General features: G+C 52.0%; 6 protein-coding genes across 6 annotated transcripts; 2 read left to right on the top strand and 4 right to left on the bottom strand.

The window, feature by feature from the left end:
- Positions 1–10,699: 10,699 nt before the first annotated feature.
- LOC100899699 (glycoprotein 3-alpha-L-fucosyltransferase A-like) lies at positions 10,700–19,407 on the top strand. Its single transcript, XM_029111476.1, is given in 5 exon segments — positions 10,700–10,876; positions 11,032–11,365; positions 17,583–17,645; positions 17,648–17,807; positions 18,141–19,407. Coding segments are annotated over 5 exon segments (1,581 nt in total). The 3' UTR covers positions 18,988–19,407.
- Positions 19,408–39,128: 19,721 nt separating this feature from the next.
- LOC100899556 (cytochrome P450 3A6) lies at positions 39,129–40,381 on the bottom strand. Its single transcript, XM_003743344.2, has 4 exons — positions 40,253–40,381; positions 39,786–40,116; positions 39,470–39,647; positions 39,129–39,332 (listed from the first exon to the last, which is right to left on the bottom strand). Exons 1-4 carry the CDS (start codon positions 40,275–40,277, stop codon positions 39,150–39,152), a joined length of 717 nt encoding a protein of 238 aa, XP_003743392.2. The 5' UTR covers positions 40,278–40,381; the 3' UTR covers positions 39,129–39,149.
- Positions 40,325–41,090, bottom strand: LOC108864257 (probable cytochrome P450 6a18). Its single transcript, XM_018639518.1, has 2 exons — positions 40,413–41,090; positions 40,325–40,336 (listed from the first exon to the last, which is right to left on the bottom strand). The coding sequence occupies exons 1-2, from the start codon at positions 41,088–41,090 to the stop codon at positions 40,325–40,327; spliced, it is 690 nt and encodes a 229-aa protein (XP_018495034.1).
- A 13,714-nt stretch (positions 41,091–54,804) lies between these two features.
- On the bottom strand, positions 54,805–59,098 carry LOC100899416 (ubiquitin carboxyl-terminal hydrolase 20). The gene is given in 10 exon segments (XM_029111459.1): positions 54,805–55,242; positions 55,688–55,802; positions 55,986–56,673; positions 56,771–56,909; positions 57,052–57,238; positions 57,359–57,499; positions 57,611–57,921; positions 58,024–58,718; positions 58,853–58,923; positions 58,925–59,098. Coding segments are annotated over 10 exon segments (2,640 nt in total). The 3' UTR covers positions 54,805–55,123.
- A 4,377-nt stretch (positions 59,099–63,475) lies between these two features.
- Positions 63,476–64,238, top strand: LSm3 (U6 snRNA-associated Sm-like protein LSm3). Its single transcript, XM_003743277.1, has 3 exons — positions 63,476–63,693; positions 63,795–63,934; positions 64,038–64,238. Exons 1-3 carry the CDS (start codon positions 63,666–63,668, stop codon positions 64,179–64,181), a joined length of 312 nt encoding a protein of 103 aa, XP_003743325.1. The 5' UTR covers positions 63,476–63,665; the 3' UTR covers positions 64,182–64,238.
- Positions 64,239–66,996: 2,758 nt separating this feature from the next.
- LOC100899131 (serine/threonine-protein kinase fray2) lies at positions 66,997–100,281 on the bottom strand. The gene is made up of 7 exons (XM_003743341.2): positions 100,163–100,281; positions 72,328–72,540; positions 71,307–71,572; positions 71,079–71,127; positions 70,051–70,230; positions 69,533–69,927; positions 66,997–69,254 (listed from the first exon to the last, which is right to left on the bottom strand). Exons 1-7 carry the CDS (start codon positions 100,279–100,281, stop codon positions 66,997–66,999), a joined length of 3,480 nt encoding a protein of 1,159 aa, XP_003743389.2.
- Positions 100,282–114,711: the final 14,430 nt, after the last annotated feature.

Below are 114,711 nucleotides of genomic sequence, written 5' to 3'. Positions count from 1 at the left end.
ATTGAGTGGGCTGAAAGAGATCGTCGGCAAGATCAATTCCAGACCATCAAAACGATGGATAATGACTAATAACACTCCATGAGGACTCTTGAGCGACTTCCGCGAGGATACTGCCACGAGAATGGCCGCTGGCGCCCACTGAGTTCGTTATAATTTTAGTAGGTACTCGAAAGCGGCACCCGGCTTCTTCTCAAAGGACTACACGGTATGAAGGCCTTCGAGGAGGTCCTACAACAATGCCTTCGTCGAGCCTTGCCCTAGAAGGGCTCTTGATTCTACTGAACTCTGGCAGCTCAGCTTAGCGTGATAGTTTCGTAGGACCTACCGCGAGTACACCGAAGGGAGGAGGGATTGAGACTCCCACCACCATGGTATTCGTCGGGTAGCTGGAGTTTTGCTGTCGGACTGGTGAGATGATGTTTCCCGAAATGAGTTCTCGCACACGAACTCGCATGTCTAGTATCCTGAAGTCGCGACGTTGAACTCGGACTTGGGACGGGGATTTCCAAAAAAGACTGAAAATTCTGGACCCGCTCTCATCAAAATGTTTCCAATCTGCCTCGGCTCCGGGACTCGCGCCGGGCCGTCTTCACTCGATTCCCTTTGAAATGGAACAGCGTTCCCATATATAGGGTCTCGGATCGCACATACATATATGGAGGCGTACATATATACGTTCGAATGCTGTCTCACCCTGAGGCCCGTGCTGGATGGGATCACCTACATGGGAGCGCAGGTCAGGGACGAGGGCACGCAGGAGCTGCCCGGGGCGCAGCGAGACTCCGTTCAGATCTAGGTCGGACGCTTCCATTCAGAGATTCGGGAAGATCGGGAATCGTCCGGGGTAATAACTGGCAGAAACGTAACGTCGCCCTCATGGAGCCGGATCGCTTTCGAAACCGACCGGTGAGAATTTCCTCACCCCTTGATGGCAGGGTCGGGTCGTCGATGAGTCGTATTTCGTTTCAGCGAAGTCCCTACATCTGTCTCCGACGAGAATCGAGGAGCTCGTCCAGTGAACTCACAGGGAGCCCGTCCTACCCACTGTCCGATCTCTTGCGCGCAGTGGAAGGATGACGGGGAATCAATCGGATAAATATCTGATTTAGGAAGACAGAACAAGAGATGGATGTTCCCTCGGGAAACCTTGCCGCAGCCCAGTTCACCGTTCATCAAAACTCCTCGTCTGTGATTCAAACCTAAGACAAGTATCGGGAGAGAATGACTGAGCAGAGACGCAGATCGATTCCCTACAGAGACGAGCTAGGTAGGGTCGGGATGTTTGGGGGAAAGCAGTCTGGTCGAGCTACCCACATATCCGTAGCGGAACGCGGAAACCTGCAGAAAGAAACAGGATCTCCTCCCAGACCCTGGATCTAAAACCTAGGTCGCGGGGTCGCTCCCAGAATCGGAAGTCAAAGAGCCTCGGCTCATTCACTAGCCAGCATCAGTCGTACTTCATTAGAATTCCAATCCAAATCATAGCCTTCTCCATTTATTTCGTTAAGGCGTAGCCCAATCGAAGTCTCCAATTCGAAGTCCAGTTCCCCGGTCAGTGACCAGTGATAGGTGTATATAGATGTGCGATGCGAATTTACGCCCCAGGTTCCGTCAAGGACGGCCATAGTGCTGCACTTTGCGCTTCATGAAATCCTCGCCTGGCCATCAGACCGCTGGGAAGATTAGAGTTGCTCCTTTCGACGCGATTGCGACATGCATCGGCGAGGGTTGCGTGGCGCAAGGTTCGAATTGGAGTGGAAGCGACTTGAGATGAATGTCCGAAGCGGAAACCAACTCTTGCTAATCCACAATTGCTTTTCCGGTTGTTCCCCGGAAGGCGCTGGAGGCCCCGAGCACGTGATCGCTCGTTCTCGTCTTCCCGCAGACTTCTGACCGGTCAAACTCTTTCGGGAAACTTGTGTAATCCCGAGCTGAGAGCGCGAAGTGAAGTGTCAACCGAAAATATCTGATTATACTTCCCCTCACTCTTGGTTTCGCCATCCGCTAGGATGCTTCGACCAACCGACCCGTCATTGTCCGCGAAATCGGTATTTACCTAAACAGAATCACATCTGACGGAATATACCTATATTGAAAAGCATTCATAGAATCCGAGCTTCCACAAAAGACTTCCGTCGCTAAACGGTCGCTGTTGTTCGCGAACGACTGTCACAGAGCATTTAGTTATGCTCCTCAACGAAGCATGCTAATCTGTCCCACCGAATACCGCAGAGAGCGGACGGCATTGGAAGCCGACGCCGGCGACAACGCCGACGTAGGGATTACACACGAATACCGTTCTGAGCACTGAGCCGCTCCTTGTATTTGAGCGGAGGTCCGGCCGCTTCTGGGCGATCGATGAGAGTCGGATTCCTCGCATGATTCCGTACAGAAAATGGGAGGCATCCCGACCGATTTCAGATCGGGACTTGAAATTAGGATCGATGCCTCGAGTTATCATTCGAAGACTGACGGCTCGCTAGATGATGGACCCGAAGTCGAAGCGACTCTCCCACACCGATTAGATCCTCCTTACGGAGTCCCCGCCCGAGAGCGGGCACGAGCGCTGGAATATCATTGTGAACGGAGTTCTCCCACTCGCAAACTGTTCAAACAGAAAACCTCGACGGGTTCCGCCCACAAGCTGAGGAGTTTCACAATGACATTGGAAACGATGAGATCGCATGCTTGAGGGCGACCTTTCCGGAGAGCAGCTCAGTCGAGTTGTGTGAGCGACAGAAGCGAAACGAGATTCTCCCTTGGCGGATAAGGCTGGAGTGGCGGTGGATCTCCAAAGCTACCGGGAGAGTTTGTTTCCAAAACATGTTCCGTGCAGACGCAAGCGACGTAAAAGAGGATTCGATTCCATAGAGTTCCGGCGTACGAGCAACGTATTTTGTCGGATCTATTTCGTTCCGACCATTCCGATCTACTTACATTCTGAGCCCGGAGCTGACTTCATGCCCCTTCCCCCCTCCTCCCCCAAGAACGGAGAGTATGTATGATGAGCCGCCCCTGAGAGTCATAGGCGGGCATTTCCCAAGCTGAAATTTCGAGGTTCGGAGGGTTCGAGGGGGAAAACAGTCCAGCGTGGTATTCACGATTGGCATCGACTGCGTAATGAGCCGACGCGGCTCTTTCTATCCACGAAGGATCAGACGGGAAGATTAGAGCGGATATTTCTCAGCTGACACAAAGTGATGACGCCGGCTCTTCCGCCAAAACATGATATCGAGTGACATTGATGAGAGCTCCAGAGACCCGTCGAGAAAAAGCGACGGCGCGGCATGCTCCCGAACCTGTCCAGGTTGAATATACTATTGGAAATGTTCCGAGCGTGTCGATACCGGAGGAGCGAGGATCCAGAATCCAGAGAAACCCACCGGCGTAAATGATCCTGCAGTTGAGATTGCGCTCGAGCTCGCCAATCATTCCTTCGTGGAGTTCTGTGAACCGGTATACTATAATCGGAGCACTGGATGCAATATGATTACTGATATCTGACATCTCTTCATTTGCTTGCGCGCGAGGATCCTGAGGCTGGGTTTCGCGCTATCATGATTCCTCGTCGCGAGCAATTATCCCGCGTATGAGCGTTTACCCCGAAGGAGAAGTCCAAGCCGCGGCTCATGATGTTCACGCAAATGATGAGAAGAGAATGAGCGATTTCGCGACTGTTTATTTCCATTAACTTGCTGCTCTCCCTTTCGGCTATTTCTTTCCGAGACCATTTCGACAAATCTCGAGTAGATGAGCTCCGGAGTCGGCTCGCGGATCTCTGGGGAGCGTTCTATCCTTAAACGATTCACCTATATTTACGCAATGATCACCAATCCCATCGGGGAGCATGTCAATCCGATCTGGAAGCCCTTGCGATATCCTCGAGATCCTGGATCCTATTTTTCCGGAGCTCGCCTAACTATCATTCGAGTTCGAATCGAAGATTGTCCAAAGTATGTGATCGGAGATCACTCTCACAGAGCGAAACAAGACGACCCGAAAGAGATGTCACTTGAATACTCAAATCCTTGTCTGAGCCGAGGTACACTGGCCTTGCTGACGAAAACATATGTCGCCCACCCTTTCGTCATAAAGACCTTCGGTGTGTGGGCTAGAGAGGCCTTCCTGTTTTCTAAAGAGATTGGCGACTTCATCAAATCTCCCACGGGGAAAATAGGTCGGTAGGGCTCCTTCGACAACGGATCTCTCTGGAAGTCCAGTGAAGCAACGCACAAATAATCCAGCAGTCCCTCCGTGACGGCCTCCGTCTCGACGAACTCTTTTATAAGTGACGATCCCAAGCATTCTCTTCCCTACCATAGAATTATAATGAAAAAATACATCTGACAGATGCTCGAATCCTCATCCGTGTCAAAAGCCAGGTGTGGCTCCGGCAGCTGAAGGTGCTTGAGCTCCCTTAGTTGGTTCCGTGCCTAGTAGCTCGCGAAAATCGGGGCCTCGACCGCTTTGAGCCGCTGCTCCATGGATTCCGGGGACGAGGAGAATCAGGAGCCGCGTCTTCGAGTCCGAAGACCGACCATTCCAAACGCTTGGTATAAGTCCGCTACGGTCGATAGGGAAGAACGTCATGGTCCTAACCCTCCTTGTCGGTGTGCGAAGAACCCGATCTCGCATAGGAGCTTGCCGCGCTCGAGTCAGCTGCGATCGTTGCTCCCTCTTCGAGGAAGGTACCACTTGAGAGTCGGAGGACACGGTATGATCATTTGGATGATATCCATCCTCTCCAAGAATCGCTCTGCGTGAAATCATTCCCCAAATGATTGAATCGGGCACAGGTCATCTCGGTGCACAGAACTTGGGGAGCGCGGTCTCTGAATCTCATCAAGAGTCTCATCCGATTTACTCGGTGTGAACCACTGCGGACATCCAGCTTCCCTGATTGTGGGTCCCGGCAAAAATCTGTCTCCCATATCGGATCCTTCCGATCGATGGAGGTGATGATTTCGTAGCCTCGTTCCGGGTGGAACCCCCGAAGCTCCTCATCCCTGATCCATTCTCAGATTCCACCACCCGCAAAATGGGAACCCGAGGGAAACCGACGGAGAAGACCACCGCTGTCTAGTCGCAGCTCTGCATCCAGGCACCTAAGTTTATCCCGCATTCAATTGCACCTTACAGATTGAGCGATGTGAATGAGCGTTTCTAGTATGGAGAGGGATGATTTGACGCGGGAATCACAGATTGGCATTCGATGTTTCATCGACAGCAGGGCATGAGGGCTGAAATCGATTTGGAATGCACGACGGATCTCGGCAGCATCGTTGACCCCAATTTAGCGAGTGCAAGGACGACAAGAGTTGCCTCGAGCCTTCGTCCCCGGTAATTTGTCTGACCGCTGCTTACGGGTGGTCCTGGGATTCCCGGACGGTTAACGAGTTCCCTAGTGAATCCTGCTCGATTCCTCCCGTCATTAAACTCCTCGTTCGACGCTTTTCGGATTTCCTTCTGGACTGATCAACACGGCTCAGAGGAGGACTAGGTATGACTTGGGGGTTACTTCCGGTGGAGGAACAGGATCAAAGCTTTCCCGAAGCGCTGAGCTCTTCGAAGCTACCTTCTGAGGAGGGCTCATGACCCCCGAAATGACCCCCTGAGATAGATTCGAACCTCGTGAGAACTACCAGATCGGATTCCCGGCAATGGATGACTGCACCAAGTATACAGTCAGAAATCTTCGGGAATTCTTCGGGTTTGTCTGCCAGCCGCTTTCCGATAACACTTCCCGGAGACGACTGGGAAAAGGCTCCACTTTACGCTTTCCGGCAGCGATGGCGCCATCAGAATCGAGGACGGCACGTAGATGTCGGGCGATCGACAGGCTTCCCGATGAAAATCAGTCTGTCAAGTGTGAAGCCTCCTCCGCCTCAAATACCTCTTGAGAATCCATCGAGGTCCTCCAACACGAAGAGCCTCGAAGATCTAAGTCTCTGAACCGGTCCCGCTGCGAGAGTCACAGACTCGAGAAAAAACCAGCAGCATGATCTTGAGTGAATTCCATATTGCATTTGAGAGCAGCTCAGAGCCTGTCTCTCTGTATTCTCGCAGTGAAGACTTTTCTGCCTCTCAGACCGACAAGATAAGGCCAGAAGGAGCGGAGGATGAGGTTCTGTGGAAGCTGTAGTTACAACGCTTTCGGCCGAAAATCGAGAGCAGCTCTTCTGACTGCGTTCCGGAGGTGATAACAATAAAATCTGGTCATGCCCAGCAAGAGAAGTCATCGACAAGGGCAGCGCATAGAGATTTGAAGAAAAATCGGAGCCACAATTATCTTCTCCTGTCAGGAGGACTAGATGTAAACGCAACGTGCCTGGCGCAGCAGAAGACAGCAGCAGCCGCTCGCATCTGCGCTCATCACCTAGGTGAGTGCCACGGTCCTCCGATCGTCGTCTTCGATACGGAGCACAGGCCATCCGAAACGGTGCCTGTTGTTCTTCCAAGGCCACGATCTTGAACGGGGCCTCGTGCATGATCCCAACCTTGGGGATGCATCGTTAGAATACTCCCGGCCAGAAAGTCTATCCCGCAGCAGACTAAATCTTTTCAAATGACAATGCCTCGACCTCGCGGAACTTGTTGTTGACGAAATTTCCCCTCTCGGACGATTACAGCAAGCGACTACATATGTATTACACCGCTTCAGTCAGGGCTTCTCGCGTAAGTGAATGCCCGCGAGACGAGTCGTGGAGCTGATATACCGGAACCTAGATATTCCGCCCGTCCACCTGTCTAACAAACTGGCGAAAGTCAGCAGCACGCGGAATTCCGCAGCCGATGACGCGAAGCCGAACCCGAGCCTCCCGAACAGATGGGGAATCCATACTTCGATTGGAATCGTCGCACAGACACTCAAAGGTCGGATAACGCATCAAAACGTATCAAGGTCTTCAGCCATCGCTCTGAACTAAGCGGCCGCCGAAGTTGCGGCGCCTCCTCCCGGGCTTGATCCCGAGGGATTATAGGAAGGTCGCATGGGTCAGATAGAGACGAGAACTTCGCGTCGGATAGGGAGAAACCATTCCTGGAAAAAGCCGTCCACGAAAAGGGAGTACAGCGAGGAAGCATTCGTTTCGCGAGTGATTCAGGAGAGCGCATGCTCGCGCCCCGGATTCGAACCTCGGGAGGATTGTAGTCCTTCCTTCCTCCCCTCTTCCCTCCTTCGTCCTGACCCTCTCCCGACCGCGGTTGATGTGTTGTCGTCCTGAGCAGACAACGCTCACTCCTGTGAAAACCTCGCAGCTGATATGGAACGCTGATAGCTGCCAACAAATGGATTCCAGTTTCGACGAAGAAATTCCCTAGGAACCTGCTCAGGACTGTAGTGCTTCATCGGTGGAGCAATGTAAGTCGGCCCAAGGAGAGTGAGATCAGGAGGCTCGGGTCACGTGGCTCAGAATCAGCCATTTACGCGGGTGATACACCTGTTCCATGGTGTTCGCTCTCGGGATCCGCGATAGGGCCAAAATGATCTTCTGGCGCTTTCCCATCAGACCCGTGTGTCGCCCGCGGAAAATGACGAAGCTCTCACCGTGAATTCCGAACTCGTCTCGGTCTGGATCCCTAATAGCAGACGCAATCCGAAATTGACAGATATGTATCCATTGTGTAATAGCTTTCGGAGCGACAATAGCGTCGATCTCGCCTGTCGCATTGGCTTATCGACGCGTTTGCACCGGAAACTCCTCATTCGGAGCGCTAGAAAGCTGTCAATGATGTTCGTGGCGGCGAAAATACCGCCGGAGCTGCGGCCGGACTCAACGGTCAAGCCATTGATTGGACCGGCCATCGAGGATATTGGACCGGATGTGGATCCTCAGCTGATTCAAATCGAAAATCGTTGAACTCATTTGTACTGCTATCCGGTACGCTGTCTCGGACCTATTGTCACGCCATGCGTTGCCGAGCGATACGATCTTCCTGTCGAAGTTTCGGATCTGAGCGACGCGGCGGTTCGGCCACCGAGCGAGCTCTTCGTTCGAGTGCTCGAAATAGGGACTATTCCCAAGAGTCTATCACGAGGTCTCCTTATAATTACTGATTACTCTCGCTATTCCAAAAACCGCACGTGAATTTGAGATCGAAGGGCTCCACGTTCCGGGTCGCAGAAACTCGAAAGCCACATTTTTCTGTCTAAGCAGAGCGTGGCCTTTGAGGAAGACTCCGAATTGAGTCTGTCAAGTGTGGTACATCTTTCCGAATCATCACTCGGCATCCTGACGTGGCGTGTCACGCATAGTGGAGATCTCTCCTATTCGAACCCTCTCCACATGGGTCTAGCTGAACTACGAGAGTTATTATGCTACGCGCAGTTATGCGTAAAGTGTCGACTCTGTTCAGATCGATGATGGATTCGGATATTTACTCGGGCCGTTTCGGAAATCATCCGGGACTGCAGTGATGTTTTCTCCAGGGAGATCATCGCCTCGGTAAGATGACAGACCAGCATAAGTTCAGTTCTTTGCTTGGCTGCGATTTTCGAGTCTCACTGGGCTCTTCTTCTGCCTGTGGATCTGAAAAAAAAGTGAAGTATTCATTCCACCGATGTTCTCTATAATCCAGAGGCCGGATCCTTTCTCGCAGTCGGAAGGACGATTCCGAGCTCTGCCAGAATGTTTTCGAAAGCCTTGAACGCTTCCGAAGTAATCCGATACGGATATCGAATCTAACCTCGTGCTTGCGTCGCGATTCTTCGGAAACTGAGGAGTATTGTTCGCCGGAATGTCAACAAACGATCTCGCGGACTCAGTCTGTCGCTTTGGGTATGCAGCGCGGCGGTTCGCGTAGACGGCCCACTAGCTTGGGAAGCGATTAGTCAGTCACTCCGTCGACGTCAGTCCGACCGCCCGTCTGTGGCGTCTCTTCAATTGACTTTAATCAAGAGAGCTGTCGCTTGCTCCTGTGAACCACAGGAGTTCTCCGGCGACTGATCGCTGTCGATTCGACGTCTTCTTGCCATCGATTGCTTCATGGAGACTGATCGAGTGACCGAAAGGGGAAGTGGCTGGATCCGACCAGAATCGGGGTGATCCCGAATCGAACCGACGCTTGGCTGAACTGCAATCCGAGCATATATGGGCCAGGAAATCCGTCGCATTCCAATAGGCGACAATCATATCTTGACTTGGATGATTATCCAAATTCAGCGGTTCCCTGGCGACTTTGTCATGCATGCTTGACTATAAGGGCTGTCGGAGACTTTCATCCGGCTCAAACTTCAGGGAGCTCGACTGTCTGATTTAACGAGGCTTTTGTTTCGAACGTTCCATTGTGTCGGCCTACGGGATACGCGTAAATTGTCTCCATTTGTCCGGCCGAGCTCACTCGTGCATCATACCTGACGTCCAGAGCAGAATAGCAATCCAGTTCACGTTGGACGTCAATCATAGAAATCTGTTCGGATCAGTCCGAACGATGGCCCACCAATCCGCACGAGAATTCGGACTCCGGTGACGCGGCAGCGGCCGTACCTGGGTTATTCCGAAACGTCGGTGTAAGGCGGCTCGGAGTCGCGCTGAAGTCGCGCTGAGTTTCAGTGATCTGAGGGGGCTCGATGATCACATTAAATCGACATCTGATTCCGTAGTTTATGGATTTCTGTCTTCCGCGCACAGTCGAACGACACCCTGCGTCAATTCTGTGGGTCTGAATCGTAGAGCCCGCTATCTGACCGAAGCTCGATAATCATCCGAATTCTGCGGAGGCGTACAAGCAACATTAGAAGTCCTCTCTGCCGTCCCGGTCAGACTCAGCGCTACCCGACGCTCAGCTGAGAATGCTCGGAATCGAACTTTGGAAGCGTTTGCCTTCATGGTGGAGAAGTATCCCTCAGCAGCTCGCGGATTCAGTTGTTAGCCATTAACACCGTCGTGATGTAGGTCGACGCTTTGGATTTCTGTCACAGTCGCCTTGTAAGCTTGTCACGCCACGGTTCCACACAATGAAGTTTCGTCTGTACGATATCGACGGGGCTGGAAGGTGATGCGGGACGCGATCAGGCTCGGAGGCGCGTAGAAAGGCAGGCTTTCCCCATTGTCTGGCGGACAACTTTGCCAGATATCGGTGGTCCGCATTCGGAACCAAAACTCTCGGACCCATGAGCGCCCGGAGCTCAGCTTGTCCAAATCGGGAATTCCCTTCGGTCCTGAGGATCCGGCCCCATCCTAGCATCAGTCAGAGTTTTTTCTTCGGGGCCTGCCGCTTCGAAATGCCCCACCGTATCTCCACTTTGGCAGATTCTCACTTTCTCTGCATGGGGGGAATCTGAGAATCAGACTTGCCGCTTGAACAGAGCGGACATTATAGAGTTCCAGACGGCATGGCAGCAGGAGCTCTAGGTGAGCTTGTATAAATCGCCAAGGCTTCGGTAGACGCCCAAGCCAATGACAAATCCTTTACCCATGGTTGGATTGGTGCTTAGGTGATCTTGCATTGATCTGGCCCACTGCGTCATCCTCAGCTGTCGACTGAGCTTGAAAGACTTCGGTTTTGAGGCAGCATTGACGAATTTGACACTCTGAAAGCATCAAGCATGTTCGATTTGTCTTGTTCATATGATTATACATACCTACGTTTCTGGGCTTGGTGGAGCGTCACAGTCCCGGACAGCACCCAATATTTCTCCCGTCGACGGATTCCATATAGTCTCCATGCGGAGTCGGAGCGCGAATCAAATTCCCCGGAAATGTTGCTGGTGGACGGCTCTGACGAAATCCCTGACGAGGAGCAGCCCGGCAGTCACAGCGGTGGAGCCGGCATGGGAATCTCAGCTGAAACCTTTGCGGAAACTCCCGGGAGACCCCCTGGAATCTTGCGGGAACTATTGCATAGCATAAGCCCTCAAGGGGATTCTTGCCTCGGAGTTAGGCCGCGCTGGGATGGGCGGCTCCTCCGGCTCACGCTTGCTCGGCGTCATGTTCACTCCCGTCTCCGTAATGGTATACGATTGAAGGTGTCCGATGGCAGGGTTCATCGACGCGGTCATGCGCAGCGTTCCTGAACGGAATTTTATTTCAGGCGAAGCCGGCAAAGATGCTGACTTTCAAAAAGTTACGTCGGGTGCTGCTGGTGACTTCGCTACTGTTCTGTGGTGCGTACCTGTACTTCGTGGTCCCGACGTTCCACGCGAACCTGGTGGAGCCTCCCGTTCCGCTCGATGTGAAGCCAGAACAACAGCAGGAAGTTTCTCCATCGAGTCCGCTCTCGAAAGCCCGCTCAGGTCTCCCGAAGTCGAACGAGGAACGGGATCACACCAAGGAACAGAACCACAAGCAGCCGAACTCGAAGGAAATCGCAGAAAGGCCTTGGTTCTTTCACAATGGGGTGAAGCGTCCCTTGCCGGGCGAAAGAGGTAAGTGGGAAACATTCCAAGCTTTTGACCTAGGAGCTTTTCTCCCTCCCGAGACTGGCCCAATCCTCGAAATGCGGACCCGAGAGCACCGAAGTTCCGTGCGTAACGCAGTGGCTCTGTGTATGATCGAATGCCGGATGTGGGCGAACAAGCTTCCGCTGTTCGGAACTTTTGCGATTTCCCGATCCATGCCCGTTATCCGCAAATCGACATTCTCCGAACAAGGGGTTGTGTATTCTGCTCCGGGCCAGCGGGCCTTTCACGGAACGTAGACCGAACGAGCAGAAACGATGGAGGCTGGGAGGTGGTGAGCTTTCTACGGGATATTGGAAATCTCGGGAAATAAGATTCATCTTGAGGTCAATTCAGAAATACGGTCTTCTCCTCTTTCGATGATTGGCTACGATAATAGTTACTGTTGGAAAATCCTCGGGAGCTAGAGAGATCTCTTAGCATTGTCAGAAAGGAAGGGGGCAGCCCTCCGCCTGTTTCCCAGATGTTATCAAGACTCGAATCTTTAAAATCAATTCCCGCTCATTCTGTGATTGGAATTCAGAAGGTCGCTGATTCTAGAAAATCGACGGAAGAGCATCTGCCGAGTCCTGCCAGCTGGAGGTTCTGGCGCGGAGGGCGCGAAATCCTCCCGGGTTCGTCTCGAGGACAGAAACATGAAAAGGGAGATGCTGTCCTCCGCAGTGGAAGAAAGGAAGCGCTTCTCTCAGGGGAAGATGGGAGTTTATCATTTGCTCGGTCCGCAAGCGCTTGTTCGCTCCATTGAGGGCGGTTCGCTGGTGGGTCGGTCGGTTAGCCGCTCGGCTGACTGACTAACGTGGCGGCGGCACGATCGAACTGCGGAAACGTTCCTCCACCAGACCTGGCAGGGCTGATTGTTCTGGCTCTCCATTACATGCGTTGTGAAGCTCCGTGGATGAATCGCTGCGTCTTCTCCAGCCACTTAGTGGTGCTCATTTGGCCAAATACGAGTCGGGACTTGATAGATTGCTTGAGGACGGCAACGCGATAGCTCCGAGCGGCCGTCCGTTCATGCGTCCGCTCGGAGCGGCTCAGGAAGCGCTGCGGTTAGCGGAGTCCCTCCGAGTGTCCGGGCTCGGGTGCCTCAAATAAAGACCCGTCTCGTTGACTATTCCACACGTTGGGCAGAAATGCGACGCAACCGTCTCCAAGCCGGGGTATTACCTGTGTCACATATAGGAGAAACGAGAAACGCGCCTGGGCTCACCGCAGGAGAGATCTTGATCTTCTATGAAAAGAGGTTTCTCATGCCGGCTCATTGTTAGCCCGACTTCGGCAGCCATGTCAACATTGAGTACCTACCTGTTCTTTGCGAGGGAAACCTCTTACGCTGCAAGGACTTGGATGGATATTCATTCCCATTCAAGGAGACCGTCGCCGTCCCGGAAGTGCTCCGTGCGACTTCCTGAGAGGGAAACTGAAGCATCCGAATGGCGGCTTGCCTGGGTCTCACTCAGTAAGCAATCAGACTGACCACCGTCCGATTCGGGCTCAATCGGATGTTCCTCGCGGCTTCGTCATTGAAGAAGTTCCCTCCGGGCAATTGGTCATATTTTTTCCTTTCGTTCCCTATCCTTACCATCAGAGCGACCCTTACATTGCTCATGTCGGACCCGACTGTACGTACTTTCATCCGTCAATCCATTTCGCTTTTGCGCCGCTCAATCACATTACTTTCGAAGGAGGACTTCTTTCCTGCCATGGTCGGCCGCGTGCGAGCCTTTATACCCGCGACTTCATCATATACTCCGAGCAACCGTTGCAATACTTGAAAGCTATTCGGAACGAGATTGAAGCCAGAGACTTGGTGGATTTCCGCGAGATCACAGCGGGTAGTTCCTTGATCTCCGACCCGCCTCTGTGTACGTTCGTAAATAAACGTATGCTACACGCTTCTTTCCTTGAGGAGACCTGGTCCCACGGAGCGAAGGAAGCTGGTCCGCGAGCTCGGGACAGTCGCTCCCTCCGAGGGAACCTCTTTGCGGGCAGTTCGCTCATCCGAGACCGCGTTCAGAATCTTTCTTGACGCGGAAGAATAACCCTTATGGCGACATGACACCGTCGCTTTCTCCCTTTCGACATGGACGGTGTGGAGCTCAAAGGAGGGCCTTGTGACGCGCGGTGCGGCTCATTGTTTGCGCTGGCGTCGGTGTCGCCGGAAGGGGGAATTCTCGGCGCGGTGCAGCTCTCCGAGTCTGAGACAAGCGCATGAAAGTGCTGAACTCAACGATGAGATGCGTTCTCCTCGAAGAGAAACGTCGGGGAGAGGAACCGGAGCGGTCGGAGAGAGCAACGTCGTGCATGAGAATTCCCCTAGGATCGAGATCTCGCAGAGGGGCGATACAGTGATCGCAATGAGCTGTTTGTTATTGCCTGCGTGTTGCTCCTCTCGCCTCGGGATGGTTCATGGCATTCCGGAGGAGTTGTCCCCGAGATTCGCTCAGCGATCGTACCGAGCTTCGAGTTGGATGCGAGTGATGCGGCGCCGTCGGGAAGGAGTCGCAAATGAAATCGGAAGTTGCTCCTGCTCCCCGAGAACGGCTGAGGGAATTAAGACGCATCGTCGTAAAGAGATGGGAGGCGAAACTCTGAGGGAAACGCCGGGATGCTCGAACGGTTCAATGTTCTGCCTCTCAGAGACTATCTGAGCGAAGATGAGGGTATTTGCCTTCCACACGGCTGCGTATGAGTTCCTCTGGCGTTCTCCGTGAGAATCGGACCTTCGATGGAGTCTGACCCTTCCGGAGCAGGAAACTTGGCGCAGGAAGGAAGCCATTTTCCGTCTCGGACCGATCCGGAAATCGCTTCGTTGATAAAATCTAGGCAGAACATATGCACACATCGCGTCAGAGTTCTGCGGAGCCTGTGCTTGATTCATCGAAAGTCAGTGAATACTCGCAAGCCGATGTCGCGAACGATGGAACTGGACTCCGGCTCGATCTCTATCAATCGGGACGCAATCGATCAATTAGGGAACTCTTGCAACATTTACTACTCGCGGACCCGGAAGCCTCCGATCGTGAAACTCTCACGATTATTCACACCTCAAGACCGATAGCCGAGGGGCCGGAGCGCTCCGAATCTGAAAGGGTCGATTTATTCAAAAGGACGATAGAAGATACGGGATACAGGCTGCGAAGTCGTTACGCTACGACCGCGAGCTTCCCCATCCAGGTTCTAATAGCAATCCAAAGTGTGATAGCTGACGGAACGCTTCGAAACGTTTGTACCGTACCCGAGTCCGAGGATTGGAAAGAACAGTCACTCGTCTGATCGGTCACATGTCTGCTCCGGAGCGGCACGGCCGACGGGGGCCGAGCCGGGGCTCGGTGTCGAGATCCGCTCGCGAGGAAAAGAAATCGGACCAGGAGGAGCTAGAGAAAGGGAACGAGTTGTATCGTGCCGGGTGCTCAATTCGGCGACTGCAGCTCTGGACGAGGAGCGGACGGTGAACAATCACTCACGGCCGTTACGGCCGCCGAATCCTCGGAGGCACCGGATGATAACAAAAGCCCGGAAGATCTCCAGATCCGAGTTTTCCTGTGATCCGGCACAACCTTGTCGGAGCGAGAGCCGAGTCGGTGGGCGGCGGCGTCGCCGTAGTCGTCGTCGCAGAATGGAAGGCAAGAACGTCTTTTGCATAATGTACGACTTCACACAGCAGCGAACTGAGTTGTTCCCCCTTTGTTCCCATCCTTCGGTACACTCCGACCGTCCCGTTTTCTTGGCGAATCCAGGACGCTGTTTCCCGTAGCAGCAGCATCTGTCATGATGCTTTCAGTGCTTTCGGACCGCTCGTAACAAACAGATGGAAATCTTCTGGGAACAAGAATCAAAGCAAGAACAAAGAGGAGGATCGCTTTCCCGAGATGAGCGAGGGTCACTAAATTGTCCCAGCTCAATGCTCGTAATGGAATCGTGACGTGGAGCACAAGGCAAACCAGGCACGTCTCGACGTACTTTCGCCACAATGTTATTTGATGGTGCTCATAATGACATCCTTCGGCGCGTATTTTCCAGGAATTCGCTAGTTCGGTGTCGCGTTTTCGTTCCCATGGGGACATCTTCCTTTTCGGATGCACTGTTGACTCAACAGTTTTGAGTAAATTGGTTGACGCTCGTCTTTCGTTCGAAGATACTTCCTAGTGATGGAGATCGTCTGTCATATGCTTCATTCGGCGTTCTGCGAGGTTTTGCGACGGTACACCCCGCGGGGCTCTAGCCGATCTGAACTGCGTTTCTCGTTGGTTTCGATGGAATTCTCTGCTGATGGTGTTCGTTGTTACGGAATTTCACCGCCATTGGATGGAATCCAAGTTTCAACCTGGAATAGCGGCTCCGAGGATGAAGTGGTGGACTTCCGAGAAGCGGTCCCGACGTTGCTCAAGACAGAGACTCCGTAGTGCTTCCCTTGGACCCATCGGAGCGTGGGTTCTCAGTGAGCAGACCGCCGGAGGAGTTGGGCAGCTGTCTCCGTCATGGAGGAAGAAGAAGCTCTCCGCTCGCTAGTCGGCTCGACGACTGATCATGGTCGCAATGAAAAATCGCCCCATGCGAATGCAAAAGACATCCGCAAGCTCAGAGACTGTACTTCCTGTGTCGCTCGGTCGGAGCCTCGACACTGAGCGACCTGCGAGTTGGAGCGAGTTGAGCTCTTTTACTTTTATTGGTCGGCCGCTTTTAGGCTTTTATAGTTCTACTCGCAAATATCCTTCGAGCACTCTTTCGTTGCCAATCTCACGTGAGAGAGCCTCCACACTCGGCGTACCTGCACCACTGGCTTTGGGAAATATCATAGGAGAATCACGGGAGGACTCGGGAAAGTTTCCCGAGCGGGCAAATGGTATCGTTCGTCAGCTCCACTGCCAGCACAGCTGCTCCAAAAGCTCGAGTCCGCCGTCCGGGAGTGCGTGCTTACGAGAATCATGCGGTGGAGCGTGAGCTGAGACTCTTCTCGCTCCAACATATCGGAGATAATATAAAATGATAATAGCGTCGACGCACATCCATTTCTCGTCCTTCTCGAGATACTGCCAGGATTATTGAGGTCGCTGGGAGCGTCTTCAGATATTTGCATTTATCGAGTCTCGGCCGGAGTACGAAACCTCATGTTCCCAGGTGTCTGTGGAGGGAACGAAACCCGCCCGGTTACTCGCGGAAAAGAACTTCTCTAAGAATCGAAAAGAGTTGCCGAAAATGTGCAAATCAGGGACTCGATCTGATCGCGCGATAACGATCGATGTCGTTGTCCTAATAGGAATGCGTAATCGCTCGCCTGGTCTACCTTCGGAGGCCGCGACAGCGTGCGCTGAGGTTGTGATTGGAGCTCGTCGAAAGGGTGCACTTGATTCGATCGATCGGAGAGCAACACCGTGCGGCGGAAACCACGATCGGTCTGTGTCGAAGGGGAGAAGTCATCGAGTAGGATGGAGCAGACAATGAAACAACGATTCGCCGGGATGCTCTGAGATTCTTCCCCGAAAAGTTTCTCGCGTGAGAGCACGTTGCGACCATGACTTCGAGCATGGACACTGTTGTTTCGCCTCTTGGTATGAGGGGAGCGCAACGGCCGAGAAGTAGAGTTCGTCGTCGACAGTCAGAAGAACCTGACTTGCATGGCAACACGCTCGGCCGGTCACGCTCGCGTGAGCGAGAGAAGTTCCGCCGGGTAGATGGTATCTATCTCCCCTCTAGGACAGAGTCCAACGGAGGGATTTCTCATCGCATTTCTCAAAGGAACATTTTCTCGTTCGTGCGCGCGACGACCATCGTCGTGGGCCGGTCGAGCTCCCATTTAGGTTCTCGGTCGGATGTGTCTAATGTGCCGTGACTCTGTCAAGTCTGATATCAGGTCCGACGTCGCAGTCTTCCCCGAGCTCGGCGCAGGTCGGGCAATCCGTAACCATTCGGCAGGGATCATCTGTTCAAAACGAATTCTCATTCTTCCGGTCGTCCCTCGGCGCGGACGATAAGTTCCCCGCCGGTCGCAGGGACGGTGCACTTTCTCTCCACGACTGTGCGTGTCACGTCCAGGGTCGAGACGCTCAGCTCGGACGGATATCCGAGGACTGACCTAGCAGAGTTCCGCTGTGATGGAAACGACACCACTCGACTCTTCCATGCCGTTCGTCCGCCGGAAGTTTTGAATACGGAACAAGAGGGACTAAACGAGTCTTTATTCCAGGAAACTTGTGGCCTCATGAAGATCCGGACAGCGATCGAATCGTCGAGCAGTTGATGTTCATGCCTCTGAACACGACGGGACCGTTGAAAAAATCTACCTGAAACAAGCCGCTTGGGGCTCGATTCCTCTGGGACAGGACGTTTTTCTCCGGGACAACTGTCCCGTGAACAGATGCTCGATCACAAATGACCACGAGCAGGCGGACGCCCTCATTTTCAAAGACAGGTCGGTACGATCCGTCCGCATCGTATTATCGCGCTCTTGTCCGAGGACGTTCTCGGACACGAGCGCGGAACGTCCGCGGCAGCGTAATTAAGAGGATTTCTCCTCAGCCCCACGTCCTCCCTCTCCGAGAGCGGTATTAAGAGCTGATGGAATCGCCCCTTTTTGGGGTCCGTGGGGCCGAAAATTCCGAACCGCTTCCGCGGAGGCATTTGGCCTCTCTTGTCCCGGAATTCCGACGCTAATGACGTTTCACTCCGCGGGCGTTGGCTCTCCGCTGCTCAGATTATGACTGATTGTTTTTACGGTGCTGAATTTTTCTTCCCCGTTCGACAGGTACCTGGCCCCACCTGGTAAGCGACGACCCGACCAAGTGTATATCCTCTATTTGCTGGAGTGCCCCATGCACACGCCGGGATTCCGGGACCTAGGCCCAGTGTTCAACTGGACGGCAACATACCGACACGACAGCGACATCGTGGCCCCCTACGAGAAATGGGTCCCGTTCCCGGACGTCACGGAGGACCCCCCACTAGAGGAGGAGGACGGCGCCGCCGGCGCGACGGCGACGAATTTTGAGAGGAGGACGAAGAATGTCGCGTGGTTCGTATCCAACTGCAACGCGCGCAACGGACGTCTGCAGTTTGCGCGTAAATTGGGGGCCTACATCGACGTCGATGTTTTCGGCGCGTGTAGTCAGAAGAAATGTCCCCGCTACAATCGAAATTGTTTCGAAATGCTCGACAGCACCTACAAGTTCTACCTGGCGTTCGAGAACTCGAACTGCAAAGACTATATCACCGAGAAGTTTTTCGTCAACGGCCTCAACCACAGCATCGTGCCGATCGTGATGGGCGCCCGTAAGAGCGAATACGCGCGCTCGTCCCCGACAAATTCATTCATCCACGTCGACGATTTCCGATCCACCAAGGAACTCGCTGAGTTTCTCAAAAAAGTCTCCGCCAACCGATCGCTTTGGGAAAGCTATCTACGGAGTCGTCGGAGAGGCGAAATGATTAACACGTATTTCTTCTGTAGACTATGTGCAATGCTGCATGACGACATCCCGCGGAAGGTTTATCCCGACATCCACGCTTGGTGGGCAGGTCCAGAAGTCTGCACGCCTCGAACGTGGAAGCCCGAAGAAGAGCAGAGTCGGGAACCGGCCTACAAGTTTCTATGAGAAGGCCTCGAGCGACGAACTACTATTTGTACAGACCTAGTTGGTAGTCTACACATTGCGGAGATGTCTGTTGCATACTTGTGCATTCAATGTTTATACACTTTGTAAATGAAGAAAGAAGACAGGAACGAAGGAGGACAAGAGAGAAGAAGGAGGGGAGAATCGAAGAGAAAGACTGGTCACCCATTATTGGGGACCATCTTCCTATTTTGTGATAGCTCTCTTCAGGGCTTAGATATCGGTGGAGGAGACTGGGCTGGCAGGCGGGAACCTACTCACTGTAAACAACTCGATGAAGATCTCGTATCGACTTCGAATGATGCCACGATGACTCGAAGAAAGCCCGAATCGATCGCCTGGATACATAATGTCTCTCTTTGATTTTTGTTTCTGTAAAACAAATGGAGCTCCACTGGCGCATCGGTCGTTCACGCCGCAGACCTCGCCGGAGATCCCTCTACAGCTGTGTCTCTCCTGCTGGAAGAAGAAGAATAAGGTGACGCACGACGGACGAGGAGACGCAACGACCCCCCACGGAATTTCGAGTAAAATTCTCCCGGCAGCGGTGTAAGGGCGTAATCCTGAACGAACTCTCGCGACCTCGAAGCTTCCCGAAATGATAGATGGCGACCGGGCGAGCGAGCGGGGAAGGATAAATTCCTGCGTTGCCGCCCAGTCGCTGTACCGATAGGGGAGAGCGGACTGAGACGTGCCGGAAGTTGAAGCCCTCGCTGTCAACTCTTCATGCGACGGATAAATGCTCGATTCTAAAGGTTTCTGAGTGAGAAAATTCCTTTCCGTCATGGAGAGACGCAACCGAGTTCCTTCAGGCTCGCCCTTCCGCCGCGATGAGTTCCTCTCGTTGTTTCACTTGGGCGCGGCCTTCGTCGTACGAGAGACTCCGGTGCGCTCGTTCCTCGACTGAAACTTCATTATACATCCGTTAATCAGCCGTCAAGCTCTGACAGTTTCATTCGTTCGTGGAGCGCGGGATTCCGCGGTCGTTTTTTGCCTCTCTCGCCCAATACCTCGTCGTTGACTGCGCGCGTGCTGTTGGGCAATCTGTCCGGCGCTCGTTTGTGCGGTGCGGTATAATTCGGATCGGGAAGGACGGCCAAAGGGGCAGGCAAATACTTCATGGTGCGTTGACGAGCGAGCGTCCAAGGAGACGCAGATATTTTCCTATTGAGACATCTCCTCAGTAGCGCTCATGCCAAATCTAGTCGATTTTGTTCCCGTCGTTCCGATATCGAGTCATCGAAGATCTCAACCGGTTCGGGACGGATTTCTATTTCAAGGCCAGGCAGGCATGATCCTACCAAGTCCACAGGCCGCTGGCCGTACGAATCTCAATCGATGCACATTCGTTCCCGATTGCCCTTTGTACCGTGACGCTGATGGAACGGTTCAAGGAACTTTATTGAATGAGAAGAAGTTTGAGAAGTCCATCGGAGGGCGGACTTCCCCATAGAATTTCCAATGGAGTAATTTATACATGATGCTGTCCGGATCGTGCGCTGGGATCTGGCCGGCTATTCGCGATTGATCGGAGGATTTGTTGAAGTGAAACATGGCCTTCGAGGAGTGGATGAGTTTGTAAGCATGAAAATCACTTTTTACGCGACTCGGAAATACCGAGAACTGGGGATGGCCCAGATTCTGTGCTCAGTGAATTTTCGAACAAAAGTATATACTGACCCCTACCAGAATGTTGGGGAGGGCGAATCACCAATAAACTCTTGTTGCGAAAACGAATTGATCTCGTACATGTAAATATGAATTCTATCCACCTAATGGAACTTTCGAAGGCGGACATCTCTTTCCTCCCCACGATCCCGACACCCCCTCTTGCTGTGATTTTCATGTTTCCAGGAGTTGATCGCCGTCGCGGATCTTTCCGAGGATCACAAGGACTATTCACCGCTGCTCTCCGCAACGAGGCGCAGACAGCCCGCTGCAGCATCATCGATCCTGCTTCGAAATACGTCAAGAACTGTTGGCAAGTCACGTTCGGTCGAAATACCGCCACGTCCGGGTGGGACTTGAAACTTCTTAGTTTCGTCGAGACTCGGATCCCGGAGCTTCGGAGTCGCAACAGTCGGCGATCGTCGATCGCTAGGATGTCTCTGGGATCCGGGATCGCGAATTCGATCGGTTTTGAAGTACGCAGTGTCGCACCTGGCGAGCCTCGCGTGTGGATCGGGGTTTGTATGCTGAACGAACGCCAAACCCATGTTCGCGTTCGGGATAAGGAAAGGCGCAGAATAGTGACTCGGGCTCCGAGGAGGAACTCGGGATAAGAGAGATAGGAGCGACCATCGGCTCGCCGAGTGAGGGGGAGTTTTTTTTCCGGCGTAAACATATGCCTTCCCGAGTAAGGGTTTGTACGGGCGAGCTTTCTCCGAGGTCTTTTATGGTCATCGAGCATTGGCGATAAGCAGCTGCACACTCCGAACGTACGATGTTCCGCGCTCGTGTACGTGCGGCTTTGTGCATGTGGGCAGCAGTATAAAAAATAAATAACATCGAAACGACACTGCCATCACCCGCGCTGCAGCAAGAGAAGAATAACATGTCGATCAATCGATATCAGCAGCCACTTGGCAATTCGCCAGATTGAGGCGTGGCGACACTAAGGAACATGTCTGCGTACCGAGTTGGCCTCATCCGGAGATGTGAGGGCCGAGGTCGCTGCGGAGAGTGGATCGCGCTTCTGCAGTAAGGGCACGTCCGAGGAAATAATAGGGATTCCAAGATTCAGTCGTCCCTCGGAGGTTCGAGCACCAGCAGCTGACTTTCATCCGAGTGATAATACCATTCGATAGCGAGAGGTTGTATGTTTACCAAGGAATTTTTGCAATACCCAGCTTCGGATGCCGGGTCATGCTTGACATCAACGTCCTGGTCACAGGTGAATCGAACGAGTATCAACTCGGACAGCTGTTTGCCGGCCTGGCTCGCTGGACATCCATGACAATCGACGACGGCGCAGGCGTGCAGAAGACCCAGAGATCCCTTGCGAAAGCTCCCGGAATTGGCCTCTTCCACAGCGAGCGCAGGGAGAAGAATATTACGAGCTTCTGGAAGAGGAGGAGGATCGGAGCACTCCATACCGGGACAAGCAATCAATCAAGATATGCACGAACGCTCGCACCGGGTTCCCAAGCTCATATTTTGCTGCTCGGCGCGACGGCTTCTCGAAGAGAGAATCCACTGCTGAAACGTGTTCCGTCATTGGTAGCCTCTCATTTCCCTGACCAGCTAATTATGAGAGAAGCGACGTGGGAGCGATCGACGAGGTAGACTCGTCACGATCCCGCAAGGTAACCGTACGCGACCGGACAAATCCTGTTGCTTGAGATTACGGTGTGTCTTTCGGTATCCATCCGGTGGTCACGGAGCTGGAATCAAGCGAAGGTCCTCGCTTGTATCCGTGTCGCAGCAGATGAAGGACGTCACCACGAATGGCTATCCGACGCGCTGGGCTCCCGAGGTCTGCTGGCCGAACGCCTGGCTCCTTTGATCAAGAAATGGTGTCCGTTGGGCGACCGACTGATCGTTCCGTATAAACGTGGGTTATGGAGGCTTGTCAGACCGAAAACGGCTGCTCGAGCGAGGCATAAGAATTCCTCCCTATTGGCAAATTAACGGCTGCGAGGACTGAACGAGTGCCTTGTCATTCCTTACCTAGCCAAACATGTAGGACCAATACTCCAGACGAGAACAGCAATCCTGATCGCTTGATGGGACGTGCATGTAAGGAAGTCACTGCGACCTATGTATGAATGCACGTCGAGTCGCTATCGGGAATCATAGGGCATCAGCCTCGCGGAGCAAACATCCATCGTACTCTTACGATGGCCGCACTCGATTTACGTGTTCAGCTCTGTTCCGTTCGCGCGATGGCCTGTCGCGAGTTCGGGCAGCCGTGGCAGCCGATTCGGTCGCGGCTGACCGGTAGCACCGAGCCAAGAGCGACCGATCGCCGCCTGCCGCTCAGCCAGTCGCTTGAGGCACTGTGAGCGAACAGAGCTCCCGAACGAACCGGATGTAAGAGGCGTCAAACGGAAATTGCTCGCCCATGTGCGCGACGGCGGTCGCCTCACTCCTCGAGGTAGGAGCCCACTAGTGGAACGGGCGCCCTTCGCATCCACGCCGCGCCGCTATCTACATCGTCGACGTCTCGCCGCGACGGCCTGCCGCAGCCTCGACCGGAGCCTATCCGATAAGAGATAGGGTATCGAGAGCATGATCCGAGCCGTTTCCCGAGGTCTCCCAGCTGGGTTTTCCCTCACTGAGCTTAGCCCCACGATTTGAGGAATGCCTGATCGATTGATCATCACTACGATATTTGTCGAGATTCCCTCTCCTCGAATGGAATCCCGCTGGGAAACTGATATGAATTCTGAAGATTCTTCGACTCCACCTTTTGTCTTCGGTGAGAGCGAAAATTTTCATCGTTCGCCGTCTCCGGAAGCTCCGCAGAGAGGACGTGGAGCCCCACGGAGCCCTCAGATGCGGCATAAGACGCGTAATTACGACGGAAGAGATGTATGAGCAGTCCCACGTCGCTGCCAGGGAACTCCTATACGTGGAAGAAATACGGGGGATCCTACTCGAACGCCTTTACGAGGGCTCTAAACATGTCTGACCGCCGACTGTCGCCAAGGATACTTTCAATCGGGCTGAGATTCTTGGTCCAGTGAGCAGAACAACCTCGACCTAGCTCGGCCCCTTGGGTTGAGTCGTCGGTGATGCTATCATTCCCGTCTGGGTAGATTCTATCATCTGCATTGATTTGAGGGAGCGGATCAGTCCCGAGAACTTCTCTGATTGCAGAAGACCGCCTGCAGGAGAATACCGAACTCCTCACGAGTGGAATCAGCCGAAAAAAAACACTAGGTGCTCAAAGCATGGAATCGGACGCCGTAGACGACGTGACCCATCGAAGCCATCTGAGCCTCCTCGGCGGCCCATTCCGAGTGAATTCTTCCCGTTACCCTCTTCGTTTGCCCTCGTGTTCCATTTCTATGGGAAATTCTGCTCGGGTCTCGGTACGGCCACGGTACTGTTTTCGCCTCGGTCGCCGCCAGGCGAGCAAAATGACCGGAGGGAAGAAGGTGGAACAGAGTTCGCTGTGTGACGCGTGGCTTCATCCTCACTTCTGATTCCCAATGAACCGCAAGCTGCGGCTCGAACGAGCGTCCCCGGCAAGAGGCGGATGCGTCGATGCTTATTAAATAATCGGTCCTCCCGTTATCCGATTGACACGCTCTTGTCAGGGGAGTCAGGCTTTTCATTCGATCGCGGAAACTAGTTGAAATGAGTTTTTTTTTCACACGGGGGAATCGGAAGATGAAGTAAATCGCGAATAGGCGTTTTTCTGCTTGGCTCCTTTCGCTTATCCCCGCTTTCTTCCGCTCGGCTTCACTCCATTTAGGGCTGAACATCATCCCGCGACGTGCTGGCTCCGCAAAAAAAAGCCTTCTCCTACATCACGATTTTCCAATTCGAGCCAGATAAATCGAATAGCCCTTCAAAAACTGAGTCCCGCGCGGTCTATCTGGGGTATTCCTATCTGTCACCCGGATCGGAGCCGCGTTCATGATGCGAGTGGGCGTGACTTCTGCTCAAGTTTCCGACTATAAGGGGGCTCTGAAACAGAACTTTTTCAGATTGCAGGGAACCGAGAATAGCTCTTCCCACACCATCATCGCTCCGAGAAGGACAACAACGAACGCTGTGGCCGCATCTTCCCATGGTGAGAGTATCAGGAGAACAAAAACAAACCGGGGAAAACAAAAAAAAAACCAAAAGGATGCGCCTTTCGGAAAGTTTTGATGACGACGCGACAGTCGCTAATGGCGTTTCCCGCTCTCGACCCTGACTCCGAGCTTGTACTCCTTGACCCCGTCATCCCGAATTCCGTTTGGCTGCCTGCTGGGTCGTCTGACATGTGCACGATTCTGTGGAAGTTTTTTCTTCAGTCTCAGAGAAGCAAAAGCTTCCTCGGTGTCGTTGCTTTTTCCCTCCCTTAGCTTGGTGTTAGTGGAGGAGCTAAGATGTCGGTGCAGTCGTTGTCTCCTCCCTCGATAACTCCCGCGACCACGACAAACAGTGGAAGCAGCCATCACGGAATGGAACGCCAGAGGCCTTTTCCCGTATTGAGGACGCCTCAGCCCTCGAAGGCACTACATATAGGAAAACCTTCCCTTTCTTGAAAAGTGTGTCTATGAACGCCCTTTGTGGCTTTGGGACAACGTCGGCCGGTGATGTCGACGACAGCAAGCCTGGCAGGAAAGCAGACAGAAGGGCCAACGAACGCTCAGTCAAGGTCCTGGTCGAAGTCTCGGTTGGTCGGATAGTTGGTTGGTTCGTTCGTTCGCTCGTTCCTTCCCTCGACCGTCCATCCACTGGCTTTAGCCGTTGGACGTCGTATGTCGGCCTGGTGGACGCTGGAGAGAGATAGCCATCGGTCAGGACGAACGAAGCCAGCAATTTAGGTCTGCGGTGCTGTCCTCCCGCGGGCTCGGTCGCTTATTCTGCGTCCTACGAAAAGGAATCTCAGCCGACGTTCCAAGATAGTAGAGTAGCGGCGGACCGAGCGGAAAAATGAAGCGTTTTTCTGTTAGATCATCTATTCCTGCCGAACTGATAGGGTTTCTTGGAAATGAAGTTCTCGTTCCCTCGACGGCTAGACGCGGATCGTGGTTCAACTGATCGTAGTTAGCTCTCTCTCCCGACTTGATTCGAGCATAGAGAACTCGAGGCCATCGAGGATTAGTGAAAAAGCCAGGCAGTCCATTGCACTGATCCTCGATTTGTCAGGGCTCGAAGACAAGTCGGGCTACCTGCATGGGGACGAGGGTCGGTGAATCGAAAATGTTGGCGCGCACCGGGACTCCTCGTCCCGCGAGGAGTTCGAAGGAGCCGATGATTTCGCGGGACCTTGCCCTTACCAAAAACGGAGACAAGAATATGAAGCGAGCTAGAGAGATAAGGGGGGGGGACAGCGGTCGTTCAAAGCACCTGATCTCTTATTCAAGGATTGCGATCCCACAGCGAGTGGAAACTCTGTGTGGAGATTTTCAAGGAGAGAGAGAAAAAGTTCAATTCACTTTCTCTTTGCAGAGAGCACTGTCTGTACACAAGAGCACACTCAGCGCTCTTTAAATTATTTACCAGCGCATTTATCCCAGTCGCATTTCGACTCTTATTATTTTGTATCAGATTGTTTTCTTAGCATCTACGGTCGAGCCGTTTTCGCCTCACCAGCGAAATGCCCCTTCTGTTCTGTTGTTGAGCGGAGAGCTAGCTATAAATCTTCTGATTAATCGTCGATCTTCTATCGACAAACTTCACGGGCCCTCTCTAGTCGGTCTGCACTGCACGGAAGGTCGGAGACGACAAACTGACGATGAACGGTGATGTGAGATCCTCCATTAATTCCATCCACTGTTCCCGAAACATCGACTCCGCCGATTTTCGCACAGCAGACAGGTGAACATTTGACCCAGTCCGGAGGGCGATGTCTGGATTTTTTCGGATCGCTGTTAATTCGAAAGCCAATCCCCTAATGGACTCGGAAAGCGCTGTGCTGTAACTGTCCGAATTTAGCATCATGTCCGGCAAAAACTGCGGGCAGCTCTCCGTTTCGAAACTTTGGATTGCTGCATTAGCGAACGACCAACAAGATTCGCTTCGAACCCACAGCGGCGTTGCTCAAGAATTCCATAAGTCAGCCCGTGAATCTCCAAAACGCTGGCTTGCACATCGAGACTTCGCGGCACGAAATATTTTGTTCCCCCGCTCCTTTATTTGCCGCGGCGCCGCCGCTCGACCGTGGGGCTGTCTTTTTCAGCGCGGAGAACCGGACGGCGTCTCAGTGGCTTCTACTTATATCGCGCGAAGACGCCGACCTTCCCAGTTACCGGGGTCGGAGGTACACCTGCATTACATGTAATGCTGAGAACTCTTCCTTTAGCGCTTCCGAGTAGTATCTGGGATGGGGCGTTCCTACGCGTAATTGATGATTGAAGAACCTACGAGGCTCGACTGAGCCCGATCCCGACAATCTCCTCGCAATTCGACCGTTCCCAGATCTCTGGAGGAACAGAGGAAATTAAAAAAAAAAGACTAAATCGCGACAGTCGAGAGTGTTCCGCAAGACGGACAAGTGTTCCCCCTCCTTCTTTTGTCGCTTTCCCGGGAGGCTTGAGACGGAGGAATCGGATGCTCTCCTCTCACTTCGAGCTTCCGACTTCCCTCGGGCTCGTCTTCCCTTCCGTTCAAGGGGAGCAACGCTCTGGGAGCATGAGACCGTCGCCGTGCGACACCCAAGGATTCGCTCGGGAGCTCTGTGGGTACTGTGCAATTATTGCTCTCAATTGCTTCCAGATCGTCGCATGATCGGTATCCAGTATCGGATGTCAAGCGGGTGTTCTTCTCACGGGCGGTGTCAACTTCGTCCAAATGGCAGCTGTCAACGCCGCGAGCGGTAGCCGTCAGCCGAACAAAGCCATCACTGTGTAGTACGATGTCGGCAGTTGTTTGTCGACCATATCTCTGTCGTTCCCCGCGGCTCGGTTCGTCCAACTGCTGGACCGTCTGTTAGGGGATCTCTCCGAAGACCGAGCGCTCAATAGGTCGATTCTCGCCCGGTCGGGCGCTGCTGGCGCTGGGCAGTCGATCCGTCCGTTAGTCCGGGCGTCGTCCGTGTCCTATGTGGTAACTCCTCGTGAGGTCTCGCTCGCGATGAAGCCCGTTTAGTTGGCGAATATCAGATTAGCCTAATGAGAAATAAGCGCCCGACTCGGCTGAGTTCTTTCATTTAGCTCCAATTTGTGGTCTGCATGGATGCTGGGTCTGCTCGCTCGGCTGCTCAGTCCGTCAGTCTCCGACGAGACACTCTACAAAGTTGGCGAATCGCGTACGCCTGAGTTACTTTTCATCTCCTCGGAAGCTCACACGTGCACTTCGTGGAGCACGAGCTATTTCCTCCGTGCGGCGGTTCCGGCATCTGAGATCGGACGGGTCCCCGAGTTTCGGGCTTCTGATCACCGCAGGCCACGAGGAGAGAAGACAATGGATTTCGGGCTTGATTCAATAATCTCCGCTATGAGAAGAGGATCCCGGAACTAAAGGGATGCTGATTCTTTGGTAGCCGGAGAGCACTGTCCGAGTAGACGGCAGAAATATATCGTCGCCAAACGCTTTACAACCGCGGGCTTTGCGACGGCGTCGATTTGCGGCTCCGCAGAGACTCACATCGATTACGGATTCAAGGCCCCTTCCCTCGTCGTCGTTGTTGTTGGTGTTGTTTACGCGACGCTTTCGACGATGCCGTGCTGAGTCGATTTACGATCATACGAGTCGGGCACATTTGTGATTTTCATCGGGGAGATATCCCGGTGTACAGCCTCGGATATTCGACGAGTGTCTGCTAGGGGGAGACGCCATCAGCCCTCGTCAAAAATGCAGTCGTGCCGGGCAAACACTCAAACGGATTGGAGATTCAGATGGTCGGTGGCGTACAAGGCAAAGAAACTTCTCGCTCGGCTTGAGTTCGAGATTGGCTGCCATCGGATACTCTCAGAAAGTCGACGGAGCGCCTCGCTTCGAGCCGCGGAGTTTCAGAGCGACCATTGGAGGACTTCGAGCATCATCCCTGAATCCAATGCCGCACAGTAATTGATTGGGTGATTGCGTCGCGCCAACTAGGAATGAATTTTTCGCGAAGCGAGTCGCTCCCAGTTCAAGGCTTCCCGAGGGTTCCCCCTTCGCGTCCGCTCTCGACTCAAGCTCCGGAAATTACATAATGCTCGCATAGGAGTTTCGCTGCGGGTCTGCTCCGCAAGGCGTCGAGGCTCAGCCCCGCACTGGAGCTCCAAGGCTGACCCATGGTTCGGATCGTGTAGTTGGCCAGCGTCCCTGCTCTGAGTCCCGAACCTCGATGCTACGGGCACCTGCGTCGCAATCGGTCGCCATCGACGAACGGAGAAGAAGAATTTTCCGCGGGATTATGCGCGTACTGGCACCAGCCATCGTTCTGCATCGCTTGTGGATATTTGCCTGACTCTCGCCTTTGGCTGCATCTTCGCTGCTCTCGTTGATGGATAGCTCCTGCAGAGCTTCGTCGAGACGCTTCTTCGGCTGCAGTGTTGGCCTCCGCAGACGTAGATCCAGAGCGTCAAATGATGACATGATGCTCCCGCCGCTCATGGCGAGGCGGAAGCTCTGAGGCTAGACGGAGGCGAGAGATTTCTGTTTTCCGAAGAGCGGAATTCCCTTTTCCACTCTCCCTCGATTCCACTCCGCGCGAGGGAGCTTCCCCCGCGGCTCGGTCGATGTGGATGCAGGGAGAGAATTCCCGCACAATGAAACCCGAGCGATCCGTCTCAATTGTCCTCGAAGAATACTGATCAGAGCGGTAGCTTGCCCCGGAATCAAGAATCACGGCCATGAAGCAGCGATACTAGGAGCTGGAGGAGGAGTTTTCCGCAGCTCACGATAAGTAAGGATCGGGGAGCGATCGCACGTTCCGACGCTGAGCTCTGGTTCTTCTTCCGAAAGTTTTCCGCTGACCGTCATCTCACAGCATTTTCGGTGACCGGCGTCGGAAGCCGAGCTTCGACGTCCGTCCAGGCAGTATCTCGAGGTAAACCCCCATGAGGCGAATGATGATCGAATCCCTGAGAGAAAACGGCATTCGCGCGGGTGAGACAAAGTGTAAGATTGGATCCATCGCACCGCATCAGGCTTCCCCCAACGAGGGGGTTGCCATTCCTCGCTCCTTCCTCGGACTTCAAATTGTTCGCCGGTGCTATCTTCAAGTCAGTGGGGATTGCGAACGATCCGAGCTGGCGAAGAGAGACTGGGAAGAGGTAAATTCTACGTCTCTGCCGAGCCTTAGCTATCGCGGTCCCCGAGAGAGTCTTGTTCGTTCGTCTAACCGTCGCTCATTCGGTCACATTTTTTGACGCTGCGTTCAGCGACCTAGAGCTCCGGAAGAAATTAACTCACTATAATATCCTGTAGAAAAAAAAGCTCCGTATGCGAAGAATGGCGCTCGCAGAAAGGTGAACGATGTGCGAGATGCATAGTATCACCTGCACGGTATCGGGCCATGAGCGCAGACGAGGGAAATATCTGAAAATGCTATTGCGCTATGCTCACAAGGGATCGGCGCGTAATAACCGCCACATAAATCGAGCGATATGAGATTAGCTAGCACCTCGCTCGCCGGAACTCATCTCGAGGCCGTGTCGCTCGATCCTCATACGACACAATACCGGAACCCGACCGCGACACGTCCCTTGAGCTCGGGGAAAAGGGAGCAATGGATGTACTGGTTTGCACGCGGTAAAGTCGGATACCCCCTTCCGATGGATCCGTATTCCCTAGCGGATCACGTCATCGATTAACTCCATCGCGTACCCGATTCAGGGGATATCGTCCCAATCCGCGCTTGGCAAGCCGCCCTCGCCACGGGGAGTTAACCGCAGCTTGTGGGAAATCACTGGGACATTAGCAGGACGGAGCGCTTCTCCAAGGGTCGAACCTGGGATTTTCTCCCGGGGGGGGAGGCAGCCCATGGTCATCGTGGGAATACAATGATAGCGCGTTTTGTTTAGGTTATTGACCTTTGTTAGCATTACGATAAGGATGCCCCCCAATTACTCGATTATGCGTCTCTGGTCAACAATTCTTCATCTGGTTTGACTCGTGTCCGAAAGTGAGAAGCGGACGAAGTGGGGGACATCCGAGTGGCCGACAGCCCTGACTTGCTGTGAGAACCATCGGGTCTGTCGCCTACCCACAGCCCTTGAAAGGTCTATGTTCCTTTTTCCAAACCGGGGATTTCTAGCATGCTTCAGGTAGCACACATTCGATGGAGCCGCGATCACGAAAAAGGCTAGAATCGGCTCGTGCTTGTACGTTCAATGATACAGATCCCTTTTCCAGCTCCCTATGATATCGGACGACGCAAGTCTCAAGAGGGGCCTGTCGAGAATCGAATGGAAAAACACCATATCACATTCCCGAAGGTTTGAAACCAATGAGGAGGATCGGTGGCGGGCTAGCGGGTCGGAAACGCATCGACGCGCGCACTGCACCACCTCAAACAACCCGAAAAGTAGGCCATGGCGTTTTGAAACGGGTCTGTCGCTGCAGCGATAAGTACAACAACTACAATGACGACGGCCACAACAAACACAACGAGCCGGCACAGTGTTCCCCAATCAGGGTAATGGCCGAGTAATGGCTCTTCCGTCGTCGATGTTTGCTTCACTCTGTCTGCATCTCAGTCAGACTCCCTCAGAGTCTCTCATCGCGCTTCGAAGTTTCGCTCTTCCTGTGCGTCAGAAACTCCGGTCGTGGACGGCCTGTTCACTGGTCGCAGTCCGCCGACGGATGAGTCGACGGCAGCCCACGAGCAGCGAATCGCTCTATTCCTACCCCATATTTCGACATCTTCGCCCCATTCTCCCGTTTCCGCGAGAAAACTCGGGAAATACAGGCCTGAGAAAATATTTTGAGTAGACCTCGAGGGAGAACTCGAGTGATGTTTTCCCAACGGTTTTCCTCTCCGTGAATATATTTCATTACAGCGGAAAACCACCGCAAAAGCTTCCGGCGAGCCGTAATCCGCTTGAACAAAGCTTGCGTAAAACCCGGCAGGGAATCCAGTGGATCTTTTCTCCGCGATTGTACGTACAACCGCAAATTCTACGACCGCGAGCTCGAGGCACGAGTAGTCTCTCATCAGCTAATCCGATCGCATTGAGACCAGAGCTGAATAGAAATTCTTCCGCCTCTCCTGCTCGGAACGAAAGTTTATCCACGGCGGATTATGCCGACGAAGGATCTCGATAACTTGAGAGTTCCATGCATCCGTTCGCGGACGATTCTTGTTCCAGAAGACTCGGCAGGCCAGCGCACGGAGCAATCGAGTCCCCCACAGAGACCGCCGCCGATTGTATTGAAATAATCAAGAGACCAACCCAATGTAAATATTTACAAAGGTTCAACCAGATTGGCAGCGAACGTTGGTTGCTGAGGCGCGCGGTTTGAGTGCCTTGTTGGGTTTTGCTCAGAGCTCCGGGAGCAGGGGTGCCGACAAGAACAAGCGAACACATAGTTGCGTCCGAAGTTTCCATTTGGAAAGTTTCAGCCTTCGGGTGCGAAACTTTTGGACAACGCTGCGAGCCATCGAGGTTGTCGAGGTTGCCTCATACGCTCATTTCGATTCATCACTGACCCAGTGAGATGCCGGCGATACTTTGTCGACTTTCCCCCGCTCTCCCGAGGCTAACTGGTCGCGTGGAATCCGTTTGACCCTGATTCTAACGGGCTCTCAAGCCGTAGCTCGTTGAGCCGAAATCATCGCCCAGGGTCGCTATTCGTTTAGAGTCCAGCGAGCGTTCGAGCTCATGATCCTGAAATACGCCCGACGTCGGAAAGTACATCGAAGCGGTGGAGTACGTGACATTGTTTTGCGGGTTATGTTTTTGTCGGAACCGGAACGGAGCGAAATTCCATCGCGGAGTCTCCCGTGAAGCTGCCAGACATTCGGTGCAAGTGAACGGCTGAGCCTACGACCGACTTGCGCCGGGGTTGTTCTCATTTATTGAGCGATGCGCTTCAGTTGGTTTCCTTACCTCGTCCCACCTCATTCACTCACTCTCTCATTCACTCGGTCGCTTGCTTCGCCGAATCGGTCGGCGTGACCCTCCGACCGCTCATAGCGTCTCGGACAAGGGAAGCTTGAGCGCTATTGTACGATATTCCAACTTCTTGAGGTGGATTTTACTCCCGCCGGGCCTCGGGCCGAGTCCCCTCTCCAGATTCTTGACTGCTCGAGGAACTCTCGAGCTAGGAACAGCATCCGCCAAGCCGATCGCTTCATCTGCATATTACGAGCTCTCGTTCGACCACCGTTTTATAGAGTGCCAGCAAGGGCTGAATAGTCTGGGATACGCGGATCGAACGAATTTTTGAGATTCTCAATCAAAGTCATCAGCATCGAGAAGGGAGGAGAGAGGAGGACTTTTATGTTCGTGGGGCTCCTGACGTCTTCGCAAATTGTCTCTACAGGCCTGAACGATCCTCTCCGACTTCCAACCGAGCCTTGATCTCCAGCGCGTATCTCTGCAGGGCATCACCGCGCGGCTTCTTGAGACACTTCCATGGATAAGCGGCACAATCCGAATGTCATTGTTCGGTGCGTATCGAGTTTTCGCCTTTCGACGCAGATATTGGAGTCGACAGCCCGAGGTAAATTGGCCGCTCGGCTTTTTTTTCGTATTGCTGCAGATGCTTCGGCACCTCGAGCGTTCCTGCGAGCAGTAAGGCATCTACTCAGCAGAGCTGCCGCATTTCGGTCTTCAGAAGGCAATACGTAGACAGTCGGATGAGTTTCTCCGAACGTCGTTCCAGTATATGACTTCCATCCTTGGAGAACCATGGAGCCTCCCTCCACTCGGGCGGCGGTCTCCGAGGATCGCGGAAAATCGGAATAATTCCTTTCGCGAGGTCGGAAACAAGCGACGTACCCCTGCATCACCCAGCCACGCGTTTGGTTCTACCGCAAGCAAAATGAGAGTTCCGACGCCAAAAGCGCCCGGCGGCTTTGGATGGGCTCTCGGAGCTATCGGAGATAATCATCTTTGAGCGCCGTCAGGGAGCCTTATTGAGGCTCTAACCCTAATTACAATGATCGGAATCACGACGCGGGGCCCGCTGGATGATATTATCGCTCGGGAAAAAGATCGATACAAACGATGGCTTTTGAGAAGGTCGCTTCCCGTCGTTGGTCCGCTGACTCGACTACGACGGAAGCCCCAAGACACGTTCATCGACGGGACGAGGAGCACATGAAGAGCGCGTGTCGTCTGCGCGAGAACAACTGGCGTAATGAAAGCACCTAAATCACCGGGATGTCCGCCCCTCCAGTCGGTCGAGGAGGTCGTGTTTCATTTATGCTCAGCAAGAACTCGTGTCGATGGCCAGTCGAAAGCGATCCTCAACGCCGCAGGGAGTCTCGAGTCGTTATGTCCCGCGCAGACCCCCGGGAGAAGCGGGTGCCACCGAGGGTCGTGAAGGTCCTTTTGAACGACAATTGAGTACTTGGAGAGCTCGAGGGCGGACTCCAGGACAGCCTGGGTGAGGAGGAATCACTCGCTTCGTTCTGTACGAGTTTGTCATTTCAATTCTGACGAACTCTAACGATCCTACAGCGGAAAGCGTACCTACGCCTCGGTGTGAGCTTTTCGCTTCGACTTCCAAGTCGGACTCGTTCGCTTCCCCTCCTGAGGATCCCGGATTCGTGGACCGCGGTGGGGCGTTCGAGGAGTTCTCCCGGAGAACTCCTCCATTCCGATAAGCTTTTCGCTCTCGGACCCGTTCTCCTACACATGCTGGGAGCCAGGAGATAATTTTCACCAAACCTTCGGCTCAAATGGAACAATGAGGGAATTCTCATGTGCCAAGCCGAGGGTGAACGAGGAAGCCCGAGGGCTTCTGCGGCGTTATGGCAGCTCGGGCGATCGAAGTGACCCGCAGCGAATTAGGCTTTCCTCCGATCCTTGACTCGGTTCTCCTCCGGTGGCGTTCCGCTGCTTTGGGGCTGTCCGGCTAGCTTTGAACTGTTTTCGGATCCTCGGGAAGAAATCAATTCGCCGATAAGATGGAGTAGAGCTCCGGAGAATTGCGACGTCAGACATCAAAAGATCGCTCTGACTGAGATTCCTGCCCTGAGCCCCTTGTCGGTCGCAAACTCTGTGGAGAGAGAGAGCAGCGGAGCAGAAAAAGAGCCGATTCGCACCCGCCGAGCATCGAGTGAACCGTTCCGACAAAGCAAGGAATCAGATAGACTCCGTGTGCTCACTGCCTACTGTCTACTTCGTCAATGACCGATATCAGTTGCATATCCTCGTCGATTTAAGTCGAATTCCGGACGAAATGCTTTCGCTCGACCTCACTCCGAAAGTCCCGTCATATTCGCACTCTCAAAATTCGCTCAAGACCCTCCCCTGGAGGACCGAGTCTGGAAGATAGCAGGAATCTCCCAATCTTATTCTCCTGAATGGTCTTCCGTCGCTGTACCCCAGTCGGAACTTCCAGTATGAGCTATGGACATCGAGCTCGCGATTCGAGGGGAGTACTCCGCTGTACAAATGGATGGGGCGGGCTGCGCTGGACAGACGGGGTCCTCGGGAACCGCTCTCGAAAACAAGGAAAATGCAATCATTGACTTCCGACTCTGGAACTAGCTGCAGAGCCTCTGAAGTGGGCCCCTGGAACCTATCCGGCTTCCCTGAATTCGGCGCGCGGCTCCGTTTCGGGACGTCGGTACGTATCTGGACCATCGACTAAACTTGTTGTAGGAGACTACCCGCTCCGTAGAAATGATCCACGAGGCGACGGTCGATTACTGAAACATCATATTCCATACCCGCAACTGGATATCCGTTTTGCGAAGTATTATCCAGGCGGATATTAGATTGGAGTATTATTATTAGATCAGTGGACATTCCGTCGATTTCAGGCCTCGAGAAACCCTGTGGTTTCAGAAAAGCTAATTCTGATCCGATAATTTGCTTCAATCCGACGAAGAGTTATGACGTCCATGAGAGCACTCCGAGCTGCTTCGCGATAATAGATAAAGAGTTTTAGAGTTTCTGCTTGGGTTCCGGCGAGAACTCCCTCTTTGATCTCAACGAGAGCTCATGGAGGGAACAGCTGAAGCAGCTCCCTCCAAATTCAAGAGCATGAAGGCCCGATAATTTTCGAGTCTTCGTTACCTCTCGAGTGGGAACTCCTGAACTCAGCTTTTCCCAAGAACTGGGTACGATTCGCATCAGTCTGGATATACATAAATATTGAGGTCAATCGAGGATCGAATGGTAGTAGCATCTCGGCTGGCTTCACGACTGAGTTTCCGTTGTTGCGTTGAGCGGAGTGTCTCGTACTTCGATCCGCACTTCTGATGAAGTCGAAAAGCGTACTCTTCGTCCTCGAACAGCGGCAACAGAAGGAGACGAGGTGCAACACGGGGCTGTGATTTGAAAAACTATGAGCCGCGCCCCATCTGCGGGAAATGGGTCGAATCGTTGCAGCAGATCGTCCTCATCGACGAATACATTGTCGTGAGCCTCGACAGCCTGTAGAGTGGGGCGTTCTGACATTGTACTCACTCCGCTTCGCCATGTACCAGACATCTCGGAGAGATGTGAATCTGGAATTACGATGAGCTGGTTTGTCTGCACACTTTCCGGAGACACCCGGAGCATAAAGCTCCGAATTCGGTCCGACCCCTGCAGCTGCTCTGGAACCGTGTCGGAGTTGCTTTGTCTAGTGAGCAGTGTCTTTGATTGGCGTTCGGGTGTCCGACGGCCTTCGACTCAGCGGATTTGAACTGAATTGTCTAAAGACTTAGCTGAGACTGTCGGGGGGATGGGGGGGAAACGTTGACAGCCTCGGGGTAGGAGTAGAAGCTCGGTGGTCGGAGAGGACCCACTGCGGAAGTCGAATCGGAAGAATTCATCTAATAGAAAGTCTAGGGATGTTTCCGCAAAACTTTAATTCGTCCGACGGAGCCTGTACGGAGAAGGGTGTCCTGCTTCGCTTGCATCTCAAGCGTTCGTGTCTTCGTGTGGTTGAATCAAGGCGTCATTTGATGAATATCGTCCCTTCACCACTCACTCCGACGTTCCTGCAACAGCCGCTGGCCCTGAATTCCGAGCGAGCAGCACTCCACCCACAATTAGATCTGCAAAAGTTGTTCGGAGTACTTCCTGAAAGTGGCTACTCCAAATAGAAGCGGAAAGGCAGGCGAGACTGACATGAGCGCGTGGCTCGCCACTTGAGAGACTCAAGTCTTCTCTCAACATATGGCCCCGAGGCGTATCTTATCCGTAGAATAACAATCCGAGAACGAGTGCGAGGGTTCGCGACCATATTCTACTTCACTTCTGCGGATCCAGACAAGATTCACAGCTTCCGATACGATCCCGGCGCACGAATCACCTGAGCCCGCATTCCCGACACTCCTCTATCATCTATTCCGTGATCATCTATCGCCTCACTTCATTGAGCGGCGCATCTCGACACGGGAGATACGGACAACCCACTTTGGGAAACGATTTTTCCAGCCGCTACGAACGAGAACAGTATGGTCAGCTGTGGAATTGAAGAATGAGCTCCGTTCCCGTGATAACACTGGCCCCTATGAACCCCATGATTCATGACTGACGTTAATGCTAATCACATCAGACTCCAAGACACTCATCGCGGCAATAATTCGTTATTTCCCGATATCATGTAGCTTGGGTTTTCGATAGCGAGTCGGAGTCCTGTTCCTATGAACCGGGAGGAACCTCGGTCGAGGGGGCAGGTCCTCGGTATGGACTCCCTGATCATAAGGCGGATGTGATCCTAGGATAATTATTGTTTACTCTGCTCCATTCTTTTTCTCGTGGACGAATGCATCCTTTCCATCACGAGTTCAAGGAGCAGGTCGGTTCTATGCATGACTCTGTCACAGTTTGTTGAGCTCAAAGCCACTTCCTCAAGGGCCTTTCCGTAGCCTACGGAAAGAATGTCACTTGGACATCCCGCGCCCCGCCTCCGGATGTTACGAGGTAGGAGATGGAACGCGCAAGATTTGCAGCGTACATCTTAAGCAGGCAAGGCACCATTAATATATCTGATGGTTTCTGGTGGTGGGAAAGTGAAAACTTGCCTCTGGGGATAAGCGGAGAAGTCCCGGCCTCAGAACTTGATTCCGTGGAGCTCCATGGAGTGAACATAGGGCATTGATCCGAGAAATTAAGATAGGTCGTTCTCTCCTGGATAGGGATCATAATCTCCGCATGTCATTGACAGCATGCTTCACTGACTGAGGATCGCTACGGCGACAACCAAAGCTCGGAGTTTCATCTCTTTCTGGAGGAGAGAGGAGCGTGGCCTCGATAAATAATTTTCCCCTCCGCCAGGGGTCCCGACCAAGATTCGCGGCACCATCGATGTTTGTTGATCTAAACTGCCATTCGGAATCGAAGTTCCTCGCATGACCTCGACAACTCGAGCTTGTTCCTCAACGTTAGGTCAAATGTTTTATCACCCCACGTTCCAGTCTCACTCCGCATAGGAATTCCCGTCCTGAAAATTCGCCGGCCCGAATAAATATTCGGCATCAGCGGTGGTGTCAGGAAGAGCGGAAAAACGTCTCGCTCAGAGGCGAACCGCAATTCAGTCCCTTAGAGGATCACAGAATTCAGTACTCCGAGTGAGTTCCAATCGCCAGCTCGAGACTCACTTAGATCGTCGAGACAATGTGGAGGGGAGGTCTCCCCCCGACATGTGGAACCTTGAAATCCTCCAACTCAATTTTACTTTAATCAGAGGGTCGCAGAGTTCCTTCAGAGGGGACATCTGCGAGCGTCCCCGCGTCCGAAGGTCTGATCGCAAGAGCTCATCATTTCCCAGTGGGCGGTTTTTGCCTTCGGTGAACTCGAGAGGTCTTCTCCCTCCGGTGGTCGACGACGCTTGGAAAATAGAATATCAAGGTCGTCTGCTCTGAATCTTGATTCGCTCATTTTGAGATAGTCTTCATTGATAAAACTGATCATCGCATGACAAGGCGAGAAAAAATTGCTTTCCGTGTCGAGAACTACGCAGGTTATCCAACGAACATCATAGGTCAAGAATTCCCTCGCCCTGGAGCAGTCTCTGCGTTAAGAAATCTAGGTAACTCCTGTATGAATGTAGCGCAAACTCCACGGAATCGACTGTTACAGATTCATCGCAATCTTTCCTTAGCTCCCGTGACTGAAACAATCTGGTTGGACCTCCAGAAACGATGGAATCTTCTGGAGGAATCTTAATGTAAGATGACAAGCGACGTTCTTGTTCGAAAGCGTCGAATTCGCCTATCGCGAATCGTTGCCTCAGTCTCAGCATGAGCGTCGAGGCCAAGACTTCTGACCAAATGATGGCGCGGCGCGTAATCGCACAGCAGGATAATTGATCGACTGAGCGAAAGCAGATACCTCTGAATCAGTCATGACAGGAGCGTCGTTCATTAGCATCTCCTGTATTCCCTCGGCGGGGAAGGTGGAACCTTTTTCACTATTCGGTGTTCTATTCTGAGAGAGCTCCTATTTCAGATGCTTCACGGCTATCATGATGCGTTCCGCATGTGTCACTATCATCACTCCTCTACACTTAGGATCTTCGTCAGATTTGAATTCGAACTCCGGGATGAGTTTGCACAGAGAGAGTTTCAAGAAAAGCAGAGCCGGTCTCATTCCTACGCAATTCCTTGGTCCGGCGCCGAAAGCCTGCAAGTCGTTGGGAGTTTTCAGTGACCGCCCTCATCAAATTGATCTGGGGAGATCATCGAGCTTCGGACGGAGACGGCCATTATAATCGAGATGATGGTAATTCGAATGCAAGAGATCAAGAATCAGCCGATTACCTGGTAGGCAAGCGGATGTTTCAGCGGCTTTAGGAAACGGTCCGGATCGAACTTCGAGGGCTCATCCCAATACTTGGGATCCTTGTGAATCCGCTGAGGGGGGAAATAGAACGCGAGACCAGCTGGATATCCGGTTCCGCAAATATCCACGTTCGTCAGCGCCCGTCTCGTTATTATTCTGCGGATTGCGAGGCATTCATCACCGATATGTCAACCAAGGACCCCGGAGGCGCCATGGACACGGAGTTCACATCCACGAGGTGCAATGCGATCTGACCCTCACGAAGAAACATTCGAATTAGAAGCGTGTACTTACCCCGTCACGGGCGGTAGATGGCGGAAAGTCTCCTGAATCACTCGGTCCATGTACTTGAGGTTCATCGCAACTTCGTAGGTGATCTCTCCGCAGCGCTCAAGGGCTTCTTCGATTTCGTCTCGCAAACGCTGCTGTACGTCGGGGTATTTCCCGAGACAGTGGAGGAGGAATCCGAGTCCGGTGCTCGTCGTATCGGAGCCAGCCAGAAACAGCGTTATGGCGCTGCCCACTACTTCATCTGTCGTCAGCTGGACGGCTACGGTCCTGGAAGGCTTCTGATCATCCACGGTGTCTCCCCGCGCGGTCAGAGCCCTGCTGTCTGTGCTTACCTCTGTAATCGGAATACAACATGTGAAGAAGAAAAGAATGATGCGCTTCACAGGGGAGCCCCGAGACGAATCACGAAACCGACTCATCAAAGCCGTAAGCATCAGAGAGAGCTGAAATTACGAATTCGGAGACAATACCGTGAGATTCGAGAAGCGACTGCATTAAATCATTCCGAGGGGGAGAGTTCTGTCGGGCTTTGATGACTTTCTTCAGTTCGGTTTCTATTCCGTGAAGGGCATGCGGAATAATGCGCCATCGGAGGAGAAATTTGATCAGGGGTCCGAAAATCTCATTCACCCATTCAAAGGTGGTGCAGATCAAATCTAAACGGCCTCTCATCATGTTCAACGGTGCGTAGATCGCTGTTTTCTCGAGAGGGCTGGAGACGTTCGTATCAGCTTGCGTGTTGAGATCGACACCGAAAATGGTTCGACCAATGTTTTCCATGGTCAGTTTCTGAAGGAGCGGGTAAACATCGAAAGCTTCTTGAGAGGCCGAGAGAGTGATCAGTTTACGTCTGAAACCCTCGATACTCTTCAGAATCAGCGGTGTCATTTCCCTGATTTTCTTCGAGGAGAATCCAGGCGAAACAGCGCTTCTGAGGTGTTTCCACACCGGGTCGTCGTGGAGAGCAAACAGTTTCAGCGGATGATTTTCCTCCAGACCGAATTTCCTGCCGCGATTGGTGAACTTGGGGAACTGTTTGATGAGAACCTCTCGGGCGATGTCCAAGTTTTGCGTCACGAGAAAAGGCTTATCTCCCAAGAACACACCGAATGGATCACCGAATTCGTTGCTCCATTCGTTGATCCAGTATAAGTGATCTGAACTTATCTCGAAGAAGTGTCCCCATAAAAAATGGGGTTCAGGACCGGGTATTCCACGGTCTTTGAAAAATCGTAACTTCTTCCTTCGTCGACGTATTAGTTCCACAGCCAGAAGCGACACGAAGATGATCAGAACTCCGGATATCATCGTGCACGCCACGTCCGGAAAGTCTGTACTCGATGCACCGGCTAAACTCTCTTTAGCGAGAAACGTCTCGGACCAAAGTCATTATGAGCGACGACAGACTCTCACAGTTTCCCGCTCTCCCAAGAGCCGCGCTGATGATCCAAGTCCGAGCGATACTCCCCGCACCAGGTATATCTCGTCTGGTGAGTGCTTGTTTCGTTCCGCGCAATACCCATTTGGAGAAGTTGGCGGCTTGGTCGTCGAACTCAATGAAAGCTCGCCGAAACCCAGAGCGGAGCCGTGGGGACAAACGGTGCGCATACACAATCGAAATTCTGTCTCATGCTCTGATTGATTATGCCAAAATGTTCTCTCAATGTCAAAGAGCCAGAGCGATCGACGATTGAATCAGCCTTATACTGATTCGGACAATTCGGGCTCGAATCTTCTGGCTACTCCACCACTATCATCCCAAGGTACTCTCCTCTGCATATCTATTTCCCAAGTGATATGAAGAAAATATCTGGTCGAATCTGCACCAGGATCTGCATCTCCTAGAATTCGGATACTTCTGGAATGTTCCCTTAGCATGGGGTCAATGCGTGGAGATTCGGGAGACGAAAGGAATCACCTCTCGAACGTTTTCGATTCCCACCGGCGAACTTGGTACAGTCCACAATGCTATCATTCGGCCTAATCTTAGCGAGCTTACTTCCCTTCAGTTGAGCGGATTCAATTAATAGATCAAAGGATGATTTGTCGATTAAGCGCTCCTATTGTCAAAAAACGGCTCAAGAAACATAGCCTCTAATGGCCAATTATTCTCGACCCGGGGATTCCGTTTCCCTTAGAGACGGCCTGGAAAGGAAGTCATTGCCGCCAACGGAATCCGCCCCAGAACATCGGAAGGCTGTCGTCTATAACAGATATGATATCGACTGAGCTTGATCATACGCAACCAGCCCAAGTGATTGATCCCTGGCGAAAAGGGTCGCAAGAGAGATCATGGAGGCGATCTGGATTACTCGCGTAGTCAGATAACTCGGGTTCATCCCTATCGTTAAGGTCAATCCGATTTATCAGATCAGAAATTCCTGAGTTTCTCGATGCCGCGCCCTGCTCAGGTGGGAATCTCGCGAAAGAGAACGCTTCATCGGGAGCGAATGAGTGATTCTGAATTTCCCATTGACGAGCCCGGGAATTCCCGAAAAGAAACCATATCCTCCAGAGCACACTGAATAAGTCTCTGGAAGCTTCTCTCCTTTTCCCCCTTTCCGCTGAACCATGTGAGATGGAAAATCCCGCCGTTCCCTGCTAACCGGTCCCCGGAGCGAACGGCGGAATCTTCAGGCCCCCACGGCGGGCGTGGCCTTACAATCGCCGAGCCCCAAGATGAGGTCGTCCCGGAAGCCGCGGCGGAGGATACCCGAAACGAACGTCCTCACGAGAGATCTGCTTGTATGATTTATTATACGGAAGACTCACCTCGTGGAATCGGACGTTGTGTTGAAATCCCTTAGAATGAGAGAGCTCGGACGCGCTCTGAACGAATGATATTTGAGTCGATATATTCGTAATAATGTCGGGTTTGTCAGTGCGGCTATGGATTAAAGAAGAATGACTCTTACGGGAGCTCTGGCAGGACTCCCAATCTAGTTTTCCATAGAATACCTCATGACAGCGCCACGCTGACGATCTGAACAATTCAGCCGACGGACGATCTTGCACAAAATATCTCGGCGAGAGATTTCCTCGTATCGGCCGCGGAGCCATTCGCTGTCATTTCGCCGGATTCCCCGGACACCCTCTTGGCCGGCAACGAGGGCTTCGAAGGCAGATTCCCGAGTCACATAGTCGAAGACGCAGAAAATCCGATCAAAATCTGATCTGATCATCGTCCACAAATTATTGCATGGGATGATTCTGTGGCACCGATCTCCGGTGAGCTTCAATGATGTTGGCGGCACATCATCCACTATATCGATGAGGCTGTGTGCGTGAGAGAGCCTCAACACGAGGAGACTCGAGGTGCTAATCGTTCCGAGAGGTTGGAAGAGCAGCACTCTGCTGCGGGACTCTTTCTCGCACATCTAGGGACCGCCGTTCTCGTGGAGCTAGCAGGGATGACCCTTGGCAGGAGGAGCTAGATACTATAGTTGTAGTGTAGTAGACAACTGCGAATAAGAGCCAAGGCACCACAGGTAGTTCCGTGGCTGCAAGCATCACGATAACGCTCCGCACAACTTCTTCGTAAGTCAGCTTTTCAAGAGCACTCTTGGCCAGGAGCCGGTCCCAGGTCTCCCAAGGCCTCGCTCGCTCTCAACAAGGCTCCGACAAATCTCATCTGAATGAGAAAATGATCCAGGTTGAGGAATTTCGCGATGTCGAGCCTCCTGCATAGCGGAATCGTGGAAGTTCACGCTTAGGGTGACGAATGTTTCGCTTACGGCAGGTAGTTCCGTGAAGGCAAACTTCGACGAGCTATCGAGTGGACTACCGAGCTTCTTCGATCGATAGGATCATCGGAGCAACACAGTATGATTCTTGAACCCACCAGCAGCAGGAGCGAATTCCGCCGATCGACGTGAGCAAGTCCGATTCGCTCGAATGGAATTCGAGGCCGATCGGCGGGATTCCGAATCGGAGATCCCGTGCTCTTTCGTCTCGAGTTCCTCCCGAATCCGGGGATGCTTTTCCAGAGTGATTCGATCAAGCTCGTCGTCTTTGCGATAGGAAAGACTGAGGATCATCCAAGTCATTTTCCACCGTTTATCATCGGAAGGGTTGTCATGAGCGTGGCATCAGGGTGGTCGGTCTGAGAACCGATCTGGTCCGCGCGCTGAAGTCGGCCAAGCCCGTCGCCGGTAACGGGATTCCGAACGCGCCATGCACTGCCAGGAAGGATTTCCATTCTTGTTACCGCGCGAATCCAATTCAAGCCACTCGCTCCTCGTCACGCAGGGTAGGAGTCTTCTCTCACAGGGGGTCCCAGATGGAATGAAGTATCTCATATGATCCATATTCTTCTTTGATGTGAGAACGGTCAGGAATACGAGAGTTCAAGTGTACGGCGTTTCTCCCCCATGCGAGATTTGGGGAAGCGCGAAACCTTCGCTCATTCAGAGATCAGCAGTCCTGTCTGTCCGTCTTCACGTCCTTCTGCGTCCGCGATAAAAAAGTCTTGATCATCCAGGGGGAAAGTCGGCGTCGGTCAATAAGGGAACGAGGCGAGGTTGTGATGTTCCTACCCGATCACTCAGAAACATAATAAACAGCAAGACATAAGCGGGTCTCGAGAATGGTGGGAATATCCTCCCGTTGTTCTGCCACCATTCCGGGTATCGAGAGCGTATTATTTGAAGTCATGCTCATCTTCATCTCCACTAGATTAGATATTGGATGATTAAGGACTCGATCGGCTGTAGCGCTAAGGGAAATATCCCATGGGAATTCGGACGAAGACCCGCCAGAAGACACCGAGAGCTTTCGAAGGAGAACCTACTCGAAGAACCGAATTCGAGAGCCACTCCGCTGACATGTATAGGACCTAACCTGAGAGGGAGGACTTATCGGTGTTCTTTAATCAGCGGAGAGAGACCCTCTCAAAGTATAACAAACTTCCAGTGAGAAGCCGACGACGGTGCGAGGTTAACTGCCGAGATTTAATCGAGCCCCGCACCGCTGCCTGGCTCGGGCGACTCGCTCAAAACATTATACTTTCCTCGGCTCAAATGAGCTACCACGGTCAGTCGATCAATTTCAGATTGATAGCTTCCCCCAAGCGAATATCGGCGTGGGGGCTGATGGAGCGGTCTCTCGTCACCCTGACAGGACGCTCCACGGAATGTGGCGTTCCGGGTGCTGGGAGACCAAGCAGTCCCTTTGGGTTGCTATCTGGGGACGCGGCTGGAAAACCGCGCCCTTGTGGAAATCATCGATTTCAGCTTGCTCCTTTATGATTCTACTCCATACCTATGTACCTAAGGGGTCGAGTGCTTCCATAGGCATCGAATGCAAAGCGAAAATACATGAATGCTCCGTATCGAGGGCAAGGGGGGAAGGGTCTTGAGATCAAGTCGAATGTACCCGAGCTCAGATGACGCACAGCCGTCGACGTTTTGTCAGACCGCGTTTCGTCTCTCGCAGCGACCACGAGTTCTCGTGGAACGCCACTCTCAATCCCAGGACCAAGCATCGTATCGAACTCGAAGATTGAGGTTGCCGAAACTCATCCGGTGATCTGTCGGTAAGAAGTTCTTTCGGTGGAGGACTCTGATCCCACGATGATTGATCGCCCTAGGAGCAGGGAACTGGATGTCCGTCGACTTCTTCGGGTCTCCATGAAAATCATTGGATTGAGCAGGCGGCGATCTGATTGCTAGTGTCGGTGCAGCCTTCCATACAGTGTTTGCCGACAGGATGCGCTTCCGTGAGACCGAATGTGTTCCAATTGTCAGGAAACTCGAAAACCAGTCGACAAACAGATGTCGCCCCCAGCGGCGTCGGGGCCGCTAGAATAGAGACAACTCCGCCGCTTCCATTTACGCGGAGCGCTGTCCGGGTCGGCGTTGCCCGCCCTTTCTTTCACTACACTGGTCGCGGACTCCGAAGCGCTTTTCGATGGGTGGATTCTCCGTTGCTTACGCGTGTTAATCCTGCGCTGTGAATTCAAAAGATGTACCTGACTTGAAAGCTTCGGCTGTGGACCCAAGTTCTATCGGAAGTGCTGTTCCTTCCTCGACGGGGGACGAAAGAATGTATCACTGGATGCAGGAAAATGCTCGCCACGGGGCAGCACTGTAGCATTGCAGCACTTCGTGAAGCTTATCCCAGAGCAGGGGTGGTGTCTCTGAAGGAAGGGCTCTTTGCTCACGCGATCCTCGCTGCAATATTTGTAGTTCAGGGAAGATCCTCCCACGCGGAAACCGAACGGTGCGATAGTATTGTTTTCCGTGTTCTTAAAATGTCGCATCGAAAACACCTCCATCACAGGCTGAAAGATCGTGAACAGAACTCTGCTGCAACCTTGCAGCCTACACAAGAATCCTGGCGTGAAACGTTTTCCGCAAAGTAGTATAGTCGGCGAAGTATTGTCCGGCTGACTGCGGAAGTCACTCAACGATCGCCAGCTCTTCGGCCGTGGACACTCCGGAAGCCCGCTATTTCAGTGAATTTCTTTCGGAAAAGTCCACTTCGGGCAGCCCAGGTAGTATAATATTATACAATACAAGATATCTCGAGCGACACGGTCCACCAGCTCAGCATGAGCCCCCTCAAGTGGTCGTTTAAATCGTCGAATCGCTATCCCAGCTCCAGGATTAACAGCAAGCGACCCACAATATCGCCGCTGAGCTCCTCCCTTCTGATGCAGCTCGAAATTTTTGTACTTGATGAAGGAGCCGACGCCTCTGTGCCACCGTTCTGCTCTCGCACGGATTCACGGTCTCCTCATCACGACAAGTCAACCGCAAATCGGAGCGCACGACATCACACGCATCTAGTTGCATGGGTCTCATGGAGTCTTGGGAAACGATTCAGCGCGAGAGATACGCATCGAAGTGATACATCGAATCCTGCCGCGTCCCCCCGGATACGATCTCTCGGAAGACTAGATATGCAAATCAGATCATTCGACATGATTCGGTCCGAGCGCAAATCACGCCGTGATTACTGATCGTCGTCATCTGGTTGGCTCAATCCTCGAACTTGCCGAGGTCGCGACTTCTCGGACATTTTCTCATCTGAGTGGGCTGGAAAACAAAGAGGTAGACGACCGTTGGTTGCTGTTCGTCATCGAAGACAGCCGCAACTTAGACTTCCATCGGTTGAGAAATTATCGAGACGAGCACATGGGAGCGCTCAAGCTCAGAGCGGCTGATTCCGCCACGACCCACTTCAAGCGCGTGTGCATCTGAACGACAGCCCCGAACATCCGTGTACCGTATCAGGAAAAACCTCTGCCATCGCCGCCACAGCAGTCCCTTCAATTTTTATGCTTTCCAGACAAATTTGTGAACACAGTGCGTGTCTCAGGGAGGGAGGAAGGAGTATTATCGACGAATTGATTGGTTGATCCGATCAAGGAGCTCGCCGCGTGATTGAATTAGGAGCTCACCGACAGAGTATCCATGTCATCAGCTGAGGCGAAGCGAGTTCGCGTTTTCCAGATGGCGGAGTAGATCCAGCCGAGAAAGGAAAACCCTCTACCTCACTTCGCGCTACACGACATCGCGCCTTGTTCCCCAGTGTCGCCCGCGCGGCGATGTTTATGCTTCGAGGTCCCCTCGATAATGACCGGCAACGCTGCTGAGCGTGAATTCCCAGCGGAAAAATGAGAGATGCGGCGAAGTCCAGTGAGCCTGAAGGAAAGCGCTACCCCGTAATTTCCGCGCACAGCACCTCGTGTCGAAGCCTGACACTTTTCCCATGCGGCGAGAGCTATCCGCTCTTCTTCAGATTTATTCCAGGCTGGTCGACTCGACTGCGGAGGGAAATTCGGGGAATCGCCCATCTCAGAATTCTGTGGATCTGGATCCCCGAGTCCACGCACATATTGGGAAGAATCACTCAATGGAACGAGAGCTTCTCAAAGCACTTCGATGAATTTCACATACATATTATGTCTTCACATTACGATTGGAGCTTGAGCGGCTCAGGGACACACGTACGTACTGTCGAGTTTTCCTAATCTAGACTTCTCAGGAGGCAAGTCATGTGAAATATCCCAGTTATCCCAGTCACGAGAAGCGTGGGACTCGAACGAGCATAACTTCCTGATATAGAGCGCTGAGATCCTTTTAGCCACAAGTTATTCGAGGCTTCCTGAGTTATCAGAGGGAATCTGCACATGTTACAGCTCAGCGAAGCCCTTCTGAATTATTTCAAGTTATCAGGGGTTTCATGAGTTAGAGGCTACCGAAATAGGAAGACTTCACTGTTTCGAGAGCCAATGCACGAAAGGCTTCAAGCGAGGAGCCCGCACCACGTGGACGGAAATGTATGGGAACCCAGACCTAGCCACTTCGACCATCATTATTCTTCGGCCCGCTCGTCTCGGAACGCGGGCTTCGGGACTTCTCAGCTGCCATCGCAGAGCTGTCGCAGACTCAGCAAATTAGTTTCGCGGGTTGGGCTTCGAAGGCTCAGCTAATAATGGAAACCGATGATGAATCAGAGTACACAGTTTCCGGCGTCGAGCCAAAAACACAAGAGAGGAATGAGTTATGCGGCTGCATGCTCCGGCGAGCGCGTGACGCGCGCTTAAAAGACGGGACGTGGAGGATCGCCAGAAGAGAGCGGCGGCGGCCGAGCTCCAAAACAGCATGTACCTATCTCCGGTACAGCGGCGTACAGAGTTCCGTACTTCGATTCCGCGCGGAGCATTTCATGTGCCGCCGCCAGTCTCCGGTTCATCCTCAATGATCCTGCGTGGGCCCGAGGCTGAGCTGCGCAGCTGCCAACTAGGTAAATATTACTACCTAATAATGACAACAGGAATCATGAGAACAAGTAGCATGACGCTTCCCCTCTTGTTGGATGCCTGGAGTAATGCGCCTTCTCATCTAATTATTATTACTGTATGATCGTTGAGATCCTCTCTGTTGTACCCGAGGCGGAATACGATCTCTGCCCGTACTGGCCGGATTATCATCGGGAACTTCGGCGCAAGACCTCATCAAGGCGGGAATTCCGTGAATCGAACAGTGGGAGCGGATTCCCGCTTCTGAGAGGTTTGCTCGTCGGAAAGAATCTCTGGCGAGGCATCGTTCAAGGAAATCCGCGAAACGTTTCATCCCGCGCGTCGATTACTCAAATGGCGACCGCCGCTCGTGGCAATAGAAAATGGAGCCCCGATGAGCTGGACGAGTTTTCGGCTCCGCAACTGACTTCGGGACCTTGTTGGCGCGGAACACGAGAGCCATTTCACTCAGCGGCTTTGCGGAAAAATACGAAGGCGAATTTCAATCGGAACTCACATCGACGATTCTGACCTCAAACGTGGTCTCACGTCCGGGGCGTATAACCGAAGGTCAAAGGCAGAGCTCCTTCCCAGCGCAGATTGCCGGAGGGCACAGCGAAAATTCCTCGGGCAAAACTTTCCGCCGATGCAATGGGGTGGTGAGTCCGCCGCCGAACGTGATCGCGTCCGACCTCGATTGCGTTCGGTTTTACATCAGAGCTAATCGTTTTGAGATGAGACGACCAGCGAGCCCTGCAGTACACATACACACGGAAAACTCCTTTCGCAAAAAAAGAATAGGGAGGAGGGACAATCGTTGGATGGTGAACCGGTCGGTTTCCGAGCGATCTCAATTTCGTCGCGTTCAGGACTCCCGAATCGAGAACGAGGCTGCCGGGAACCATCCCACAATGGACCAAGAGTAGACCTAGCGATAATCTAATGCTCCCGGCAAGCGGCTACGTAGGATTAGAAAAGTTCGGAGTTGCGAGAGCTGTTAGCCGCGTTACAAGAAGAGAAAGTCGGAACATAATGAAGAGTAGGAGCGAAAATCGTCCGCAGCTCATGGAGATAAATCCGAGTTCGGCCCCATGAGAGACCTGATGACCCGAAGTGATACCAGCTTAAAGTCAGTCGCTCCGCTCGGAGAGATCATCGTTTACCATTAGGGGACGTGGAGAGAGCTCTCCGCGAGCGAGCGACGCGACGGCAAAAAGAAGGACGGAGGTCCCTTCCTGATGACACTCCTGAGGCTGCGCTCAGATTTCGACCGGGTATGCTTCTCGACGGGAAGCGTTCAGTCAACGCCGAAAGTATTTAGCGATGGGGGAATTCAGACTCCGGCTTTCCCAACGACATAATTCGGGGAGATAAGGAAAATTCTGGCGCCCTGCGAATGATAGAAATTGCTCCGGTTCCCATTTGACGGCCCGTTGTTCGAGACAGAGCGAGTCGCAAGATCCTTCCTGGATCCTGTGTCGAACGTACGTCATTCATGCGTTGCGTCTTACGGTCGCGTCATATGTCGCCACGCATAAGATAGTCGGAGCTGAGGGGAGTTTCGAAAGCTTACTACACATGGAGATACTGTCTGTCGATTCCCGAGCTAGCTCGCGTATGCTGGAAATGACACCTGCTACGCGGGGACCGCTCATTGGTGAGCATCTTCGCGAGTGGGTGCTCAAGCAGGGCTCTCCTTCGGAACTCCCCGAGCGTTTCGGATTCACGGAAGCTCGATTAGGCCGCTACACTCCACTAGATGTCTGTAAGGGCGAGCGACCGAGCAAGTTACCGACCACTCACTTAGTTGTAGGCGAGACCGTGCTGCCCACTATGCTCCACTAAATAATTTGTTCTCCGATGCCGACCAACAAGTCCCCCGGGCGCTGATAGACTCGCGCGAGCGGAGCGAAAGCCTGAAGCGAAGTCGGTCTGTCAAGACGTGAATTTGCTCGGGTTCCGCTAGCTAGGCGATCTGCTCGTGACAGCCGATGAATATTTCCTCGTCGCCCATCTTTCTGCTTTCGTCTACTCTCGGATAGCCAGGATCCCCGAGTCAACACGATGTCGTGTTTTCGAGATGTTTGCCTCCGACGTCCGCCTTTTTGATGCGCCCCCCTAACGTCGGGGGCAATTGTGAGTGGAGTGAGGCCAAACGGAAATTTGACGACGACAAGCAGTTTCGGAGGTGGACAACTCGCCCAAAAGGCAGCCGACAACCAGAAGGGATGGGCAGTCCCGGAGAAGCCTCTGTCGGTGGATATGTTCGCTCTGTTGAGCGAAGGGAAAAAATACGCTCCTCGTCACCGTTCAGCCAGGGCCCGCCGATCCGACGACTCTGACGTTGGCTGCTCGCAAGGGCTCCGCATCATGGGAGTTTGACGGGCATAATTCCTCTTTCTGCCTCCCCATGCACGTCTTCGTAGTCCCGATAGCCAAAGGTGGGCGAGGTGGCTCTCGGTCCCTTCTGTGCGTGATCTGATCGGGTTGGCATGTTCATGAATAAGTCGCTCGAAAACGCTGACGGCGAGAGACGAGTAGCCGCGCAGGTCGAAAGTTCCCTCGAGCTTCTACACCGGAGAACGAACGGTGCTATGAGATTAATTATGGCTACTCCATCCGGACATGCTTGGAGCGGGAGAGAAAGTGCCTCGGCTGACACGCGGACCCTTTCAGCTCTGATGCAGCTGACGCCGACACTCAACGAAGTAGTGACCGTCTCATAAATATGCGAAGCCGTCGAGTGCGATATGGCATTGTGTCGGGCCTTCCCCCCGTCCGAAAGGGAATCGACTCCCACACAATCGGACCATGCTTTCCCATCGATGCTCCTGAACAGCGCACATCGGAGTCGTATGACCGGAGGAATGGGAACAAGAGGACTGGACTCGACTGGACGTTTCTTCTCGAAAGGCGGCGATCACTCGCTGAAGAAGATTCAACTGGCGGAAGGGTTGGGCAGCCCTGCCACCGTATGCACAGGCATACGGTGGCAGGTTACCTGCGGCACAGCGTTTGAGGGGAAGGGAGTCCGATTCACCACCATGCGCAGGTAGGGGGCTGGTTTGGAGGGAAGACGGCGGCCCTTCCTCGATAGGGGTCTCGACTTTACGACAGAATCCTTGCCTTGGGCGTCATCGGAGCACAGCTCGCCTTTACAGGTAACGAACGGCATCCCCGGAGCGCCACGGGGCTCCGACCATCTTGCCACTGCCAATCACTCGGTCAATAAAAGCGAATTGCACCGCTGTGACAGATTGCCACAAAAGGCGCAGCGAGCGCAAACCTTCCGGTAAAACGGCCTATGTGGCTACCGCCAGCCCCGGCGGCGTCGTCGTGGGTCAGATGCCGCACCCCAATCACGCTCCGTTCGATGGTCGCTACCCAAGGCGGTCATATTCGCGTCCGCGGAGACCTCGGCGACGAGATTCGAGACTGCGAATGAACTCGGAGCCGCGCACGAAACGTGTCTTGCTCCCAACGGAAGCGATGCAGTCTCGGGTGCCAATAAGCTGCCACCACCAGCGCCTACAACTTTGCGCGGCTCTGATGGACAACTTTGTGAGCATACAATGTTGCCCCGAGCGCACGGGATCAATAGTTCCCTGAAGGACACGCCTGGCTCTCGTTGTAGCCGACCTTGTTGGCCCGGTCACCAATCACCAATCGGTATCATACACTATTCTTCATTCGACCCAAACAAATTGAAATGAAGCTCATTCTTCGGGCTTGCGGCGATGCAGCCGTAGTGGGTGATTATAATGCATATGTATGTAGGTCGATTGATGGTCCACGACGAGCCAGCCGTGTCACAGACTGCTCTGATCCAGGCCAGCGCCATGGGGATTCACCTTCCGGAGTTTATTTCCGCATTGTTGCGTAACATAAATGTCCAGCTTGCCTCCCGTTGTTGGTGGCTCGGTCACAGAAGGCGGCAGCCATAGGACGGTGAATATCGAATCGAAGCTCCACTGCGATAATTGATCGCGGAGCGGAGGACCACGCAGCCTGCAATCGGGGAATAGCGGGGCGCCGTGACGGTGCCGTTTCTCGCCGGTAGTCTCTTGCTTCTGCTCATCGAGTCAAGCGGAAAGCGAGCAGAAACGACAGTCGAGCTTTCCCGAACAACACAAACAGCTATATGAGTCGTCCGTTCGTTGGCGGGAGTCTTATGCTGGCAGACGATGATTATTCATCCTCAAGTGCCGCTTTTGACACTCTCACATTTCGTCGTCTCGCGTAGCACAAACACCGAGAAGATTTATTGAAGGTCCGGACATCATTCTACACCAAGCGCGTCGCGCGTCGTATAGCGGACGGAAGGGCGAGCGCGAAAATATAAAGAGACAACCCCGAGAGTCCTTTCCGAATTTCCGAGAATCAGCCTGTCGGGGAGCGAGCCTTGCGGCGGGGATCTAACGAGGATCCGGATCGCCTATGCTCATTCCTCCGAGCGCCCTCATTGGTGTTGATTCCGCCGATTATGAACATCGATCTTTGACACGAGAAGGAGGTTGCCTACCCTAGAAAAAGGGCGAAAAACATTCCTCGCTCGGAGGATCCATTCGGGTTGAGGAGGCGTCGGCGTATGAATGGAGAGAGACCTCCAGATAACGACCGGGTGCTCTTGCAACACATCCGCGCAACGGAGCGGGGTCGACGCAACAACTGTTCTTTTGCTCGCAGGACTCAGAGCCGAGTTTACCCCGACCGTCTCCCATGTGCTCCCGCGCCGTCAGCGTAGCGGGCGAATCCCCACTTATCGTCATCCTCTCCGAACGATGGGACACAATGTCGTCGGGGGAGTTGGACTACTCGCGGCATCTCGCTTGTGCGGAGAGTGCAAACTTACATTACAACGCCCCGGCGGAGCCATCTCGGCATCGTCCCCGACTCTGTCCGTTAGTTAGTAACTCCGACGTCGGCCGATCCTTGCTCTCAATCCCTCGGTTGCCTTTTCATGGTTCCGCGATTGGGCTTCTCATTCTCCCGGTCGAGCGAACGACTGTTTTTTCCCCAGGTAATTGCGGGCACTCGAGCGCCGAAAACCGCTTATTCGATGCAGGCGGATGACGACTCAGATTTCGTGAGAGCGAACGGACGAGAAGAGCGACATTTCCTATTTTATTCAAACAAGGAAGACTCTAAGCAAATCAACGATTATTAGATCCGCTTTATTAACATATTGCCGAAAGGTATGAAAGTTCGGAGCTAAGTTCTTCAACTTCTCGGAAAATTCCCGTCAAACATGTGCATGACTTGGAATGACTCCGAGCGGGATGTTCCCTAGTGTCACCTACTTCTTAGGAGAAGAAATCCGTTTCGCTTAAAGCTGATCTTTTTTGATTGGATCGAACAGTTCGAGCCCCGGTCAGTCGCGAATTTATCGGGGGCTATCCTCCAGGACCGAACGCGGAAGGAACTTTGAATGGCCTTAATCTCAGTGAAGATCCTGAATTGAACTGCGATTCCGTGCCAGGCTTGAAAGAAAAAAATTGGCTCTCCTGCCTCCGCTCATCGCTGCTCTCTCCGCTATCCGCCGAGTCTTGGAATATTCTCAAGTTTCCGAGGAGCCGGCTCTGATAAATAAGTTTTATTATTACAACAAAGACTAGGGCGAACGCCACGGTGACACAACAGCTGATTCCCCGCGTTCACGAAAGTCTTCTAGAGGATCCTTGGAACGCTTGAGCAACATATTCTTCCTCTAAAATTATTGTAGACTCCGGTGGGACTGGGAAGCTTACTGATTCTCTTCTCCCGAAACAGCGTAAAACAGTGAATGAATATTCCTTGACAGCCTCACAAGACGAAGTCCGTACCGGAAGTCAGTCGCTGAACGTTGACGAATCAAACTCTACCACACTCGATAAAAAACTCAGAGACAGCGGCGCTATTCTGAGGCGTCAGCTCTAAACCAAAACGTTGACTTTGCGGAGGCGTTCCAGAATGGGTGGAGAAGTGTGCTATTTGTCTAATAGAAATAAATCCACTCGATCGCTCGAAGCGAGCATCTCGTGTTGTCGAAGTTTTAATACTTTAGAACTTGCTTATGCACCAAAGATAATGTGCAAAGATCCGCGTCCGACGGGCATGACTAGAGCCTCCTGTTTTTGCTTGCGTCCCCACTTCCACTGACTCTCTATCCTTTCGTCCTTTCCCTCTGCACCTGCTCCAGACGAGCTTGAGGTTTGGCGAACTCGGACGATTGCATAATGTCTTACGTCTTGATTCCACGCCCTCCTCACGACCTCGATCACTAGCACGCTGGGTGCCTACACTGTGGTTTCGCTCCGAGTTCGGAGTCATCATTGAAATTATGTATATGTGTATTTATATGTTGCTGTCCGATGCGAACTCATGGTATTTTTCCCTAGCGCTCGTCCCTAGATTCTCCTCGCGACCCTATGGCCTCTGAATCCATCGCTCGACCGACCGCTCTCATTTCCGTCGGCTCGCTCACCGAATAGCCAGGCGACCGAACTCATTATCTGTACATGTGCGACCCGCGACGGTTTACAGGGCATCGATGACGCGTGTGTCCCGGCCTCGGACCGTCGAAGGAGAACAAAGAGGGCACAATCGACGTCCACCATTAGTAGGAGTTTTTTTCTCGCCTGTTGCGCCGCGATTTTTGACTGCGACTCTCCTTCGAAGCGCGCTTCCGTTCTGCGGGAGCTTGTTTTTGATTCGTGGGTCCGATCGGCACGTAATCTGTAAATTGATTCAGTTACTGTTACAGAATCGAGCGCTCGGGATCTCTGCCCAGACGGTGGGGGACGCCTGGGATAGACTTCGCTCGGATGACGGATCTAAAATGGCCCAGGAGTTTCTCTTGTCCACGTGTACCCCGTGCGTGAAAAGTCCGTGGTGCCGGTGTCAATAAGGATGGATATTCCCACGTTATAATCATGGTATCGTGTATCGTGATGTCGATTCCGGCCGGAGCGTAGTTTTCCCTTCGGTAGGTCGGGAGAAAAAAAGTCACGGTTTCACACGCCGGAGCCGGTTCCACATCGCCCGGAATCAATCGATGATAGTCAAATGCTCCAGGCGAATTGAAGAAAGTAGCAGGAGCGGACGGGTGCAGGCAGGCAACGGATTGGATCGCAAGCATGAATTGTTTATTTCACTCCGGAAATAATCTCCTTTTCTATACCTTGACTGGTCACACTATCGAGTGGACTGCAGAATGCTGAATCGGTCTCCGTGTCGATATCATTGTTCTCATCGATGACGGTCATCGTCAGTTTGGCAACTCGATCAGACGCCATCTTGATCATCACCAGCGCAGAAAAAATCACGGATTAGTATGCGTCGAAAACTCCAAATCGACCATGAGCGATATCGACGATACTCAAAAAAATAGTGGTCATGGTGAATTTCGCTTGCATCGACCCGAGCCTTGTACGTGTGTAGATTTTTCTGAAAAAACGGCACAACGGATATAAACTCACTTTATCAAAAATATCGTCATCGGTTTGAATGGCTGGACTCTCGATGGTGAGAACCTCATCGTCATCCTTCATGGTTTCCTCTTCTTCATTCTCTTCTTCGGCCCGAGGTTTGATTCGCGGTTCTTGTGAACAATTAGTCTTCTCATCTTGATGATCGGCCGGTCGATGATTTGCCGACTGAGACTCTTGATTTTTTTGCTCTTGATCCTGTTGCCGCGCTTGTTGCGTTGGCGGCTGCTGATGAACAGGATTCTGCAGGAATTGCTGCTGCTCGAATCGCATCTCGGGAGGTGCGAATCCACCCGATATCAACGGAACGTCCCCTGCCGCGATTTCGGCGAGTTTTTTACCGATGAACGCGCGACGTTTTTCCAGGCAAGCTGAACACGGTTCGATGCTTGTCAACGCGGGGCCGCCTCTGAAGGTCTCACGAAGATACTCCCAGACCGACTGACTGAATAGTACGAAATCGTCTTGAGTGACGCGATTCGCCATCAACGGATCCAATTTGCCGTGACAACAAACGAAGTCTTCGTTGTCGATCGGACCGGGTTCGGCAAACGTATTGAAGCGATTGACCCATCGTCGAGAAATGTAAAATGAGGGACCGCCTCCATGTTCACATTGACTGCGATCGACTAGATCTGCTGTATGCAATCTTCGCTTCAGCATCTCCTCGGAATATTTTCTGTGGGTTAAGAGACACTGTTGGATTGAAGGATTCGATTTTCGCAATAGCTCACGAACATGCGACGATGCAATTGACTTCCCAATGTATGACTAACCGGTAGAAGAGAACATAGGCTTCACAGTTAGCCACCGTGGACGCATCGACCTGCGTCACGTAAACGTCATCGTACTCGTACCATTGACCATCACAGTCATTCATGGCGTAACAGATATAGTGCCCCATGCCAGCAGTACCTTGAGAGCATTTTCGAGGTCAGACATTGAATTAGGCTATCTGTTTCAGCTTGTGAGTTTCCATACATGGAGCGGACATCGCGGAATATCCCACGATTTTTCAGACGGGGCTCCGAGGGATTGCTCCCTAGGATGCACTCACCGTGGTGGCAAATGACGGCAGTTAGCTCGTAAGTGGTGACTTTGTCTCTCGCATGAGGATGGGTAAAAGGTGTCATGTCTAATCCTTCGAGCGGAAACTGGACATAATTCGAAATTTTGGTCGAAAACATCAGCTCGTGCCGGAAACGTTTGAGATGAATACACAGCACTTCGGGCAGTTCCATCAGCTGAGAATATTCAATCAAGGTCATTTCTCCGATTGCCTCCTCACCCCTCCTATGCGATTACGGAGCAGTGACAAAGCCACGAGGGAGAGCAGCTGGAAATACCAAGAAAGACGAACAAACCTTCGAGTATTTGACTCCATTCCGTAGCTTATTGCATTTTCCACAAGAGTACATATTGTCTCCTTTGAGCTCATCGGCCGAGAAGAAGGCGGCAAGACAATCTGTCAGCGAGACCGACGGACCCCACACCCAAGAGTAAAGCTGAAAACGAAACCATCATCAACATCATATGCAAAATCAACATCGACCCCAGACTCGAATGCGTATGGAGAGAATGTCGTCGAACATGGTTCTGAAAGATTCTGTACTCACCCATCCCAAAAGCCAATCCATCCAGCCCTGCTGACCTTGGGAACTCGCCAACGAATTTAGACTCGTTGAACTCGCAGTGAGATCGGCGTAGGACGGACCGTGATGTAGACGGTTCAGGTGGTATCTCGACGGGATGGGTAACGAAAGATCTTGGAAAACTTCTTTCGTCGAAGAGACAGTCTCGCACGTGAAACATTGCACAGATGATAGTATCCGGCCGTCGAACACATCGGAAATTATTGAACGGTATGATGGAGTCGGTCGCTTTAGATCTCCTCCGGGTACCGTGCTCGAGATGACTTTTTGTAGTTCTGGAAGGGGGTTTGAATCGTTGGTTGGAGGTCGATCATTGAGAGCGAAAAATGAGAATCGATCAATTCCTTCCCTAGATCGATGTTGGCTCCAAAGCTTACCTCCGATGAGCAAGCTCCCGAGGGATGTTTCGAGCGACCGATGGTTATCGGCGGTCTTCTCAGAGGCTTCGCTCTTCTCAGAGCTCAATCCGGAATCACACGTCTCGTAAAGATCTTCATTATTGTCGGGATTATTCGAATTAGCGGCGACTTCAGCATCATATGAGGCCATGTCTTCGTCTTCTTCCTCTTCATTGGCTCGATGATGTTCCTCCGCGCCTTCCTCGTCTTCGTCCTGCTCTTTTTTCGGGAAAAACTCTTTTTTGAGCTCGTCATGGAGCTGATCAAGGAAACACCGAAGGAACTCTTGTGCGTCTTGCTGAGTCGCGCCGCGGAACACCGGACACACGGATTTGATCCCGTACGCGACTCCCGAGGGTACGACATAGGGAGGCCGCTTTTCGTGCCACATCTGGAGGATCATTTTACTGTAACTCATGGCCAGATTGGCTCCCCGTCCATTATTTCTCAAAGGGAGATTTGGTGTATTTAAGAAGTACTCAGTCAACTGAGTGCAATTGGAGAGAGCTTGTAGCGCCGCGTTCATGTAGCACGTGTTCCCTAGATTTTGAAGACCTGCAAGCCCGAGGGGTCGTTCGTCTGCAACACCCGCGCTGTGAGCGACGTTCGGAGGGGCTCTTCTGAGGGGCGGCACGTTGTTCTCCGGAAACACTTCGCATTCGCACGTATGACACCTTGGATAGGGATTGGGGGAAGCGGCGATTAGATAAGACCATCGTCCTGTTTGTCGTGAGGGTATGAAAATTTGGGAGCCCGTATGATAATGTGATTCTCCGTTCTTGGCTCGTATTTAGGTTTTTTTGTTTACCAGGTTCTGAATGTTTTCAAGTTGATCATAAGCGAATGCTCTGATTTTGGTGTAAGTGTTTTGTCGGAATGGATCGGCCTTCTTTCTACCGCAACCGACGTATCCACATTCTCTGTAGAGGCAACACCAGAGCCCGGCCTCTCTCTCCCCACACGCTTCACAACTGTAGGCTATGCTCCGATTGCAAATCTCTTCGTGAGACCAATCGCCCATAGTTATGACGTGGGGGCACGACGACTTCGTCATTTTGCTGACGTACAATCGCGCCGCGGCGCTTCACGACCAGATTACAGGAAACCGCGCGCCCGAAGGCAAAGCCCTGGAAACGAGAGCGAATTATTGAAATCCCATATCTGTGATCTACAAATATTCTCTCAGGTTCTAGACCAGCTGCATCGAAACGGAAATCGAAAGCGGCAAAGTAGAATGCTGGCTCAACAGAAGTAACTTCAAGCAATGCGGTCGCTCTTTTTTGTTGTCGGGGAAAACAGACAAGGAAGGCTACTGACATCGCGTTTTTCCGCCTCCGTCTTCGGAACCAGTATCGAACACCAGCCGACGGTGCTCGACGGCTCAGCGGACGACCAAGGTCTCCTCAGTATGTAATGTCACACATGCCATCGAAGCCAGTCATGCAGGAAGAAAACTACTCCGATCTATAGACGACTTCGCTGTCAGGCAGGCATCGAGGGTCTGAACCCGTGCGCTGCACAGTTTTCCTCTCCTCCACAGCGCAAGGAAGTCCACGGCGCGCAATTCACGGCATTCTCCGCACCGAGTCCTCACGACTGTTCCGAAATCTCCAGTATCTTCAGATGGAGAGCCTGATGTGCTGCGGTCAGGCCTAAAGTCTCGCGCTCAACTTCGTACGCAAGCGGAATCCGCATGCCGAGGTCGGATTGGAGCGAGCGAGATTCCCCTCTTGTCATTTTCCGATTTCTCGAGAGGAACGACGAGACCGATTCTGAAACGCTCTTCCGCGCCGATACCACGTTGCATCGCGTTCACAACTTCTAAGTTCGATCCTTCAGTCATTCTAGCAGAGGAGTCTGCAATTGACATGAGGAATCGACGGCGTCCCTTTGTCCATATTCTGCCGATACACGCCGGAATAGTACCCGAATTGATTCTTGATGGCTTTCGATTGTTCCATCAGTCATGATGCTTCACGGAAACGAGTCAACGCCGCACATCTTCTGTAGGACCGATGTCTTTTCCAACAAACTGAATCGAAATGGAAGAGACTTTGGCTTGCCAGATGATTTGACACTCTATTTTCTCCCAACCCTTGCTTCGGTGAGCTCACGTGTAGCTACGCTAATTACGCATAACAGCGCTGAAGGTCGGACCGAGGAGCTACTGACTGACCAGAAGCTGGATTACGGGGAAGCTGGAATTCTCCAGAGCTGGCATAGCGGCATGTGTGTACGTCAAAGTATGGATCGGAACTGAATCACGGAACAGACGAAGTTTTCAAGGCGGGGAACTATCGAGCCGCACAGCTTGTCACCGATCGAAATATGTCTTGTAGTCCGCAGGTGCACCGCCACAGTTCACGGACCCCGCAGTAAGCTCCATCGAGTTGAATGAGAGCATGCCCCATCTGCTGATTTGCCTCGACGCTCCATAACACGCATCCAGTGGACATGAAGACGAGCAGACAGAGCTTTCGGGTGTATCGAGGGGAAGCAGTTTCGGTTTCATTCGCTCGGCTGCTCTGACAACTTCTGACCTTAGAAGAATTGAACTGACACCAGGAGCTAAACTCTTGTCGAAACTACACCACAGAGAAAGGAAGAATCGACTCGAAGCAGCCTCTCTGTGGGCTCAATGATTATTCCCGCGCCCCGCGAGACCATGTCACCAACGAGCCCATGCTCTCCGAGGACCCGGAGGTCTCGACCGTCTGCCGGGAGGGGATCGATGGAGCTCGTTCTCGCTCATTCTGTCCTCCAGCTCTCGAAATTCTATCGCACGTCTCAGATATTCCACCAACCGATTCCCAACCGCGGATTTTGAGCCAGCCGTCGCAAGATGACGGTGTGTGGATGTCCCTGGATACGAATCGCACAACGAACGGATGACATTCGAAACAACAGTGAGGAATTTTGCAACGTAGCGTAATTCCCACAGCTCGGAAGCGCTAGCGAGTTTTCCCGTAGCCGACCGTGGAACGAGCCGCCTCGGCTCGCGAAGCCTCGAGTCGAGGGGACCACGGCGATTTCGAGAGGAAGCGAGTTTCACAACGCAACTTGGTGCTCGATGGCCTGGAATCCGACGAGGCGCCGAGCAAGTTTCACTGCCTATCACATTCTCCAATACGCGTACTCGACGAGCGAGCGACGCGATTTGATGGCGAAAGTTCAGGCTAACAACTCACCTATGGGGGACAAACACTAGTGGTCGGATTAGGTTGAAAACTAGCGTTCACTAACGATGGGTCGGTGAAGATTTATCCTTCTTCAAGTCAGCCATGACACCATCACCACACACAGCTCTTGCAATTGGGAAGAATCAACTAAGCAACACACAGACAGCCGGAGCAGACGACAAATGACTTCACCTAAACAAGCAGCAGTCTGCATCATTTGGCCGCAGAAAAGATGGCGGATGGTCCCCGATCCGCCGTATCAGCGGAGCCATGAGCAAGGGCAACGGCGCGCCCGACACTCAGAAGCGAAAGCCCGCGACTCGCAATCCGGAATTTTCCGGATATGTAGAACTCGCATATCTCCCGATCCCGCACCCTCATGCGTCGAGTTCGCTGCCCGAACGGTACTAGGCTTCGTCGAACGTCTGTAATCATAATCACCCATGCCCGCGAAGTTCAACTCTATCGCGGTCTTCGGAGGCATAGGAAGATGTTGCCCCTCCCTGCTGCCGATCTTCCGGATCCTGCAGGGGCCGGTCGCGGGGATGAAAACATCAACGATCGATCTACCAAGGATGGAGGGATGCACTCCGGCATTCTAACCCTGAATTCTGAAACCTTGAATTCTAGTCCAACGAAGACAATGAACGCATGAAAGTCCTGAATGCACCCGCGAGCAATACTGTCGGCGCCAATGAACTTACTTATGGCCTATGACCAAGCACGATTATCTAATTCATCGCTACCCTTCAATCGAAGTCTTCGGAGAGAAGTGAGACATTGATCGAAGTCTTTCAAGTCGATACCGGATGACTCCTCCCCAATGTACATATGTTTAAGTAGATGTGCTGCATGTATTGTCGATTCCCTCTCCACAGAATCAAGGGCTACTCCATCCTCGCCGGCCATGATTTGGGGCGAACAAAAATTGGTAATGGTCACCAGGTCAAGTTGGAGTAGGATCTCAGTATGCACATGTATGTGGTTCGAGCATTCTCTCCGCGCTCCTCTCGCAATCAGCATCAGCAGCCGGAAGCGCGGCAGCGGCGGAGCTCAATCTGTTGTTTTCCATCTCCGGAATCCGCCTCTACTTATAATTTTTAGGGAATTGATGTGTAACTTGTATCAATAGATTACTATTATCGATTTTCAAGGAATCGTTTTTTAGCGAATTCAACGAATCGTTCATCCGACCCATGCTGAACTTTGTCCGGAAGTTGTAGTTTCTGCTCCGGAATGGTTGAAGCTGTCCAGGGAAAACGAGCCCGGGGAACAAGGAGATTCTTTCCAAATTCAATGTTGGGTTCACGCTGATGACAATGATTCCTAGGGAACCGAGGAAACCTTTTCGGGAGCTGCTATTTAGGAGCGAATAGCGGGCCGTGGGTTGACATGAATCCGTACAACGTACAAGTGAAACACGCGAGGCTCTCAAACGATACGAGGACGGATACTCTCGTGTGCGTGGGTCGCGATAATATGTAGAATCACGCTATAATCAGCTATCACCTTCATAACCACCATGGTTATGGCGGGCTGCGCCGAGGAAGTTGCAATGAAACGGTGCGATGTGAGAGATCTATTGATCATTCAGGAGGTATGGGATTATAACCCAGGACACGGAATTTTCTCTCCTATCCGTCAAGAACGCGGGAAGATTATCGTGCCAGGAAGGCCATCGGTTATGCACATCCCGGCCTACGATCCGAAGAAATCCGGTTCAGTGATGCGAACGGAAGGCGATTGGGGCGCAATCGAGTCAGCTGTTAGACCGCTAATCGTAAGATTGCGGACGAGAATCGCTCCAGGTGAAGCTCACGGAATCGGGAATCGCAATGATACTCCGCAGGGCGAAACCCAGCTCCAGAAGCCTTGTCGTCGCCTTCACGCCGCCAGCTCCCGGGGCTGTCTCATTATTCATCCCGTCGGTATGAGCGTCACTCTCGCGGAGCCCCAGAGGGATTTGCCGCCCGCTTCCCGCTCCGCCGGCCGACGGGATCCGGATGAGCCCGTCGAGAACGTGGGACGACTAGATGCATTTCCGGACCCAGAATCACCTAGGATGACTCCACACGGACCGAGAGTTACCCTGGCGGACTATTGTACGCGGACCGAGCCATAGGATAAGTCTTGATGGGCAGCGTCGATCAGTCATTGCATTCCGGGAGCGGCGTCGGTGCGCGGTGTGAGCAGGCCCAGCTTCTCCGCCACCGCTCAATCGTGGACGGGAAGTCCCCGAATAGCAGACGAAGATCAGCGCACAGGCGCGGGACTCGACAGACCAAAACAAAATACGAGCCTGGAGAAACGATCGGTGAAGCCGCCTCAAGAAACGTTCCTACGAGCTGGTGAGTCTTCGCGAGACGAAGGGTTCGCACACTCGAATCGGTGCAGAACCCGTTCTTCCACTCACGAACTCCCCGATTTGTGCGACTGGGAAGGATGGCAGAAGAGGCCGAGAATCAAAGTGGTGAGTTGACCGGTTCCGCGGATCGATGTACCTTTTTCCTAGCGACGAACATTTCCCATCTCATGATGAACTCAACCTCACTTATCTGCCCTTACTCGAAGCGCCATGCGTCATGAACGAGCCGCTCGACATGGTGAGACTTTCCTTAGACGAACGTATCTACGTGAAGATGAGGAACGAACGTGAACTGCGAGGACGTCTGCACGCCTATGATCAGCATCTCAACATGGTCTTAGGGGATGTACGTATGCCGGTAATGGGATGTCTCATAGACATCCTGAGAGTTTCCTCAGTTCTGAGGTAGTTCTGATGACTACACTAATTCTTTGCATCTGTTTTCCCAGGTCGAGGAGACGGTCACTTCGGTGGAGATCGACGAAGAAACGTTCGAGGAGGTTTACAAAACGTCCAGGCGATCTATTCCAATGCTCTTCGTCAGAGGAGACGGCGTGATTTTGGTTTCCCCACCATCGAGGCCGACCATGTGAAGTGAAATGTCATGCAGTTCTGTAAACTTGTCCATAAAAAGTTTTATTCCCGGACAATTTGTGCCGTTCTCATCTTCCGGTCAGACCTCCAACTCCAGGCTGATCCACATAGTGTGCTTAAGAACTATATCAGAAGAGAAAGCTCGGAAATCAATTTATTGCGATACTGTAGATCGTCTCCTCGCATGTGAGCGCTCGTGTCAACAATAAGAAATTCGTTCCTCCAATGATTTTGACCGTCTGCCCCACCAAGATATGTGGGCGAGAGAACGAGGATTTTTTCCTTCTCTCTGAGTCTCTACGGAGTCCTTCAGAGCTCTGAGGTCATTAATACCGGGCCGCGTTCGAGGGGCGAGTCATCATTTCGTAACCGCAAAGAAGGGCTGCAACTGAGAGAAACAGGCGGGCTCAGTCACAAGCAGTCGAAATCCCCCCGAATCGTGTAGGGTTCCCCAGATGTGTAGCGCGCGCCGATCGTTTTAGAGTTCCTCCGTCTGAACTCTCGAAGCCGATATCGTGCTTCAGTATGAGTCGGCAGCTTTTCAATCTTCATCGCCAGAAATGCGGACTCCATCGCAAATGCGTGGAACATTCCTGAGGGAGCCGTTTTTAGGAGTACGGGGACGCCCCTCCGAGCACGCGGGTTGCCGTGGCGATGCTAAACATATGAACGAACAAAAGTCCATTTTGTCATAGACCCGTGTGCTAATGATAAATTCGCTCTGCTCGCGCGATCAAATATAGACTGTTCAATGGACTGCGAGACTCTGTTTTCATCGTTTCGATTATAAAACCGACGCAGCTCTCTCACTTGGTAGTATATCTCACGTTTCTGCTTCTCAAGCGGAACTCGTGCTCTATCGCGTGAAGTAGAGTTCGATGATAGCACTGGATTAGAAGACGCTTTTCAAGCACGTCGACCCTGCCCTATCGTGAAAGTATGCCCTTCTGAGAGCGGATGCCAATCTATTCCTCTTGTCACCGGACGGTTGAATGTGGGATCCCATCTCAATACGCTCCGAGTGACAAACTGCCATTGGGGAAGAGCAACGCACAGCTTCATTAACCAGAAATCGGAAATTCCTCTATATTTTATTAATATCTTCCTTAGATATGAAATGTCAGTCATTCGGATACATGATGGTTCGCTCAGGACCTTCCATGGGCAATCACGTCCCAGTTTAAATAAGCAGTTTATTGTCCCACATGTTCATTGCCGACGAGTCTTCGGAACCCCTATATTGAACACTTTATACATGAAGACGCACGATGTCTGAGACCCGAGTCGAGTTGAATTGTTCGCTCTGCTCGCGCGCTGACGAAGGGATGAACACTTCAATGAGAAACTAGATGGAGAACACAATCGGAGTTCCAACCTCAATGGAATTGAGGCTCAGTTCCCGTCACATTTCTTCTAACGATAGTTATGGTATATATTCATATATATTTAATTATAAAGCTCTGTTTCAATCATCGCGATACTTTCTCGATCTGTTGCTCAAGCGAACGCACGGACAGAGTGGCGACCGATTAGTGGAACTCAGTCGTGAATTTCACACCCTGACAGCCCGCTCTCGTTGGAACGTCGAGCTACGGAGTTTCGGCTCAAGCATGCCAGTTCTCGCCCCAGGAGAAAAGTAATTCCGAACTTGAGAGCCTATGTGGACTCATTCTAGGTTTGTTTCGGTGCGACGCGTCTTGGTCATCAGTGTCATTTGATGTTGACTCCAACTCCGCTGACTCGGTTCGATCTGTTCGGGAGTCCGAGCTGTTTACATCTTGAAGAAATGATCAGCGATTTTCTGTGGCTGTTCAGCGCTTCGGAGTCCGGGCTCCTTAGCGGCAAGTTGACCGGGCGCAACGGGGTAGTACAAGATTTGAGAGCACTCGAAACGGTAGGAGACAGCAGACTCGGACGAGGCGATGACTGATGCGTCTTGACGGATAATGGACTCGTTAGATTCTGATTAGACGATCTGGAGCTTTTTGGTGTGGGTGAGGGTTGGGGTCTTTTCAAAGATGCGGAAGGAACGCGCTTCACTGGGGCACTCGTAGGAAGATTGGGGGGTTTTTTATTCGGGCGATTTTCACTCTGAGTTACTTTGACGCTCTTGGACGGCTGAATGGCGGCGTTGGGAAGCGATTTGCTAGAGCTAAGCATCGGATGCTTCCCGACGGTGCCGCTCGCTCGGACGGGACTAACTGAACAGCTTCGGTTGGTTGACGTGCTCGTCGGAGGAACCTTGTTCGTTGATCGAGAGTGACAACCGCGACGCAGTGAGGGGGACACTTGCGGGGACAGGGACGTGGGATAATCTACGGGTGAGGGCTGGAAAGATCTAAGAGGAGTTGGCGACGACTTGTTGGCTTTCGGTGTGAAGTTGACCTTCTTTGGCTGAGATGCGCGGAGCTCACACTCCTTGTCCTTCTTCGCGGGAACGGGGGAATCGGACGACGTAGACGATTGAAGAGATGGGAGCTCCTCCTCTGGCGCCGGGGATTCCGCGTTCTCGGGTACCGCGATCCTGCAATCGATTCGTTTGCACTTTAGTAAGCCCTCTTTTATAATTCTCTCTCATTCTTTTCCTTTTGGCTCTACGGCCGCGTCTCTTCCCTCGTTCCTCCCGTCCACCCAAAGTCTTGAATCTATGATTCCACCTAGAGTCTATAGTAATCCATGCCCGGGAACATTACGAGAAAAGTATGAGGCGGGACTTGGGGTGTTCATTAAGCTCACGGACACCGCAAAACTTTTCCAGCCACAGCACACGTTTCAACTCACAAAAACGCATTTCTGCTTTGGAGGCGCTCGTTCTCAAGCTTTTTTCGGGACCACCGTGGATGTCTCGAAGGACATTGCGCTCTTCGTCGATCGGCTGCTGAAGCTTCTCGATGAAAATGTTCCGAAATACGAGTCTGTTTCCTCCTCGAAGAGAGCTCCCGCATGGCTGAGAACCTCACGCCGGGAATAAGCGCTGGCAGTTTCTTCCGTGAGGTCCTGGTTCCCGTTCGACTGTGAGAGCTCTCGCTTGACGACTCCTTCGCTCTCGACAGTTTTTATGTGGAAGCCGTGCTCATCTTCGATGTCGTCTCGCTTGCGGGCGCCTTTGATTTTCTCTTCCCACTCGTCCAGCTTGCTGAGGAGACGACTCAGCTTACCTCGAGTCGGTTTCGAGGTCTCTTGTTTCAGAGTTTTCGGAGCTTCTGCTTGCATGTCGAGGTCCTCGACGGTTTTCCGCGATTGGAGAGGACTCACAGGTCCCGGGGCCATGACATTTCTCGGCTTGGGCCGCTCGAACTGGAAGTCATCTTCATCGTCCGAGCAATCTTCCATCGAGATAGGCTTGTATCCTCGTGGAGCTCTTTGGGGCTGAACTTCCGGAACCAATTGAATCCCCAGGTCTCGATGGTAAACAGGCAAGCCGTCCCCGAGGTCGGTGCCCATGATCTGATTTATCAGGTCGTTGTCCTCGTCCGTGTACGGGTCGTCACCGTCGAGGCTAGGGTTGAGCTTCTGAAGCGCATTCTTGCGACGCTCCCGAACTTTTTCTTCGAAGGTCCTCTCTGTGATCGGAACGCGCTCGGTGGGAGAATTCAAAATTGGTATCGACTCTTGGTACTGCCACATGTTCTGCGCATCGATGCTGAGATCCTCCTCGGCGTTGAAATCCGGAGCTCTGCTCGCAGCTGCCGGCCGAGAACCGTGCTGTCGACTCGACAGGAGCGAAATATTCTCTTGGTACTGCCAGGCGACATCGGAATCAAAATCCTCAGTCCCTGTAGTAGTCGATTCACTATCGGACGACCGAATTCTCGGTGTTGAATTCTCCTTTTGAGGCGACTGTGGGGTGCCGTCAAACCGCGAGAGATGATCACTGAACGGACAGCGGTTCCTGAAATCACCCTTGAGCACCGAGTTCTCCTTTGCGTACTGCCAAGTCGTGTCGTCCCTTGCCTGGGCGTTGTACTCCCTGAGATGGACTCTGCGCAAGTCGCTTTTGCCCAGACCGAGCTCGTCCCGGTTGCGGAAGGGGAAATCCATCATGAAACGACCCATGAGATCACCGTGTTTTAGCTCGAAGTCCTCGAAGAGATTATTTGATCTGCTGAATACAGAAGTCTCTTCCGTTTTTGCGAAATCCGTCATGTGGAAACGACTTCGGTTCAACTTTCTGGAGCCTCCGAGAGGTAAGCCAATATCCATGAACTTGGCCGCTCGTTGATTTATCCGATCGAAGACCGAGAGCTCCGGACTCTTCGGACGGTTTTCTCGCATGACTTCGTCGACTATCCTTCTCGTTTCGATTCTTCGAGCGTCCTCGGAGCTAACGCTCTCCACTTCATAACGATCTTCTTCCGACAACCGCTGACCACCGGCTTTCGGAGTCTTCGAGGAGTAGCTCGAGGCGTTCGAGTCGCTCGCCGGCTCTTCAACCACGGGCTCGCCTTCTCTCACTACATTGACTTCGATTCTCCGGAAATTCTTTTTCGAATCGCCGGACTCCCCGCCTTCTCGTAGGTCGTCGACTTTCTCCACGGAAACTTCTCCGTCCTCGATCCTCGCATAGTTCTCGTTCAACGTTTTCCGCGAACTCGAGGGTCCGGTCTTCTCCCGAGTTTCGGCGCCCTGTACAGTCTTAGGACGGACGCTCGGACCCGATGCACTGGCTCCCGGCGGAGTGACAACACGCTCAATCACTGTGTTACGGCGCTCGATCGAATCGCAGAAATTCGATTGACTCTTGCTCTTCGCTTTTTTCTTGCTCGGTCGACGCTTGAGGGCACCGGGTTTCCTCAAATCTGAGGCTGAGAGACTCTTCGAAGTGGTGCTGCTCTGAGACCCCGAGGGTTTGAGGAGTTCTCTGTCGGCTAGTCTATTCAGCAGAATACGTTGGTTCTTGTGTAGAATGTGGATATTGCTGTGGGAAGTATTCGGACTGAGAACGTCCTCCGAATCCGTGACGATCGGAGTCGCCGAGTTTTCCTCCGCTTCAACTTGACTCCCAGGCTCATCGGTCACGTCAGTGATGAGAACCTGCTCGTCCTCCGAAGACGAATCCGAGTCGCTAGTGGCATAGTTTGGGAATTCGGTTTCGGGGAATGGTAGCGGACAATTGTTAATGAGATTGGGAACGGGGAACAAGAAGAAGAGAAAGTTGGAGAAGCTGTTCATATCGAGGGTTTTTGAGAGACGGGTGTCCTCCATTTCATAAATCGGCAATTGAGCGTACTGCGAGGAATTCGATTCCCTTTTTCGGAATTCTCGATCAAGCCCTGAACGAGCTCTCGCGATCATGTATTTCTGTACAATAAGGAAGTCGGGCATGATAGCAATAATTGAAGAGGGAAGAACTCGGATGATACCAACCTTTCTTCTTCGCTGCTGTCCTGGATTTCCACGACTTGCTCGGCGGTTTTGCTGGGACTCAGGGGGGCCGCGTCATTTGGCACGATTGGAGGAATAATTATCGGAGCTGCAACCGACTCGCCGGTTTCCAGATCGTCATTCTTGATTACCGGAGCGGCTGATTTGATCTCTTCCATTTCGTTGTCACTCTCACAGCTCCCCATGGAGGAAGTCGGTGGTGTTTCACACTGGATCAGACTGGCGCAGTCTTTATCGATATTCTTGATGTTATTGTTATGGTCGCCCTCCGACAAACAGGTCACAGACATGGACATCGGAGAATGCGATGATGAGTTCAACCACGGGTGACGCAAGACGTCTCCGACACCCAAACGTTTTCTGTAAGGGATCAGGGAAGCCCGGTCAGAGATTCGAGATAGAATCGCACCGGCGGCAGTAAGTTCTCACCAATTAAATCGAAGCGATCGGGAGCGCGATACTGACTGAAAACAGAGAACTCACTTTGGATCCTTGACGACTAGCTGTGTGATGAAATGTATGGCTTCCGGACTGACGTCTTCGAAGAGGTCTTGAGGGAAGTCCAGCTCTCCGAGAGTTATATTACAATATGTATCTTGTTTGGTGTCCCCTCCGAAAGGTGTGTGACCAGTCAGAAGGACGTAGGTGAGGATTCCGACGCTCCTGCAACAAGAAGAAAAAATTCTGAGCGCATAACATGAGACTCGACTTCAGGCTCTGGACTTGGACCACGGTCTGATTTATTGACCTCCTTATACAGGAGAGCCTAGAGATATCGAGAGATAAGAGCCAAGCAGTGGGCTTTACATCCGATTGAAGGGCACCGCAGATCGTTTCGTCCAACATAATCGCGCGCACAGCCTCCGAACTCGAACGCCTTCTAGTTCTTGGCTCGCATCGAATGAAGGCTGAGCCGCACCACGAGAATGCCCGTGCACCCCACCGAACTTTGATCGCGTTCATACATGACTTGACGATAAATCCAGAGCGAGCTAATCGAATGAACGCTGCATCTGACATGATTACCGGAAAGACATCTCGCTTCTAATAACAACCACAGTACGAACAACTACCGCCACCATGACTACTGTCGGTAGCGGCTATCGTGCTAGACGAAATGTCCGATCATCGAATTACTTGACATGGCTTCGGTAAGCAGTAACATTTGCCTCGGAGCGATCGCTCCCAACCGTGGTCGATTCAAGTCTTGCGCCGAGTGGGTGCCTCTGACAATAACGAATTAGCAGAAATAATGAGAACGGGAGCTAAAATATCGATGCGAAGAAGGAGTCCAAGATATAGAAAACACTAAGAACTCCCTGCTCTTCGACAGGGCTGAAATATAGCTAAGGGTGGGTCCACCTGGCGACACACGTGATTTACGGTACGGCTCTTGCCCCACGTCCTTGGCTCAAGTATTATTTGTAGGCAAAAAAAAAACAAGTACAAAGAATTCTTCGGTAGAATGGTACGCTCTCCCTTGTTTGGAAATAAAAATTACCGAAACTCACCACATGTCAGTTGCGAGCGAAATCGGTTCATATTGGAGAACTTCAGGAGCTGAAAAAAAAAATGGAAAATCCACGGTCAGTACAACGGAATGTCACGCTTTCTCGCAGAGGCAGGGGGCTCGAGTCCGACTCATCTCGATTCCCTTCGAGTAAAACTCCGAATCATGCCGCGATACCGGAATGAGCTTTCCGCCTAAGAACTCCATCCAGCGAAGACTACATACGAACCTATGTAATCAGGGGTTCCAGCTATTTCGTGAATCACTTCGCCTGGCAGGATGAGCCTCGATATACCGAAATCACACAGTTTCGCTTCGCCATGGGGGAAAGCGCTGGTCAGCAAGAGGTTTGCGGGTTTGATGTCCAGATGGGCGATGTGATTTCTATGTAGAAACTCTAGTCCTTGGCAAATCTGGAGAAGGAGTTGGCGGCAAGACGCTTCTGGAAGACAATCCTCGGAGTCGAGGACGTGTTGAAGCTCACCACCGCTGGCCCTGTCGGTGAGGAAAATTCTGGGTGAGATCACGAGAGAGTTTCGAACACGGGATTTCTTCACGAGGAGGATATCCGCTTTGTTCTGAGAAGGATCCGCTGTTGGATAGCTCCCCTAGCAAAGGAGATGCTCGCTAGCGAGCACCGCTAGTCTCGTCACAAGGGGATCGGTCAGAGCAGTTTCTCCGAGCTGGCTAAACATAGCTTCGCCCCTTTCTCTGCTCAGGTAGAGTGCGCATGCCCGCCAGAAGAAGATCATCCTTGGCTGCCGACTGAGACCTAGAGCACGTGGCACGATCGACCACGAGCAATTCAAAATCCCGAGCCTCGACGATGAGCGAACGATATTCGTCAGCTCCATGATGCTTGGGCCGTTTCACGAGCGGGAGAGATCGTCAGCGAGCGAACAGTTTTTTTTTCTCGCCGCGGCATTCCTACCGTCTGAACGGCTGGCTGTCTGGCTGACTAACTGAGAGAAGTACGGAGTATGTCTCTGTTACGGAAACAGATCTATCGGAATTCCAGCGAATGCCCTACCCGGTTTGAAAGCGGCTCGTAAACACGTCGGCTGCTGAGAGGCTTTGTCAGTCGGTCAACCAGTTCGCTGGCTCAGTACATAAGCTCACGCGACAAGGATGATGCCTTTGAAAACTCAGATGACGTCATCGGGGAATAGAAGAGTACCCGCTGACGCGTAAGAAAGTCCTCGGAAGGAGCGCGTGCGAGGATGTCAAAAGAAAACGAATACTCCACTCACATTTCAAGGACCAGGATAACTTCGCTCGGCGTTTCGAAAACCTCCCTCAATGAGACTATTCGCTCACAATCCTCTGCGATGGCAAGCACAAGTGCTTCGTGAATCAGCTCGTGTCGAACATCCTCGGATCTCCGGCGTTTCCGTAGGTATTTCGCTGCGTAATCCCTCCCGGATTCCATGTGACGGCAGCGTCGCACGGTTGCGAATTTCCCCCTGCAATGAAATCGGAAATTTTCAGAGGCGAGTCGAGGAGCTTCGCGAGGCCTATTCCCCGCAATTATACATACTGATCTATGACGAGAGTCCGACAAGCGAGAGTCGGCGGTCTTCACCTGGAGCCCGGAGGAATTTTCAGGACGGATAGGAAAAGGAAAATGTCGACCACCGAATCTCGATAGTACGTGGCGCCGGTCGCGCTCTCTACTCGGTGCGATTCGCAGATTGCGATTCGTTCACGTCGGAAATATGTAGAATTTATCGCTATCAGCCTTCGAGAGCGTAACCCGATCCGAGTTGAAGACGCTTTCGAACAAGAGGGAGGAGATGGCTTCAATGATGCTCACTGCAATGTTCGCCGGGAACGCGCCCGCGGAAAATCGCTTCCTCTCAGATCCAGCAGCTAGCTGGCCATATTCTGTCTGATCAGCTGTTTCATTTGTCTTGCCCGCGTTCCCGGTGAAAATTTCCACTGTGACCCAAATCACGGAACAGCCGCGCGCGAGTCCGATAAGATAATGCTTGTTCCTCCTCCCTTCTGTGTCTGTCAAAGGACATATATAACCCGCTTTTTCCTCTTCCCAAGAGGAATCAGCTCCCCTCTTTTCTTCTATTGATCCGGCGGCGGCTGGTCGGTCGGTGGGTCCGACCGTCCGTCACGCGGCTAAAAATTCCATGAGTTGATCAATAAAAGGAATCCCCTCCGGCTGATATCATGTAACATACACAGCCCTGGTTTTCATTTTTCAACCTCTCGGCAACGATCTTCGGACGCGTAGCGGATGCGAGCCTTGACCTAAGACCCCGAAGCGAAAGAGATCGCTGGTCATCTACATGTTTTCTGTATTGTTAGTCACAGCGAGCCGCTGTGAGCGAAGAAGTCGACGGAGGCAATAGTTCCGAGTTCATTGAAATGGTGGAGAAGTTGAGACAAAGTTCTGTCTCACGCTCATGACTCCGGGTCAGAGCAGTACAAGGAACCACGACTCGAGAAAAACTCCCGCAGCGAAGACTCCCGCACACGGCAATGCTCGACGTTCATCGTCGAGCCATACATACACACATAGCAGGGGAAATAAAGCAAGTCGTGAAACACATGGACACACATACGGACGAGTTGGCCGCCTTCAAATTGACGGCGACCGCAACCACTTCGCGAAGACAAGCGAAGTCGTCCCCGACGTACGGAGAAGCAACGTGTCGTCTTCGGAAGAAGACGAAGAACAGGAGAAAGCAATCGTGTCGCTCGCTGTGACATTTTCTATCGGTCTCCGAACATAAATTACGCCAAACCAGGGAATAGATAGTGCGTTAGCTGAACGCTCGGCCGTCCGACTGCCTGACTGACTGACTGACGGATGAGCCGACGATAGTTCCCAGGATGATGATCATGGCTACTCGAACTTCCATCGGACTTCTGCCCCGCGTCCGTCGATCGACGAGATCATCGGAGGAGGACGAACTCCTCAGATCCCAACGGGACTTTCCCGAGATGCTCTCCGAGACAGTGTCTCCGCAGCTTCTCTGGAGCCGCGTCACCGCCGTCAAACATTTCTTAATCCACTGACTGTTTCCACCGTCCGACCGTCCATCTAAGTGTCCGAGAAGCAGTATTGCTGTCGATGAGCTGCTGCTGCTTCTTCTTCTAAGGCTCTTTTATCTTGTTCGTCTGCTTCTCCTTGTTCTTCTTCTTCCTCGCGTCGTATCGATACGGAACGTCCTTAGGGCCAAGAACCACGGTCTGTGGTCGAACGTGACTTCCGCGAAATCCAAGTTAAATTCTCTTTTCTTCTTCGTCTCATTCTTCTTCCACCGACGTGGCAGCAAGAATCAGCCGAGCAATCAACGAGCGACCGTGGCAGTATGCCACAAACACTCAAACTACGATAATCAGTGGCTGAGCTCGATCCCAGCTCATGGCCCGGCCGTAAAATCAGTTTCTTGCTTGGTTATTGAATGAAAGCTGGCCGAGCAGCCGCCGGATCGATTGGCTTCTTGTCGGTCTGCTCTAGAATCATGAGGATGTCACTCGGAAGACCGTTGACAGAATAGACAGCGCGAAGAAAGCTGAATGCGATCGGCATTCCAAAGTACATGAGCGCAGCTGTTGCTGCACCCTATGAGCGGCGTTCCTTAATCTCCCCAGGGAATGAGAGGAATAGACCTTCGAATGAAACTCGCCTGCTCGTCATGTCAGCCGTATCGCATACAGACGACACAAGTTCTGACACATTGATTGCGAACTGGAAGATCTAACGACGTCGCCTTGGTGAGCGGCACAGAATAGACTTCATCGCAACGTATGTGGCTGCCGAGAATGACGGCAACGGAATCCAAAACCGTCGACGCTTATGATTTTTAAAGAGACATCACGTCGACAGTAAATTGCTCATTCATGCTTCACTCGCAGCTCCCGCCGCACGCCATGCGTGTGAGCCGGACGCCGCGTCAGACAGTGATCGACACTGGCCACAAAGCGTGCTGAGAAAGATTGCGAAGCCCTGATAACTAATGGAGCACAATATTTTCCATGGACCAAATCAATGACGCGATTTTAATGATGACATAAGTCATGTCACGAAATGAGATACGTCTTCCACTCGACTGGATAAAAAAATATCTAGCGACGAAATCATTTCACGCATTCGGAACGCGTATCGGAAGGATTCCGAGAATTCCCAGCTCACATCGATCGCAGACGAGGAACCATCGTCCGAGGAATCGATCGAGGTTCAGCGCTCATGATCGGAGCGGGAAGCGGAAACACGAAGTTCCACTCGCACCCGGGTCTCTCCGGAGCGATCCTAGAGGAACTTATGAGATCGTTAAGAAGAATTAGCATCTCACTAAAATTAACCCTTCCGAGCGCTATGAAGATATTCATTATTACGTCCACGTTCCCTCACGGCCCTGGTGAACGCTCCTGCGACTCCCGCCATGCAATAGAATCTGATTCTAAGATGGTTCCATCGTCTCTGGAAGGCGATTTTTGAAGACTCTCTGATTTTGTTCCGAGCGATATGATTACATGCGTGGGTGCACGAATAGTGTACGGCCACTCGCCCGTCCTTTATAGTCCTCGTCTCGCGATATATGTAGTTTCAGAAAGGAGTCGTAAAATTTCAGATGTCTTCGATGGCGACCACCTTAAGTTCCGGAGAGCTCATGGAAGCGAATCAAAGCGACCCAGACGGCCACCCGGGAGCCGGCGAAGATCTATAATTTGGATTGAATGTATGTATATGTGGGCGCGATGCTCTCTCGCTCGGGGATACCAGAACCTCATCACGGGGCTTCGCATCGGATCGGATTTTAATCAATTCGATGGTCCCTTCATCTACAGACTGACTGAGAGCAGATCAAAAATTTTTCAAGCCCTCATATAAGCACCCGCTTGCTTTCATCGTGCTCGACCGTGAGTTCCCACCGATTCCGAGATTGTGTGAAAATTATGGACAGGCCAATCAAGTAATTATGCTCGCGAGAGTAATCCACGTATTCCAGAAGGAGAGAACAACATTAGACTAATCTTGTTTGCCAGCGTGAAATTTCCTCTCGCGTATTAATCAGCCAGAGGATCGAGCTGCCTCGGGAGGGGAATTCAGTCAACATTCACTCATCACACAGTCGATTGCAATGCCAGTGAGAAGAAAACCAGAAGCCAGAAGACGTGCCAAACCGCGTTCTCTTCACTTGGACATTTCCTTGCAAGGATTCGTCGAATGCCAATACAACGTGACACCTACGTATCCTCTCCGTATCGTTTGGGTCTATGGACTGCGTGGACCGAGCTGACGTGCGCCGTAGCTCCGTTCAAGACGAGGCGGCCACTCGAATCAGGAATTGGCAGCGACACTTGCCAAATAACTCCACAATGGTACAGAACTCCAAAATAAGAAAACAAAACCGAATCTCTGGAAGCTTTCAAGTCAAGCATCGAGTCGATTCCCTCCGAGTCAACAAGGTTTTCCATGAGAAGATTCCATTTTCCATCCACGTCTTCGGATTAAAACAGCGCGGCGCGAAAATATTCATCCACGGGTCATCATCATCCCTTCCATTCGTTGGTCGTCGGATAAATCGGGGAACCCTAAACTTGAGCCACAGAATTGTTTGCCCAGTGTTGATGTCTCCTCGGTATTTGCTCAGGCTGGCACAGCATTCCGTGAACTCGCGGGAGGTGAGTTAATAAAGTATGTTCAACACCTCGCCTCCATTCCCCCTCATCGGCCACGCGGTGTGAGCGAAGGAAAATGAAATGGAAAGGGGGGAAAACGAACAATCCCCGCGACAACGATGCTAGCGTTAAAGAGAACGTGGAAAGAATCATTTCACTGTGAGACGATTGTTGACCCGGCTCAAAATACAAACATTGAAACTACAGAGTGTCAACGGGAGACACGTAAGAAGCGCGAAAAAGGGGCGGGCGTCCGTTCCCGGCGGACCGGCATACCGGCGCTTGGCTGCCTTCAAGACTTGGCTCAGTGAAAATAAACAAATTTTCTACACACGTCACAAGCGAATAGCGTCAGACACGATTCGATAGGGATCAATGAAGGTTCAACCGAGAAACTGCAGACATGGATTTTTTCTCTAAGAATATCATATCGTTTCGAATCCACAGAATCTAAATTACTTCGTTGGAGGCTACGCAGCCTGCCATGGGGTTGTAAGGCAATCCGGAGAAGTCTTTCGGAAGCAGTCGGTTCCGCAAACACGAGCCCGGTTTGATGGATAACGACAGAGAAGTCTCGTTTAATGATAGCGTTGTTTGGCGAATTTTTGATCGAGAAAGGAATGTCCGGATAAATCGAACGGCTGGAGTCGCCACCCACATGTTTTGACGGTGGCGGCGACGGCGACAACGTCGTCATCGTCGTTGACGAGGGCTCCTTTGACGAAACACTGCGTTCTTTGACGTTGTTCGAATTAGGCTCTCAAAGAGAAATAGTCGAGTTATCTCGTCAAATTCACACCGCGAAAGCCGTAGTCATGAATCGAGCAGGAGCGTCACTCCCAGACTATTGAAGACATGAATACAGAGCTGACTCCACAACATGATGAAATGGAATCGCAAGCGGAAGTTCTCTTCATTCTAGTCGTCGCCGACGACACATGCTACTGAAGAGTACGTGTATGCCGAGCGGAAATAGCTGGACGATTCTGAAGTAGCTGAAGTCAACAAGTTTTCCGAGGCGCTTCCCCGCGTTAATGAGGGGCTCACGCAATTAATGACTCAGGCTCGATCTGCCGTGCAAGCATCTGGGAGAACGGGAGATCGCTCGCCCAGGATATCCTGCTCAAGTCCTCGCGCTTCGAAACCTTCTCATGAGAGATCATGGCAAAAGATCGAGTCTTCAGTGATTCTGCACACCCCACCGATCACTACTACAATTTGCGACTCTGTCAGGGGTTTTCTTACCCACCGTTGTCCAGACATCTACCTAATCGATTCTCCTCGAGCAGCAGCCTCAGTCATCGCCGCCGCCAGAACAATGCAGGAGAAAGTGTCGGTAGTCTAAACAGACTGAAGATCCTCACTCGATTGCGCAGCCTCGCGATTTCGTGTCGAGCTCCCGCGCCGAAGTTACTCAAATGAAGTCGGAAGCGTGCTTTTCCGCTTGTAGTGAGCGGCGTCCAGCTTCTTCGCGGACTGTGAAGCTCGGTGACGACAGCGCATCATTACGGGAACAAGATAAGCATGTGAGCTCGCATGCTCAGTCATTGAGTCGCTCGGTCGTTCCTAAATGGGGGAGGAATGATCCCTTCGCTCGTACCACTGGGAGTCTTCATTCCACCAAGCGCTCGGCTGCAATCGACTGAAATGGCTGCCATCGACACCGAGTTGCGTAAAACACTCACGAAAAATGGGAGATGCACGAGCACAATTACGGGAAGGAAGGAGCTTTAAAGACTGAGGTTTCGATAAGTGAAGAGACAGCCCAGGTCGTAAGCTTCACGTCCTATGAGCCCACGTCACAAAATCCCAGGAAGACGCCGATCCAACACAGACGGTTATTCGGAGAGTCCGAGTTCTAGTCGAGGAGGCGAGCCCTGACGCTCCGCGATATGATCAGATATAGTGCACTCGGATGATGATTGATAACGTCGAACGAAAGGCGTCATTCGCGACCTTCCTCCGACTATGAATCCGTCCATTGCCGATGACATAACAGTCCCCCTAAAGCCCGACTTTAGAACTTTCGTACGGTCCACCCACGTAGGATTCGTTCGAGTGAAATCTATGTAAATGTTCAGCGACGTAGAGAAAGCAAGGTCAGCAAAGCGGAACGATGCACCCTAAGTTCCCGTCATCGCTCACTGTACCACTTCCGTACACAAGTCCAAGGGAGTTCTCCTTACAGATACTGACGTGCTGACTCACTCTCCGGTTTACTAGTGGGACACTCTCAGAAAGCCTGACCGGATATCAGAAAGTCGAAGACGTCCATATATCGATGGAGCCAGAAAAATGTGAGACGTCCAGATCGACAGTCTGCGACAGACGGTGTGCAGTACGCGTACACGTCGCGTATCGAGAATCGAGATACGTTATCAGCACAAATGATGAAAACATTTTCCGTTCAAACAGCGACAGACGCAACGTCGACGGCGCGACGGAAGAGGCCGATAGCCAACTAAAAGCGAACACCTCCCTTCCGCACTTAGGAGCGAACCAATAATGACATCTACGGAACAATATGGACGAATGGATCTTCATTAAGGTGGAACAGAATTTCTACATGATGTCATTCGGATAGCGGTCGACGGTCGACGCCAAGTTCCGCGTGAGATGTCGAGTCACCGAAACAAAGGCCGACCTTGGATATTTCGAATCGAGGATTTGCGTGAACCGTTATTTCAGGATGCAATTAATACATGAGCAACACCTTATTAGCCTGAGCTTTGGCTCGGCGAGTCTTAATTGACATCTGAGCATTTGCGAAGCAAACCTTGACCCGACCCTCTGAATTCGTTCAGATATGCGTCCAATCGTGCTCATCATCCTGTCAACCGAATGTCCATGAGGATGACGATGGTGGTGATTTCGACTGCTGGTAGTTTCGTTTACGTTTGACGACATCGTTTCCCTCGTAACAAAGTTAACCCGCAGCATCAATCAACATCATCAAGGAAGGGGAACCGAGTCGACATCCGTTAGGCCTGCTTTGGAATCGCGTTTTCCTTTCACTCCATACCTTATCAATGGTGTTCGCCTCTTCCATTCGCCCTACCGGTGCTCAATTTGCTGACTTGATCTTTTACGCGACGTTCGCTGGTAACACAGATAGGCGATCGTTCCGAGAATATGAAACGACAACTCAGTCGCGACCAATCTGCGATCCGACCGTTTGAAATGCTGACAACCTCACCTACGTTTTCAGAAGGAGCGATAAGTGTCTCACGCCGTTTTTCTCAGACTTCAGCTCGCTCCTCCGCGTCTGAGGGGGCGTTGCAATCTTTACGTTTGAACTCTTGGACAGAACAAGCGACAGCAAAAACATGGCGAAGACGTAAACACGGTCAAGCGAAGAGTCTAGACGGACTATCTAACTCACGAGCTCCGCCGGAACAGCTACATTGACTGGCCTTCGTAGTACGGAGCCCTCCAGTCTCCCGTCGAGGTTTCTCCCGGATATCGGTCCGCAATGCACGCCACAAACATGTTGTCTGTCGTCCTCGTGCGGGGGAGTTTATGCGACGTCATCACACATCCGTCCCCTCATTCGTCGAAAAGCCAGCGACCGGACGAAGGACCGACTGACTGATCTTTTAAAGACCCGCGATGCTCTCAGCGGGACCATCGGTTGCCGAACATTGACTGCTTCCGCAGAAAAACAAGCTTGACTAACCAGACGATTCAGCGTCGGAATCTCACTCGGGGTCCTTGGAGACGAATCTGATATCGGAGCTGCGGATCCCGAGCTCCCCGGAGTTCCTACGTATAGTTCTGAGAGGTGACGGAAAGAGTACCGAGCTCGGTCAGTCCGGAATCAGAGCTTATGGCACAACGCCATCCTAATCTTGATAATGATAGATTCACAATGAGACATGTACGGCTCCGGAGTTCCGCCCATAGGAAGCGCAACGTGCGGAGCGCGTGCAGGCTCGAATCAATTTCTTGGTCAAGCGTAGAATCAATTCGCAACGTAAGACCGTTGGAAGGCCGTTTCAGCGTCATCGGACGCCGACAGCGCTTCACAGAGGCGACCCGACACTGAAATAACTTTGAAATAATCCTTATATTTGAGCGCCGTTCAACAGCATCAATTCGAGACATCAGTCCGGCAAGCGTTGCGTGATGACGTGTAATGATTCCGCGCCACTCCTGGAACCACCGCTTCTCCTGTCTAAACTTGAGCGAGCGGACGAACGCGGTGACGAGGGGCGAATAAGTTATACGGGGTATCTCCGTCTCGCGGCTCGATTCAAGTGGCATTCGTTTTTGCTCCGGGCAGGGAAAATGAGCAGCGACTTTTTCTCCTTTCGGAAGTCCTTCTTGTCGCCGCGTGAATGCGCAGGGGATAAAACACGAAACCCAAACGTAAAATCGACACACGTTCATCGGGATAATCCGCACTAGTAGCCATCATCGCAGGCACGTTGACACACCTGGATGAGAGCCCGAAGAAATCCAAACAAGTCCTGGATCTGTTGGAATAAAAAAACACAGGGCTGCTCGAAGCCTGTGTGCATTACGGCTTATGGCTTTTGCGGTCGTCGTCGTTCGCTACTGCTGTCGAGGCGTCGATCGGCGCTGGAACTGAAGAACCGCCGTCGAAGTCTCACTTGCGAGCGGACGGAGACGGCCGATGAATCCTACGGCTAATGTAACGGCTATTCGCTGTTCCCACTTGTTTTGGCCTTGACTTCTACGAGCTGTGAGTGCTCCGCCGGTCGCTTGGTCAGTTGGCCATCCAACCTCCAACCAGATGACGATGTCAACAACAACGACAACGATCTTCGGTCCAGAATCTTGGATCGGTGGCCGTTTCTCGTCCGCTCGCGAAGAGCCGTCTTCATCAACGGCTGCTTCCAACAACAATCCGCCTTCCATTATCCACAATTTCTTCCCATTCCAAGCCAGATTCTCGTCAGCCAACACAACTTGTACTCCTCCCACGTTCATCCAGAGTCCAAACGACGTACAGACCCTGCAGAAAAGCGACTGGCGCACCGGCTCCGCTCGGCCTGTCAGCCAATGAGTTGTATCGCAGAAGATTGACTCGCTGAATCGATCGCGCAATTTCGGAGGCTTCTATCTAATATTACGGCCACTCATTGAACCCGTGCAAGTTAACCCGGGTCGTAGACGATCTCTGTAAGACGTGAAGCATCCCCCTTCGATCCCACGCTTCCATATAACGACTCGAAATGTATTGAGAATGCGCGTGAGAGTCCAGAGCGAGATCCGGCAAATTCGATCGAAGCTCTATCGCTTGTCTAGCGCTCTCGGACTCAAGTCGATCCGCGAATCCGTCATGTGGACCCGATGGGCACAAACCTGGATTTAGACGTCTTTGCCGTTCGCTTCCTTATCGAGGTCTCTCAGATCGCGCGGAGCCTGATCGGACAGCTAGTCGATTAAGGACAAAGGTGCTATTCGAAGATCATGCTCAAGCGTAAAAACGTCATAGGAATCGTTCTTGCCATGGAATTTTTCGAACTCGTCCCGTTCGAGGGACCCGTCTGCTTCTTACGAATTATCTGCCGCTCCATTCATCCATCACATTCAATATCGAGGCAATAGTGGTGTATACGGAAATCGAAATTCGACTCGGATCGATAGGATGGAAATGGCTTTGTAATTGAAAACACTTTTAGCCGACCGATGCCGTCGGCGACGGGAAGGCGATCTGGAAGAGTTCCCGGGAGCTCTATTTTCTCCTCATGAAGTCGATAATTCTTCTCGGAAGAGGCCATTGACATGGCCGGACGCGACTGCGAATATCCAGCCGATACGATAGACTCGATCCTCATTGTTTAAATCGTTTCCGATCTTATTCGTGGCACTTTTCAAACTTGGAATCTTCATCTCAGCTATATCTCACGACGGGTTAGATGTGCTTGCCGAACCGGTTGAACGACCTAAAAACCTCACGCTCACGCTGAGGTTTGTAGGCGGTGGCGGCGGCTCCGTTCGCGCACAGCACAAACGTGAGGTGTGTCCGGAAGCCTGACCTAGTCTCCACATACATTGTTTGGTACCTGAGGATCGTCACCAACACCCACTAAGCCAATCGGACAATAATTTGGCTTGTAGAGCGTGCCGCAGAATCTAATTGAAACAAGCGTCATTTAAGTGCAATGATACTAGTGACCGCCATTGTCAGGGCTTCGCGTTTCGTGAGGCGCTGAGTTGGGGGCACCGAAACTTTTCTAGAAAGACTCAGAAGCTTCAACTCCCACTCCGAGATAGGGCGGACTATCATTATATGGCGAGCACGCGACACCACGGCCGAGCGACAGAATCGATGTGAACAATTAAGCCTTCAAAAGCTAATCTGACTACCTAGATCCGCCGAAGACTCAATACTTGAATATCTACCCGCGACCGAGAGTGATTTGAACGACTTAGGCTTGCTCTATCCACCGTCGCGAGGGTACATTGATTCTGGAGTCACGCGAGACGAGCCCAGCTCATTGCGAGGGCCGAACGAGCAGACCTTCACAAATAACTGGATTCTGAGGAGAAAAAAATGCGTGTCTGGAACTCTTTTTTCGAGCGGAAACTTCTCATGAATCACACTTGGGGAAGTGGCGCGCCCCTTCGGGCTTCGACTGAGTATACACAACATCGGGGCGACACGTCTGAGAATGATCACCCACAACGGATCATTAATCGTTCCACCGGGGAAAAGAAAAATCAAAAACGATGCAGCGAAGTGGCGCGCGGACTTAAGCATGCTTGGGGAGAAGGAGGAGGGAAGACCCAGAAGACAAGAAACCCATAAAGATCAGACAAGCGAAGATTCGGTGCCGTCCCCTCCCCCGTAGATCCAACCCACCGTTACTTCAGTTGTTATATGGATCTAGCTGTTTTTGGTCGTTCTCTCGGTGGAGACGAACCCATTCGTCGAGAAATAAAACTTCGATCGTACACTTTCGCTCTCCTCCCTCGGCAAGATGTCGCTTCGATTTAATGGCCGTGAGGAGAATGCGAACGATTAGTCAAGAGCCTGAAGCTCGTGACTGAAAACTGAATGTTGCTCATGCAGCCGAACAGCAACGCTGACTCTGTCATCATCAAGTAGTAGTTAGTTATTGGTCACGCAATGCTTCCATTGTGTGTTTGTGCTCTTGTAAAGAAGCCGGGGCAGCAGGAGGAAGGGGAAAGTATATATATTCCTATCTAAAAAAAGAGAACCTTCCTCCCCGCGTTTTCTGTGACGTTAGGATTAAAAACAAAAATTGCAGATGATGCGCCGGCATTCGCCGCTGAAGAAAAATACGAAGTTTCGTCGGAGAGCCATATTTGGGCGAAGAACTTTAAGAAGATGCGACGACCATGTGGCAGCAACGGCAGCCGCAGCAGAATACGACCGAATCAAGAAGAACAGACAAGCACACGCCGAAGATGCGAAAGCCGCAACAGGAGCGACCAACTCAAGATCATTCACAAAAATTATACAACTCGATTCCTTTTCGTATCTCGATAAATCGTGGCCGACGACAGTGAGGACGATAAATCGAATTCCCACGGATTTTTTTCCAACAAAGGTTGGAATCTCCGGTACGCTCTCGTCCACTGGGTCCCGAAGGAAACCTCACGTGAGCCTGAAGGAATACCATTCTCAGGTAACGTGCATGTGGCGTCTAGACCGCATGAGCATCCTGTTATTCGGCTCAGCGAACACTGGAACAAACGAGTTCGTGAAAATGGCCTCCACGAAACTGTGAAGCGATCATAACAATTTAAATCCCTGGGGAACCATGTAATTAGTAGAGTCAATTCCGTCACAAATGAGACGAGTGGCTGAAAGGTGGTCCTCGTTTCGAGCGGAGCAAATTCCTCAGCGCCCTTTTAAGGGCAAGCCATCGGAGCCGTTCGAAGCACCGAAAAATTGGCTCGCTGAAGCCGGCCGCCGGCAACACTCCTTCAACCAGATGTTCGAAGAGCTCCCGAAATGCCGCCAGACGCAGTCTGGGAATTTTCCAGCAAATCGGAGACATGCATGGCTGGAAGGGTCTATCTCATACGGATGAAGCACTAGGCTCGAAATGTCCAGCATATGATAAGAGCCTGTCGAGAAATGACTCTGGAAACCCTCATCATGATTCGGGAAAGTTCCACGCGCGGGATGGAGGGATCTCTTTCTAGGCTTAGTATCGTGACATCATCTGAGAATTCAATAAGGCTACAAGAGGATTTCTCGGTGCACCTTTGAGGATTGAGACACGACGAAAACTCGGATTGATTCCAAGTCCCAAGGGTCTGCGCATTCTTCAGCCAAGCAATGTCGATGAATGGCGTTTGGTCATGATCGCAGCATTTCATCGACCTCGCCAAGGCACATACGGATCGCGGGAGATCTGACTCGAGGCTTGAGACAGGCTCTTGGTTCCCGAGGATCGAGCTCGAAGCCCATAGTATGGTTTTCGTTCTTACGGACTCCTCAGATCTCGGGGCGGGAAGAATCAGGTAAACGAGAGCCGATCCCTCATTTGGACGGTAGCTCATCGAATGCCTTATTGAGTTTCATTTGAATGACAGTATCACGATCCGATCGGGGCGTCACAGTAAGGCTAAGCACGAATTGATCGCCTCGAGGTACGAACGTAGAAGCCGATACCATTCTGTCGTACAGTTCATCTGGGAGAATTACGAAAAGGATCCATACTTCAAATGCCGAGCCAATGATTCTAAGATCGACGTTGTGTTTCGCCGACCGGAGTGAATTTTTCGCATTATTGCATAATGACAGATGGGAGACACTCCTTTCCAGGCAAATCCCATTCATACGCCGTCTGTCCTCCCGTTTGACCGAAATATAAAATATTACAGGAGTTTTTCATATTTTCCTCGGCTTTCGAAGGCCAATGATTGACGCCAGCGCTACTAATAAGGATAAAATGAGTCTTTGACAAATCGAGACAGGAATATCGGACTGCTCGTGGGGTTGCTTTGAAAACGGAACAAGAACTATTCTCTACTGATCGTGCCAGCCGAAGCAAACATTGTAGAGCCGCAGAGACAAGCGACAGACCGAAAATTCCCGTCCAAGCATCCCTGGAAATATACTACCTAATGACATTTCGCTCTTCTACCGATACTGACTATTCCGTCACGAGTAAGTTATGCGTCGCTCAAGACAGGCTGAATAGTTTCCAATGGCTCGGATTGGATTATCTTGGTTGGAGAATTGGTTGACCCATTTTAAGGGGAGATTCGCGGGCTCCTTCGTCGAAGAGGAAATAAAAGCTGAATGTGATAGTTTTTCCCCTCTATCATCAGTGTTCCCGAGTAGTGTGCGTGATCAAAGGGTGTTTGGGCGCATCAACGCTCCGTATTCTGTGTAATATAGCCTCACTGAATGTTGCAGACTATGCTTCAGCCATGCCCGGTCCTCGGAACAAGGTCCAATAATTCGGCCTCAACCCATCTGGCTCAACATCGGCATCCTCGCGGCTGATTCATTGTTTGTTAGAAGTGCCAAGTCGTGCGCTGTTTGCCTCGGGTTCTATATTCAACCAGACCGCGATAACGTGGTCTCTGTGAACCCTCCGAGTTCGGAAGACCTATTATAGTCGAAAATACCTGACGTCCTATGATTTGTTTGAGCCTAGGGGAGGAGCTCGAGAACGGACAACGTTTTCGGGTCTTACCTGTAACAGAGAAGAATATTTAAAGCGGAGAACCTCAACTCCCTCTGCCGTCGATACCGATGAACAGTAGAAGCCGACATACATCAAGAGAATTTTTGATCATCTACAGGATCCATGGCCGAAAATATTGAGATTGGTGGATTCAAGGCGGTCTCTCCATCACCGAAATCGTCAGATCCTCTATATCGGTAGAACGAGCGAACGACGATAGCGAAAGAAATTGAAACATTCGACTTCGCGTAATCGAGCGTTCAATCGGAACGCACTCGCTCTCGACCATCGCGTCGACCGAAGATCAAGAAAACGGGCTTGGCGAGCTCATGCCAAAGATGATCGACGCTGTCCACTTTGGCCACCGTATACGACACTGAGATATATCTGCCGATGGCGTAGAAGTGAACTTTGGCAAGGCTCGGCGGAGCGTACACGTATACGTTTCGAACAATACACCATTAACGACGGAATTTGATTCGGCATGGGTCTACCCTCCAAGGGGGGAAAAACGCTCTCCAAAAGCAGGAATCGCGGACAGAACAAACGGGATAGACGAAATAATGTTAAGATGAGAATTGGGCGGACTCAAGAGACCATTCAATTATGAAAGTGTCATCCGAAGTCGGACACGCTCCATGCTAATCGACAGCTGATAGATGATGCGCTCCCCTCGTCGACGCGAGCGACTGTGGACGCACTATAATTCGACGTCAAAATCTCGGGCCAGAAGAATTACGTAGGAGTCGTTTCAAAGATGGCAACGGTGGTTTCATCGGCCACCACCACCACCACCGAAAGCTGGCAGCATAGCTGTCGGGATGGTCGACTCGCCGGATGGATCCAGAATCTCCACAGAGAAGTTTGATCACCACCGCCGCAAGCAAAAGTACATGGTGGCAAAAAAAATCTATAGCCTTCACATCGTCTTATTTGGCCCGCAAAGCCCGAAAAGCTCAGGAAGTAGTATCCAGTGACGGCGCTGATCCTTCAGTCTTCTGGTCGAAAGATGGGAGAAGCGCAGAAACTGACCCTAATGGTGCATCGCTGAGTACCATGGCCCTAATGAAAATTATTATGAACCTTGGTTCGGATTAGGGGGAAAACAACTTGGAAATTAATTCATCGCATCAGGCAGAAGAGCCCGAGCTCAGCCGACAGTCCGTCGGAGTTGACGAAGCCCCGCTAAACATATCAGAAACCCATCCGAGTTATGAGAATATCTCATCCGACTAGATGGTCTCATGCTTCTCCACAGAGAGAACAATTATCCGGAAATGAAATATCTAAATCATATGTCTATATTACATTCTCGAGCAATGTCTCCAGAAAACACTTCACGCGGAATTCGTGGACCGTGCGCGGGTCGTGAGTCGTGAGTCAGATTCACAGTAAATTTCCTCCTCCGTATCCTTGCGCGCACTCTACCCGTATCGGTCGCTGGGATTGTTGAATACTGATTCGGTATTACGGAAGAGGTTTTTCTTTTTCTCCAAAACGTGCCGGCCTTGGCCTTCTTCACGTCCAGAGCATTCCAGCGCACTGCGCGATCACCTCCATCGTTTCCAATTGGACAGTTTTTAGGAAACACCAAGGAACGTCGACACCTCACGACTACTCGGAAGGTACGCGGGATCGAAGTGTACGCAACGAAGTCAGCAGCTCCATCAGCTGACAAGCAGCTGATTGTCTCGACGACGACGCGGGCACCAGCCTTGAACCCTGTACAGAGAATGCTCGGAAATTTTTCCTCGTTTGGGGTTACATAACTGATGTTGTCGGTGGTGCTGATGGCGAACATGCATGAAGAAAACAGCTGGAGGAGCGGGATAGACAGATGAGTTCGCACAAACACAATGCGAGAAACGTGCGCGCATGCAAGCGGGCGGGCATCGAAAAAGTAAAATTCGTTTCTAAAACAAAGACACTCGTTTTCCACGAAGCGAACCACGATTGTCGACACAATGCGGCGCATTCCTCCCGCTAAGAACACCAAGCTGCGTCTGCTGACCGCCGAAAAAGCTCTCTCTCCCCATTGGAGCCCCAAGTGGGAATAAATCTCGAGAGTAACACTCCGACGCAACAATTATCTCGAGGGGTCCACAATGAATCTTCGAGAGGAATCGAGATTCTGATGCCCGCTCACTCACTCGCTCACTGATGTCCGCGAATATTCCCTCAGATCAGTCTGGGACGAGCGACAATCGGAAAAGTGGCGGTGGAGCGCAGGGAAGAAATGCCGGATCGACCACGTTGCGACACCGTCCGTCGAAGTTCCGCGTCTTTTCACTCGGCGAGCGGTAGTTGCGCGTACTCATGAATACGATCATAGCTACCCGGTCCGTGCGAAGCTTCGGAGTTTTCGTACGCACACGAACGAATCATCGATCATGGGAATGGACGCGGGCTGAAAAGCGGCTTATCGCTCAGACCGGACACTTCCCAGAGAAAAGCCGATGACTTTGTGGAGTGAATTCCATCCCAGACGAAAAAAACGCCCAGACGGAAACAAACGATTCTGCCCGTCGGCGCGCAGAGATCTGAATAATGAAATCCTAGCTGACGCTTATTACGCAATACTATCGAGCAGCGGCTACGGGATCCTCTGCCCAACTCTATCGGGGATTCCAGAAACCACAAACTACAACCCCCATTGGTTACGCAAATCGTTCCGCCCGGGCCATTAGCTCTGTGTAGGGCCGGAAAGTCAATCCTTCGCTCGGACACTCACGCAGAGGATTTCGATTAAGCGCCAATACGAATATCTCGAATGACATTCTGTCACCGGAAATGAGGGTTTGATCTGACGTTGAACCGAGCGGTTACGAAACCGGCAGACAGGCATTTTTCTCTTTGTGATTCGAGTCTCCAGAAAGAGGGATTTCGATAAGTTCTCCGATCCAACCAATTGAGGATGTCGGTCCATAAATCAAGAATCATCACCATGTTGATCCTCGAACACCGGTCGTTCACCATAGATTACAGGGGTTCGCGGCAATCGTAGAGTTATCCGGGGCCTTGTGCCCGTCAGGACACAGAAGAAATGCAGACAAAGCCCCGCTGGTCAGATCGGTGAGCCAAGTTCTCGGCGCGACTCGTTCATTCGCGGATACTCATTCACCAAGCTTCCGTTCGATCGTTGCTCGGAAACTCGTCTTTCCAGCGTTGATGATCTCATCTAACGGCGACAACAATTACGAGCTCGTTGACCGTCAAATCGGAAATGACGCCAAATTTCACGGCGACGACCTTGGGGAAGCGTGGCCCCTACCCGGAGGAATACGTGAGGTAAACTTGAATGATTCTCTGTTCAACGTTGAGCGCATAAATCATCCGAATCCAATGACCGTGCGGAGGGGGAACGCTCATCACAGAAATGGTCATCATTTAATTATTGGACTTCAAAAGCTGTAGTGCTGCCTACGGGCCGGCCGATACGTGCGCGGGATGCGTCCTCCACGAAACAACGGTAGTAAGACGCTGTGATCTCGGGAAAGACGGCGAGAAGCTTGCGTGCGATCCCGCAGTGTTGCGCTTCCATGGGATCACGGCTCCGAGGCTTTCAGTTAGCGATCGACCAGCTGGCAGACTGAGACCGATCCAGACAATTGAGCGGCGGTGCGCCAAGATCGCAAAGCGGTCGTCTGTGTCTTCGAATCGAAGGTCGAGGATTCGCCTCCTACGATGTCGATCAGAATTGCTCCATCTTTGCCTGAAGCTGCGGAGACGCATCGGACTCGAGTGTGACCGATTTTCCGGATCAAACGTCGGTCGAAAAACCTCCGCTCCGTGGGAGAATTCTACGTGCTCGAGTTTCCTCCGAACCGTTTCGGGTTGAGCATTGCTCGGTCTACCAGCACTGTAGGGACGGTAGAGTGAACAAATACGCAATCACCCCCTATAATAAAAGCGTAATGTCTGTCCGTCAGTCAGTTCGCACCTTATCGACTATTTCGCCCCATTAAGTGGACCCCATTCCGTGTTCAGAACATGCGCCACGATTCCGTCTTATGCCTATGTAAGTTTGGTATCATTCCGACCCACCGTTTCCTGGGGGGAAGCAAAAAACACCCAGTTTTTCTTCAGTATGTACTGTGACGTCATCGTGTATCCAAGATCCAAGATGGCGCACCCGCGGTAGAGTTGCCACAATTTGACACACAAGCGGCTTTCACGATATTTCCCCGAACATAGACTCTTTCCGCGAAGGTTTTTCAGGAAAATTCCAGGCTTCCACCATCTTTCTCACTCAATGAACTTGACCCTATATAGCTCTTCGTTAGTTAGAGACCTGAAACTGTCGGCGCCCGTTACAACGGAATTCTCCGATCTGCTCGCGGTAGACGACGAAGCCAAGAGATCAGAGAGAGTGAGAGAGAGCACTGTAGGGACGGTAGAGTGAACAAATACGCAATTATACATATATGCTAATTGCTCCCCTTGTCGATCATGTCTCGCGCGGGAAATCGAATAGAGCTCAATGATCCATGACGCGCCTCGACGTCGCTACGAACGTTTCTCCGCCAACACGAGGGAAGTTCCATGACCCGTGCAAGCTATTCTCTACAGGGGTGAAAACCGTCATATTGTCTGGCTGTGTCTGCAGCGTCGATTTGTTTGGACTGGAAGCAACGCGGCGACACAATCATTGTGGTCTCTCATCCCACCAGGGTTCCTGTTGATTCTACCGTTACCCAAAAAACGATTCGGACTGCAAGGATCGATCGTAACGGGAGATATCGTATTGTCGAGTCACCGATCCGCGAGATCGTCCTCCACGGTGCCCTCTGATGATTTTTCGCCAAGTACCTCGATATTGGGAGACATATTTTCATCGCCTGAATACCCACATTCGGCTACCTGAATTCTCAGTTCCGCTCCAAGATCTTTCCGGACCAAATTAAACCGAGAAGAAGCCTCGTCCGACTCTCCCCCATTCGGTGCCTTACATCACGTACTTCTATCCATTTTGCATTGGTGGAACATTCATTAAGGAGTATATCACGGTACTTGAGTAACAATGAATGAGCATTACGATCACTTCAATCGCTCATTCGCGCTGCACGGCGATCGATAGGCGCAACGATCCGCAGCGGATTCCAAGGCCTTCGGCGTTAATAATTGAGAATCGATCAGATCGAAGGTGAAGAATCGCTGAATGTAAGCAGATCAATGGCCGGACTCGGCAGGACGAGGTACGCTCGCCATTCATCGAGGAAGCAACGGGTTTCCCACCGAAATGCTCAAGCACGGGATGAGGAGCGTACTATGTCGTCGCCGTCGGCAAACAGCGACAAACCGATTGACCAACCGGTTCTACTTCATTTTTCTCCCCGAAGAGTTCCACGAAATATTGTGCTGTCCGCAATGGAATGAAAAAAAAAAGAGAAGAAGAGGAAGAGACACATCAGCACACAAAGATTTAATCTTGTTCGATTTCCCATCGGAAAGCCAAAAATGGGAGACCCTCGGAGCGAGCGCTCCAACTCCGGACAATCTACAACGATCTGACACTCCATCAGCTTAGTTGTCGTTCCTACCGCGCCGCGCGTCGATATTTCGGTTTGTCGTTTTTATTCTGCAATTTATTTCCCGCGTTCGTTCTTGAACTTGGCCACTTTCGCGCTGTAGTGCTGAACGGAACGAACGCAAATAGAGCAGAATATTGTCAGAACAAAAACTTCAAATACCGAAACCAAAATCTAGCGGCTTCAGATCCAGCATCAGTGAGTCGAGGACCAAGATCCCGCGTCCGCTTCCAGCAGCGCGCGTGTGCTTGAGCGCACTTCAATCACATCTCACTACAGCTCCCAAACTTCCGGTCTGCTCTCACAGAATTCAATAGCAGGCTCTGGACGTCACCGTCTAAGCATCGTAATTCGGCTTCAGTACTCGAACAGTATCGTATATACTACAGGAAGCTACTGGAATACGCATAAACGATTCAATCTTTGGCGGGATGCGCCAATAGATGATTTCAGGAAAGTGTTCGGGAGGAAATTGGCATTGTCCTTTTTGGGGGAACATACGATGTTATGATCATTGGCGGCTGTTGAGATGAGACAAACCACCGTTGTGAAGAGTACCAGTTCATTCCGAGACGATGGTCCGCTCCCTCCGTCGATCCTCGGGATTCGGGAGCATTTATTCGGTGAGCAGCTCAAAAACAAGGAAAGGCCCCTAGGCGGAGCGGATGGAGCGTGTACGGGAAATCCTTGGAATGACGTCAGTCGACTGCCGTTTCCGCTAGCTGACTTCCAGGAGAAGTCAGCTTCTAGTTCGGGGCAGCCTCTAGGCATGACGCAGACGCTCTCGACGGTTCTAATAACGAAGACGAAGAGAAAAAAACGATTTTGACAACAGAAATGAGCCCTGGAATCGAGACCCTCGAAACCGTTGATTGGGAGAGCAGAATGGAGTTGAGTGAGGGAATACGTCTCAATTGTCCAGTCACGAACGATCAGACAGTCGGTCGGTCAGCCAGAAAAGCTCGGATTCGTGTACTCGTGAGCTTTCCTGACGCTCTCGCTCAGTCATTTGTGGAGTCGCACATCCATTTGTCAAATCGTATCTGACAAACTGCATCTATCCGCGTCGAGTTGTCGCATGGATAGACACAAGGTTTCTTCCCTTGCTTTCGGTGAACCGGGTCGAAGATTGTGGGTCAATGCTGGCTGAGCAGCCGAGACGAATAATCCGCCAGGACAAAGGAAGCCTGACTGCTTGCCTGCTGTTTGCTCGCTTCATTATCAAAACGCTAAGCTGTCCAATTGTACTTTTTTTCGAGCGAGCCGAAGGCAGATCCCGCGATAACAGCGTACGGTCGGCCGCTTATCCATGCGGCGAGCCAACCAGCCAGGGGAGCGAGCTGCCATCAGATACGTCATTGATAAACTTACAAGGGTCATCCGCCTGGGCCCGTTCTCAGCGAGTCTTTCGGGGAAAGTTATGAAACGACAACCGCAAGATCTCGATGGGAATTAATTCCGAATTCCGCAAAGCCGACCGAAGCGACGCTGCTCCACCTCTCCGTCTGAGTTTTCCACGGATGGTGTTCTCCTCACGTTCGCCGGATACACGAGGAGTTCCGGCGAAGTTCCGCTTCTGCTCCAGCAGCACGGGGAAATGCTCAGAGCCGAGGCCTAGTCTGGCATCTTGATAGCGATAGCACATCATGTGTCCTGAATTCGCTTTTCCGGCGAGGTGTGAATTGATCTGACGAAATAGTTATTTGAGTCTGATTTGACGCCCAGCCACGTTTACCTATCGAGAACAGCTCTGGAGTCAGTCAGACTGACAGACAAATTGAATGCCGCCTGGACTGACAGACTGATGGACGGATAGTCGGCCGATCAGACGGCCGATCAGGAAGAGGGCCGAGGATGTTACGTAAACTTACATAAGTTGACAAGTTGAGCCCTAGGAGGAGTTAGTGAGTGTTTTCGATTTGATGGGTCGACGGGAATTCACGCCTCGCGATTGACGTTCCTTGAGGTTTAATCGTGGCGCAGCTGATGCGCGGGCAGCCGAAGTAGAAAAGCTCATCGTTTACCGCGAAGAGCGCCTCGAATGAAAGAAAACCCGTTCCATTTACGAGCCCTCACGCGTTCGCCGATGCTGTTCACTTCTCGATCGAGGGGTGAAAATCAAGTAAATAATTGAAACGACGACGTCGTTGGAAATCGTACGCAGCCTGAATCAGGACAACGGCCACCGACCAAGGCGACGCGGCGATCGATATACTATCGCGGTATGGAGAAAATGTGAGCTTCGATTTCATAAAAACATAGTCGACTTGTGACGAATCGTCGGGGAATTAAAAAGCAAGCCGACGAGTCCAGGGAAGGCAACACAAAACGCGACGAAGAAGAAGAATCCGTTGTCGGTGACATGATGATGTCTTTCGATGTGGAGAAATTCACGCGAAACGACTGAAATCTGCATGATCTCCGGCTGAGGGAGTGTCTTCTATCATTAGTAATTCGTAAGACGACAGTGATTCTTTTAAAGCATGATCCATCAAAGATGCCTACGAGTGCGTTTCTGAACATCTGGAAGCGACAAGCACCATGTCAGCGAGACGATCACAATCCTGTTGCGGTTCTGCCACGAGAAGATCGACTTTTGCGAGCTTCGCCTCCAGACAACCGGCAGATGAAGGATGACAGTCGTGGAATTGAACCTAGGCTTCCCGAGATTTGCAGGGAAAGGAGAAATGTCTGACGTTCCGGGAGGTGACGGCACTGCTCGACCGCCGCTTGGGACGTGGACGCTCCGCTCTCTGAATCGAGTCGTGGATCTGAGATCTGCGGGCGTGGGTTCCAAAGCCGACTCTGATCTCCGGATTACAGCTCGATTCCCGGTCGGAAGGTTTCCGAAAAATACTTCTCACAGCAACGCTCGCCACGCAAGCTTTCGGATTACATGACCGGTCACACGACGATCGGAAATGAAAATCGATCAGCTCTTAATAGTTTCCAGAATCACCCCTGCGGGAATTGGTTCCGATCTGCAGACCCGGCTCATGAGAACTCCGATAAATACACGTCTCCAAGCAACTCAGATCGCCCTGATTTTCGGAGTGGTCATCGAAGAATCCAATCTAGAGAACTCCTTCGGACACTTTCGATATAACGCTTAGTTACGGGTGGGAATATCCAATCAGTCGTACGCGGAGCCGCCATTGATCGCGCGGTCAGCAATGACACCCCGGGCATTCGCTACACCACGAGAAAACGACGGCGGCGCCATTGCAACCCACACGATACTGAAGTTGCGCTTTCTCCAAAAAACGCCTCCTAGATCGTGCGCCCAGTTGAATCGAGTGGAAAACTATCGAAAGCAAGTTATGTCAAAAACCCTGAATGAAGTCCGCTTCATCATGGGACTGCCGACGGGAGCGAATGACGAATATTTGGCTAGTCCGACTCGACGTGGGACGCCCTAGTCGGTTTCGAACGGAAACGAAGTTCGAAATATCGCAGAAGACGGCGAGGCGCCACGGCCACGGGGGACACGTCAGAAGAAATTGATTGGAATCAAGAGACGGGAAAATCGAGAACTCGTGTTCTCTAATCCAGAGCTGAGCTCGTCGGCAGCTTATCATCGGATTCTCATGGAGTTCAATTCATACATCTATTCCCCGGGATAGCGCATCTTGAGCGGTCGAAAGCGATGATTCGCTAAGGTCGGTCGCGTCGCTTAACGACAATCCCTCCGAACAAGGGAAAAACAATAGACGACTCCGCTGTGCACTTCGGCACCTGTTTGTTCATCATTTTGCATCTGATTGCTCTCGCCTTAAGGATCCGCCAACGGAACCAGCAACGACAACACCCACGTGCGAAATGCCCGGAGAGAACCACTTGAAAATGTTTCAGCTTCGATCTTCTCATCGCACTCATCGTCGTTGTTGTGGCAGTTGTTTTCTCCTTTGCTGGCGTGGTATTCGATGCTTGCATGCATTTAGGCATCGGGCCAGCCAAGCTGAAACCCAAGCTCGCTAGAACGGTCACTGAATGAGGTAGATCTTCTCCGAAGCTCCGTAATTTGTTCTTCACAAATTTCGACACACAAAACGCCCGTCATCCGAACTGCTAGCCGGCTAAGCTGAGCGTTTGAACGGCTGATCGGCCGGCCAGCCAGCCAGCCACGAGGCAAACAAGGCCTCGACTGAAACCACCAAATGGTAATGGTGCCGCCGCTTGTTCCCCCACTCCTCGTGTGGTTTTTGGTGCAGTTGAAGAGCTCCGATCGAGGGAACGTCCGCGACGACATCACGCCGGATTCTGTGTACGAGCGGAACTCGAATCAACGGCAATCAATAGCGGTGAAATACAAGCCGAACAATTGGGTCGTCGAAAGCATCCCACAAATGTATCGATAGTCGAAGACCACTCCCTGCCAAGCCACATGGTTTGACGACGATGCGAATCCGAATCCGTCCACTAATTTTTTGCCAATTTGCATATGTGGACATGAACGCAACTGAGCATTTCGAAAACTCCCAAGCGCGATCGTCGCATGACGACGGCGACGTACGGGTAGTGGATCGGCTCGTTGGGCAGTAGAAGCAAGCGGCGAACGTACCCTGCTCCCACAGTTACGCGGGGTGTCCCGCTCCCACTCGTACAATATTCATTCTTGATCCCGAGCAAGAGTAAGAAGATGAAAAAAGCAACCGCAATTTGCTATTGAAACGCCCCACATTTACGTACCAAGTCCATGCGCCAATTCCTCTCCAGCTGCCGTATCGAGTGGGATCTGTGACGCTGGTGACGGTAGAGCTCGCGAGGCGGAGCGAGATATGTACTGCTCCTGACGCATAGGAATCATAGTAGTTCACATAGCGGTGAGAGACAGTTGATGCTCAAAAGCTCACATATCTCGATTTCACTGACCGACGCGACGTTAGACATGCCAGTCTTCGACCTTATTAGAAACCCATCTCATGCCGAGGAGTATTTGCCGGCTGAGAGGGACCTTCCGGCGGAAATGCCTCCGGGAACGCATATTTCGCACGAAACTCGGGTTTCAACGGAGTGGGGCCCGGAAAGAAGGCGACTCCCCTCTCGAGTATTCTTTAGACTCGGTCCAGAACGCGCGAGGACCGCTAACCACTCGACCCTTCTCGGTCGATTTCGAGGTTTTGTAGGGTCATGCACGGATTTTAAGCGGTGATTGCTTTGATCTGACTCTGCCACGAGCCTCATACTGCTCAGAAGAGGTATAAGGTAACAAGTGACGATTGTTGATCCCGATGAGTTTGTTGGCAGCATTCCGCAGTGAATGACATGCTTCCCGACTCTCTATTAATGACCGCTACGTAAGAAGCTCACACTCAATAACCGCGGTTGATGGCGGTCGGTCCCGTTGCTGATAGGTAATAATAGTCTCGCACGCTACGAAGACGATGGCAGCGTTGAAGCTCGCCAAGATGATGGTGATGATGACGCTGGCGGTGGTGGAGGTGTACGGAAGATATGATGCCTGTACAGTCGGAAGAGGAGATATTTCATTTTGATTCGCCACTCACACCGAGCGGAATCGAACAATGATTCTTACCTAATTTCGTACATTTAGAAGCTATCAATGAATGACTCCACTCGTGGCGCTGTTTCACTACGCAATCGCAAAATGAGCGTAACCATCGTTGCGACCACGACGATGACGCCGAACAGAACCAGGGATACCGACAGGGATTCAAGAGCTGGCAATTAGCGTAAATAACTTTCTAACACCGGCATCTGTCAAAATTACACCGGCTCGACTCATTATTTACACCGCCTATCACCTCACAGGCTTGATATAATCGGAATTACATATGTATGTCGGATTCAGTTTGAGCAGCTTCGCTCGGGACTCCCTTCCGAGCGGGCCTACTCGGGCAGAAACTTCGCACTATTGAACCGCTCGCTGTTCGGGAAAACAAAGCAGGCCTTTAGTCGATTCCGCTAACAGATTCGTTGGATCAATCGATTCCACGAAAGCCACTTTTTGGCCGTACGCGCGGAATACGTGTGTGTTTCGAAAGCGAATTCGTGAGTCGGACCTTGTAAATACGTCGGGAATCGGGAAGATCGACGAGCGGTGATAGAGAGGGGATACGCCTAGAACTCGGGAGGAGGAAGACACTTCCTTCCCCAGGACCGCACAAGAAGATGTCTCCGTTTCCCGTCTCCCTTATTATTTTATGATTTCTCTTCCTCCATAAGATGGCGTTCATTCTACTATGCTGCAAAGTATCTCCTGTCTCGCTCGGAGGAACGGGATCGAAAATAGAAGAAAAAACGGAAGAAGACGCGCGTTTAGACCGTGCCTACACCGGATGGAAGCCAAGGCCGCTATTCAATCAAGCGTCCAGCCGCTCAGCCGTCCAGCTAACTGACCGAGCGACAGCGAGATCAAATTCATTCACTTCGCAACCTTCCTAGAATGACAGACTACTGCGGTGCGAACCCGAGAAGACATACGCTCGCGAGAATGTGGTAACATTCTAGGAGTGGTCCGAGCAAAGAAAAGAAAAAAACGTGACTCAGGAATCAGATGATCGATAATTTACTTAAGGAAATACGAAAAGCTGCCTCGGAGCTGCCGCTGCCGGCAACCGAGCACATCGAATACGCGTATCCCGAATCATCTTTGTCGATAGGAATGCGAACTATTCGAGCCAGTTCAGGAAGGAGCAGCGGCCGCACTGGAGGCCGCGGCGACAGAGCAGAAGACATCTGCCGCATTGAGATTCTCTCGACGTCGAGTACGAAGTCGCGAACTCGTCGCTCTGCTGCTCATGGTCCATTTAACTCTGCATACATGCTGCTCCGGGATTCCTCGATCTGACCCGACGACAGGCTGCCAATCAAAACCACGGGATACCTCTTCGAGCAGCATTACGGCGCGATTGTTCCCATCCGATCGCTACTCTGAAGGCAAAGCACTGGAAACACGGTGAGCGGATAGACACAAGTCGAATGATTGGATGCCTAGGCATAACGCACGCCCTAGTTGATGACAATCGAATGGGAGTCGCTCGGGAAGGCGTCTCTTCGCTAGGCTCGACCTTGCTTCCCGAGAAACGATTAATCTGAGATAACCTCACTCAGTCAAGATAGAGCTCTAGCTTCTGGCGATATCGTTTCGAATTTCATTCTACTTTATACCTCCCAGTGCTGCCAGAAAATAAATTCGCAGATCAGTGGATGGAAGACCAAAGAAGTTCTACACAAACCGTCCATGACACATGACTTCGGCAGGCTTTAGGCTCCTTATGGTCCCTTCCGACCTCGAATTCTCATGGCAGGGATAACCGCTCTCATAGATCCACTCTCAGGGGGGATAACTTGATGAGGTGACAGGTTCCTATCATGCACCCTCATATGATATGAGGGTGCATGATATGTCGTGTGAGTCATAGGTCGTGCGAAAAGCTGAGGGAGGGAATTCCGGAGGGATGAAAGGTTCAAACCCATTAAGCTTACGACCCTCGTGGTGCCGCGGAGACCATCGCCGATGCCGTAATCGACGCACCGCACGCGAATCAGACGAAGAATAGCTTTTCTTCATCTCGTTGAACAAATTCCGTTTGCCACCCACACATGCCCAGACATCCGGGCCGAGCAACTTATCCGTCTCCCTCCTGTTCGATTAGACCCGATCTTCCAATCGAACAGAAAGAAGGGGAGGACATGACATCCATCACCTGCATTACTCCCACGATTATCTACCGGATGAGCCCCCGCCGAAGTCACTTCGTCGTGTCTATCGACGGCTGGCTTCACCTCTTGTTTTCGGGTCGGTGCTTCCCAGTCAAGGAATGCGCGCGCATTGATTCGTGAGGTGTTGAACAGAAAATGGACTGGCTCGAGGCGGTGATTGATTCTACCACCGGGAAAGGTAAGTAAATAGAAAAAAGGTAGGGCGAAAACTTTCATCGTTCAACATTGGCCACCACATATCTAAGGGGAGAACACATTCAACTCGAGATAAGAGCGGATTCGAACACCTCACGGAGGCCGCGGGACGTCAAGTCTCGGACCTGCGCCTCGGGAAACTCAGTTGGCTTGGGTAGCGGGTTCTGGTAAATAACGGGGTCCCGAAGGAGCACGCAATCAAGCGGAGAAACCGACCGAACGGTCCACCAGAAAATGTTCTAGTGGTTACCAGACACTGACTAAAAATATTCCTGCGAAACCTGATGACAGGTTCGGGAGGGACATCGGTCGTCGATCAAGCCGGGTTGATGTTGGAAAGTCGAATTCCAATCGATACGTATCCTCGCCTGGAGCGATTTGGGGCAACATACCTTGCGAACGGCCTGGTCTCGACCGCATACGAATCGGAGATGGCATCCTGTCTGATGGTGATCCTGTTGGGCCACACGGCCTCATTGAGGAAACCACGCGGCTTCTTCTCGACGCTCATGCTTCCCCACACTTTTCCGGCTTCCTTCCGTTAGCAATTCACTTCCGCCGAAGTGCACGGTGGAGGCTGCAAAAGAAAACGAGACCGTATTGATCGTTGTACTAATGTCTTCAAAAAGAAGGATGGAACGGAAAGCCGACGATGATTCATTGATCATTTTCCAGCGACCGAAATGGGGAGCTATGATGCGAGAATATTTGGCTAGTGTTCTAGGAGCGCGGGTACCCTCTCGGAAAATTAGAAGAGACTTGATTTAGGATCAGTATCGGATTCTTGAGAGTCATCAATGGATCGACGTGGACGTCTATCGACGCCTACGGAACCGCGAACGAGATCCGCATGGACCACGCTCTCAGGTGGTCGAGATTCGTCACGAATCGCAGCATGGGACTCAGAAGTCAACACCTGTAGGTTGTTTTTGTTTTGAATGTGTTCCGTTAAGAGGAACGAGGCGAGGCCTCTGTCAAACCAGCGCATCACAGAATTCGCAGGTAAGCCGTGTTGGTACTTCGGTCTAGTCCCAAGCAAACCGTGAGAAATTGTGCGCATTGTCAGAAGCATGTACTTAAGACGCCGCGCTCCCGAAGAGTTAATACTCTCTCTCAATTACACGCTGTCAAGCACAATGCCCATGCGCGAGTGAGTGCGTGCGCGTCCGCCCGACTCTGACAGAGATACCAGCAGCGTGCTCACCACGAGCTGATCTCGCTGCTGGAGGGGCGCTAGGGGCCCGGGAGGAGTCCAACAACTACTGACGGGTCCACCGGACGGGTAGCTGGCTAACCGAGTATTCGTTCAGTCGTACGACTCGCCTGTCACTTGGCTTCGGTCTCATTTTATTATCTCCGTTCAGTTCTGGCTGCAGCTACTTCAAGTGTTAGAGGTACGATGCTCGGCTCCTAGCCGATGTCTACCGGCTTGCCGCTCGCAAATCAACGAGCCTCTCAAAAATCGTTATCAGCACGAACCGAAGCACACTCCCGGTGGACTTCAAGATAAGGCTAGCCCGGGTCGTCGAAGAGCTCAACATCTCAATTGTTGGGGCGAAGAAAGAATATCACCTCGTCAGGTCACCCATATTCTCGCTCAGTCGGTTGAGTTTTCCCATCGTTGTCACCGATGGGTTTAGATACGCTCCATGATCGGCATGGAATGAATCGATCCGAAAGTTCCGCCTGCGTCCGACAGACGGGCGAAGCTTCGAGAGATCTCGCGTGGGGAATGGATCTAACGCATAGATTCGGCAGAATGTATAAATAACGGACTCCACGATATATCCTTCTACGTCCGCTGACAGTCGCTGGCCTTGTGTTCCGGGGATTATTCGTTCCAAATCATGCATCCGAGATTTGGCTTTCAATGATGCCGACGGCGTCGCCTCGGCTCGTCCCGTCTGTGCATTGAGATCTCCAACGATGCTCGATCCCCAGTCTCCGATATTTCCCGAGAATGCCCGATCGAATCACCTCCTGTGTATGGGTGCGGCGCGTTTATCCTAGCCACATATCAGGTACGGTACGTGCAGTGCTAGGTACATGGGGAACAAACAGATGGAATCTCAAGGGGGGCGGCTGCTTGAAAGTCGATACTTCTATTCCGACGCTCCTTACGATTTGTTAACAGCTGTTGCGCAAGAACGTCCGATCAAACATTGTCACTTGCTTCAATGGAAACAAAGTTTCAAAGCTGCCTTTTTTTCGCTGTGCATCCGTAGATATGAAATCATCATTTGGCTGTGACAGTCGACTCGATCTTCTCGACGTCGGTGATTTCTCCGATGTTGGCTCCGATCGCGCACGTGGTAATGTTTTAGGTCGGAGTCGACCGTATATCACCGCGAATCCACGTCTGATCTGAAGGAATACGAAGAGAAAACAGTGGATGTGAATAACCAGCATTCGAGCAGTAGTTCGCCGCCGTTACATCCTCTCCGTTCTTCCCGATGCTATTCGTAATGCGTCCACTGACGGTAGCGAGGCGCTGTCATGCCGTTACCGTGCTGTAACCGGAACTTTTCCGAGAAAGGACACTTCAGACAAGCACCATTGGAGAGCCCGCGATCTCACGGGTATCTTGCTCCGACTAGAACCGAACAAACTCGGCAGTACGGCCGGGGTCATCATCAAGGCCGCCAGTATCGCCTATGTCATACCGACGCTCTAGGGCGAGGATATCCCTGACGGAAAATGAGAAGGTTCAAAAACGTACGAGGCGATGACGGGACGACCTTGTGGAGAGAATATACTGAATCGGACTCACGAGCGGCCTATGCCTCCAAAAGGCACCGACGACCTGATAGGCGGCTTTCCGATAGGAAGAGTGGAAATCACGGATATCCCGCGGCTGAGTCGAAGATTCCGTTCTCCTATCAAGAATGTAGGCTCGTACAAGAATAAACGAGCATGAATAATTAAAGAATGGATGTTGAAATCTATCTCGAGTCAGCTCACAATGAGCTCGATGATAACAATGAGAATCTCCGAGCTGACCCGTCCGACAGCACCATTATGAGGAGTTTGAGGGGTCTTACGCATCACATAACAACGTCCTCCATCTAATCGCCGGTGAGTGGAATCCGGGCGAGATTTCCAGCAAAGGAGGAATGGAAAGCGTCAACGGAGAACATCTATCAACCACCAATCGATACGGTTTGCTCTGTCCCGCAGGGATAGCTTCTCGGAGGAATGTGGACCATCGCAACGCGAGGATACATGCATGAACGGACTCGAGCGTTCCAAACGACCTCGTGCCAGTTCTCCATGAATCAACAAACATCCAGAGGATAGAACGCTCATTAAACAATCACGCTCCGTCAAGGTTATCTTGTTCTGTTTGTGGAGCCGATTCGCGGATATGGAAAAGATGTAACGAAAGTCCCGGAAACCCGAAATATTTTTCCCTCCGTTACGCAGTTCAAGGTGTGCATATTCATCGCTAAGGCGCGACGGGATGCGGGTGGATATCTCAAGGAGTTTCGGCTAGGAGAGGATTGACATTCGATTTTCCATCAGTGCCTCCCAAACGTGGACCGTTTTCACACCTGGTGAGAGGAAACCGATCCTCGAAGCCTTGAGCGTGAGGACGGGGGATGCGTGGACGTCGGAGTCACTTGAGAAATTTCACGGTCGACCAAAAATCTTCGTCCGCCCGCTTGTGAGCCAGTCCCAGTGCCTGTTCGCCCAACGGTCGACCAGTCAGAGCGTCAGATCTGATCGTTCGACCACCGTACAGAAAATTTCCGTGGGTCCTCGTCTCGAAGCATCGATCGATCGATCCATTCATCATTCCATCCATCCGCCCGACTCCTCAAACTATCCTTTCATCGCTTCGGTCCGAACGGCTGGCATTCATCAAGAAGTATTTATTTGTGTGTCCGTGTGTCCTGCCTGTGAGCGGTTGACAACACAGCTACAAACGGCGACGGGCGCCGCTTGAATTCTTACTTGCTGACGGAGCTTCACGAAGGCCGGAGGTCCCGGCGCTGCCGGTGGAGACCCCACAAGCATACGCATAGATCATACGTATTGGTGGCAGAAAGCCGGCGTTTTCTGTTGCGTAGGTGGAGGGAAAGACGAAGGCGAATCAACTACACGAGGAGTTTGGCATACGCAACTTGAATAGGCGGATGGATGGGTGAATTCTCAACATCTGACTGCTTACTGTTAGGACAGACACGGATCAGGTTCTTCGTCTTTCCTGCGGAGAAGAGGTACGGTCGGTTGGGCGGGTGGGCCGCTCAGCTCGCAGCCGACTGGTCACTATTGCTTGAAGTCGTCCACGACAACACAAGCGGTCCCTTTCAGCGCGAGTCTTTGTTGATAAGTCAGCAGAGTTGAAATTCCCATCGAAGTACAATGAAGCGTCCGTTGTTCATCTTTCTGTCGGCTGATGCCTCGGCCGCCTGCGTAGAGTTCACCGTCGTTGCTCAAAGCAATCACAGCGTTTCGATCGCGAGACCAAACGCGTGATCAATCAACATACTTTCGCTTCATTCCATATCGTCCTATGATAATTCTGTCCGTCCAACTGCAATCGGCGGCACTTGAGCGAAGTTCGTCGCCGACGACGATTCACCGAGACGCCGTCGGACGTCGTTGCGTTTCCGCGTAGCTCCCACAATCGACACCGGGATCACCGTCATAAATTATCTTCGATACATCGATGGATGGATTAATGAACGAATGAATGAATGAAGGAATCTATCCGTCAATCAGTCAGTCAGTCAGTCGGTGAAACGTATCTGAATGAAGCGGAGCTCAGGTGTAAGCGATCAACTTCCACGATCGTCTGCGGGCACCGAATTACATTGATTGATTAAACCCGTTCGTTCTGGCGCTCGTCGAGGACGATACGTCAAGTGCACGTCGGCCTCCCGGTCAATAGCCGGGATCTAACTAACTAAGTAGCGGCTTCCCGGAACAACGTCATGAACGCGAGACACCGTCGAAGTGACTGCCCCACGGAGGCACCGCAGACTTCGGCCGAATTGGGTGTGATGGCAAGTTCACAGCATCGGAATGCTAATCTTCCCTGACATATCCGAGATCTCCGAATCTCTGGGAAGATGAGGGGAGCGAAAATGATCGCACTCAGCCCTCCCGGATATCCTTGACTTGGTATGCGAGCCCGAATCATTTCATCGATTTCAAGCTCCATGTGAAGCTTGAAGGGTCGCGGGATGCCGACCGGTCCCTCATAGCTGCTCGCATCACTTGCTCCGATCTCAGGATCCAGGCGACTTGAAAGATGGGCCCTTCTGGAATGTCCAAGTCGCTTTTTGCGTGGGAGATGCTCTTCCACGATGGATTTGAACTCGGGTTCTGCGATCGAATCTCCTTCGGTTCATCTATGCCGAATGAGGTCGCCAAGACATCGCAGTATGAGCCAGAGACAATTGGGTGCTCGAAGCGCGGGGAAATTGAAAAGTTCGCGCCGTAGACGGAACGCTAAGCAATGTTCGGGACCAAGATCTCTAGATTAGCGCCATGTCGGCAAGCTGACCTTTGCCGAGCCGTCGCTTGATCCGCACCCTGGACGATAAGTCGTAGCTGGAAATCATTTGTAACGTTTCATTTTGTCGTTAATCTTCGAACGGATTCGAAAGCCAACACACAGGAGAGCTGAGTGGTTCGGGAGTATAGGGCCGATCTAGTCTGAAAGTGCCGGATCCTCTTCTTTTCGAGAATGTCTCAGAGAGCTCAGAGCTCAGGTTGCAAACCCCGGAATTCTGGGATGAGACCCCAAGCCAAGTCTGAGTGAGAATATTTCCACGATTAGGTATTATCTTTTTCCTCTTCAGGATAAGGAGGACTCGAGGGATGTCTCTAGAGGTCCCGCCGCCAGGTTCGGGAGGTGTGAATCAGATCGATGAACTCCGACTAATTGTTGTTTCTAGAAGACGGAACGGAATGCAATCAAGCGACAAGGGCTGGCTGTCCTCAGAGATGTGCTTCTTTCGAGCGATTGAAGCGAACAACGACGAGGATACGCGAAATGAGGATTTCATACGAAAATGACGTCTCTTCTCGGCTAGCACAAGTTAAGCACACACCATGCGCGACCGAGACTCGATAAACAGAAAACAACAGTTCGTTGTCTTCGGCCTCCCGTCGGCCAGCTCGATTACGGCGTCGATGGTGAGGTGGCAAGCCAGGTTGGAGGCGACCGCAGAATGGAAAAAAATAGGAAATCAAAAAAATCCCAACCACCCAGCTTGCAGCTCGCGCAATAACGACAACAACTCATACGTGCGAAGGCGACCACTGCTGCTGCCGCCGAGAACAACAATAATCCCGCGCAGCTCGGGGATTGGTCAGCGACACCGGCAAATGACCCCGAGGTATATTATTGAGATATTCTCCATAATCCCACTTCACATCTCCTGACCGACCTCTGGGAAACGAGCGTATTGGCCGCTGGGTTCAAGCTCTATGCCGACTCAGGACCTTCAGGCCCACCGTGATCGCTGAGCGTTCCGAAAAGACGACCGTTCTGAGGGTGAGAAAAGAGTTCTGCGGTCAGGAGAAATAACACGAAGAGATTCTTGTAGCCGGGAGCGAAAGACGAGACAGAGAATCAGTTCAGACGAAGCCTCTGATAATGAAGCGATGGCCACGTAAGCCGAACTACCCTTGGGAAGTGGCCCTCAGACCACGCGTAGGGTTCGGTGATTCGGCTTTCCCACCATCGCATACGTTGACTCATCGCGACAACGGACTTTTACGACGATTTTCATGAGCGAACACACAGTTTGGCGAAGCCAGAAATTCAATTACAGGCATTTCAATTTTAAAAGCCGGCTTCCCGCAACCGGAGAAGGAGGGGCCTTACTGGGGCATCGGAAGCTTCTCATTGAATCACTCCCCCTCCAGTGCTGCTATTCCAAAGAAACAGGATCAATACGGTACGATGCGGTAGGAATATTGTTCTCTCGGATATTTTCGAAGCCCGGAGACGGGCCCGGGACGGTGTCACCCCGAGCTGGTCGGCCGCCAACTGCGGATGGAACTTGACGACAATCGCGGAACTTTGACTCGAAAATACTTGTCAATGACAGTCACGATGCAAGAAGCGGGCCCTGGCTGCCAAAGCTTCCTGTTAAACTCAAGGTTCCAGGCTTGGACTATTAAGCCGATGCAGCGCGAATGCGTCGTCATAAACATCGTGATTCTCCGGTTGTTTGAGTTGGCATACGAGTCGAGTCAACGACAGTAGACTCGCGCGCTTCCTCACGCCCCTTTATGAGTCTAATTCAAAGGTTATGCGGGTTTATCGAGTCGAGGAGAGAATCTCATGCTGAGCTAATATCGCGGCACCGACCTCCGAGAGCGACACCGATGAACTTGAATCCTTATCTTACAGAAAGGCTGGGAGAGTCCCTTGAACTTGTCCACGAAATTCGCCATTCAATCCATAGGGAGGAAAATCCCAGAGAACACGCGATCTTCGGTCGCATCGACGCTCGAACGTTCGTAAATTGTCGTTTGCCTATAATGATGGTCAGAGCTCGGAAGGAGAGAGCATGGGCAGTCCGTGTTTGCTCGGATGGTGACTAATGCTACCTCCTTAAAGCGACGCCGATATAAATCAACAAGATCGCCGACGGCTTCGAGATACATTCAAAGAAAATTTGACGAAACGCCCATAGGACCAAAAACAGAAAATAGGTCTCCGTTATCACCACAGCTAAGCGTTGCAGGACGACGGGGATGAAGATGACGCTACCCGATCGAACCGAGAATCAAACGAAAGTGACAACGTTGACGACGCGCGGGGCCAGACATTGTGAGTCGTGGAGCATTCATCGGTGTCGAGTTAAATTTCAATGACAGTCGGAATTGGTTCATCAAGTCCGTCGAAAAAGGCGTATAATCGCTTTCCCTCCACCAGGGGGTGACAGAATTCGAATGAACAAACCAACCAACCAACCAATCGAAAGTCAGTCGGTTCGATTAGGCTGGGCAGAAATTTCCATTTGCTGCTCTCACGGGTCGGCCATGACCGTCTTCAACGGACTGTCAAGCGGCCGCTTGACAGCGAATGTGCAAGCGATCTGGCGCTGCTTGTTCGCCGAACGAAAAACTCGAAAGACTTGAACTTCAGATGCTCACGCGCAGTCGCGACCCGGTGGACAATCGTGGTTCTCTGTGCGAAGCGGAAATGCGCTGAACGTGTACATATACATATGTATTCATTCATTTACGAACATCCGAACAATATTCACCGCGAAATCGTCGACAGCGAAGAGAGTCAAACCTCGCACAGCGCTCTCGAACCGACCGGTGGAACAATAGAGATGGATGTGCGCGAAGCCGGAGAAGAAACTGAAGTGCGAACGACAGGACTGATTCATGGTCGACCGAAGGGTTGCTGACATCAGATACACAGTTCATGGAAGGCTCTCTAAGCGCCTCCTCGCATACTAAGCCCGCCAAACTTGAATGCGATTGAGAACAGAAACCACGAGCGGAAATTAATTCTCGGGAAGAACACCGTAGAGCTCACAAAGAACAATGATTTGTTCGATCCCGACGAACGCGCGGGAAACCGCTCTTCACCTACCGGGCTCTTCATATCCACAGTCACAGTGAAAGAGCAAGCCCGCGGTGGTCGCATTGACTCTTGCCCGAATGTAACCTCGGTGTCTTTCTTAGGGGTTATCACATACCGTCTGTTGCGGTCATTACTTATAGGTACACCTGTCTCTTGGCTGCGTTTTCTACGGTTCCTCTTTGCATCGCCCTGGGAAAGTTTGAAAATTCGAGAGCCTTGGAAGATTTATCGCTGTCGCAAGGAGCGCACGGGGCGGATGCGGCGATCGGGAACGAGAATTGTTCCGTCGGAAACATGCGCGACACGTCGCTGCCACGGAAAAGGAGAAGCGAAAACGGAGGAGAGATTCGACCATTGGTTGGACGAAAGGAAAACGGTGAGAGGAAATGGGAATTTGAATTTACAATTAGGCTCCATGACCGCTCGACATCGCAACTTGTAGCCGACAAACGAGGCGGACCCGAAAAACGAAATGCATAATAGCCCACTGCGTGACGAAGAAAGAAGGTCTGCTTTAGTTTCTTCGCTTCCAATAAATCTGCTCCGCTTGCAGTGGCATCCGACAGATTCCCGCATACGCTGTGCCGGTCGCGATCTCCGCTAGCACCGACGTCGAACTTCAGTGCATTCGAACGAAGAAGACAGCGTTTGCACCGCATGGCGAACGTTCTTTTTCTGCGTCAGGAATGCAGATCTGTATACCGCTAGACGCCGCGTTTTTGTGCGTCCCGGGGAACCGTAAACACAAGAGCGGAGAAATTTAATTTGACTCGCTTGGAACAGAAGGCCGGACGGGACGAGCGAGGTTCTTCTCGTTAGTCAGAAATTCCTTTCTCATTCATTGTTTGTTGACACCGTTTTGTTTAGTTCTAATCAGGTGATCAAGCGAGCGACCGTCCGACATTGCCAAACTTCCAGAGCGACGACGACACACTGAATCGACGCGGAAACTGGTTCTCCGAATTTTTCCCGGTCCGAATCCTCCCCTCTGTCCTTAGGAAGTCTTCAACAATCGACCCATCGCCCTCCTGCGTCTTCCGAGTCACTATTGAACTAGTTTCTCGTCGCTGTGGCGGGAGCACAAGGAATATAGAGAATCCATAAGGATAAACACATGCTCCGGTACCGAATGTTAATGTGGCCTCTCAGAATGTTTCCAGTGCCTCTTGGACACGTGTCGTCGTTCCGTGACGACGTTTCAGCATTTTGAACGACGGTCTCTGACAAAAAAAAGACGATCGGGATAGGGTCTCGGAAGATCTCACGAATAGAAGCTACCATTACGAAAGGGGAAACGCAAGTGATCCAGCATCCTCGCGCAAGAGCAGCGAATGCCAGAACGAGATCCCTCCGAGTTGATTGGTAACGGACACGTCTTCAAGAGGTCATCGTTGCCAACCTGGGAACACCGCAGAATCGGAGACGGACGGATTCTTTTCTTTGAGATAATTTTTTCGGAATTCCCGACACCGTCCCCCGTTGGCTTTGCAATCCATTATTCGGGCATCGTTCGAGAGCTCCAGCTCACACTTTCCGGTTCGGATAACTTCCAGCATACTAGGGTCCATTCACTCCTTATCCAAGCGACCTTGGAGGTTTCGATTAGTCGCGCGAAGAACCAGACACAGCTGACCGGGTCTGCGGATCCTATTGTTGGACGATATCGCCCACTTGCCTGATCGAGAGAATACACCGGATTTATGTAAGATATCGGACCGAAGGCTTCCTCAAAGGTCAGACTCAAGCTTGACACTTCCCCTTCTAACCGCAAAGAAGACGAGAACCTTGTGACCAATGGATGTGAAGCCCTTGTTGACTTCATGTGCTTATCACGTCATTCGCGGGAAGGCCGTGCGGGGCCTCAATCCGTCGCCGGTGAAGTCGGTTTCATGAACAGAAGGACTAAGAGCGGACAGATTTCCCCCGCTACGGAGCTCATCTTCCGTCATTATCGATACAACACGGGCAGCCCGTTCATCAGCGACTTCCATCCATGAAGATAAGGGCAGTGCTAATAACCGTGTCGACTTCGCGTAACGCTTGTTTCTGCCGCCGGGGACGTAACGCGACAAAACTCGCACCGGCACAATCCGATCGAATCCCGCTGTGACCAAGAAAAGGACCTCCTCCTCGTCGTCTTCCTCCCTCCGGACGAGCGAGCAATCAGTACTACCGCGAGGTAGATCGAAATATTGACAGCTTGCTTTAATCGCCGCAGCTGGGTCCTGCATCAGCGGCAGGAAACTGAATGCCGACGATGAGCATGTTGACAACTTGAATGTGCTTACGGTCACCACGTCGATGATGGCAACGATGATGTACGCATCGCGTTTCATCTGCAAGCGAGCGTCTATCTGCAAATCTGTGTGACCGACGGATGTTGGCCGAAGCCAAACCCCGTCGCCTGCGCTTCATCAGATGAGGCGTGCGAATAGACGTCTGCAGGAACGTCTTGATCATATTCCGCAGATATTTTATAGATATCCCCACGAACGATTGGCGCGGACAGATGAAGGAACGATGCGCGGACAATCGGATAGTCCGATCCGACGATAAAGCGAGTCTCTCACGCCGCGCCGCATCTGGGTCTCGTTTCAGTTGATCAGTCACCGACGATAGGCTCTTCGTTAAATCTCGTGATTTTTCGACCCGCTTCGGATTGCGACGGTTTTCCTCTTCCTTTCAACGGATTGTTTCTGATGACAAATTCGCTAACCCGGAATCTCAATAAAACGGATATTGGAAGGATGGTATGCGAGCGACCGTAACAGGCGGTGGACCGAAAGAGGAACCGATGAACTAGCTGTCATAGCGGTGGGGAAGTCGGTAAGCGACTTGACGTTCTCGAGGGCTATGATTTTTTTCCACTCGCCGAACCGAGACCCCGAGTCTGTGGAATACCCGGTCGTGAGCTCAGCTCTCCATTCACGGCCGAGCTGACGCATCGTCGCAAATCGGGAGGCGGAGGTGAGAAGGATGTCAACCCATTGAGGTACCCCCGAAGCACTCCGTCGGGTTTTGTTCGACGCTACCGATGCTCCCATGTGAGCTTCTGCGCCAGCCATGGAGGCATTTCAGGGGGTTCGATAAGAGATGACGTGTTCGGGGAGAAAATAACGATCATCCTTATTTGAGTCGCTTCCGATCTTCGATAACTTATAATGACTCCAACCCAGTGACTCGAGAGGAGCCGAATGATTGCCTCTCGACAGCTGCCTCCGGAACGGAGTTTTGTCACAGTTTGAAGCGACCTTGATTCTTTTTCAATTCATTGATTCTCCGTCCCGGATAGCAAATAGAGAAAATGGGAGCAGCAGCAGCATGATTATTATTTCACCCGGTATAATCGCACACACATATTCAAAGGACTTATCCTTGAATCTAGACAAACGAACGATTGGATTTCTCGATCCCGCCTATGCCTCCACGACTGAAAAGTCTTTCGCCGTATGGCGTCGAGCTCTCCGTGTGCCGTGCTCAATTTTTTCTCGATATGGATTCGATTTCCAGAGCAACATTTCGCTGTCAGGCTTTCGCAGTAGGTCGTTCTACCGACGAAACCAAGCTCTCTGTTCTGCTCGGCTCGACTCATTCCGCCTCGCATGGGAACAGCTCATCCACCAGTTGGAGATGATGTCGATAACCACGACGCTTACCACGGTCACGGTAATTTCAGCCGGCGTCGTTCGTTTTATAAAACGGCCCAGCAATGACAGGCGGTAAATATCCGCGGCAGCCGCCATCGCTGAGGGAGTGGAGAATTTTTTTGATACCTCGAAACTAAGTCGCACTTCTCCGTTTTTTTTTTGAGTTGAACATCTCCCCGGAAAAACATCCCGATAATACCGACAACTAACTACGATCAGCTCAGACGGTTCTCGCCAAAAGTTATAGCCGTCCCGACAAAAGATCCGCACTTGAACCAACCTGACGCACACACACGCGCTCTTCCATTGAGAGGCCCTTCCTTAAACGGGGGTTCCGGCGTAGCGAGAACCAGCTGAAAGAATTGCTCGCTATCTCTGTACGGAGTCCCGAGTCAAGCAGCCAGCTTGGAGGCGACTGAACAAACCGACAAACTGGTCTGAGCACCACCGGTGCCACCATACGCCGCAGATGTCGGAACCCAGTCAGTCGCATGCGCGATTCTGACGATGGTGACAACAATCATCATGTCGCACTTGCAGCTGGCATCCGCATGGTGGCTCTTGCACGACGCCACCGAACTGACAACGAGCGAACGAGCGCTTTCAAACTCCGTAAGCAGAAGGCTATCGAAACTCCACGAGATGTTTCCACCAACCGCTTCGAATGTCATGAAGCGAGGGTGCTCGGAGGAGATGATCGAACGATACGTGTTCATTGAACGTCGCCCACGAGGCGTGTCTCTTGGGCTCGATTCAGCCGCAGAAAACGCTGAACAGCATTTGTTCTCGAATAGTCTGGCGAACCGATGTCATGGAGGTCTCAAACAGTCCAGCCGACGGCATACAAGATGCCGACAATGTCGGGGGCTCAGGCAGGATTTCAGGCGGAAACTTCGTTTAATGGCTCCGTTTCACTACTTAACGTCTTTCTTCACCACCTCTGCTATTCATATACGAAGAAAAACACGCACGATGTTCCCCCCGAGCCGAGGGAATGAAGATAACAGCGCCGAATAAATGAGGAACGACTGCGGCTACCATGTAGCATGTCAGCCTCCCACGGTTCGCTCAGAAAACCGTTGTGGCTACAACGACACTTTCACTCAAGAGAAGAGTCTCTCTCGAGACGCACAAGGACTCACACAGGCCCTTGATCTTTCTTCTCCGTAATGAAACGTGCGATGATCGATATCGATAAAAAAATAGAACTCACCACGGGAAAAGGATGTCCAGAGAGCACCAGAAAGTCTACCACTATCGGCGAATGCACATATGTTTATCCAATTGTCGTAGAAATAGTGAAGCTCTTCCGAATGAATTTTTTCAGCACCGCGAACACCGCGAGCGAGCGGCTCGACCAGCGGATTCGGAGGGATGATTTGATTAAGAGTCGACTTTTCGTGGTGGTAAATATCCTCACACCGAGCGATACATCAGAAGCCGGCTGCTAACATCACAGAACAATGCGAAAGTCGAGTTACTCTGAATCGAAGACGATGTGTCACAACAGCACGAGAAGACACCGAAGAGTTGAAATTCAACGAGCGTGCATCGGATCGAGGTAGATTCGAGCGGCGTTGCGAAGCGTCTAGTCGCTAGTACTTTCGTTCGTCGAGTACAATGGGTGTTCGCTGAGCATCGAAACTGTCGTCACATTGGAACAGAACAGCGCGTGTCACTAGCGCCGTTGCCGCCGTTGTGGAGATTCGAATGCCAACGAGGCGCCGCAGCTTGCTCTTCAACTAAACACCGTCGGTCGCTTACTCTTGCGACCGATGTTTTTTTCTGCTGCGAGTATTGGGCTGATGCTGTACGAAGCCAAATCCGTCAGGTGGCCCTCGCCAGCTTGGGAGAGGATTCTCTGCACGCCATCACCACTACAACTGCTGCTCTACTATGGCCGTCGCCGGTAGCCACCATTCGCCGGCGCCGCCGCTAGCATCAACAGCCGCTTCCTCTCCGGACTCCTCTCATCGACGGTCGAAGAGTTCCAGACATGCGACTGCTCAACTCTCACTGAGTCAGGCTCTCGACGATGAAGCTCTGACTCGAAACAAGAAATCGTTCCAGGCTATTCCCAACCGCGGAATGGGCTCGTCGTGCCCTGAAGTTTCCTTCTGAGCATCGACGTTCCTCGGGGTCCCGTCCTAGAATTCTAGCAATTCCCTTCCGAGGCGGACCGCGGGCGGTCGAGAAGAACGGGGTCCATCCCGGAATCCTCGCGGGAGCACGGCTCTATAGCTCTTAAGACCTATTCGTTCGGGCTGAGCTTTTTTGAGAGCATGACGTCATGGGTCTCTGAGGAGACTCCGCTCCGGGATTCGACCTCGGTCTCCAATGATGATCAGCGATACAGGAGGGGACCGGCATCAGCTACTCATCTATTCCGATGAAACGCTCGCGGGACTCGAACACTTTCTCCTCGGAAGAAGCTCTCGTGATTGCCACCCGAATTTCCGCAGACTCTGCAAGCAACGCCTCGAGGTCTCTGCAGCCAGGATTCTGATGTAATCCTCGTCGCGAATGCTGTCTCTGGGATCCTTTGTCTTTCCGATTCTCGAAGTTCTAAAAAAGAAGTTCTCTATCTTCGAATTCCCACGTTCCAGTATGCGTCATCCGACCCGAGGACACGTTCCAATTTGCCCCAAGACCCTCAGCTTCGCGATCGTCGTTGATGTCGATCGTGAGGACGACCAGATCCCCTTCTACTATGAACCTGTCAACCTTCTCT

The sequence above is a fragment of the Galendromus occidentalis genome, unplaced genomic scaffold, assembly GCF_000255335.2.
Source record: "Galendromus occidentalis unplaced genomic scaffold, Mocc_1.1 scf7180000077442, whole genome shotgun sequence".
In the NCBI taxonomy this organism is placed as follows: domain Eukaryota; kingdom Metazoa; phylum Arthropoda; class Arachnida; order Mesostigmata; family Phytoseiidae; genus Galendromus; species Galendromus occidentalis.
Note: the sequence above shows the minus strand (reverse complement) of the source record. Positions and strands in the feature narration are given on the sequence as shown.

Bases quoted from the DNA above. Each gene is read 5' to 3' on its own strand.
- LOC100899556 (XM_003743344.2), bottom strand. From the start codon at position 40,277: ATGCAGTCGCTTCTCGAATCTCACG. The intron at 40,117-40,252 runs GTATTGTCTCCG...TTCCGATTACAG, and splicing joins GTCGCTTCTCGAATCTCACG to AGGTAAGCACAGACAGCAGG. The intron at 39,333-39,469 runs GTAATCGGCTGA...AACGACTTGCAG, and splicing joins AACATCCGCTTGCCTACCAG to GCTTTCGGCGCCGGACCAAG.
- LOC108864257 (XM_018639518.1), bottom strand. From the start codon at position 41,090: ATGATATCCGGAGTTCTGATCATCTTCGTGTCGCTTCTGGCTGTGGAA.
- LSm3 (XM_003743277.1), top strand. From the start codon at position 63,666: ATGGCAGAAGAGGCCGAGAATCAAAGTG. The intron at 63,694-63,794 runs GTGAGTTGACCG...CCTTACTCGAAG, and splicing joins AGAGGCCGAGAATCAAAGTG to CGCCATGCGTCATGAACGAG. The intron at 63,935-64,037 runs GTACGTATGCCG...CTGTTTTCCCAG, and splicing joins TCAACATGGTCTTAGGGGAT to GTCGAGGAGACGGTCACTTC.
- LOC100899131 (XM_003743341.2), bottom strand. From the start codon at position 100,281: ATGAGCGTCGAGAAGAAGCCGCGTGGTTTCCTCAATGAGGCCGTGTGG. The intron at 71,128-71,306 runs GTTCGTATGTAG...TTTTTTTTTCAG, and splicing joins TGGAACCCCTGATTACATAG to CTCCTGAAGTTCTCCAATAT. The intron at 69,255-69,532 runs TCTTCCCTCTTC...TCCCAAACTATG, and splicing joins AAGGTTGGTATCATCCGAGT to CCACTAGCGACTCGGATTCG.